Source organism: Mauremys reevesii, linkage group 8 (assembly GCF_016161935.1).
Source record: "Mauremys reevesii isolate NIE-2019 linkage group 8, ASM1616193v1, whole genome shotgun sequence".
NCBI lineage: Eukaryota > Metazoa > Chordata > Testudines > Geoemydidae > Mauremys > Mauremys reevesii.
In genome coordinates, this window is record NC_052630.1 from 59,034,524 (window position 1) to 59,178,702 (window position 144,179).

Here is a 144,179-nt window from a genome sequence, read left to right on the forward strand (position 1 = left end):
CAGTAGCAGGCAGTTTAATACATTCATTGTGCAAGTTTAATTTGCTTTATTGTTTTACAGCTGCTATCGAAACTGGATGTGGAAAGGAAATACAAAAAGAAAGAAATCTCTTTCAGAGTTGCAATTTTTGCAGTCAATTATTTTTTAAATAATTAAGAAGCACTAAAAATAACCCCTAGCATCATATTAAAAGATAAGCATGCTCAATTTTCTGATTTAAGCCTGTGCTACTCCCCTCCCACCCCCATTTTTAAAACCTCCCACAAACTCACCTGAGCACTTAAATCCTGGCACATAAGAACATAGGAAAGGCTATACTGGGTCAGACCAAAGATCCATCTACCCTAGTATCCTGTCTTCCAGCAGTGGCCAATGCCAGGTGCCCCAACAGAACAGATAATCATCAAGACACCCATCCCCTTTTATGGTGCATTTCCACTTTTATGCTGCATCATCGATACTTTTATCCACAAGATGATGATCTATATCTGCATGTGCTGTTTCCCATACATATTCTATTGCTTGTGAATTAGGGGAATTTTCAGCACACAAACGGGAAAAGAAGTAAGGGCCAGATTCAAAACCCATTGAAGTCAAAGGAAAGATTCCTTATTGATTTCACTGAGACATGGATCAGGACCTGGGAATCTATTCCTTGTACACCAGAACTCCCATCAGAGTGAATGGTAACATTTAAAAATAACTTATTTGAATTCAGGGACCTTTGTGGACATAGAAAGGAGAGGAGTAGGAGGCACTTTCTGCTGCATCATCCCCTGCTCCTGTAACCTGGTGCAAGCTCCTTCATGGGAGTTTGGGGTGAAGCAGGGAGCAAGATGAGGTTTGGAAGGAGGCCAGCTACTCATGCCATTTGTAGAATCCACAGATTTCCAAGCAGCTGGAGTTAATGTTGTTTCAAACAGTGTTGACTCTCACTGGTCCTCTCAGTGGCTACTGCTCCACAGCTCCTGTTGGGGAGGTCACTAATATTGCCTGACAAGGAGAATAGGCCAGCCGAGAAGTCCAGAATGACTTGACTTCCAAGCAGATGCTGCTATTCCACAAGAACTACTTTGCTCAGTGGATCCTCATACCTAGGGATGGGAGGCTTCGTGGTTACCCAAAGTCTTCTCACCTGAGTGGATATCTTTTTTGAAACAATACAAGGAACATGATATGGAATGTGTTGGAGCTCTTGTCTCCTTTCTAATAATGTTTTCTGCCAAAGGGGATGATCTCATTCTTGGCATTTTAAAGTAGTTCTTTTGAAGGTGCATCAATGTCCTCCATTTAGAACAGCAACTCTTTTTATGTACCAATTATTAAATTATTTCCCCTTAATATGTGTAAAGTGAGATTACTGCTATCTGTAGAGTTTTCAGATGGATGAGATATGTCAAGAATGTGGTTAGATGTTAGAAGAATTGTCTGATCAAGAGTCAGTGTCAAGTATTGTGTACCTGGTACTCTATGAACTTTAAATAAATCTGTTTAGTCTTCTGGGGAACAGACTCTGCATGTGTACATGTGGTGGGTGTGGGCATATGGGCATGCACAGGATTAAACCTATATCTTCTTCCATTCAATATGTATTTTAGAGCCCTATGACAGCAATGCAATTACTTCATCCATCACTACATCTCATCAATCAGACAATGCCAACATCTCAGTTCCATGAGAGAGAAGCTCCAGGTGAAGAGCAGCTGGCTATAATACTACTGGCAATACAGAAGTAATATTGGAGGGCAGAGCTTAGAAGAACTAGCTAAAGTAATGCCCTCTCCCTTCATTGAAGGAAATTGCCTTCACATCGTCAGTTCAGTGTACAGGCCAGGGTCCTATTGAACTCTTTCTTCCTCCTGGATATCTTATTAGTAACTGTAGCTAGAAATGCTTTTTTTCCCCACCTTTGGTCAGCCTGTTGGAGGCAGACCAAGCTGTAATGATACATGTGTTTGTCACTTCCAGTCTTGTACTGCTATTAATTATCTGTGGTGGATAGCAGCGAAGGTCACTGTGGACTTCAAAGAGCTTAGCTCACAGCAGCACAATTCTTGCGTAAGGCAGACAGATGAGAACATATCACTCCAAAGCTGGGTATATTGCACAGGATCTGCATCCAGAACCTGATCCAACTTTCAAAGTCTCTAATGAGCTAAACCTGGCTAATTTTTCTCTCTTTAAGACCCAGCATATTGTTATAATCATCACATATCTGATAAAGCACAGAACCTACTCGGTGGCAGACACTTGGCTATGAGATTTCCTCCTATCATAAATCAAGATGAACTCGCATCATATTGTCTTTGGAAAGAAATATAAGAACTTTCTCTTGGGAAAATCTTCTCTACTATAGCAATGTTTAAATAATGGAACAGCAACACTTCCATGACACAAGTAACAGAAATTTCCAGGGCTGCGGAGGGGTGTAGGGAAGGACATGAGAATGTAAGAATGGCCACCCTGGGTCAGTTCAGTGATCCACCTAGCCCAGTATCCTGTCTTCTGACAGTGGCCAATGCTGGATGCTTCAAAGGGAATGAACAGAACAGGGCAATCAAGTGATACATCCCCTGTTGTCCAATCCCATCATCTGGCAGTCAGAGGCTTAGGGACACCCAAAACATGGGGTTGCATCCCTGACCATCTTGACTAATAGCCATCGATGGACCTATCCTCTATGAATTGATATTATTATTTTTTTGAACCCTGTTATACTTTTGGCCTTCACAACATAACCTGTGGAACCCATTGCCAGGGGGGAGTATATGTTGTGTAAAAAAGTATTTCCCTTTGTTTGTTTTATACCTGCTGCCTATTTCATTAGGCAACCCATCGTTCTTTTGCTATATGAATGAGTAGATAATACTTCCTTATTCACTTTCTCCACATCATTTATTATTTTATAAATCTCTATCATAACGTCCCTTACCTGTTTCTTTTCCAAGATGAACAGTCCAAGTCTTTCAAATCTATTCTCATATGAAAGCTTTTACATACCCTAAGTCATTTTTGTTGCCCTTCTCTGTACCTTTTCCATTTCTAATACATCTTTTTTGAGATGAGGTGATCATAACTACACATAGTATTTGAGGTGTGGCCATACTATGGATGTATATAGTGGCATTATGATATTTACAACAACCACACACACGTTAAGAGGATTAATGCAGAATTTAGAATGTAGTAAATTGTGCTTTGAGTAATTTTGCTGGCACCCATGTACAACCGTGATGGATGCATTATGAATAGTGAGATGAAAACAGAGTAGGCTATGTAATTACAAAAGCCATTTCACTCAGAAAGTAGGTCCTTATACAGACTCTACTGAAATCATTTTGAAAAATTCCCATGACTTTAATGGGCTTTGGACGAGACCCACCAACTTGACACTTTACTCTCACTCTTGACAGTACAACCTGATGAAGAGTATCTCTGTGAGACATGAGACAGATATCGTTTTATTTTTCTTGGTTTCCCTTTAAATCACTCAGAATCCAGTCTTGCTTTGTTCTTTCACATCAGTAGGAGCTTTTTTTCCACGAAAAGAATGCAGCCCTGGTAATTTAGAACTGTTCTTTGATAACTGTTTCTTTTTAATCTATAGTATGTTAGATTTTAATGATCTGGAATATTTTGAGGGATTGGGAACCTATGGATGCTGTTCTGAATACTTTGCTGAAAATTTAACACAGTTTTGATATGAAAAGGAGAGTAACAGGTATGTCTTGATTCTTCATTGTGACACATATGCAGGGAACTGCACAATGCTGTTTTTTTTTTTAATCCTGTAATATCTAAATTGTTGGAGAATGTCATTTATTCATTAAGACCCCAATTCAACTCCTAATGATGTAAGCAGAAAAATCTCAATGGATTTTAATTGAGCTGGACTGGCCCTGAAATTCTTTTATTTATTTATTTAATCTGCCCATTATTGCTGTTACATTTTTGTCTTTTTATGTCACTGGCAAGCTTTCACATACCATGTTATAGTTTTCTTCTTGCCTGAAAGATTTTTCCAGTTGTGGATGTAATCTTTTCATTGTCACTTTCTATAAGACCTCTCTCCTGATGCTTTTTGGAAAAGGGAACTTTTTTACTTTTAGGTAGCACGAGGTGATGACGTTAAATGCCTATGCTGTAAAAGGTCAAAGAATAATCCAACAAGGTTTGTTTTAATTGCCATTAACTAGCTAAAGCGTGGAACAACCAAAGTGGAAAGCTTGAAACTATTGAACCTGTAGATGAGGCAACCCCTATGCCTTGCCATCAGATGGAAGGATCTGAGTTAGGACAATTAATTGCTGAAAGATGGAAAAATAAACTTTTTTCCTCTGGAGAATGTGAAAGGAATATTCACATTAATCCCACTGTGAGAGTGAAAAAATAAAGCCTAAGAAAGTTGTACATGAGTCCAGTTTATTACAGTAACTAGGAACAGAGGATGAAATCCTGATCCCACTGAAGTTAATGAGAGTTTTGCTATCAACTTCAATGATGCCAGGCTTCCACCCAGTAACTCCAATGGGAATACTTTGCAGAAATCTCTGTCTTCATCAGGCCATAGAAAATTGAATTAGGTTGTGACAGAATGGGAGTAGCTGAGGACTGGCTCACCATTACGGGCAAATTGGGAGATAATTGATTAGAAGTGGGTGATTATCCAGCCGATGAACTGATTCCGCTCATAAACTCGGGACCATTCAGAAAGGTGAGACCTCCCTCCTCACCATGCCAAGGGGGTATGTTGAAGCTCGGGTAAAGCCTTATGGTGTTGGGACATGAAAGTACATAACACACAGGTTCACTGCAGTGTACTTTATTTATAAGGTAAGTGTGTGAGGACTTCTCGTAAAGAGAAATTCAGGGTCAGGAAGCTCACCCATAAACATGTGGGGGCTCGTCCAAGATCTTATCATTCTGATGTGGGAGAACGCTGTGTTTCTCATCAGTTCCCCTCTCCAGGCTAACTGTACAGTATGGAGGAACTCCTGTGCTGGGAAGCGGAACAGCAAAAGGAGCTACACAAAACCCTCCCAGAGTTTCATCAGACTCAGTGACAGAAGGGACAGTTCCTGTTATCAAGCAGAACAACAACAAAGCCTATAGCAGTTTATTGCAATTCAATCACTGGTGTAGCAAGAGCTCTTGGAAAAGATGGCAAGTCCCCTGGCAGAGAGTGATAACTGGGCGGTGGGCACAGGGATGTGCAAAATGGGCCTGACAGATGGACCCCAATCCTTTTTGTGAACATTCAAGAGAGTGGCTGCAGGAGCAGGCTGCAAGAAGAGGTTATGGGCCCTCTGACTAGCTCCCTACCACTTGAGAGAAGCTCAAGCTGTTTATATGGTACTGAGTGATGAACAAGCAGTTTACTAGGATACCGTGAAGGCAGCCATTTTAGATCAGATGGGTCTGTCTGCAGAATGGTATATGCAGAAGTTTTCAGTGTCAAGGTGGTCAGAGGGGACATGACCTAGGGCATTTGCCCAAAACATAGATTTGAGAAATATGTGGCTTAGACCAGATGACAAAGGAGTTGGACTATACTTTTGGAACAATTGTTGTAGAGTCTCTCTGAGGTCACTAGTGTTTGGGTGTGGAGGCACCAACCATCCACTTTAGAAGTCATCATTAAACAAGGAGTTTGTGGAAGCTAGTCACGCTAGTAAAATAACTCATACATGTAGAGGACACAACTTGTGGAGAAAAGGTCAGGAACTACTGACAATAAAGCCACAGGAAAGGAAGAGATAGGAGAGGAAAGTGACCCCACCCATCAACCATCAAATCATTTGTTACCAGTGTTGGGTCCCAGGGCATCTGAAAAGGGACTGCTGCATATAAACTCTAATGTTGCTAAGTTCTGTAGCTGGATAGAAACCCTTGACAGCTAGTCAAAACAAACACCCACGGTCTCCATGAGTGTTGGGAAGCAACAAGTGTTGGGTATGGTAGATTCTGCCATGGGGTGCTTGTTGGCTAGGAAAGATGGGGTGAAACCCTACTCATGAAGCCAGGGGACAATATTGAAGCCAACAGTGGCCACAGTGCCTCTAGAGATTCAGGGAACAATTTGGTGAAAGAAGGTTGGGGTAGTCAGGATTTTGCCCCAACCTGTGTTAATTGCAACAGATCAGAACCCCCTTCCTTTAAAGAAGAGGAGGAATGGGCAGAGAACCAAAAGGCTAAAAAGTGAAGGACCACAGCAGGCAAGGTGTCCAGAAGCCAAAGGGGGACTAGAGAAGAAAGAAAGAAGACAGACTCTACAAGAGACAAGCCGAGAACCCAATAGCTGCGGGGGAAGACACCAAGGTAGAAGAGAATGAAAAAGGAGCAAAAGTAGAATAAGACTTGGTAGGGAAGGAAGGCATATGGGAAGAGAAGTCTCACCTCTCTGAGACCCTTCCTTTCAGTCTCCCATTTAACAGCACCCAAGACAGTGAGCTGAATCCCCTCATTAACTGGTTAATCACCCAGTCCTAATCAATTATCTCCCAATTTGGCCCATGAGGTGGAATTTACAAAGTGCACAGAGTGATAAGCCATCTCTAAGATACTCCCACTCTCTCACACAGGTACAGTATTATATAAAATAGCAAGACTTTAATTTAGTCTTCAGAATTAAACACAGAGAATAATAAATCAGAGAAGAATGGTGGGATTTCAAATTTGCACAGCACTGACGTAACTACTTCCATTGAAGTCAATCATTAAACTCCCTGTTGACTTCAGGGGGCACAGAGTTAGACCAGTGCTGAGCAACTTAGAAAATCACATCCAAAAAGTTCAGCACATATATAGGAATAGACTGGATCTCAGCTTAATGGTTCCATCTAGATTATAATAATGAAATGTCCTCTGTCATCTATATCCTCACGTGCTCTTCCTGTATTACATCACACAAGCTAAGCAGAGCACTCCAAGGACACCTAGGTGCTGCAGGATGTGGTAGCAATGCTTCAGCAGTCAGCACTTTCCCCTCTGAATCAGATGTGAGAAAAATCATATGGTTAGAGTGTGCTGTGGTGTTGAAAGTGCTGAACTTTTGGTTAGAGATCTAAAATCAAGGTCTTGACCAATGCCATGACATTTTAAACAAGAGTAAGACTTTACCTACACTGTCCTGGCCAGATTTCAGTGTGGGTAGCTACCTTTCTGCCTACTTAAAATTCCTCTTTTAGTTTCAATGGGGTAAGTTATTCTTCACTGCCTGTCCAAACCTGCCGTGCAGTGCTACTGTGCACTATTAAACAGTTGCTGTATTTCAGCAATGGATGAAATATTCTTGCATACAGGCCCCAATACTGCAAAGTGCTCTGCACAGGAAGGCATCTGTGCATGTAATCCCCACACACAATCCCAATTAAGCAAATGGGGCTATTATTAGGAATATGTTAGGAATCCAATTTGCTTCAGTGTGATTATGTGTAGCTGTAATGATTGGCTGACACAGATCAGTTTGCAGGAATGAGGCTATTATTGGTAAAATAAGTCTTTAGGAAGCTGTCTGGTTGAAGGGTGCCTTACTAAGTGAAGGTTCAGGTAATGAGCAGTGCTCTAGTTCCCATGCCAGAATGAAACAGTCCCCCACTTGTCTCTCCCCTACATCCTAAGGAAGAACCTATAACAAAACATAGTTTCAGGCTTTTTTTTTATGAAAATCAAAGGTTGTTGTAACATCTGTCAGTCCAGACTCATAGATCCAGCTTCTGCCACTCTTCTCATCCGAAAGGAAGTACTAGTATGAGCAAGGACTACACACTGTGAATAAGAGTAGCAGAATTAGCATAAAACTAGCACTAATTTGCAGCCTCTGTTATATCATATACTGGGAGGTGTGGGGGGTGGTAATTTCTGTGGCTGATCCCCTATAGTTATGTATAAATATGAGATCATTATATTTTTAATTTTTAGTTTCTTCACAGTTCCACTCTCAGCAAAAAATAGGTTGACATATGCTACCCCAGTGTATCTAGCTTCATAGATAGCTAGTGTATTGATAGCTTGAGCAAGAATATGTAATACAAGAGCAGGACTCTTGATCATTTGACTCAGCCCCTGGTGAGTCACCAGAATGAAGCAAGAAAAGGATAGAGGAGTAGAACATGGCTGTAATCCAATGTTCTGGGTGCCAGATCTCCAGTGTAAACTCATGACAAATCTTTGGGAGATATTTGTTTTCTTTTTCTTGATGTTAACAGGAAGGGCAGACTCCAGAAAGTTGGTAAATTTGGTCCACAAGCACTATGTATATTGTCTGTTTGGAACTCAACCTGCATGCAGACACCACATTCGCATCGTGATTTAGAAATGGCATTTCAAAACCCTGAGGGAAATTCCTAGGAATCTCAGATGTTTGCCATGGAACAGACTCAATCAGAATTAGTTTATAATGTTGTAATGCCACATTGTACAGAAAACTTTTTTCTATACAATATCAGTTTTCAGGGTTCTGTTGACACCAAGATACTTGGATTCACTGATAAACTACTTATATCAAATGCTTGAGCATGTACAGTTCTATGACTCTTGGCTGTAGAATCTCTGTGTTCACATCTGACAGTCTTTTGGGGAATGCATAAATGGAAAAACAAAATTTTTGCATTTAATTTTGCTCACTTTTCTGTTCTTCTATATGAATGAGTTTTAAAAACACAACTGGCTATATTTAATTTCTATATATTTTGGTGCCAGATCCTCATCTGATGTAATTTGGCATAGCTCCAATGCAGGTATGTCTAAATTAGGACCTGGGCCTTTGGGGCTATAAAATGTGTAAAACTGGTAGCTCACTAGTAATAGGAGCCTCAGAGCTGAGAAAATTGGGGCAGTGATAGTGAAAGCTTCCACAGGACAGGAAGGATGATCAAGTGTTTAGAGGCTTGGCCTGAGATTAGGTGAGGCAGGTTCTCTTTTTCCCTGTACTACAGACTGCCTACATAAATCTTGGATAAGTCACTTAGGCCAAGATTCTAAAAAGAACTATTCTGATCACCTCAATGTGTGAGTGTTCAATTTGAGAGGTTTTAAGGTGGTCTGATTTTTCAGAGAGTCAGGGCTCAGCACTTTGTAAAATTCTTGCCTCCTTAATGTGCCCCACAAACTGAGGCATCCAAAGTCACTAGGAAAAGACTTGACTTTAATCTGACTGTGCCACTGTATCCATTCTATAAAAGTGTGTGCACGTAGGTGGGTGGGTGGTCATATTTACTTTCTCCCTCTCTGTGTCTGTCTTGTCTATTTAGACCACAAGCTCTTTGGAACAGAGCTGTGTCTTTCTATGTGTTTGTGCAACGCCTAGCACAAGGAGTCCCTGATCTCAGTGGGCTTAGGTGCCCCCATAATATATTTAATATTAATCTTTTATTTGAGCATATTTGACCTGAAAAGTCATTGAGAAACAGTGAGCATACAGCTTCATTATGCCATTTTACAGAATCACTTTTCAGCAGAACTTTACATTAAAACAAGAAAGGGCAAAACATTTGAAAAAAAAATGATTGAACTGTTGTAAACCCCTTACTAAGCAGGGAGATAGACTATTCTGCAGTCTTTCTCTTGTTGATATCACTGCTCTACAGCCAAAATGCTTCTGAAATAAATGTAGTCCAACTTTACTAATTCTGGGTCACTGAGAACGAAAATGATGCTTAATATTGTTGATTGGCTCTAGTTTTCAACATATGCTATTGGGTCAGTATATATGACCCTTGACTTGGGAATAGTGGAGGATAAGTGAGTTATAAAGGGAAGGGATCTCAATTTAAACCAGAAATGACTAAAATACACAAAGTACTGCTGTTTTCTCTGCGAATGGGATAGTCGTGCAAGAGATTCCCACTACATCAAGAAAGATTGGCCACTCCGACAGTCATTGGAGCCTGGGAGGAAAAGTGTTCAGCATCCACCACTTGTTGAATCAAGGAAGATTTTTTTGTTCTTCAAGTGATTGCTCCTATGCATTCCAGTTAGGTGTGCGCGCCGTGCATGCACGGCTCTCAGGAACATTTTTACCCTAGCAACTCCGGCGGGCCGGCTGGGCGCCCCCTGGAGTGGCGCCGCTATGGCGCCGAATATATACCCCAGCCGGCCCGTCCGCTCCTCAGTTCCTTCTTACCGCCCGTGACGGCCAGTTGGAACAGTGGAGTGCTCTCTTACCTCCACAGCCCTAGCGTTTCTCCGTTTCTTCAAGTGCAGTATACTCTACAGGACCTCCCCTTTGAGACTCACGGTCTGTTCTCGGAGAAAACGGACTCCAGGATCCAGACCCTCAAGGACGGTTGTATAGCTATTCGCACTCTGGGTATGCACACACCAGCTACCCAGAGGCGCTCTTTCCGGCAGCAACAGCCCTACCGGCCTTTTACCCAGGGCAGGTCAAGGCCGTATAATAGTCGGCGGAACGGTCTAAACCGCCGTAGGCCATCCGGCAGCAGGCGCAACCAGGCCCAGGCCTCGTCCAAGGCCCCGCAAGGGCCCAAGCAACAGTTTTGATGGGACGCCCGAGGACAGCCCATCAGACTCTTTCCAGGATCCAACCCCTTTGTTTTGCAACCGCCTTTCCCGCTTCCTCCCGGCGTGGTCCCAAATAACATCGGACAACTGGGTACTTCGTACTATCCAGTATGGTTACCGCCTTCAGTTTATTTCGCCCCCTCCTTCCCGCCCATCTTCCCCGTCCCTCTTCAGGGACTCCTCTCACGAGCAATGCCTCTTACAAGAGGTCGAGACGCTGTTGAGTTTGGGTGCCATAGAGGAGGTGCCACACGACAGGCGGGGCAGGGGATTCTATTCCCGTTATTTCCTCATCCCAAAGGTGAAAGGAGGTCTCAGACCCATATTGGACCTCCGGGAGCTCAACAAGTACATGGTCAAGCTCAAATTTCGCATGGTAACCCTGGGGACCATCATTCCCTCCCTGGATCCGGGAGACTGGTTTGCCGCCCTCGATATGAAGGACGCGTACTTCCATATCGCGATCTACCCTCCCCATCGATGCTATCTACGTTTCATGGTCAACAGTGTGCACTACCAGTTTGCGGTACTACCCTTCGGCCTATCCACCGCGCTGAGGGTCTTCATCAAGTGCATGGCGGTAGTTGCTGCAGATCTCCGCCGTCGTCGCGTTCACGTCTACCCGTATCTCGACGACTGGCTGGTTCGCGGGCCATCCCAACAACTGGTCGCAGAGCAAATTTCCGAAATACTATCCCTGTTTCGGGTACTGGGCCTTCTCGTCAATGCCGAAAAGTCCTCATTGACTCCATCACAGAGGGTGGAGTTTATCGGAGCGGTCCTCAACTCCACGGTGGCCAGGGCCTGCCTCCCTCGACCTCAGCACCAGACGATGGTCTCCATCATCCGAGACCTGCACGCCTTTCCCACTACGACAGTTCCATCCTGCCTACGCCTCCTGGGCCACATGGCATCGTGCACGTTTGTCACCGCCTACGCGAGGCTGCGCCTTCGCCCATTCCAATCCTGGCTGGCGTGAGTGTACCGCCCGCACCGCGACTCCATAGACAGGGTAGTCACGGTCACGAAGCCTACCCTCGCTTCGCTCAGCTGGTGGCTGGACCCAGAGGTCGTGTGTGCAGGAGTCCCGTTCCACCCTCCTCGTCCATCCGTTACACTGACCACGGATGCCTCGGCGCTGGGATGGGGGGCCCACCTGGGCGACCTCCACACCCAGTGTCTCTGGTCACCCCAGGAGCTCTCCCTCCACATCAACGTCCGGGAGCTGAGAGCAATCTGCTTGGCGTGCCACACCTTCCATGCCCGTCTGCAAGGCCAATGCGTAGCGGTGTTCACGGACAACACGACGGCGATGTTCTATGTGAACAAGCAGGGCGGAGCCCGCTCCTCCCCGCTCTGCAAGGAAGCGATGCTCCTGTGGGACTTCTGCGTGACCCACTCAATTCACCTGGAAGCGTCCTTTCTTCCGGACCACATCACGCAGGACTTCGGCAGACTCCGCCATCCGAACCTGCAGTCCCTCCATCTTACAGCTTGGTACCTGCGTGGTTGACCCACGCAGAGAGGGACTGTTCGGCGGCAGTGCAGCAAGTCCTGCTAGAGAGCAGAAAGCCTTCCACTCGCTCCACCTACCTTGCGAAATGGAAGCGGTTCGCGCTCTGGTGTGATCAACGAGGCCTCAATCCCTTTGTAGTCCCTATCCCTACCATCCTGGACTACCTCTGGTACCTTAAGGAGCAAGGTCTTGTGGTCTCCTCCTTGAAGGTGCACCTGGCAGCCGTGTCCGCCTTTCATCCATCTATGGGAGGTCGGTCCATCTTCTCCAACCAGATGGTTTCCTGCTTCCTTAAAGGCCTGGACCACTTGTACCCGCCGGTGAGGCGTCCTACTCCGACCTGGGATTTAAACCTCGTTCTGGCCAAGCTTATAGGACCGCCCTTCGAGCCTCTGGCCACGTGCTCTCTGCTCTACCTCTCCTGGAAGACAGCCTTCCTCATCGCAATTACATCAGCGAGACGAGTCTCTGAGCTCCGTGCTCTAACGGTTGGTCCACCATACACCGTCTTCCACGGAGACAAGGTGCAGCTTCGACCACACCCGGCCTTCCTCCCTAAGGTGGTGTCGGCCTTCCACCTCAACAAGGAGATCTTCCTCCCGGTCTTCTTCCCGAAGCCGCACGCCTCCCCTCGGGAACAACACCTTCACACCCTGGACGTCCGCAGGGCCCTCGCTTTTTACATCGAGCGGACGAAACCCTTCCTGCGTTCAACCCAGCTGTTTGTAGCAGTTGCCGACCGCATGAAAGGTGAGCCGGTCTCCTCGCAGCGGATTTCCTCCTGGGTGACGGCATGTATCCGGACATGCTACGAGCTTGCTCGCGTGCCACCATGCCGCCTCACCACTCACTCGACGAGAGCGCACGCCTTGTCGGCTGCCTTCCTGGCCCATGTCCCCATCCAGGACATCTGTAGAGCGGCCACCTGGTCTTCTGTCCACACCTTCGCTTCCCACTACGCGTTGGTGCAGCAATCCAGAGACGATGCAGCCTTCGGCTCCGCAGTCTTACACTCTGCCACATCTCACTCCGACCCCACCGCCTAGGTAAGGCTTGGGAATCACCTAACTGGAATGCATAGGAGCAATCACTCGAAGAAGAAAAGACGGTTACTCACCGTAGTAACTGTTGTTCTTCAAGATGTGTTGCTCCTATCCATTCCAGACCCGCCCTCCTTCCCCACTGTTGGAGTAGCCATCAAGAAGGAACTGAGGAGCGGACGGGCCAGCTGGGGTATATATTCGGCGCCATAGCGGCGCCACTCCAGGGGGCGCCCAGCTGGCCCGCCGGAGTTGCTAGGGTAAAAATGTTCCGGAGAGCCGTGCACGCGCGGCGCGCACACCTAACTGGAATGCATAGGAGCAACACATCTCGAAGAACAACAGTTACTACGGTGAGTAACCGTCTTTTACCACCCTTACACATCAAGCTGGGTCTGATGAAGAACTTTGTCAAGGCCATTGACAAAACACAAGCAGCTTTCAAGTACCTCGGTGGAAAATTTTCAAGGTTAAGTGAAGCTAAGATAAAGGAAGGTGTCTTTGTTGGTCCTCAGATTCGTGAACTTCTTCGAGATGATGCATTTGACCATGCACTGCGTGGCAAGGAAAAGACGGCATGGAAAGCCTTCCAGTTAGTGGCAATAAATTTTCTCGGAAACAACAAGGCAGACAACTACAGGTTGTTGGTGGAAAACCTCCTCAAGGCATACAAAAGCCTTGGTTGCAACATGTCACTAAAGAGACATTTTTTGCACTCTCATCTAGATTTTTTTCCACCGAACTGCAGAGCAGTGAGCGGCGAGCATGGCGAGCGATTTCACCAGGACATTGCAACAATGGAGAAACGCTATCAGAGCAAATGGAGCCCATCAATGCTTGCAGACTATTGCTGGACAGTGACAAGAGATGCTCCATTTAATTAATACAAGAGACAAGCCAAGAAGCGCCAAGTAGACACTGAATAGGACTAAACTATGTACATAATAGTTTTTTGCCTTTTGTTTCATAATAAATTTTAGTTATATAACCCTTTTACTGATTTTTAAAGTGTTACATAAACAGGACAGGTGAAATATTATCATGTAAAGCAACCATAAACACATGAAAAGACCTAGGTTTACAATTTATGATTAAAACTCTACTATCTACACAATATACATAGACATAAAATGTAAAAAGTACATAACTTAGAAACAGTAGCCAATCAGTTGTTTTAATTGTCATATTTGAATTCAGCACATCAAAATACATAATAAATAGCACATTTTATCTCTGAAGCAGACGACTTCTCAAAAATTGTAGACCAGTGTATCTTGCTGGCATCGTAATATCAGTTGAAGGCTGTGTTGCTGCTTAGAGTGTCCTTAATGGCGTTTTGTAAGGGGTCTACAAATTCCATGCAGAGCATAGGCAGAAAGGAAAGGAGAGTCTTTCCAGCTTACCAGCAACTAGCTGATCATAACCCAGCACAGCTGCCTGATCTGCCAGCTATGGAGGCATGCACCCACTGCTGCGACCCATAAGGAAAACAAGCCCAGCAATAAAGGAAGGCGAACAGAGATAGATGGGGAGTCAGAAATGGTTGGGATAGTGGAGGGGCAAGAGCCCCATGCCAAACTGCCTCTCAGAAACTGACAGGGAAATAACTCAAGGGCTTCCTGTCTTCCTTTAAGGGCTGATTGACTCTTTTTAGGTTAAGTTGATACAGTGTGCTAATTTGAGATGAATTGAGGGAGACCAGATAGGAGAAAGCTGTGACCTCTAGAGAGGCTGCCCCAGGAGCAGTTCACATATTTACTTGTGTATCTGTCATATATATTTCATAAGTCCTTGCACAATGCTTCTGTGTAATGGCCTTTAAAAGTTGTTTGACACATTGCTGCACTTAATGGTACCAAATCCTACTGACCTTATTCAGGCAAAATCCCCAGTTCTTTAAATAAGATTGTTGCTTGACTCAGAGGGACAGATGGCCTCAACTCTAATATTGTGCTGTCCTATCCCATCACTTACATTAAATGTGTATTAAAAAATCTGCCTTGCTATTACATGTGTTATGATGGCCACAAAATGTGCATTCCAATTTGTAATACCTGCATTTCAACAAATGAGTTTAAGTACCATTGGTTCGATTTGTTCTATTATAAGGATGGGAGCCAGTGGTAAGATCCAGATCTAGCTTCAGATTCTAAACTCCCTAGAAGGTTGGAGGTATTCGGATCTTGGTTCAAGCCAATTTCTATCCTCTAGGCTGCAGAATGTATATTACAAAATGAACTAGAACTTATATTCTATGCTGTTTCCAAATATGTATCGTATGGTGCCACTCAGATCCTGTAATATGATGTAAATCTAGAAGAAATTGCAACAGTGGGCCAGATCCTCAAATTGGGTGAGCTGAAGTAACTCTGAAGGCTTTGGTGCTGTGCCCATTTACGCCACAGGATTTGGTCCAATGTCTATAAAGAAAAACAAAATACAAATAGTAATGAATTTAGGAAATAACAGATCTTCATCTGTGGAAAACAGTTGCTCAGATGATATTGTTGTTAGAAGTCGGGGCAGAAAGGCTGAAGATAGAATAGTCATGTACAATGAACACAGACTTCTTGAAACCCCAGGCTATGCTACCATGGTACAGTTGGACGTATATTAAATAACATGACAGTTTGGGGAAATTTACATTGCTGCAGCTTGCATTGTCTCAGTATGGTTTCCTTTGGATTTTCTTCTTTCCAGTGCTTACTAGCCACAGAAATTACATAGTAAAATATTAATGAACAGTGGGTGTAATGCATTAATAATGATGACTGTGTGGTGATATAATAACCATGACCAAATTATTGAAATGTGTAAATGCAAGCTGAATTATTCAGGGTGGTGCAGCAGGAATATTGGGATGAAATTAGGCTAAGGAAAATAGGCTGAAAATCATATTATTAGCCATCAACCCATAATCTTCCACTTTCCACTTTGGTCCTTGATTTTTTTCCCTCTTAGTCACATCTCTGGTTCTGTATCTTTCACACCTTTGCCACCTCCTGGGGGAGGGAATGTGCTTCTCTTCAGGGCTAGGAAGCAACACTCCTGGCCCCTGTGCTGCACATAGGGACACAGTGAGCAGGAGGGAGCCAGCAGGAAAAGCAGTGAGATGGGGAGCAGGAGGAGGAAGTAGTAGCCTCCAACAGCCAGGATGAGGAGCTTCAGGGGGATCTAGTTCACGAGCTACAGCACTGTTCAAAAGTTGACATTCCAGCTCTCAGGCGTGTGACAGCAGGAATAAATGTGTGACTGTCACTCCAGATGAGTGACACTTGATAGGGATGTATGTGTATGAACATATTCCCCTTAGTATTTTTCAGAAACTGACTGATTCATTTAGTTTTCAAAATGCTTCATTTTTTGTGAGCAAAGGAAACAGACATTTCAATTATCACTTACTAGCAGACCAAGATGACAGAAGGTTAGCAGTTGGTTTTGGTTTAACTCTAGCATTCAATATTGAAACTTTTTTCTTAAAGAAAATTAACAAATGAGGCTTGGAGAAAACTGCAGGCCAGTGGCAAAGCTCCATTTAGCACATCTGAGTATTTTTTCCTTTATATCACAATAACACAGGGTCCATTAAACATCGCATGAATTTTGTTTCAGACATCTTGCCATTGCTATAGGCTATTTTTATTATTAATGTGGTATTCTTTTCTTCAAAATATGGTTTCATTCTCATTAGGTTTGTTTATGGGAGATTCTGTCTCACGAATGCCTTTTAACAGCTCTAATATTTGTTCCTGTCAATTCTAATTTTAATATATACTCAATTTAAGTCTTCTGAGCCATCAGAGATGCCAAATTGTTGCACAGGAGAGCTTACTAAGTAAAAATGCTGAAAAATGAGTGTACTCACAGCTGAAATTGTGTGGGTCTGATACTTCCACTGACTTCTAGCTCTTGAAACTAGGTAAACAGAAGTCCATGGCTCTTCAATGAGGACAGAAATTAACTTTATATGATTCTCTAGTGCAGTGGTTCTCAACCTATTTACCATTGTGGGCCGCATATGCAGTTCTCTGTGCGTTATGTGGGCTGCATCTACACAATATATATATGTAGAAGAGTGGACTCACCCCTGTGGCGCCTCCTGCTGGTGACTTCTGGTAATTAGCTCATTCCAGCTTTGGAGCGCCCTCTGCAGTCTGGTGATTCACCTGTCCTCTGGCCCTGTGTCCCTCCCAGGACCCCGGTGCCCTTGTACCTGGGGTGCTGCCCCGTGGCAGGAACATCTCAGTCTTAGGGTCTCCCCTCACTGGGGAACGCCCACCCACTATCCCCACCTCGCCTCAGTATCAGGCTACTGCCAGTCATCGTCTAGCCCCTGCGCCCTGGAGCAGACTGCAGTATCAGCCTACTCATCACTTGCAAGGTTGGGTTTGGACCTGCTGCCTTGGCCTACCCCTGGGCTGCCCTCTGCAACCCCAAGTACTTGTTGGCCTTATGCTAGGCCTCAGCCTGGGGCTTTCCAGGCTGGAGCTCCCCAGCTCCTCAGCCTTTCCCCAGCCCTGCTCCACTCAGGTACTCTGTCTCTAGCTCCCTGCAGCCAGGCCCTTCTCCCTCTACAGCCAGAGAGAGACTGTTTGGGCTGCTGGCTCACAGCCTCTTATAGGGGCCAGCTGGGCCTGATTGGGGCATGGCGACAGCTGAGCCTACTTTCCCCAATCAGCCCAGGCTTCTTGCCCCAGCCCCAGCCCTCTCTTGGGCTGTTTCAAGCCCTTCAGGGCAGGAGCAGGGGACCACCCTGCTACAATATACTACCTCTATGGCACTGAGAATGTCACATGGGCAACAGCTGTGTGCTGATTGGGCAGCAAGCAGTCCATGAGCGGTTGGTTGAGAATCACTGCTCTAGGAGAATGTATTACATGTAGCAAGAATTCCATTGCTCAAGTCTCTGACATAACAGAAGGCTGCCTAAAAAAGGAGATTGACCACCACAAAGATAAGGTGAAAAGGAAACAATGCATTTTTTATTTGTTAGGAATTGTAGATAAATTGTTGGGAAGCAGGCAGGTGGGAACTTAAAATTGAAATCCTTCCGTGTGTCTGTCATTTTTCTTACATCATGCACATACCCTGGTGTTTTACTCTAGGTTCACTCATAATTAGCACAAGGCTGCTATCACTGGAGCATCATTCTGTATTCTATACAAAGTTACAGGTACTCTGCCAACACTGCATAAAATGTTATTTTTACAAAAACCTTAGGTACAATTTTCAAGTGCCCAAGTGACTGAGGTGCTTAAGTGCCATTGACTTTCAGGTCACATTACTGTCTAAATCTATTTTTGAAGTGGAACTTAGGCTTCTAAGTCAGTAGGGTGATTTTGACAATTTTATCCCTTATCCAATTTTAAACATGGCCCCTGTTCCTTTTGAGGCCTCGTCACTCAGGGTTGTGAAAAAATTCACCCCTGTGGCTGCCATAGTTAGGCTGACTTAATCCCCAGTGTATATGTGGCTAGGTCAATGGAACTCTTTCATACTCTAGAACTCTTCCATCAACCTCGCTACTGTCTCTGTGAGATGTAGATAACTTACATCAATATTAAAAACCCTTTTGTCAATGAAGGGAATATCTACACTAAAGCAGCACAGCTGCAGCACTGGAGCTGTGCCACTGTAGCAGCTGTAGTGTAGGCACACCCTAACTGCACATGCCAGTGTGTATGTGTACACTTGACTATGTATGGTGGGATAGTGAGACTTGTGTCAAGGACTGGTGAATATATTGATCCCCAGTGACAGGCCAATGAGATGGAATTAAACCTTAATATGTTGACAGCTAACGGAGATTGTCCTTTAGTTCATAGTGCTCCATAGGCCATGAGGGTCCAATCCAGAGCCCATTGAATTCATTTCAGTGATAGCACTTACAGCGCAAGATACTCTTTTATGTGAGTATAAGTGTTGCTTATAACAAGAGGGCATGAGCATAGCTGAGGTGAATTTTTTTTTTTAAGGAAAATGTGCACACATATATACATCCACAAACATGCAGCCTCCTTTCTGTGGCTTTAAGTAAGAATCTTATCTTTATGTTCACTTTTTTTTTATAGAATTGATGTGTGGTTGGTTAGGGTAAAGTTGAAAAATTGTGTGTATTAGAAAAATACAAAGGAGAGAGAGAAAACATTTTTTTATCATTACTGCTGAGTTGCATTTTGGGGGCAATTGTGGTGTTAGCTCTTCAATAAATCACATTACACTGTAGCCATCTTGAGTCTACTTATTTAGTACAACCCAATTAGCTAGTTTATTTAAGTGAAACATCAATTACGTTGAACAAGTGTTCAGTGCAATGCTATCAAAGTGCAATCCCATCCATCAAAGCATGCCATAGCTTTTCAAGCGTTAAACAAACTCCGCAGCAGGACCAGCTAATCAAAACCAAACTTCTTATTTAAAATCTACTAAAATGGCTCTGATCCTGCAAATACTTAATCATATGCTTACATTTTCAGTGATGAGTAGTTCATTGAAGTCAGAGCGGCTATTCACATGCTTTAACTTAAATATTTACATAAGTAGTCTGCTGGAGTGAAGCCAGAGTGAGGTATAACTAATATAAGAAACATAGGGAAGATTGACTCCTAAATCCTATTCCCAGCTCAGTTGCTGACCTGACTTTTAGATAAATTATTTAACTTCTTTGACTTCAGTTGCCCACACCTACTAAACTTGATGCCACAAGGACTTTGAGAGACTTAATTAATGTTTGTTCAGGTCATTGAGTGCTTGATTAAGGGGTGGGAGGAAATCCTATTGAGGAAGGCACTTAAGCACATGCTTAATTCCCATTGAAGAGACTTAAATAAATGCTTTCCAAAATTGAGGTCAATTTATCCTCAGATGAAAAGCAAAGGAGGAAACAGGACTTGTTCATGTAGATTTCATTTAAATCAGACTTGAAGCCTTTGGTGAGAGCCTAAATCTACAAAGTCACACTGATGAGTCTCCAACATTTTATTTTAAATTAAAAAAAAAAATAAAAAAGGTTGTAGAAGATCACCAAGATGCACTTGTTTGTTTAAATATGCTTCAGAAGAACATCTTAGGCCCAGCAGCACTATGGTACTAATCAAAATAGTGTTAATGCATTTTTTATCAATGAACTTTTCCTTTCCTTTAAATCAAATTCCATTGATTGTCCCCAAGCTTTCCACAACAAAACAGCCAGCCAATCCTCAGCGAAGCATAGTTGTTGGTTTGTTTTCGTTTGTTTTGGTTTGTTTTTCGTTTTGTTTTTTGGGCCAAGTCATGACATTGGTAATTCATACTTAACATGAATAACTTTTCCCCCCACTGCATTAATTCAGCCTCTGCCAGTGTAATAGGTAACCTAGCATCTACAGCAGTAATAGAAAAGATAAATGTCAGTCTAATGCAACACTGGATGGTATTGTTCATTTCCCCACAGATACTGTATCTGAATGAGTCCATGTGGTAGCACAGCATATATCTCTTTCACAGCACAAAGAATTTGATGCCGGAAGCAGAGATCTCTATACTACATGTATTACTGGACACAATTCAAGAGCAGCTTTATTGTTGGGCACCACTCCTCTATAGATTCACAAAGAGACCATGTATCTGCCCGCTATCTTCAGAATGTTCACATCCCACTTAATGTCCAAGTAGTATAGAACAAAAGCATCGTAAAAACAGCATCTGTCACTGGCTATTGTTTATCATGAAAATCACAAACAGCTTGAGCTTACTCTAGGCTTTTTTTGTGGCTTTTTTGTGTACTTACCTTTCAAGTGCTTTATTCCCCGGAGGGGCACCAAAGTACTAATCTGCTTCTTTCACCTTCAGTACAGATCACACAATTTATTTTTCATTCTTCAAACAGTCAAAGCCCTAGAGCACTTACAAGCTGAAAACCATGTTTTCTAATACAAAACTATAAAACTTCCTCTTTGGATATAGCATATGAGATACACGGTACGCCTCATAGGAAGCATAATATGTCACTTGTTGGGACCAAAAAATAAACAAACAAATTAAAATAACCTGACATTTTGCATGGTTATTGTGGAATAAACCGATAACTTGCATCACACACAGAGATGCAAGAAGGCAGTTGGGAAGATGGTATTTAAGGCCAATTTGCTTGTGTGATGGGTTGCACAATGGCCACAGAAGGGTTAATGAAATGCTGTGGGTTCAGTCAGTCCCATCCTGCCTCACCAGCTAAAGCTGTCAGGCTTGAAGGGTGTGGTTAAAAGGAGAAAGCCAACTCAACTGAGGGAAGGCTGGGAGGGAGAACAGACCTCTTGTGTTAGCTCTCTGAAGTAATGCATGGACGGGGGCTAAAACACAATTAGAGACTACTAGATGCTGGACCATTTCCCCCCCATCCCCCGAAGGAAGATAGGCTTGGCAAAATAATATTATTTACTTTGTTGTTCTGGGGCTATGATGTTCCTTTTTCAACCTAGGGTATTGTGTTGTTTATTCTGCTCTGGACCTACTTATGGTATGAATGAGGCTACTGCAATTGACATCCTCCTAATCTGCCAGAGGGGATGACCTTCCTCAATAAACCTCTGTTTGTGTGCCCTCTACTGGGGTCCATGCAGTGCTTTGTCTCATGCCCCAAAGCGACACAGTCACAGCTTGTCAATCAGTAAATTCAGCATAGAGAAAGTCTCTAGAAGGTGAGTCATTCTGACAATGTGTGTCTGGTTGCTGATAACTTTCAGCAAGCGAAAAGAAAAAGAAGCAGTTCTCATCTCTTGTGGCAATGCTATTTAGTCAATTGTCAGACATTTTGACCTTGAGTTTTGCTTTGCTCCCCTCCCCCCCACCCCCAGCACACCACTAGAGAGAACACGGTTTGCTACATTTAAAATGTGCATCCCTTCCAAACAGGAAATAATTGAACAGTAATGTTTGGAATTATATGTTATGTGGGGATAACGTGTGAATGCTGAACAATAGTTACTGAGGCATGTATCAGTCATAAGCAGTAAGGGGCAGCTGTCAGGCATTTATCTTCAAGTGGTCGCTGTGTAATTCAGTCACTCACAATGAGTATGTCCATTAACATTATTACTACTGTAATTTGAGCAAGTGAGTCTCTTCAACTGGTCCTAACTGCAAACGAGACAATTCTCTTGAGCCAAGCTTCCTGGGATAAATAAATAACAACAAATTATTGCATAGGTTTACAATTAATAAAAGAAATAGGAGTGCATGAGTAATAAATGACTTTAAAATACAGCATCGAGACACCAACATATAGAGCATTGGGTTGAACCAGAGATGAATCAAAATTGCCCTGATCCAGGTATCAGTGATCTTCCTGGTGTAAATCAGAGCATCCTCAAGACTTCTCTATTTTAAATAGTCTCCTGGAGGCCATTCTAGTAGCCTAAGATGAGTGGAGCAAAATAGACTCTGGCCACGCCTCCTATGCTGGGGGAGCATGGACACAGGGTGATCAGATGTCCCAATTTTATAAGGATAGTCTCGATATTCATGGCTTTGTCTTATATAGGTGCCTATTATCTCCCTACCCTCTGTCCCAATTTTTCAAACTTGCTATTTGGTCACCCTACATCAGGGGTTCTCAAACTGGGGGTTGGGACCCCTCAGGAGGTTTTGAGGTCATTACATGGTGGGTCGCGAGCTGTCAACCTCCAACACAAACCCTGCTTGCATCCGGCATTTATAATGGTATTAAATGTGTGTTTAATTTATTAGAGGGGTTGTACTCAGAGGCTTGAAATATGAAAAGGGGTCGCCAGTAAAAAAAAGTTTGAGACCCACTGCCCTACATGGACAGGAGTAAGAAAAAGAAGACTGAGCTAGGCTGTCTCTCTCTAACCCTTAGACTTTATTATTGTTTATATTTTTAGCGCCTAAAAGCTTGATACTTAAGCCTCTAATTTCTATTGTCTTCAATGCAAGATTTGCCTGTGTAGCGACTGAAGGGTGGGGTTAATAATGGGCCAGATCTTTGATTGGTATATATTGACCTAACTCTGTTGAAGTCAATAGTGCTATGGTGGTTCACCCCGCTGAGGATCTGGCCTTTTTAGGATGACCTGGTGGTGTGGCTTCTTTGATGACATTCATCTAATTACTGAATGTTCCTTATTTCTTCTACAGGGTGCAGAGTGAAAGATGTTGATTTAATCTGAATAAATAATAAATAATAGGAGGCATAACAAAGAAATAGTAATGAAAGAAAACAATATGTAAACATTTAATGTTGGGTTATCAGGTACTATGATCAGGTATTAAGATTATATATTTTATTTCCATAATTCATATTTAATGCATTTACTTTAAATATTGTTGATGGCATAAAGTATTTATATTACTCTGTCTTTCTTAAAATGAAACTGACACATTTTACATCAGGATATTAATTTTTAACAATCATTCTTTGTACACATTGATACTGGATAATTCTAATGGTTTGTCTACATGAGGATACTCAGGAAAGTTAATCTGTATTACCTAAAGATATTATTTTAAAGTGGATTAAAATAAAATGAATTAAGGCCACTTCAGTGCTGAATAAGTGTCCACATGGGGATTTAATGTAGGTTAACTAATCCATTTTGACGTCACACCTTTCTTTAATTCATAATAACTTTCCTGGGTGTCTCCATGTAGACAAGCCTCATTAAATTAAAATGATTTCTACACACAAAACAAGTTATTTACTCTATTACCATACCTCTTCATATTTCATTTGGCCTCTCCTGTACATTAAAATCAGTGAAACGCTTGCTAAAAGTGAAAAATGTGTTTCCTGCCACAGCTCTGTAGCACAGCAAAATAGATGAGCCTGGTTTGGATTTAGGTCCTTTTAATCTGAAAATCTGATCTGTTCATACCAGTAGTCTCATTCTGTAGATTTAACAAGCAAACCAAAAAGCTGTCCAGTTGAGAATAGTGTTTAGATGTAGTGCTCGTATTATTTTGTCGACATTTTGACATTTTTTTTCAGAATAAAACATTAGACTTGCTACTATATTCTTTCTAAAAACGGGTCACAAGAGATTAAATGACAATTTGGGACTAAGGCTAATAGAGAACCAGAACTGGATCTACAGATGGATTATTTGACTGTTTGGGGAATGAGTAGTGGTGGTGGTATGGAAAATACAAATAGTTTTGATGGTGCTCCTTCATCAGATATTTTCTCTCCATTTAAGGAAGAGTGGGCCAGTTTTGTAGCTGGAATAAATCAACATTAACTCTATGAAGCCAATTCACAGCATTGGAGGATGTGACATAATGTGCCTACCTGAACTTAAATATCCACAGCTGATTCTCTACCTCATTAACAGAAGAACCAAATAACATGGCAAGGACTGACAAACTTGGCAATGAAATATTTGACATGCAGTCCCAATGTTATGCCAGGAAAAAGAAAATTCAATTCTCTAAGTGATATTGATTTCCAATGTAGGTCATTTTTAAATGCTAAAATGATAGGAAAAGTTTGTTTCTATTAGATGAGCCTGGCAAGTTACACTGAGAGTATAACAGTCTCTCTGAAGGCTGCTCTTGGGTGCCACAGTATTTGAATATAAAAAAAGTGGTGTGCAATAAATCCATAGCGTACAGACACATATCACTGTCATCAGCTGAACTCATCACTCAAAACCTATGATATTAACTTTCAACAATCTGAAGTCAGAGTTTAAGCTCGGTGTCTGAGATATCTCAACTCAAAGAGATCTCAGATAATAAATGAGCAGATTGAAACCCAGCAGGGTATCTTTTCCAGTGTTACTTTTGAATTTTGTGGTAGAATGAAGCTAAAGGAAAAAGAGAGCAAAATAGAGATAGCTTTAAAGACAAAAATACTAACACCTATAGGAAGTTGTAACAGGAATATTCAAATGTAGACAAAGTAAATACAAATCAATTGGCATCAATGGAGCTACACAAATATACATCTGCTGAAGATCTGGCCCATTGTTTCTTTTTACTTTTTAATGAGATGTTCTTCAAAGTGTTTTTAGCCATTTATTTCCAACTTAAATGGCTGTTTCAGTGAGTTCTCTGTATCTCGGGTCAGATAACCTGCCTGGTTTAATGAAGAGTTAAATAGTTTCCTACTACTTCTCCATGCATCTCCAGGAGTCCTTTAGCCTTTCTGGCTGGTCTACTGCCCTTTTGCTATTTCAGACCTTCAGTATTAACTCCCAGTTGTTCCTTTTCTCTAGGGTATGTCTACACTACGAAATTAGGTCGATTTAATAGAAGTTGATTTTTTTAGAAATCGATTTGATACAGTTGATTGTGTGTCCCCACTAAGTGCATTTAGACAGCGGTGTGCATCCACAGTACCGAGGCTAGCATCGATTTTTGGAGAGTTACTCTGTGGTAGCTATCCCACAGTTCCTGCAGTCTCCGCCACCCATTGGAATTCTGGGTTGAGCTCCCAATGCCTGATGGAGCAAAAACATTGTTGCAGGTGGTTCTGGGTACATGTCGTCTTCCCTCCCTCCGTGAAAGCAACGGCAAAAAAATCATTTCTCGCCTTTTTTCCTGGGTTACCCGTTCAGACGACGTACCACAGCAAGCATGGAGCCTGCTCAGCTCACTGTCACCTTATGTGTCCTGGGTGCTGCTGGCAGATGTGGTACTGCAGTGCTACACAGCAGCATCCCCTCGCCTTGCCTTGTGGAAGGCAGATGGTACGATACGACTGCTAACCATCATCGTCGTCCCGTGGGTGCTCCTGACCGACCTTGGTTAGGTTGGTCGGGGGCACCTGGGAAGACATGGGTGCTCCTGTCCGGCCTCGGTGACGTCAGTCAGGGGTGCCTGGATAAAAATGGAAATGACTCCGAAGCATTCTCTTTTTTAAGTTTTGTCTAATGGAGATTCAGTCCTGCCTCAAATATCATGCCTGCTGGAGGCTTCTGCCTCAGGCTGCTCTCTCAGTCAGCAGCATCACACGGTCGCACCTACCCCAGCCTACCACCTGCTCCTGTGGCTCATGAAGCCTGGACAGTAGTGAGGAGCAGTTCAACTATAGGCTGAGCAAGTGCAGAATGGTGGTAGAATGTGCCTTTGCAGGTTTAAAAGCTCGTTGGTGCAGTTTACTGACTCAGTTAGACCTCAGCAAAACCAACATTCCCATCATTATTACTGCTTGCTGTGTGCTCCATAATATCTGTGAGAGTAAGGGGGAGACGTTTATGGTGAGGTGGAGGTCAAGGCAAATTGCCTGGCCTCTGATTACGCGCAGCCAGACACCAGGGCAGTTAGAAGAACACAGCAGGGTGCGCTGTGCATCAGAGAAGCTTTGAAAACCAGACTACAGTGTGAACATTCTGTTTGTTTCTCCTTGATGAAAACCCGCCCCCCTGGTTCACTCTACTTCCCTATGAGCCAACCGCCCTTCCCCTCCCCCCTTTGATCTCCACTTGCAGAGGCAATAAAGTCATTGTTGTTTCAAATTCATGCATTCTTTATTAATTCATCACACAAATGGGGGGATAACTGCCAAGGTAGCCTGGGAGGGGTGGGGGAGGAGGGAAGCACAGGAGTGAGGTAGTTGTAGGGGTATCCCCTAGAATGGCATGCAGCTCTTCATAGAAGCAGCATGTCTGGGCCTCTGACCCGGAGTGACCGTTTGCCTCCCTGGTTCAGACACATAGAAAAACATAAACTCTTGAGCAATAGTCAACATGGTTTCTGTAAAGGGAAATCGTGTCTTACTAAGATTTCCAGAAAGCCTTTGACAAGGTCCCTCACCAAAGGCTCTTACGTAAATTAAGCAGTCATGGGATAAAAGGGAAGGTCCTATCTTGGATTGAGAACTGGTTAAAGGACAGGGAACAAAGGGTAGGAATTAATGGTAAATTCTCAGAATAGAGAGGGGTAACTAGTGGTGTTCCCCAAGGGTCAGTCCTTGGACCAATCCTATTCAATTTATTCATAAATGATCTGGAGAAAGGGGTAAACAGTGAGGTGGCAAAGTTTGCAGATGATACTAAACTACTCAAGATAGTTAAGACCAAAGCAGATTGTGAAGAACTTCAAAAAGATCTCACAAAACTAAGTGATTGGGCAACAAAATGGCAAATGAAATTTAATGTGGATAAATGTAAAGTAATGCACATTGGAAAAAATAACCCCAGCTATACATACAACATGATGGGGGCTAATTTAGCTACAACGAGAAAGGAAAAAGATCTTGGCGTCATCGTGGATAGTTCTCTGAAGATGTCCACACAGTGTGCAAAGGCGGTCAAAAAAGCAAACAGGATGTTAGGAATCATTAAAAAGGGGATAGAGAATAAGACTGAGAATATATTATTGCCCTTATATAAATCCATGGTACGCCCACATCTCGAATACTGTGTACAGATGTGGTCTCCTCACCTCAAAAAAGATATTCTAGCACTAGAAAAGGTTCAGAAAAGGGCAACTAAAATGATTAGGGGTTTAGAGAGGGTCCCATACGAGGAAAGATTAAAGAGGCTAGGACTCTTCAGCTTGGAAAAGAGAAGACTAAGGGGGGACATGATAGAGGTATATAAAATCATGAGTGATGTTGATAAAGTGGATAAGGAAAAGTTATTTACTTATTCCCATAATACAAGAACTAGGGGTCACCAAATGAAATTAATAGGCAGCAGGTTTAAAACAAATAAAAGGAAGTTCTTCATGCAGCACACAGTCAACTTGTGGAACTCCTTACCTGAGGAGGTTGTGAAGGCTAGGACTATACCAATGTTTAAAAGGGGACTGGATAAATTCATGGTGGCTAAGTCCATAAATGGCTATTAGCCAGGATGGGTAAAGAATGGTGTCTCTAGCCTCTGTTCGTCAGAGGATAGAGATGGATGGCAGGAGAGAGATCACTTGATCAATGCCTGTTAGGGTCACTCCCTCTCGGGCACCTGGCATTGGCCACTGTCGGTAGACAGATACTGGGCTAGATGGACCTTTGGTCTGACCCGGTACGGCCTTTCTTATGTTCTTATGTAGGCTTCACGTGGCACTGCTGCAGGTCCCTGTTATAACCTCTGTCCTTCATGCCTTGGAGATTTTTTCAAATATTCTGGCATTTCATCTTTTGGAATGGAGTTCAGATACCCTGGATTCGTCTCCCTATACAGCAATCAAATGTAGTACCTCCCATTTGGTCCATGCTGGAGCTCTTTTGCGATTCAGGGTCACCTGTGCTGATCAGCTCGCTACACTGGCCAAACAGGAAATGAAATTCAAAAGTTCGCAAGGCTTTTCCTGTCTACCTGGCCAGTGCATCTGAGTTGAGAGTGCTGTCCAGAGTGGTCACAACTGAGCATTCTGGGATAGCTCCCGGAGGCCAATACCATCGAATTGCGTCCACACTACCCCAAATTCAATCCAGCAGGGTCAATTTCATGGCTAATCCCCTTGTCAGGGAGGAGTGCAGAAATTGATTTTAAGAGCCCTTTAAGTCAACAAAAATGGCTTTCTTGTGTGGACAGGTGCAGGGTTAAATCGATCTAATGCTGCTAAATTTGACCTAGCTTGTAGTGTAGACCGGGGCTAAGTAATAGCCAGTGTGACTACCGTTGCCAAGTAGAGAACATATTATCAGTTTGACCAGTCTATTCATCCAACACATGAAAGAAGAACTGTAGTAATGTGTATATCTTACAAGAATCCAAATAATGTAGATATCTGAACACAAGAAAAAAACTGGTTTCTGTAGCTGTAATTTGATCAAGATTTTGAATGTTTTATAGTTTAGATATTTTCACACACAAGTAAAAATTAAGGCTACATTGCACAGCAATTTGTACCTCAAATGCATATCTGTGTGTATTTGTCATATGCACGCAAACATTGCATTGTATGTATGGTGTCCTGTTCAGACACTAAACCTTCTTAATAAACCAGCTATACATTTGCCCCATGCTAGTTCCATTGAGCCAAATCTTGTTCTGGCTTAGCCTGTAGACTTCCATGTGTGTAAGTGAGGACAGAATTTGGCTTATTGAAGTCAATGGGCATTCCAACATCTACTTCAGAGGGCTCATGAGTGGGCCTGCAGAAGAAATGGTCTAGTGAATATGGTTACCCCACAGACTTCCTGTGTAACCTTAGGCAATTCATTGAATAAATCCTGTTCCTCATTGTAAATAGAAATATATTTAACGATTTTAGAATAGAGTGATCCATATTACTTGTAAAAAGCAGGAAATACCAAGCCAATAGAATTGGACCAAAATGATAACCCTAGTGAAATCTCTCTCCACTACACACACACACTGCAGTTCACACAATAATTGTGTGTTTTATTAGCGCATAAAAATGTTACTAATCCAAAGCTATTTAATGGGGAAATAAATATTAACATAGATTTATTTTAGATAACAAACATTGATCTCCATAGCAGACACTTATGATGAATATATCTTCAGAGGAAAAAGCTGTGAAAGAAAAATGAATGGGCTTGATATAATTTTTGTTCCAACTCCTTTTGAATTTTTTTCACAAGATTCTCAGATTTGGAGTTGATAGAGAGAGATCTAAACAGAGAGAGAATTACAGTATACAAATTTAACAAGAAGGACAATTTTCATCTGAGCAAGATCATACTTTATCAAATACACATACAGACATGCTTTAGGAATGAGAGGTGATTCAGTTTTTATATTACCTCAGTCCTTGTCTTCACACTTGATATTTGGCCTAATATATTGTCTTTGCTTGATAATGATCAAGGGGCAAGACAGGGGAACAGTAAAACAGAGTTACATTCAACATGATGTTCAACAGGCCCAGTGGTACCACAGTATGAAAGAGCAGACACCAAGCAATTCATCTATAATCGGAGTTCAGGAATCCTGGGCAGACTTCGAGTCCAGTGAGTTTTCGCTGCTCCTGGTCATTTTCTGCACCAGTGAACTTTCCCCAACAAACCTCTGTGGTGCCCTCTTCTGCCATTCTCTGCACCCCCACACAGAGAGACAACCTCCCCACTTAGCTAGCTACAGCCTCCCTCCTTATTCCCAATACAAGGTCACAAGACCCCAGTACTCTCAGTCCCATACAGCTCTGGGCAACAGTGATACTGGGTGCAGCTCTGGTTTGTCCTTTTTGGGTGATTCCTCCCTGTCACAGTGCTCCTCCTGGCTCCTGTCCTGGGGCTTCCCCGGTAGGCGGTTCCGTTCCTCCCAGTTTTCAGGCAGGTTCTCTGCTGCTTCACTACGTGAGGGCCTGCTTTCTGTAGGCCTCTAGTCTGGCACTCCAGACACACACACATCCTGTTGCTCTCCCTCTCTCCACTCCCCTGGAACAACCAGTGCTTCCTCCTCCTGGAACAATCAGCACTTCCTCTGCCCAAGGTCAAGGTTTTAAAAGGGCCATGCTCTCTAAACGCCCAGTGGGTTACAGTACTTTTAAATAGTCTTAACTCTAAAAGATGAGTGTATTTCAGCTGATGCTTCATTAGGTTGCTTGTTAAATATAGGGATGAGCCATTCTGGATAGTATATGTGAAATATAAATGGTCAACTCAGACTTATCAGATATTTTACCTATTGTGAGGAATTCACCAGACATGTCTGTAAATTAATAAATGCATTTGGAAAGTTCAACATCTTTCTCAGAAGGGGAGCTTACTAGTGGAATATAAATGTGCTGTTACTATGAATAGACCACATAACTAGGAAAAATCTTGTTAGAGCAAGTATCCCAACATTTGACAGTTCCGACTACTGTTCATTCAAATGAATGACAAGAGCTTGGGAAGTCCATTTGTTTTCTTTTCCTATATAAAGGACTACTCCATATCAGAATTTAGTCAAAGAGGTATTTGGGGTATGGCGGTTAGAGGGGGTTGCTTCATTAAATATGTCCACATAGCTAAAGTGGCAAAATGTTTGTGTGTATACAAGGTCTATATTTCTAGCATTTTGAGGTTTATACATCATTATTACATATGGTATTGTATAATCAAAACACCTTCTAATACCGCATCAACAATATAACCAAATAAGAAAGCACACAGTTTTCCAAGTACAACTAATCTTGTGCTGCAGGATAGTGGAAGAAGAATGACACAGTTTGGTGAGAAACTAACAGCTCACATTGCTAGAAGCCCGAAAACCTTAAACATGTTCTGATACACTCTATTGAGTTCCATGCCCAGAGCTGTACTAAAGGAAGACATTTTGTAGTCATGATGCACTGTGCACTTGTAGTAAACAGCTGATGGATAGACAAGTTAAGAAAACATTTTGCTAAAACTGATTAGAACAGTCCTCCCATTTCCTTTAAGTAAAAGACTTCCAATACATCTACTGCTATCTTACCTACAGCATTTTTTTTCACAATTGTGTAGACACGTAACGTACTGTGCTCTTTCTGAAGATAATGTTGAATGCTATCTGAAGATATTATGATGCTCAGATTTTTTTTACTAGTCCTATCTTGTTGGATTCTATTTCTTTTTTATCCTCTAATGTATCATAGTAGGCAGAGTAATAGCGTCATTTTTCCCCCTTCCATCTGATGTACAGTTTCATGAGTTTGTTCAGGTTTTCTGAAAATTAAAATATTGGAATACAATCTTAAAATAACACCATACTGTCTAGTATTTAATTGTTGTGAAAGCAGAATATGGGGCAGTTTTACTGTATCTTGGTGGAGTCCATCATCTTTGTCATGATATACTCTTTTCCTCAGTTTCCCAGTAAAAGAAAGTGGTATCGGCTTAGACAATGGGTCCGGAGGGCTGCAGGAGAAACTAGAGCCCAGGGATCCTTTCCAAAGTCCACAGAAGTGACTGAGCATCTTTCCACTTTAATCAGGTTTGGATCAAGCGCTAGGAGAAGATGTGTTGGATCTCCATGGAGACAGATTAACTAAAAATTTAATTAATTCATAATGAAAGATCATTAGGTAGGCCTGCTTATGAAAGAAAGAAGTTGCAAGGGGAACTGCTGTCTTTTTTCTCCAGAAGTCGGTTTGTAGAATTTGATCAGACAGTTTCGGGTAGGCAAGCCCAGACGCTTTGTGTGCTTTTCTGTGTACTCTAGTTTATTTGAGTAGTCAGCCCAGAGACAAATGGGAGGGCCCCTGAATCAGAATTATTTTTTATCCAAACCAATAAAAGAGGTCTCACTAGGAAGGAGATTTGGTGACTTATTCTTTGGGACTGGAACTGGGTTCTAGTCATATTTGGAGTGTACTTTTAGCCATATAGCCTTCTACCAGTGCCCCAAAAGGAAATATTACCCTACTCTCACATACACAGCAATTACTCCAATTAAATGGACTGTTTCTGTGCCATAATGTAGAAGCTTTATTTGGAATTAACATGTCATTATCCAAATTTCCAGTATGGATGGGTTATTTGTAGTAACTAAACCTAAATTTCATAACTTCTATGACTCTTTTTATTAGTGTATGCAGAATGTGTTTTATGAAATCTCTAGAAAACAAAAATGAAAGAAGCCAGAAATTAGGGAGTATTGCTAAAAGGTGATCTTGATTAGAGCTGGGAATAACACATTTTTCAGTTTGCTGGAAATTTAAAATAAAATAAAATAAAATAAATGTTTCAGGTCACTCAAATGAAACATTTTGATTTTGAGTATTATTAATGTTTTTTAAAATGTAAATGATATAAAAGACATTTTTGCAAACTGGTCATTTTGAATCAGTAAAGGGAACCGTTTCATTTCAAACTGTCTAGACAAAATATATGTTTTTGTTTTTCTCTAGAGTTTCTGTTTTTTCCCCAAAACAAACAATGTGGTAAAACAGACACACATTATTTTAGCATTACTCTTTTGTTCAATATTTCACTTTTTCTGTCATTCCTAAGTAACTGAAATATCATGGCTCAAGATCTGCACTGACATATCCTCCTTGCAACCCATACACTTAGGTAGGGTTGCATAGAATGTTAATTAATATAAAGTTTGGCCCCATTTCTCTTCCCATTGTTAAAACAACCAATTTTGTTTATGGTATAAAATTAATAAAGTATGTATTAAGAAGCAATGGGCCCAACCTGCAATATTTCAGTCCAAATTTCTCTAACGTCCAGGGCTGTTTTGCTTCTGGGGTTTTGGCTCAAGTCATTGTAGAGATTAGAGGCTAGCCAAAAAGTTCATAGCTAGATTCAGATTTTCCCAAAATTCAGTGATATTGCTTACTGAGTTTTCAATTCAGGCCCATCTCACAAATATTAAGTTAATAAAAAGGAAACATTACAATGAATATTAGATCAAAAACATAGCAGGATATGCATTACATACTTTGCATATGTAATATAGGGCAACATTTTAGAGTTTTCTAAATGTATCCATTTTACACAATCATTAAACTGCCCCTAATGTTGGACTAAACCACTGTAACATGCAGGAAGATTGTAATCCACTCTCTAGGAAAATTCAAGTAATTTTTTTTCAAAGCTTTTAATGCTGATGGTATTTTTGTTTGAGAAAGGACAAAATGCATTATTCTACTCCTATTTACATGAATGGCAAAATTCCTATTGACTTTCCAATGCTATAGGATTTGTATTCTCACTACAGTAAAATATTCCTGTGTTTTGACTCTTGTCTTTCATAGCTAACAAAACCAGACAATATTATTGTGTAGTTATCCTTCATCCTTTGATTTGATGTGAAGATCCAACACAAGTTTATCCTCTAATTCTTCTTGGTTAGATCTGTGGAGGGGAAACTTCTTTGTTGTGGTGTTTTTTTGTTCTCTCTTTCGCAGAACTACTCCAAGAAAATTAATTTTCTAAATCTTTCCTAGCAATCTCTTCCTTAAAAATCTACTAGTGAATTATTCTCCTTCCTAAAAATATTTCTGAAAATATTGGTTTGAACAAAGCATCTTTTATCTAAAAGGAATAGAACAAAATACAGGACTGAATCAGACTTGCTTGAGTGAACTGTAACATTCTTGCAAAGCATACCAGAATTATCAGATCACTAGGAGAACTCTACTCGAGTGTGGTAGTATGAAAAAGAACTGCATGATAGAATTTGATAAACCAAATTTTCAAGGCCATTCCAAGACACTTAGAAAGTGATCTCTCTCAGCTATGCTCACTCTATGCTTAAACAGTTTTAATACATTTTTTCATAACTAAGGGGTTTTTTAATCACAAAGTATCGTATAGGATCCTCATGAAAGTGAGATTTTTTCTCATAAGATTAGTCCTACTAGCAAAATTTTAAAAAGTTGATAACAGGGGGTGGGGAGAGGAAGACGTTAAAATATATATTATTCAGGCTGAACAAAGGAAGGGTCTTTTTGTTTCCTTGCAGAAGATGGTGGGGGATAGAGAGTTGTTTGTTTGTGAATTGGTCAGAAAGGACATTTCACAGAATTCACCATAAAAAGGTGCAAAGTGAAAACTAATGTGGAAAAGCACAGAATAGAAAGATGCTTCACTACTGAAGCTCCTGATACCACCATATGTTGCATGACCTCACACACAGAGTGTGAATTTCATGTGCAATATAGGTGAATCTCATCTTACGTGGGGGTTCCGTTCTGTGGTTAGTGCGTAAAGCGAAAACCGCATATAGTCAAAATTACATTGAGTTGAATGGCACGCGGAATCGCCCGCACTACAGGTACAGTATTAAAATTGTTATTTTTCTCTTTTTTTGTTTTTGTTTTTGCCGACTGCGTAAAGCTAAAATCGCGCATGTTAAATGCGTGTAAAATGTGACAGACCTGTACAACATTATATAAAGAAACAGGCAATTTGAGGCCAGGACTTCCCTATATCCTTCCTGTGAATAAATAGCTCTCTCACAGTGAACACAGTTCTCGAAGACCAGGATCAACTTCCCACTGGAGTAAACAGTGAAACTCTTGTTGACTGAAATGATGCAAGATCAAATCTTAATTGAATTAGTATATGTGGTTATTCCAGAGCCACACTTTTTTTGCAGGCACTAATTAAGATCAAGAGGTGCAGGGGGTAAGGTGATGCTGTAGGACAGGGAGCATATAATCTCATCACTCTTTTTGCTGTTCAAGAAATAGAGGCCTGATTCTGTGCCCACTGCTGCCAATGGCAAAAGCCTCTTTAAGACCAACGGCAACAGAATCTGTTGTGTATATCTGCACATACTGTTTCATGTTAATCAGACTTTACTTGTTAGCAAAATGACAAATCTTGCAGCTCTTAGTCCCTTACACAGGTAAGGCTCCCATTAAAGACAATGAGGGTTTTGTCCTGCGTAGAATTTGGCTAAGAAACTTATGTGAAGTGTGATGAAGTCTGGAGCTTGATCCTCATTTTCATATTCCCTGTGCCATGCTAGCAAAGGATAAGGAGGGCCTCCATAATGGACTGACTAATGCTACCTTATACTGGATAAAATGTCAGACCTGCTCAAATGCTAATCCTCAGTTGGCATCATCATGCCTTAGTATTACTGAGACTAATAGATATCTTCCTTTAACTCAAACTGCAGAAGCAGAAGGCTCTTTGGACTACTGTTCCCTATGTGGTGTGTGCAGTTTAACTGCTAGCTATTATTTCTGTAATGATGAAGAAATGTATAATGTATAATAATCTGCAATTATGTTATAGTGTATAACCATGCATTTATCTAATTAAGAGGTTCCCAAACTTGGTTCGTGGTTTGTTCAGGGTAAGCCCCTGGCAGGCCGTGAGACACTTTGTTTACCTGAGCGTCCTCTGGTACGTCCGCTCGCAGCTCCCAGTGGCCGTGGTTCACCGTTCCGCAACTCCCATTGGCCAGGAATGGCAAACCGCGGTCAGTGGGAGTTGCGAGCGGCCATACCTGTGGACGCTCAGGTAAACAAAGCGTCATACGGCCCGCCAGGAGCTTACCCTGAGCAAGCCACAAACCAAGTTTGGGAACCCCTGATGTAATTGAATGTTAGACATGAAGCATCATATATTTGTGTTAATAGATCACTTCTGATTCTGATACAACTTTTTTGTTCCTAATCTTTAATAACAAAGAATTAAATTCTAAAAACACTTGGAGAGAAGTCAGTTTTTGATAAGTGTTTGTCTTGTCTTCTTTAAAGTAATAGATTATGATTTACAAAAAGCCCTGCAGAAACTGTACATATTTGCAATTTCCCCATTTTTCGTGTAGCTATATTGACGCTATAAATGTTGTCCTAAAATGGAATGTAATTTCAAACCCCATGTCATACCAATGATCTAAAACTTTGAGATCTTAATACGAACATTAGTTAAGCCTCATATGTCTGTGGGAAGTAGTTATAATACATAGTATTATGCCCATTTTATAAAAGAGGGAATTAAAGTACAGAGGAGTTAAATGACTTGACCAAGGCTACACAGTGAACTGGTGGCAATATCCAGCATAGAACTCATCAGTCATATTCCCTGTCCCCTTTTCTAACTACTAGCTAGACTTGTGTTGCATGAACAATTATATCAATGCCTGGCTGATCGTCAGAGAAGTCCCATGAGCAAAAAAAAAAAAGAAAAAAAGAAAAAGAAAATAACACAGTAAGGTAGTTTGACACTTTTTTCAAAATTTGCTTCTCAGGGACTTTTTTTTTTTTTAAATCCTAACATGAAAGGATGTAGAATTTGGTGCCATGAGGATTCTTTTGTTTTTGTTTTGCATTTGTGAACATACATGTCTGATTTACATGGTATACATGTTTGCAATTTCTATGTACTCCTGATTGTCCTTTTAGATAAAATTTCTAAGTAGCTCATCCTCTGCTTTCCTTCTAGTTGGAGATATAAAATTGCATCAGAGTCTCAAGGGGATTCTGGAGATAGAGTATGAGTGTTCTCTTCAATAAAGGACTGTCTGTAACAGTGAAGAGAATCCATAGCTGCCATCTTTGTTGATCACAAATATTTGTTTAAAATTGTTTTAAGGGCTTGATTTTTAAAGCCTCTTTACACTATGCTTGCAACATAAAGGGTGTCTGACTTTACACACACTTTAAATTCCCTTTCTCATCCAGAGTGGTGTAAAGAGGGCTGAAACTCAATGAGAATCAGGCCATACATTTTTAGCAAATGTCAGAACCCTCCTTAATTTCAGGAGGCTGTTATGTGAAGCAACATATATTTAAAAAACAAAACAACCCAGTACTATTATATGTTCAATCTAAAGAGTATTCATACTTGACTACTTTTTAGCTTGAGCCTTTTGTGGATGACTGAATGAACACTACTGTAATACAGAATGATGTGCTTTGAAACAGCATGAAAAAGGAAAGACGTGTGACAGCGTTGATCCATAGCACACAGTGATCCAGAGTTAGAAAAGGAATGCTATAGAATTTTCCAAGATTAATGGAGATATCTCCTGATAAATTTGAGCCTTAATTACCTGTCCCTGGTCACAGGTGTTCTCTCTTACTGCAGGGATTATCTGTTGACCTTTTCTTTTCTTTTCTTTTCTTTTCTTTTCTCCAGCTCAAGCTACAATTCCCATTTTAGGGTTAATACAGATTCTGACCTGTACCAACAGGAAAATGAAATTAATCATTCAGGCTAGATTTCAGACTATGGAATATGCATAGTTGCTCATAATGCCAGTCACCTTAGAAGTGAGCAAGGTGGTAGAAATGGAGTTTGAAGGAAAATAAAAACAAAAGAAAATCACATAATGAAAATGAAGAAACCCACCCACAGTTTGCCTGTTTTTTCTCTTGTCTGAACTTCACCTGCTCCAATTTCGGAGAATCTTTGAGCTGTACGTCTTTAATAGACACAAGTCCAAAATATACACCTGTTGGAGAAACTTATGAGTTTTATTTTATTTTTTTCAAATTCAAAGATGCTTATCCAAATCCCAAATTATCAACATTCATCCAAATCTGAATATTCCATCCTATCCTTGTCTCAGCTTTACCTCATGGGAGCCATTCATACAGTTCCCTGTACATTTCTTAAAGTGTTTGTGGGAAGCAAACTCACAGTCAACAGTTATGCCTCTCCCTGATGGAGAAACAAATGGTTTGTTTTTTGTTTGAGTCTCTGAGCAATTAAACAGATGATAAGTAATATAACTGCATTGTGCTAGTTTAAGTAGAGGTACCATTGACTTTTAATAATTTTAAGCAGGGCATTTGGATTTCAAACCAGTGATAGAATTTCATTACTTGGAATATTAGGTTTATATTTAATTAACAAATAAACTGGTATAATGGTACATAAATATAAATATTGTACTACTATATGTAATAAGGCATTTGGAACAGAGTGGCTTGCCCCTGAACCAGGGGTAAAATAACCCTGATTACAGGATGAGTCCCACCTGAGAGGAATCAGGTGACTCCATTACAAAAGAAACAAAATGGCACAGTGAAGGGGGAAGCCCAGGAAACTGCAGCTATGTCTGTAGATGCTGAAAGGAGCAAGGAGGCTCCTGCAGGACTGTAAGTCATCAGGGGGAAGACTCAAGAAGCAGGAGAGAGAGAGACTGCAAAGGCCCTGCTGGAAAGGCCTGTGGAGAAGAACAAACTCTAGGCAGAAGATGATGGGAAGGAAAAGTCCCTCAGGGAGGTGAGGCTGTGCACAGGGAAACTGGGATGATGACTGTGAGTTTGTGTTCTATTTTTGGAAGACCTTGTGTTATTTTGGACTATTGGGAGAAAGATACTGACCTGGGGTTGGGGGCCTAGAATGAGTTATTAAAGGGTCCTGATGAGGGGGAAAACAGAGGCAGGATGCTGCACAGTGACTGCCGGCCAAAAGAGGGCATTTGGGAGGTATCTGCTTGTGCTAATATTTTATGCTACACTAGATAATGGTGCAGGGACTTTATGAAATACAGAGAAGAACATTTGAGGTAGAATGAACAACACTGCAGTAAAATGATTGTTTTCTGGGTAGCAGATATTCTATAACCAAAGAAAGGAGTGGAAATGGGTAGTATATAGAATTAATTTGGTTGTATCATCTCTGGATCAATATACTTTTTTCCAGTGAAAATTAATGAGATTTAGATCAGTAGTTACAACATGTAGCAATTCGTTGTTAATGTTTAGCTCATGGGGGGAAACAAAAACAAGCTCTTTCATAATGACAAAAGCTAATGAAGATTTTACTTTCAACTTATATATTTAGGTTTGGATTTTAAAAGAGCCTAGGTGAGTTAAGTGCTTGAATGCCAGTGGGAATTGGATACATCACTTACTTGGCTTTCCTTGACAATCCCAGCCTAAAAAGCTGTCTGTTTTGTTTTAGCTTCATTGACAGACAACTGTAGACCAGTCTGAGAACATGATAGCAGTCCACAAATATCTGAAAGAGATGAACACTATGAAGTGAGAGGGTGGTTTTCTGGGACTCTTAGAAGTAATAGGGTAACATAACAAAAGGGAAAACTTAGGTTAAATATAAGGGAAATGTTCTTTGACAGTGAGAGGTTTTGAGCTGTAGGAAAGTCTCCAAAGGGAACTGGTAAAATCTCACTGCTTAATACTCTTGAAACTAGGCTGCAGAACTGGAGAAAACAACAGGAAGCTGTACTATAGAGAACAATTTCCCATATGTAAGGGAATTGACTGAATAATAAGGTTCTTTCTCCCCATTTCCAACCTTTACAATTGTTTTTAGTTTTAAATTGTGTTTGTCAGTATTTGTGTATAAGATTTCTGCAGACCTGCTATAGTTCCCATTACTGGTTTTATTAGCTAAGCTTTGGAAATCGGTGTCTAGCCCAGCAAAAATCTACATGTTGTTAAGTATAGCAGTAGAATAAGTATCTCAAATATTTTCTAGTATGCAGTGTCTGTATAGTAAATGGTAGCTCTGTCCTTGGGGAGAAAAATGCTCTAATAAAAGTATAGTCAAATCTATACTCCCATAGATTTTACTATTAAGCTAAGGTATCATAATGCTTTTGATAATAAAATTCTGGCATAGTAATTGAAGAAATATATTTATTTTAAAAAAGTATAGTTAAAAGGGACTAGATTTTGCAAAATGGAAAAATGTGTGCCTTAGAATAAGGTTCAATATTACTTAATTTATATTACACTAGCTTGTGGCAAGGGTGAGGGGTGTTTCTGGTGACTGGAATTCCATAAGTAGCACAAATAGCGTGACTATTATCCGTCTTTTACCAGTTTTATATTGGTGTGACTCCACTAACATTTGATTTACATAGTAATCAGAATCAATTATGTTTAGGTGCAGATTTATTTACAAGTACAGACAGTAAGATTTGTTTTTATAATTAAATATAAACTATATACAAAACAGCTACTTACAAACAGCCTGAGGTCAAACTATAATTACAAAATAGTCAAATTATAGACCAACCAAAAGTGACTTTCCAGTAGCAAATCTCTATCAACTACAGCAACTTTATGCTGCAGAGTTAGAGTCCTTACCTCCACCTGCAAGGAAAAGATTAAATAGCTAAGGAGGCGGGAATAGACTTTTGTTTAACAAGATGTACCTAAACTATACTTTCACTCACTATTGAGACCCTTTCAAAAACAGCAGGTGGGGGAAAAAAGATGAGAGCTTTTTGAATCTACTATGTTATACTTCTAGTAGTTATTCATTTACTCTCCTCCCCAATAGTGATGGAAGCTTACAAACTTAGCTGAGCAATGTTTTCATGAAGGTGGCTTATGCGAGTGCTCAGTTACACTGCTGATGCTCATTGCAGTAGAATTCCCAGGCTACAGAAGACAACACATTACTTTTGTTTGTGGAATCCTGACCAAATCCCTTTTGCCATCTTCTGACTGGTGGAACACACGTGTAAACAGAAGTATGTTGAGCTTACACAGTGTAGACTATACTGAATTGATGGTTCTACTAGGCACCCAGTATCCTAGTAGTGTCCTAGCACTGGAGTCTGGTTAATGTCAAATGGCATGTGTCCAGATTTCCAGCCTATTGCAATGCACAGGAACCAATTAATGAAGTAATTTTTTTTAGGGAGAAATTTCTCTCCCACACAACCACCATTACTGCTATCATGTGTCCAAAGGCCTGATAGGCCATGGATCTAGAGTAGTTTCCCTGCGTGGAGGAGGTGCCTGTATGTGAGGAACCTGTCCAGCAGAATGGGCACATCCACTGTGCACCACAGAGATGAGCATGGAGGAGTAATTTGAGGGAGGGTCATGATAAGAAGATCAACAGCTATGTCAGTCCACCAGCTAAACCCTGCCAGATAGGTTAGTATATCCAATGAAATGCAGAGTGATTCTGCCTATGCTTCATGATCTGGAAAGGCTCATTTCATCCCTCAGGAAGCTTCAAGTCTACACCAAACCTGTTTAATCAGAGAAGCATTTAGTGTTGATGCTAATAAATCACATAGGGTATAATAAAGTTGTGGCATTTACAAATCTGTTTTCCAAGTAATGATTCCTTAAATGTAAGAAATCTACCTCCCTGTTTGTTATGGAACAAGATGCTGAGACAATTCAAGATGGAAGCTCTTACAGAATGTGAGAGTTGCTTGACTTTCTTGTAGAGACTTTGCGTCATTTTCTCCACTGATGAAAATCAGCATAACTTCATTGAAATCAATGGATCAATCCCTTTGTATTTGTTTCTTTGTGTATCCTTAATGTATAATAGATCTAGGCTGAAAGTCCAGGTTTTGCTGTTTGTTTGTTTTGTACACAAACTCACTCCCCATCAAATACCACAAAAAAGATAAGTCTGAGTCAAGTAACTTAGTATTCAAGCTGATGTGCAATATTCTTGCCTCAGAAATTACTCAGATTTTTTTTAATGTTTGGGTGCAGGGTACATTTAAAGTCTTTTGTCTGAGGAGACAAACTTTTGGATATGTGGCAGAAAGGTTTAAGTTCATGGAATATGCCAGATTCTTCCAGTTAATGAGACACACTCAATTTTTCCTCCCCACCACCTTTGAAAATGATATTTGACATTTCTTCAGCAACTTGAAAAGGGTCAAGAGTGCATTCTTTTCAGATGGCAACTCCAGCTTGACAATTTTCAGTTAGTTTTAGGTTATTTTCAGTTCTGGTGTTAAGGCTGTCACATTTTAGACATGGCCAATATTTTCCACATAATGAGATGTGGCCAGCATTTTTCAGTTAGTAAAAAAAACCAAAACAGTTTGACTGTCTTAACAAGCTGTGGCTGGAGGTTGATTTTTTTTTTAATATAAGATGTGATTGACTTTCCCAGTCACGTAAGTGAGGTCAATTTTTTGCACATTGAGATGAGGGAGACCTTGTTTAGAAGGATGTCATGGCATTTGGTGTTCAGAGAAACCCCAAGTCAGCTGTGTAATTGTTTCCAAGCACTAAGAACATAGGAACGGCTATACTGGATCAGACCAAAGGTCCACCTAGCCCAGTATCCTGTCTTCCGACAGTGGCCAATGCCAGGTGCCCTAGAGGGAATGAACAGACCAGGTAATCATCAAGTGATCCATTCCTAGCACAGAGGTTCCCAAACAGCCTCCTGCGAGTGCTTATTGGTCTCAACCAACTGCAGGGTCCCATTGTGCTAGGCACTGCGCACGTGCATAGTAATGAACAGTCCCTGTTTAAGGAGTGTATAATCTAAATAATAAGACAAGACAGACAACAAAGGGTGGGGATATATAATTCCTATTTTACAGATGCAGATGGAGAGCACAGAGTTTGTCACTGGTCTAAGGTCACACAGGAAATCTGTGGGAAATATGGGAAGTCATCCAGATGTCCTTAGTCCACTCATATGAGTTAATTAAAACAATATCCTTCTTCCCAAATACTAACATTATTATATATTTGTATTACACCAGTACCAAGAGACCCCAATTGAATCATCAGTACTTTCCATAAAATTAGCCTGGACACCGTCTTCTCTTTGTAATACTTTAGGATATGATCTTTTGTTGACAGTGAGGAGCTGGATGTGGGTGGGACTATAGAAGAAAAACATATAGTTGTCAAGATGAGAAGAAATGAAGGGTGTGTATGAAGTGGAATAAGGGCAGTCAAAATTTTAAGGTTGGAACATGAGAATACATAGATCTAATTGAGACAAGAAATAAAGTTGCTTAATCTATATAGCAAGAGCAGATGGTCTTAGTACCCACTGACACCTACAAATAGTCATATTCTATGAATTTCACTGAAGTTTCAGAAATGTTCAAATATGCTAGCATTGTGGTCATTATGTAATAAAAGAGTGCAGAACTTCTGTATTAAAACCTAGCAAAATTTGTGTTTTTTTTCTAGAAACCTGACGTTTACCCTTTGATCACTTCAAAGATGCACCAAATTATATGAAATTTTCATTGTATATGAACTGAGTTTCAAACACTACCCTCCTTTATGGTTGCTGAGGATGAATATCTGATTTGGACTGGAAATTGTAAACATGGTGAATTTCACATGCTTTCAACTCTTACATCAAAATTTGGCACTTTGAACTGAGCTTTACTCTGTCAGTTTTCAGATTTGAGACTGAAACTCAAGAAATGCATTTCTGTTTAAACCAAAGGCAAAAAGGAAAGCACACTGGACCCCCTTTGAGCCTAAAGAGATAACCTTTACACTGCACAGCTCTGTAGAAATTCTTGACGGGGTGTGGAATGGAGCATTTTATTCTCATCCCATCTCAACATTTAAGAGCAGAATTCTGTTAAGGCATTCTGTTATTTAGAAGGAATACAGATTCTCCTGGGGGCTGGCTTTATGGGGAAGGTAAGGATACAGATTTTAAGATTGCAGCTGTACTGTAATACAGTAAACAGGGGGGAAAATCCTTATCATATTTCCTCCTGCTGAAAATAAATTATGAAACATACTTCATTCGGATGAGCAGAGAGAGTCATCGTAAAAAAAGCATTCTGATTGAGCTCCTAACCAATATATTGACACTGAATACTGCTGGAGAAGCTATTATGTTTAACGTCTGAAAGCTCAGAATTCTGCATAAGCCTTCGGTGCTGAGCAGAATGTGCTGAGCAAGTAACTTTCCTACTGATGATTTCAGCAATATGAGTGATTGCAGAAGTAGCTTGAACTAATAAAAGCTTTCCTTTAAAAAGTAGGTTGTACATTTTTTATCATGGAAGTTGCTGTTGTGGAGTATGAAGCTATTATAAAAGGATACGTACAATAAAATTATATACACAGAGAGAACCAAAAAATTGGCCTGCTGATTCATATAGCAAATTGTCAAAGAAGCCGACTACCTCTAATTGCAAAGTAATTTAGATTCCCTGTGTATTCTGGAGTGGTTTCCATTAGTCTGAGTGTTAACAAGCATCCAAAATGTAGAACAATTTCCCACAGATCTGCAAGCTTGTTTTTTTAAACACCTCATGAAATACTAGTACATATTTTAATAGGTGTGATCAGTGGTAAAGTGTGGGTAAACTGAGCCATGTGCTTCCTTCCTAAGGGAAAAAGTTCTAAGAAAAACTGCACCATACTTTTGTCTCACTCCTTAGGAGAGAATGTCAGGTGCATTCTTTAAGGAAAGTAGGAGGTTGGGGCCATTCCCATTGAGTGACTTCTCATCTTGCATGAATGGAGAATAGGTCACCTGCAGTTTCTGGAAGCAGGAAAGAGTAGGCAATAGAGAAACTTCTTCTCATTACACCTTATGGGACCTTTTGCTCCCATACTTTGCTTCTCTCAGCAAGACGGAACAGAGTTTCCAGTTAACAAACTGTTATGGTACTGTGACTCTTACTTAGCAGCTCAACTCTATTTTAAAAGAATCAAATGTTTGGCCTCCATTCAAGCATGGTTTTACCAGCTCAAACAATTTAATGTTGGTGGAAACAGGTGCACATAAGTGTTAACTGCTTGTTCAAGTGCATGGATTTATGCTGAAGAAATTATTTTCCTAAATTGGGTTTTCATGGTAAGAGTTTGAAAGATGTCTGATTCTGAAGCTTTTGTTGAGTACATCTGGCTATTTAGCCATCTATTTGGACTTCTAACAGCAGTACATAACACCTGAAATGATAAATTAACAGAAGCCTTCTAAGCTGCTTCTTTGCTTCAAGCCTCATTTAGCTCAACCTAGTCACTGTAAAACAAACAATGCATAATTAAAAGGCATCCTCATCCTTACAAAACATATCAAGGTTTCCTTTTAGGAATACATGAAGCAGCCACAATGTGTTTTAGTGGTGGAAGGTGATGATGCAAACTAAAAAACATGAACATGGCTTGAGCAGATAAGACTGGTTGCCTTTTCACTTGTCATCAAAAGAACTGCAGTCCCATTCATTATATAAAATGGTCAAAAGTTTTGTACAGCAGGTAAAGTGTAGTAAAATGGCAGATGACTAAAGCAGTTGGTGCATCTATAAAAACATATTAAAGGAAGATTTTCCTTGGATGTTGTCTATTCAATTTCAAAAACTTTTAGTGATCTCAAGGTTCATCCCCCGACTGCAAATGTACTATGTACTCACCATCACTAAATGGTCATCAAGCACTGTAGTAAATGTTCCTGTTTGCAAATCTGCTTTTCCAAACTAACATGGGCAAAGCTTAGCTGAGTTTCAGGTGAACCTGGGCAAAGTTTTACATTAAATTCTCTTCCTCGCCTTATGGTTTTCTGTCATGGTTATGTGAAATTTGACAGTTTAAGATACTTTCTGTGCAAAATGAGGTGGATTTCAATAATTGTGGATGAGTTTTGATGAGGGTTGTTGGTTTGTTTTTTATTTGAAACCAGTGGGAGTTTTTGATTTTCAAGAACTTTGAAAATCTGATTATTTTGGTGCCTAATTCGGGATTTAGATTTTTGAGATTAGCCAACTTCATTTGAAAACATTGTTCTTTATCTCTTTCCATCTCAGTTACACACCTTTAAAACTTTAGTGAGATCAAACTAAGTAATACCAGTAATCACTGGGGCACTGTGAAGCTTAGTGTTAAGTGGCTGGAGATCCTTTGGTAAATGCGTGGTGATCCATAATAATCTATAATAATATTGCTATTTTTCTTATTGTCTTAATCACCAGTAATTGAACATTTTTCAAACTTCACTGAAAGTATTTCAAAGTAACATACATAGAAAGTGCACTGCAAGATTTAAAAGTACAAGACATACCTAAGGATAATCAACCTTGTTGTTTGTTTTCTGTATGTTCTGCCAATTTTAGAGTGAACAGCTTCAATTTATTTTCTGTAACCTCTTTTTGAGTTGCAGTGACCTGATTAAAGTCTATTGCCTTTGCTTGCTGATAAGAGGTTTGACCTAAGAGAGCATGGCCTCTACCAAAAGGGTGCAGAGGAATATATTGGTCTAAAGTACACAGTACTGATGTTTTTGAGTGATAAATATACAGTGTGGTTATCTAAAATTAAGTCATGGACACAGCTTTCTGGGCAGATAAGTATTTTAAGTATCTCAGAAGTGATAGATAGGAGGACTGGTTGACCACATGCAGTTTCAAACCTTTCATTTTAAACAAGCTGCTCTTTATTCTGCTTTATATAACCCTATCCAACAGCCGAAGTTTGCAAATCTGAATGGTGCATGTTCACTGAGGTTTCACCAAAAATTTTGGGTCAGATCCTCAGCTACTGCAATTAGCATAGCTCCACTGCCTTCACTTGGTTTCACCTTTTTTCTCAGTACCTCTCCTCACACTCCCTTCACCCCATGCTTTGAGTCTTGAATTCAGACAACTGCAAACACTGAAAGCAAAGTACATTCAAAAACATTGAAATGATGTGACACTGCCAAATGTAAGTCAATGGGAGCAGCGGGTACTTGGCATCTCTAAAAATCAGGCCACTTCAAGCCATATTTAAGCACTTCATTGTTCCTGGTCCTTAAGCTAATATATATCTGAGAGAGAAAGAAGGAAAATACAATCACTCTCCAGCCATGCCCTGGTGTGGTGCAACTCTGTACACCTTCAATGCAGAACTGAGCTTCATAGGCATAATCTAACTTTGGGCAGGGGCGGCTCTAGACATTTCGCCACCCCAAGCACCAAAGCCGCGGGACCAGCGGACCGTCTGCAGGCATGCTGCCAAACGCAGCCTGCCTACCGCCCTCCCGGAGAGCGGCAGAGCGCCCCCCATGGCATGCCGCCCCAAGCATGTGCTTGGCATGCTGGGGCCTGGAGCCGCCCCTGACTTTGGGGAATTAAGTACCTAATTTTAGGCATCTATGTTTGAAAGCGTTGAGCCAGTATCGTATACACAGCAAAACAAAGGTCTTCTCATTCCTAGTCCTGTGTTTCTCCAAAATAAAAAGTGCCATAGACACAGCAGAACTGGTCTAGCTTTGTGTGTGAGGAATCTGCACTCTGTATGATGTGAGACACAGTTCTGCACGGGCATCTTAGACCCAGGCATGTAGAGAAAGAGGAGGCAGTGAATCCAGAACCATCACAAATCCACCAGTCATTCTTAATGCAGAGGATAAAACGCAGTAGGAGCAGAAATAACTGCAACCTAAAGCCTGCAATGAAGATCCCTGGGTTGTTCCACAACTGCATTATGGCCTGAGAGGGGAGGCTTTTTTGCATTATACTCTTTATGCTATTTTAAAACAGGCTAAAGATAGTCACCATCTGCCTCTCTGTGTGGATGGGCACAGCAAATATATCTGTAGCTTGGCACATACTGTAATTGACATGGCTACCTTATGTTTGGTTCATAGCACTTTTATTTGCCTCCTGTTGAAAACATCAAAATTAACAACAATGGACTCAAACATTCTCCTTTAAACAGGAGCACTGTTTGTTTGTTTGTTTTTTTATTTTTTTCTCCCAGAATTTTTCATCCCTAAATAGGACTGTTCAGCATGAGAGCTATCTGCATTTGTTTCAAGAATTTTAATCATAAACCCGAGCTCCACCAATCTAACCTCAGTAGTCCTTAAGGGAGAGGGAGATTTAAAAAAAAAAAACTATCTGAACCTGGAAATTCCTATTTTTTAGCAGAGCTTTGAGATTGACAATCAACACCAAGAACATATTTCTAAAAGCAAACTCTGCCCATTTTTGCCCTGTTTTACTGCTTAGAAAGTTTTCATGCAAGAAGCATTTCTCAGCAGGAATAAACTCTGAAGTGTTTCAGGAAAATAAAAGGTTGTAATTAAAATGGGTATTTCTAAGCCTGCTGGGAGAGGATAGTCAGCTTGCTGAAAGGAAGAAGTAAAAAGAAACATGTCCTATTATTAGAGATACTGGCAGCTGTTAGTGATTTTCAACAGTATCAAAAGGGACTGAAAAACACTCTTCATCAGCTTAAATAACTATTGAAAAGTGTTGTGATTAAGAAAGGCATTGGATTAGGACTCAACAGATTTGTGTTCCATTTTCAACTTTGCCACAAACTTCCTTTGTGAGCTTGAATAGGTTTTATAATCTTTCTGTGCCTCAGTTCCACATCTGTAAAATAGGGATAATAATAACACTGGCCTACAATTTTTGACAAGTCATCTGCTTCAGAGATAAAATGTGCTATTTATTATGTATTTTGATGTGCTGAATTCAAATATGACAATTAAAACTACTGATTGGCTACTGTTACTAAGTCATGTAAGTTTTTACTTTTTATGTCTATGTATATTGTGTAGATAGTAGAGTTTTAATCATAAATTGTAAACCTAGGTCTTTTCATGTGTTTATGGTTGCTTTACATGATGATATTTCACCTGTCCTGTTTATGTAACACTTTAAAAATCAGCAAAAGGGTTATATAACTAAAATTTATTATGAAACAAAAGGCAAAAAACTATTATGTACATAGTTTAGTCCTATTCAGTGTCTACTTGGCGCTTCTTGGCTTGTCTCTTGTATTAATTAAATGGAGCTTCTCTTGTCACTGTCCAGCAATAGTCTGCAAGCGTTGATGGGATCCATTTGCCCTGATAGAGTTTCTCCATTGTTGCAATGTCATGGTGAAATCGCGCGCCGTGATCGTCGCTCACTGCTCCGCAGTTCGGTGGAAAAAAATCTAGATGAGAGTGCAAAAAATGTATCTTTAGTGACATGTTGCAACCAAGGCTTTTGTATGCCTTGAGGAGGTTTTCCACCAACAACCTTTAGTTGTCTGCCTCGTTTCCAAGAAAATTTATTGCCACTAACTGGAAGGCTTTCCATGCCATCTTTTCCTTGCCACGCAGTGCATGGTCAAATGCATCATCTCGAAGAAGTTCACGAATCTGAGGACCAACAAAGACACCTTCCTTTATCTTAGCTTCACTTAACCTTGGAAATTTTCCATGGAGGTACTTGAAAGCTGCTTGTGTTTTGTCAATGGCCTTGACAAAGTTCTTCATCAGACCCAGCTTGATGTGATTCAACAAGTGGTGGATGCTGAACACTTTTCCTCCCAGGCTCCAATGACTGTCGGAGTGGCCAGTCTTTCTTGATGTAGTGGCAATCTCTTGCACGACTATCCCATTCGCAGAGAAAACAGTAGTACTTTGTGTATCCAGTCTGCAGACCAAGCATGAGAGCAACAACCTTCAAATCGCCACAAAGCTGCCACTGATGTTGGTCATAGTTTATGCACCTCAAAAGTTGTTTCATGTTGTCATAGGTTTCCTTCAGATGGACTGCATGACCAACTGGAATTGATGGCAAAACATTGCCATTATGCAGTAAAACAGCTTTAAGAGTCGTCTTCGATGAATCAATGAACAGTCTCCACTCATCTGGATCGTGAACGATGTTGAGGGCTGCCATCACACCATCGATGTTGTTGCAGGTTACAAGATCACCTTCCATGAAGAAGAATGGGACAAGATCCTTTTGACGGTCACGGAACATGGAAACCCTAACATCACCTGCCAGGAGATTCCACTGCTGTAGTCTGGAGCCCAACAGCTCTGCCTTACTCTTGGGTAGTTCCAAATCCCTGACAAGGTCATTCAGTTCACCTTGTGTTATGAGGTGTGGTTCAGAGGAGGAGGATGGGAGAAAATGTGGGTCCTGTGACATTAATGATTCAGGACCAGAAGTTTCATCCTCTTCCTCTTCCTCGTCTGACTCAAGTGAGACTGATTCTGGTGCATAAAGAACCGGCAGTCCTTCTCCGTGGGGTACTGGGCGTACAGCTGATGGAATGTTTAGATAATGCACAGTCCAATTTTTCTTCTTTGACACACCTTTCCCAACTGGAGGCACCATGCAGAAGTAACAATTGCTGGTATGATCTGTTGGCTCTCTCCAAATCATTGGCACTGCAAAAGGCATAGATTTCCTTTTCCTGTTCAACCACTGGTGAAGATTTGTTGCACAAGTGTTGCAGCATATGTGTGGGGCCCACCTCTTGTCCTGATCTCCAATTCCGCAGCCAAAATAAAGGTGATAGGCTTTCTTAACCATAGTGGTTTGTAGCGGGCCGGTGTGGCTCCCCTCCTCCCCGGAGAGGGTTGAGCCCCGGACACAGGAAGGGGCGGTGCTACAGAGTGGTGAGCCCGCCCCTCAGAGGGTCAGACGGCGACCCGGAAGGATAAAAGCCGTCCCTTCCAGCCCAGACAGTGCCCAGCCACCGGGGAGAGCAGACCGGCCTGAGGGAGCTCCTACCGGAGGAACTGCTGGAGCCCCGGGCAGCTGCCTGGACTGGCCGGAGAGCACCCCACCTCGCTACTGGGAAGACCTGCCAGAGCTTCCCCGTGCCACCTACGACGAGGAGCCCGTAGGAACTTCCCTGCTACCGTGTTATTACCCCGAGGAACCCCCGGAGCAGGATTGGCCGGACTTCCCCGGGGAACTACCCGATCTACCCCCCAGCCCAGGTTGTGAGGAGCCCATGCAGTGGGACTTCCCGGGACCAGACTCCGTGGACCAGGTAGGACAAGAGGGGGATATTGGAAGTGGCCCGGGGGCAGCTGACCTCAGTCAGGCTACTGATCAGACAATACCCATGTCAGTGTGTTGCGGTCAGGATCCCCACTGACCGTCAGCGGTAACGACTGCTGCCTAGGGCCCCGGGCTGAGACACAGTGGAGTGGGTGGGCCTGTGTCCCCCCTGCCACCCCACTCACGGGTGGCATTTATCCCCCTCACCAGACTGCTCAGCCTGCTACAAGAGGCCTGAGCCCCTATACTGTTTGCTGCTCAGCCTGCTACAAGAGGCCTGAGCCTTTTCTAGACTGTTTGCAGCCCAGCCCCTGCACCAGAGGGCCTGGGCCTTTCCTAGACTGTTTGCAGCCCAGCCCCTGCACCAGAGGGCCTGGGCCTTTCCTAGACTGTTTGCAGCCCAGCCCCTGCACCAGAGGGCCTGGGCCTTTCCTAGACTGCTGGTACTATTTGCAGCTCAGCCTTGCAGCAAAAGGCCTGAGCCCCAACTGACTCTGTCTTTGTTGCCTAGCCGTAAAGGGACAGGACAGAGCCCCCGTGAGACCAGCGGGCCGGTGTGGCTCCCCTCCTCCCCTCAGAGGGTTGAGCCCCGGACCCACCTGTTACATGGTTATACTGCGCTTTTGTGATGCAAAAGTCACTTCACCACAAACATAGCAGAAGTTATCCACACTGTTCACACAAGTACGAGGCATCTCTGCTCACTTTGGCTAAACAGAAATGTGTCCCTTTGCAAAATCAAACACTGACAAATAAGAGAGCACGACACTATGATTTCTAGAGCTGATATAGGGCAATTTGTTCAGCAGAGTGATGTAAGCTTTATGATTGCATCATCCATGAGCTCTAGGAATAACATGAGGCAATTCATATCATGTATGACGCAATACCAGCTTCAGATTGCATCATTCATTGTTTTGCCTAAAAAGCAAGTACTGTCCAAACCCAGTCATAGATTTATTCATAGATCCAGTCAAAGATGTATTTTAGTCATTTCTGGTTTAAATTGAGATCCCTTCCCTTTATAACTCACTTATCCTCCGCTATTCCCAAGTCAAGGGTCATATATACTGACCCAATAGCATATGTTGAAAACTAGAGCCAATCAACAATTTTAAGCATCATTTTCGTTCTCAGTGACCCAGAATTAGTAAAGTTAGACCACATTTATTTCAGAAGCATTTTGGCTGTAGAGCAGTGATTCCTTTATTTCACCCTTTGTCCTGTCTATTCAGTATGTAAGCCCTCTGCAGGAGGGACTGTCTCTTACTATGTATGTGCTGTGCCTAGCACAATAGTGCCTCATCTTGGTTGTGGGCCTCTTAGCACTCTCGTAATTCTAATAACATAATTTTATACAGTAACAATTGTTTTGACATATTACACACTAAAAATGTCTTCTGGTTCCTGCTTTAATCCATTCAGTGTCATTTTACTGGTATAGGGAGCGGACATGCCAAACCTGCGGGGAAAAAATGCAGAAATTGGGCTTGTTTTTGGCTTGATTGGCTTGTGAGTTGATTGTTGGTTATTTTTTTGGCTTGTAGCTCGTTGCTTGTTTGGCTTGTAGCATTTTTTTTAATCAGCTCCCAGAAAGCAGGGGGAAAGGGGGAGGGGAGGCAAGGGGCAAGCAGGGACAAGGGGGGAGAGTCGGGGTGCACAGCAGGCCCACCACAGTCCCAGACTGCACGCTGGGGGGATCTAGTCACATAGAGTGTTGGGGTTCTTAGGGATTGGCTTTTTTGGCCTTGTTTTGAAATGGAATTAGCTTGATTTTTGGCTTATTGTGAATGTCAGGGTGCTTATTTACCATGTGAAAATTGGCAATTGCGACAGGGAGTTGTTTCTATTTGCAGTCAAAATGAATGCACACTGAATTAACTGGAAAGATTCCCACTGACTTTATTGGGTTTTGGATTCAACCTTTAACCTGTGAGTCTGACTCTCCACTGTCTATTCGTAGTGTCATGTTGGGGACTGAGTGAGTCCCAAGGATCTTGATGTGATCTCTGGGCAGCCACATACCTTATTCAAGCTGCTGTGTATGATGGCTTTTATTCCAGCTAAATGAGGGGACAATTAAATGTCCCTTCATTAGTGATATCAGAAACACTGGAAGCCATTGCCCCAAAATTAGACTGAATACATATGCAGAGGCTGGGATTGATTTGACTGAATACAAATGTAGAGGCTGGGATTGATTTGGTTGCTTTGATATGTGTGTGTCAGTTGGAACAAGAAGAGCTAGGAAACAGGGGAGAGAAACAAAAAAGTCAAAGACATAAAGAAGAACGTGTAGTTTGGCCCGAAGTGAATTCTGAGAGAGAAATTTTAGGGCAGGGTGCTGGCTGGAAAGAGATTTTGAATTATGAACAAGGCAACAGCTGCCTGTTTGAGCTCTACTGTGTCCAGGGAAACAGAACTTCCTGTATATTCCTTATTAACAAATACAGTTGCATCAAAGGAATATCTGGCTCTATCATCAGTTTATCCTACTAATGCAAACAACCCACAAGGCCCCAAATACCAGCTTGCTTCTTGGGCTAAAGGGGTAACCATAGTTAAACGTGAACAAAATGAATGTAAAATACTATTAGTAGTGTAAATGAGTGAAGAGTTCTGATTGGTAGCATTTTACACCATTCCTCTCAAATGATCCTCATGTGAAGGGACATCACTCTTTTTTGTCTTAAAGTTATTTAGTTTCCTCACACATTTAGTGTCCTGTCACTTTTATTGCTGAAATGAAGAAACCTGAGATAGCGATTATAGAAGGGCTATTCACACCAAATAAAGTGAATCAGACCACACTTGGTGTCCTGAATGAATAATTTTTTGTGTCCTTCATTTTGGTTCTTTGTCACACGTGTCCTTGGCAGACTCAGAGAGATGTTTTATCTCTATATTGCACAGAGGTAAAAATGTCAATACAAGCTGCAAGCCAGTGCAAAATCAGGGTGTACTAGGTTCCACTTTGTCCAGAAAAGTTCAGGATCTTCCTTAGCTGCAGTGCTATAATAAAATGTTAACTAAACCTCCGCTCACTAGAGAGTTATTCATCTTTTCATTATTAATTGTGCTTTTCATTTCTACAGCTTCTGCCACCTGGGTTCTAAAGAGTATATGAGACATCACTTTTCCACAACAAGGTGCCCACCAAGATTAATGACATTAATCACTAGCTGTAACAGCTAATTCGTGGAAAGTAAGTACTTCTTGCCGTTTGAATTTTCATGCTACTGGGCTGTATACAACGAATGGAGTTCTGCCGGAAATGTCTTGACTTCATTGGAATTAAATTAGTAGTAATCTGAAATTTGCTTATCTACTAGACTGGAAGTTATTAAGCCAAATGAATAGGACCTTCTGAAGGTCAGGGGCTTATCATTGTTAGAAAGCTTTATTTAAAAAAAAAATTAAAATAGCAAATAAGAACTGGCCTTTTGATCTTTAAAATCATTTATCAGTTGGGGGAAAAGGGGTTTAGAAATGAGTGGAAAAATCCCTCACTATTTCTTTATCGAGAAAATATATATATCCTTAAAGGGACATTGTTCACATCAAGTAGACAGCCACAACTTAGATTTTTAACTAAGGAGGTGTTGATAAATTATATAGTCAATTGGTTGACCACACTTTAGTTCATTATTTTGTTTTGAAACATACTCAAGAGACCAAATAACCTGTGTCAGTCAGGTTTATTAATATGATACAGGAGAAAAGGTTCTTTACAACAGCAGTCTCTGAAGAACAGTCCCTTGTAGTGATGTCACATTCACCTTACATAGAAGGTGTGCTCTCCAAGTTGCATACTTCAGTTGGTGGTATTTATATGATTTTACAAGTTATACATTTCTTTACACATGACTAAAATTCAACCCATTAGTTTGTTCCAGTTCCCTAACCTGTTGTTCTGTTCCTTCCTTATATTTGTTTGGGACACCTGGAGCATTCCAGGTACTGATCCCTGCCTTGTACTATGACAGAGTGTGAATGACCTTGATTTTAACAAGTTTCCTATACGTTTGTGCCAAATGCTTATTTCATCAAATGTGAGAAGTTATGGTAGAGGTCGGCAACCTTTCAGAAGTGCTGTGCCGAGTCTTCATTTATTCACTTTAATTTAAGGTTTCGTGTGTCGGTAATACATTTTAATGTTTTTTAGAAGGTCTCGCTCTATAGTTCTATACATCATATAACTAAACTATTGCTGTATTCTAAAATAAACAAGGTTTTCAAAATGTTTAAGAAGCTTCATTTAAAATTAAATTAAAATGTTGATCTTACACTGACAGCCTGCTCAGCCCACTCCTGGTCTAGGGTTCTGTTCACCTAGGCCGGCAGCGGGCTGGGTGGGCCTGCGGCCAGGACCCCAGCTGGCAAGGGTCCAGCAGCCAGAACCCCAGACCAGCAGTGGGCTAAGCTGCTCAGCCCACTGCCGTTCAGGGGTTCCATCCGCCGGCTCCTGCCAGCCAGGATCTTGGCTGCCGGACCCGCTCAGCCCGCTGCCGGTCTGGGGTCCTGGCCTTGCCCTCATACAGTGGGTACCTACCTTATCCCTGTTTCTGGCCCATTCTCTTCGTCTCTCTGCACTGAGCTGAGGGTGGGAGGGCACTGAGCACAGGGCTGGGGGTGAAGGGTCTGGCCAGGAGCTAGAATGAGGGAGGGGGCTCAGGGTTGGGGCAGGTGCTTTGGGTGTGGGGCACTTACTTGGGCAGCTCCCATTTGGTGTGAGGGGTGCAGGTGGGAATGTATGGGGGCGTGCATGAGCTCCCGTTTTGTGCTCAGGGTGGGGGTGGGGATGTGAGGGGTGCAAGAGTCAGGATGTGGGGGGCAGGGGGCGGGAGGAGCAGGGGGCAGAGAAGAGCAGGCCGGGCCGGGCAGGTTTTTTAATGGCACGCTGCTGCCTGTCAGGACTCCAGCAGCTAGCAGCGTGCCATTACAAATTGACTTGCATGCCATCTTTGGCACGCATACCATACGTTGCCGACCCCTGAGTTATGGGATACTATCCATAATCCTGTTCACTTATGCTATAGGCCAGTTCAGGCTATATCCCTATACAGTATATGTTTATATGCTAGTCAGCATATATTAGTCACAGGTATTTTAAATATTGTCCATTAGCTAAATCATTCTATGTAAATATTTAAGTTCAACCAGTAAATAGTTTTCCCTTTTTGTTAAGTATTTGTCAATGGTAGTGGCATCTCTAACTCAGTTTTCAGTGGAGTCACTGAAACCCACCTTGGCTGAACATGCATTCATGTCCTGCACCTCTGCTGTTGGGCTGTTTAGCTGTGTACTGCTTTGGCGTTCAGTACTTAAATGCACTCTACGGTACAGACTGCAGCACCACAGCATCTGCCCCTGCATAGATCTCTATGTCTAGAAGATCTGTTCTGTGAAATGAACTGCTGTTGATGGCAGATAAAACTAGGATGAAGATCAGTGAATAGAACAGTAATTATAATTCCTCACTTTCAGTGAAATAGTGTGGCCTGTGGCATAGAGCACAGGACTGAGACTGAGGGGATTTGAGTTCTGTTATGAGCCTGCCTAGTGGCTGATCTTGGGCAAGTCACTTCACTTCTCCATGTCTGATTCCCCATCAGTAAAAAGAGAATAATAATACTGACCTCCTTTGTAAAGTGTCTGGAGATGAAAAGCACTACATAAGAGCTTATTACTGTGAGCACGACAGTGCTCTAATGATAGAACTGCTACTTCTTTAAGGTGTTTGTGACCCAAACATGCTTTCAAGTGCTCAGTAAGACAGCAGGCAGATGGGACAGAAGGAGGTAGCAGTCCCCTGACATAACTATGATGTTACTTTAGTCATATCAGATGTCACTTTGCCAGAGGCACAGATGAAGCTGTTGCTGTTTCACATTTCAAGTTTAGTGATTCTAGCTGCTTCCTTATATACCTTTTCTTGCTGTTTTCTTTATTTTATTCTTATTTCAGTCTCCAATAAATCTATTCCTAAGGGGTTAAACTTTGGCTCTACTACCTCATTCACAATTGCACACAATTTTTGGATAACCTATTGTTTCTACTTCGAGTGCCGGTCCCTATAAGTATTCACTGTGAATGTATTCATGCTCCGTGAATCTGGGACCAGAAATTCTTCAACAGCAGTGTCTGCTGGTCTACATCTGCATGCTGTGTACCTCCTCATACTTCTACCCAAAGGCATAAACAGTAGTGTAGACCGACTGCCCCCAGTTGCTTTTCTGACACTTGCAGTCTGGAACAAAAGCTCCTGTATCCCTTTCTTCTCTCTGGTTTTCATCTAGGAGCTGTAAATTGTAAAAAGTATTCTTAGTTAGTTTAGAGCATGTTAGTTGGAGATTGGGGGGGCTTCCCCTGCTAGTTGCCCCCTTTTCTTTAGGGTGTTGTATCTAGGGTGCCAGGTTTTAAACATCACCTGTCATGCCCCAGGGTTTTCCCAGTGAGTGAACCTCAAGAAATTTGTCTGTACTGCCTTGGAGAAATGCACATCCCCTCAAAGTATGGTATCTGCTGCACCTTCCCTTCATGCACCACAAAAGCTCATGATTTCAGGCTCCACAGGCACCTTATGGAGCTTTCTGCCTTGGACCCTCCCTCTCATCCAAAACCATCAGGCAGTTTGCTGTAAGTTTCTGGTACCAGTCATTCAAATCTCCTTCAAACACAAGGATTCTGTGAAGTGGAGATATGAAAGAGACACAAACTTCCCCACATAAGTCCTCCACTTCATCCCTTCCTCAGCACCACCAGAGACTTCATACCCTAGAATGGATGCAGTCAGAGCCTGTTCAGCAAAGACAACATTGAAGATACTGAGCGCTCTCAGTGCCCTGAAACCATATATATACAGACCATGAACAATGTCTGTGCCTCAAATGGGCAGGAAGGACCATTCTACCCCTGCTTGCCTGTACTATACACACACTGACCTTCTGTCTCTAAGGGCTAGTCTACACTTACCTGCTGGGTCGACGCGGTGAGTTCGACTTCTCGGAGTTCGAACTATTGTGTCTAATCTGGACGCGATAGTTCGAACTCCAGAAGCGCCGCGGTCAACTCCGGTACTCCACCACTGCAAACAGCGGTGGCGGAGTCGACCTTGGAGCCGCGGACTTCGATTCCGCGGCGTCTGGACGGGTGAGTAGTTCGAACTAGGGTACTTCGAATTCAGCTACGCTATTCACATAGCTGAATTTGCGTATCCTAGTTCGACCCCGCTTCTTAGTGTGGACCAGTCCTAAGATTGCATCAGTGGTCCTGACAAAGTCAAGAACTGGGCAACTATCTCAGGCGGGTCCTCAATATGTTTTCCTGGAGGACTTCGTTATCTATGCAGACCTGTAACTTCTGCAGATACAATACTGTTACAGGAAGTCCTCACTCAGTCAACCTAACATTTGCCAATACGGGGGCCTACTGGGAACTGGAGGCTTGGCATCAGTCTCTTTTCCACCCACTTCTGATCGGACGGGTCTGGATACTATGGTATCTCCAGCCTTAATGATGTAATGAGGAGGGCTATTCATCGGATAAATATGAGCCATTACCAATGGTCCCTCCAGCTAGACAATAGGACTATCAGTCCAGTCAAGGCTTCCAGATCCACTCTACCTCCCCACCCACATAAACAGCAATCTGGCCCAGGCATCTATGGTAGCCACCATCGGGACTACTTCCATTCCCCTACTATCAATCATGTCAATCTTATTGGAGTCCATGGAATCCATACTTCTAGGCACCCAAGAATGAGGAACTTGCATTGTGCACCCAGCAATGGACACTACCAGGTGAAGAAACACAATCTCCATGAAAGCAGTTGATGGAGGAAGATCAACCGTACCAACGGATTCACCAGCAGTACTGTACTTGTCCTCTCCAGAAAAGGCATTATCACCAGCCTCTACCTCTCCTCTAGACAATTTAAGCAGTACCAGGACTTCTCAGGATAATTGCAGACACTATCCAGATTCCTTCTGGAGGACGTCTGGGATTCAATCAACAAGCTCCCAGACATACTTTAGGCTACAGGTCCATCTAAAGTAGCACTTCTAATTTAATGAAGCATTCTGGGAACCTGCCAAAGTACTATGGCATACATCTGTGTCCTGTGCCCCAGCCCCAAAGTGGTCTCAGAAATATTACTTAGATTCCACTATCTTGGAATGGGGGAAACATTCTTTCCACCCAAGCCCAAATTCCCTGGTGTTGTATACAGGTGGTTACAGAACAAAGTCAGCTACAGCCCAATTTCACCCCACCAGATATACACCAAATGACTAGACCTTTTTGGAAGGAAGCTGTTTGCTTTGGCTACCTTAGCATTCTGGATAGCTAACCACCATGCTTTAATATTCAAATTTCATCATCTTCTTTGTTTTCCCTTTTCCCTTTATGCTGCTTTTCCTGGTGAGGGTTGCAGCAGCATCATGGAGAGTAGGGAGGACCAGACCTCCCTTTTCTCAGCAACAGGTTCTAGCTCCTCCTAGGGAATTCACATGCATTCCCAGACCACCCAGGAGATATAATCCCTCCAACGTGGCCTGAGTTGGCCTCAGGACCTCCTATCAGTAGGATATGCCCAGTAGAGTTCCAAAGGAAGCCTCCTAGGACACATCCTTATCAGGTGTCCTGAGCCACCTCAGCTGGCTCTACTCAATCTGAAGGAGTAACAGCTCTACCCCAAGGTTCTCCTGAATTGCTGAGCCTCTCACCCTGTCTCAGAGTAGCCCATCCACCCTGCAGAGAAGCCTCATTTACACTGCTTGTGCCTGTGATCTAGTCATTTTGGTCATTAACCATAGTTCATGACCATAGGTGAGGATGGGGACATACATCGACCTGTAAACTGAGAGCTTCATCCAAGAATTCAGCTCCTGATTCAGTAGGGTGACTAGACAGCAAGTGTGAAAAATTGGGATTGGGGTGAGGGGTAATAGGTGCCTATATAAAACAAAGCCCCAGATATTGGGACTGTCCCTATAAAATCAGGACATCTGGTCACCCTATGCTTCAGCACCACAGATCAGTACAGCATCCATATCTCTGCCGCTGCCACACCAATCTACCAGTCAATCTTACACTCCCGCTTACCATCACTAGTGAACGAGACTAGATTCTTGAGCTCATCCACGAAGAGCAATGGCTCCTAGCTCACTTGGAGAGAACAATCTAATTTCTTGCAGGATAGGATCATGACTTCCAATTTGGAGGTTCTCATTCTCATCCCAGCCACTTCACATTCTGTACAAAACGGTCATGTGCACACTGGAGATCACAGCCTGAAGAAGCCAGGAGGACATCAAATATGTATTTTTAAATTACAATAAGCTATTGTAATTTGTGAACCAGCTCCCACAAAAATGCAGACCTCAGTTCCTGGTCATCCTGGATGAGGGAAAGCAAGTTGCACAAACGTCCCTCCAGGAGTCCCTTGTTATAGCCAACACAGCAGCGCATGCTCCATGGCTACCACAATAGTCATGAGAAGAGTGTCATTGATGCAGGAGTCTGGTTTTCCCAAAGAGATCCAGACCACCATTGATGATCTCCCCTTGAGGGTACCAACTTATTAGGCTTAACACTGATGGGTCTCTTCAAAAACTCCTGAGCTACTTCCCACTCTTTGGGTATTTATACTTTGGCACCCAGGAGAAAGTATTCTAGACTGCCTCTACCTCATCATCACCCACTGCCTCAGTCTTTTTTCCAGCAGAGGACATATGAACCTCCCAAGAAGCAGTGAAGTACCAGTGGAGTAAGCACTTATCATCTCCACCACCTCCAGAAAAGACATTTTGAAGTGGCACTCGAGGGTCCACAGCCAGGCTCTGTAATGGCTGCTAGCATCCCATTTGGTGACCAACTGATCATTTTCTTCCTAAAGTAGTGGACCATCATAATGGACAAATTGGTGCTGGGTATTATATCAAAAAGCTACAGCCTAGAATGACTTCCTCCCTCCCCACCTTTTTTTTCCCATGACATGAAAGGATTCTTAAAGAGGTGTACTCCTTTCTTCAAGTGGGGGCAATAGAATACATTCCATCCTCTCTAAAAGGGAATGACTTGTACTCCAATTACTTCCTCATTCACAAAAAGAACTGGGGTTGGAGACCCATTCTGGACTTGAGACAGTCAAATGTCTTTATATGATACTCAAAGTTCAGAATGACCACTTTGGCCTCTTTAATACCTCAGATGACTGGTTTACAACCCTTGATTTGAAGGAAGTGTATTTTCATTTGGACAGTCACTCTGCTCACAAAAGGTTCCAGCACTTCACAATGAGCCAGGAGCACTTTTAATACAGGGTGCTTCCTTTCTACTTCTCCACAGCCATAAGAGTATTTACAAAAGCCCATGCAGTGGTGGTCACATACCCCCACAGACAAGGGAAAGCAATATTTCCTTACCCAGAAAAATGGCTGCTCATGGGTTGGTCATGCTAGGAAGTACAAACAACCACCAACACTGCTCTTCAACTCTTCCATTGCCTAGGACTTCAAGTGAATTTAGACAAGTCCATATTAACATCCACACAAACCATACAGTTAATTGAGGCAGCCTTGAACTAAGTCATAGCAAGGGCCTACTTACCTAAGGACTGATTCCTAGCCAGGAGGGATCTCATTGGCCAACTTCATCACCACATATGGTGGGGTTGCTATACTAACTGCTTAAACATTGTATGTTCACTCATTTTTATCCTATTAGGAGTCATTTGCTGCTTGCTTCGTTTAAAAAAACAACAACAAAACCCGGCTTCTAATGTTTCCAATGGGCTTCAGCATTTCCTTTTAGCTCTGAGTCTCAGAGCTAGGGAACAGTGAGGATGTAGTCTTGTAGGGGGGAAAACTTTGTTAGCAAGCAAAAGTTTGCATTTGGGTTTCAGTACCTCTAAAGCTTCATTTTATTTCAGTACAAAACTCCTATTCAAAACGAAAATGAACAACATCATGAAGGTATTTCCCTCCCCCACACCAGTCCTCCACACCCACACACTATCTTAAACATGGGAAAGAATTGCCAGATTTGAAGGGTTTGCTGTGCCTAGCTTTTCACACAGCAACATTTTCTTTTCCCTAGGTGAATGAGCAAATTATGGCATCATATCATCTTTAATGCCAGGTGTCTAATTAGAGTTGTTTGTAGAGTATATAAAATAGGATGTGATGGTTAGGAAAAAATGGTGTTGGGGGAAAAATGTGAAAAAGAATATGCTAGAAATATGAGCACAAGTACTTCCCATGGTGGCAGAGACAGTACTGATAAATCTGTATTATTCCAAAAAAACAAAACATAATTAACTTACATTATACTGGCTTGAAAAAAACCCACACCTTTAATATACATTTTTGTGAAAAAAATCTCATTACAAACTCAGAAATAATGGGGATGGTTTTGTTCACAATGACACAGCCCATGGTAAACCTTAATTCCCTTCCTTTTCACTCCTTTCCATGGGCAAGTAATATTTCTGGCCTATACCAGCAGTAAACCTCTACCCATTCTATGCCAGCTCAACTGTGCTGCCCAGTGAGTTGGAGGGTGGAGCCAAGGTTCTAATTGTTCCCCACACTCACCTATTCTGTGGCGTAATTAGGCAAGGGAATATGTAACCCTCTGTGGTTCTGAAGGCCCAGACCCAAGTTCACATATGGATGGACAGGCATAGTCCAAGTCATATTACATATCAAGATATATAAAATACTAGTCACAACTTGTATCACAAAATAACCTACAAAATCTTGCCTTTGCTCACAGATGTTTAAATACCTATCAGGTAGAAAATAATTCTTCAGTGGACGTTAGGTTGATGATGAACACTATAGAAAATCCTGTGTAAAGTTTTCAGCACAGAAGAGTTTAACTGATTCATCTATGAGCCAGTTTCCTTCTACTTCCCCAAATCTTTCAGAAGCAGATTAGGTTCCCAGTAGGTGTCAGTGCAGTATGGCGCTTTCACAATGTGAGGGAAGTTTGATAACCACTGAAGGGTGTGTGCGTTCTGGGGTGGGGCTGAGGATGAGGGGCTTGGGGTGCAGGAGGTGACTGGGGCATGATGTTGGGGGGGGTGCAGGCTTGGGGAGGGGGTTTGGGTGTGGGAGGGGACTCTGGGCAGGGGATTGGGGTGCAGGAGAAGGTGTGGGGTCATGGTGGCACTTACCCGCAGCTCCCAGAAAGTGGCCCTGCAGCCCCTAGACGCATGGGCAGCCAGGGAGGCTCCGCACCTGCATCTTCAATTGGTCATGGTTCCTTGCCTATGGGAGCTGCAAAGACGGCCCTCAGGGCAGGGGGCAGCGCATGGAGCCTCCTTGGCTGCCCATTCGTCCAGGGATCACGGGGCCCTGGTGGCCGCTTCTGGAAGCTGTGCGGAGCTAAGGTAGGCAGGGAGCCTCCCTTAGCCCCAGATCGCCGCTGCGCTGCCGACCAGAGCCACTAGGGTCCCTTTTTGACTGGGCATTCCACTTGAAAACTGGATGCCTGGCAACCAGACACTTGGCAGCCACTCGAACATAAAGTTAGATAGGGCAAAGGGCTCACAAAAAGACGCTTTAATTATGGAACCATGGCCAGTGCTTCCATTGTAATATTAACAGTGGCCTTTAAAGTGTGAGTTTCATGCTGGTTAAAACTTTAAAATGTCACACTTATCTACTCAATAGATATAACCTTCATACAGTTTCTTAATTTCCTTTCTACCCAGTTATGAAACTGTGATGGGATGTGTATCCCACACATACCCTGAGAAGCCAACTCTATTACCTGGCTGCACCTGGAGGGAGAGACAGATTTAACTGAGCAGTAGTCCTAGCTGGGGAATGAGCTGGATAGTTCATATAAAAGCAGGAAGTTCAGTGCAGAAGCAGGTTTCAGGGAGGAACTCTGCAGTCACTCTCTAGGTTAGAGTGGAGAGAGCAGGAAGACAGATGGCCCTGGGATCCTCTCCTGAGTAAGGAAGTCTGCAGACAGGCAAAGAAGTCACTGAAGTGGAAGAGGCTCCAGTGGTGAGCCATGATAAAAGGGCAGGATTTGGTATTCCAGGGAGGCCTCAGTTGAGGAACAGAGTGGGGGGAAGAGGAGGGAAACTCAAGCCCAAGAAGGGCAGAAATTGTTTTAAGTTTATACTTTTGGCTTGGGGTTTTTGTTAGGGGATTCCAGGGAAATCCGTGAGAGTCCTGGCCCTGAGAGGCTGGTGCGGGGGGGAAGGGCTACAACAGGAAGAAGCCCAGGGAAGTAGCAGTCAGTAGTCTGAAGGAGCAGACCGTGGCTCCTGATTTTAGGGTCCCTGGGCTGGAACCCAGTGTTGTATAGAGGGTAGTGTGATGCCACCGAGAAGGAGATAAGAATGACTGAAAACCCAAGGACAAGGGTTTGCAAGGGCTCCTGGGCCCAGATTTGGGGCTGGAGACCTGATATAAGGACATTAGACCCTTCTTTGTGGGGCTGTTCCGCTGGAACGGGTGGATATTAATCATGACTTCTTTGAAGGGCTGAGTCAAGGGAAGAGGCAGCCCACTGGGAGACCAGAATAGCTGTTAGCAGAGAGTGCCAAATGGGTGGAGAGCCCCTACACTATGCCTGGCCATAAGGAGGTTCTCCAGTGTGACTGACACACAAAACTACACAGATCACTGTTTAAACACAATTTTTATTTCTGTAGCCTACTTACTCCTACATAGTCTTAAAGTGAAGTAATGATCTCAAATTTGTGACATTAGCACTCTCTCCTATGGCAACAGACTGATATCAACAATAGAAAATTAGACTTTCCCTGCAGGATAGAGCAGCAGGAGAAGCAGGATTGCAGAGTGAGGGAAGGCTTTTATTCTAACACAAATAGCTTCAGTAATGACCAGGGTAGAAGCGGAAAATTTCTGGGAGAATAAATTGCCTTTTTTGGTTTTGTTTTAATGTTCTTTTTCAGCTGGCCCTGGCATGATAGTCCCTTCCGTACAGAAAGGAAGCAGTCGCTACTGAAATAACATGACTTGCTGATGATTTTTGTTGCATTTCTCCTATAAGCAGGGGCCATAGCATTGGCTTTCACAGAACAACAACAACAACAAAAAATACTTGTTGCTGACTGCAATTCTGTAGTGCAAAGAATAAGAAAAGCCAGACACTTGATTGTGACTGACTCCAATACAGCTTGCATTACTCCTCTGCAGCTGCATTAAGGTTCCCACGTATCTTAGGGCCAGCACAGTACTATCTGTGGTACTTCTATTGCTCTGGTCACTGTAGTATCTGAGTGTCTCATGATCTTTTAATGTATTCATTCTCACAACAATCTTGGGAGGTAAGGAAGTATTATCTCCATTTTACAGATGAGGAACTGAAACAAAGTGGCAAGCCCAAGGTTATACAGATAGTCTGTGACAGAGCAAAGAAGTGAACCCAGGTCTCCCGCAGCCTAGGCTGCTGCTCTAGTCACTGGAACATCCTTCCCTTCAGTAGAGTGATGCATCCAATACTCTTCCACCTTCAGGAGTGACTGGAGGGGGTGAGGAATAGGTGGTATCTTGGTTCTGCTGCCAGTGTGCTGGCCAGCACATCTGATCCAGTGCAAGGAGGAGTTTACACTATGGTGACAAAAAGGCTGTAATGAATTACTTCTCTCCCTCCCTCCCTCAGGAACAAAGGGATATCGTTACCAACTCTTCCTTGCATGGTACAGCTATGCATTATCCCATACTCAGAGCAGCAAGCAAAGGTTCAACAGTGCTGTTCAAAATAAGTATACAGCACTTCATATTAGACTTAATATTTTTTTTAAAAAAGGAAATTTTCAGTCTTGCCATTTTGAGACTGACACATTTCTCTTTAGCTATTTTCTCTACAAGACAGTTGCAGAGCTCCTAGTACTTTTCAGAGCAATGTTAAGGCACACAGGGTTATTGAGAACTGCTTATAGTAATTTTTCTTCTGCCTGAATTTTTGATAACCTGTTTCTTCACTGCATGAAAGGCTCTGATCAGATTTTATATACAATGCTAACCTACTTTTTCAATGGCAAGCACTTCATAGTTGATGTGTTGTAGTCTCTTAAAAGAAATGGATCTTCCCATTTGACTCCCTTTCCCAATCAAATTGTGACTTCAGATTATTCATACTGAAAGAGATACGTTTATAAATTTTTTTCTGGTTTACAGTGGTTGTTTTTATAATTTTGAAAGCCCTAAATATTCTTAGAGAAACCTAAGGAGAAGTGTAGGTTTGATGCCAGATGTTTCTTCAAGCACCTGGAAGCTGTTGAGAGTTGAGTTCAACTGGGATCAGCTGGTCCGGATTTTGTCCGGAGAGGCTGAAGGTAACCACATTAGACATTTAAGCCTTGTCTAGACTAAGATGTGTTGTTGGAGTGCTCTAGTGTTAACCTAACACATTCTAGCAAGGTACTGTTTTTTGTAGCCTAGACGCAGCCTATTTTCTGACAGGGCTGTCTTGATAGCTTAGCATGTGCCTAGCATGAGCAATAGGAGAGTCAAGCTCTCAGTGCTCAGGCTGCAGGGCTATAAAATTTCAGCCTAGCCCTTGGAGCTCAGACTCTAGTCTTGTGTCTGATTTGGCATTTTCCTCAGCTAGAGGAAGTGTTGCTGGGCACTGAGACTGTTGGGTGGGATCCTGGAGGACACAAAAGAACATTTGTAGGGGGAAATTACATTTAGAGAATAAGGCTGAAAGACCTGAAAGCAACAGGGTCAGTCAGAGCGAGTATTGATACAGAAATTTAAAGAGCATTTTTTTATAACAAAGAACTGGAGAGTGGGGTGAATATTTTCATATAAAAATGTGGGGTGAGAAGGATGAAAGTGGTTTTTATTTCTAACCCCCCCCCCCTTTAACCAATTAAAACAATTTTGCATAAAAGGTTGATGCAACAATGAATGGGACAATGAAAAATTAGTGGATGCCAGACAACAGTCCATCAGTGGATGATAGATACATTGGTACAATGACCTGATTGAGGTCTGTAGGTGCTACCACACTAACAACAACAACACTGAGTTACTTTGGATGACTATGTGAAATCAGACAAACAAAGGTGAACTAGCAGCCTTTCTGAGTTTGGAAGTAACTGAAATAAGACTCAGTGTCCTGGATGAATACAGCGGGGTAGAAATGTTACGTCTTGGAATTATAGGATAATATCTTGATAGAACATTCCTTCTAAAATACTTTTGTACTATCAATAACCTGATCAAAAGAAGCAGCATTAGATATTGGAAACTTAATATGTTTGTGGAAAGGGAAAAGTTACATTTATGGAGTTTTCAGCTGGCCAATTAAAGTGGGACACATTAAAAGGAAGGAGTAAATAGAGCAAAATATTAATATACATGGGATTGCTCTTGTTAATGCCTATTCAGTACTTAATGTAGGAACTAGAAATGGATGAATTTATTATTTTAGTCTTGAGGTATAATAAAAGATGATGGTGATGATGGGAAGAAATAGTGAGACAGTAGAAACTTAATATGTTAAATGTAGGATTAAACTGAGATCATAAAACAATTAATATGGCTGTTTTATCTTCAAGGCCTTCTATATCACACTGTTCATATCTCCCTGATTCATGCTTATGCACATGCTTAACTTTAAGCAGAAGAGGGTTTCTACTGAAGGAATGGAATTACTTGTGTGTTTAGGTTCCTTATTGAATTGAGCTCTGTTTTTTCCAAGTCAAAGTGATTCTTGTGTGTGTATATATACTCTGTATCAACTTAAGGAACTGTCATGATGAAAGGTGCTGCAGAAACTTAAATTAGTGTTAAATCTCTTGTCAAGTACTTAGTGCGGGGGCAGCAGTTTAGTATAGATGGAAGTCACTAATGGAGTATCATAGGTACTGATATTATGTGCAGACCAATTTTCTCCTCTTTATTAGTAGCCAGGAAAAGGGAACAGAAGAGTGATTAAATTAGCCGGTGCAAAACTAGGATGGGGTAGAGGGTGACTGTCATCATATGGACCACAGACATCAGAAATTATGCTGAACACACTTGAAACATAGCTAGATAAGTAGGCTTTGTAATGTACCGTGGGAAAAGTGTTATGTAATGAAACTGGGGGTGGGGGAATCCAAGATATGTATTATGTGCAATATTATCTATGTAGTTAAAATACTAAGGAACTATTCCGGTGAAAACTTTACTTCAGAACTTGTAGCTACTTTCAACAATGTGATCTGCCTTAGGCCCGGGTTAAATTGCACAGTTAGGTTCATGTAAGGTGCTTCTCTAATTAAGATTAACTTAAATTTGGCTCCCGTCAATATAAGTGCCTCTCTACGCCGATTTAGTAACAAAGTGCCAGAGAATCACTGTGTTGTGTCTGTTGACCATTACTGGCTTTCAGGAGCTACCCCAAAGTGCCCCACACTGACAATACAGTCAATAGAAGTGCTCCTGGTGAGGAGACACACATAAGAGATTTAATAATCATGGTGGCTGTATGCTGACATAAATTAGGTTGACATAATTTTGTACTGTAGACATGGCCTTAGTCTCGCAGTGCCAAGATATTTATGTTCTTTCACTTTTGGATACAAACAAGTGTTGCAAATGGAAAATATTAATGTAATTAGAAGGAAGGCTATTGTATGTGATTAATTAAAAAAAGTTTTCTAGCATCATTATTAAGCATTTGTACAGTATTATAAACATATGAAAGTTTACAAAACATAGACTGATATTCTACTATAGTTTACCATCTCAAATAGAAAATACATGGGAGACTGTTTCAATTAATGGAGATGGGGGAGATCATTGATTATGAGAAGAGTTAAATAAATAAGTTTTAAAGAGAGACTAGAAGAAGGAGAGATGGCAGCCTGGTGGACAAGAAATGTGAGAGTCATAAAACAGCCCCACCTGGATTGCATTCCTTACACCTTCTGGGAAGGGGAAACCCGTGCATTAAATCATCCCATCAGCTTACATTCTGGTGGGGGAAGGGGATAAAAATCCTTGACAAGGAGAAATTGGGATCTTTGTGCTGTCAGGACTCTGAGCGGGCAAAGATTCCTAAACATAAGAAAGAGATCACCATGCTGCTTGGCATGGGTCAGCCCAAAGGAGGTCGGGGGGCGGGGGGGACAGCTGCTTATTATAGAAGCTTATATTGCCTTTTTAAATCTAAGACTGTAACTCACTTGTGTGTATGTTTCCTGTTTTAACCTTGTAAGTAACTCATTCATTTTCTTAGTTATTACATCTTTAGTTAGTTTATTACAAGATTTGTACTCAAACCTTAAACTAAAGACAATGCCTGTAGCCAATGACCTGGGGTAAGCGACTGGGCCTTTGGTAATGGGAGTACCCTCAATATTGTTGTGATTTTTGGTGTAAAGTGACCATCTGTCACACCGTCCAGCTTGCCTGGGTGTTAAGATAGACTGGAATGCCCAAGGGGACTGTCTGTGACTACATGGGGAGACTGTTATAGTGCTTTAGGAGTTCAACTTGGTCCTGGGTTGGTGACTTCTATTTATACAACATACAACCAGTTTTGGGTTTTCTGCCCTGATTTTTGACCATCTGCCCTGATGTTGACACTCAGTTGTGAGCCACTCCAGACAATGTAAAAAGCAAGAGTCCTGTGGCACCTTATAGACTACAAATATATTGGAGCATAAGCTTTCATGGGTGAATACCCACTTCGTCAGATGCAGTGGGTATTCCCCCACGAAAGCTTATGCTCCAATACATTTGTTAGTCTATAAGGTGCCACAGGACTCTTTGTTGCTTTTTACAGATCCAGACTAACATGGCTACCCCTCTGATTCCAGACAGTGTGGCACTTATTACGAATGAAAGCCCTGTGCACATAAACCATAACCCATGTCCCATAAATATAGTCCAGACAATACATCAATTACAGTAGAGCCCCAGCTCTCTGGTACCCCTCCAGCATCCCTCACCATGTCTCACTCCCAGCCTCTGGTCCTCTCTCTGGCCCTCAGGCATCTCCCTCTGCTGCTCTGAGTCTTCAGCTCTCTGTCTTTTCTCTGGAAATGGGTTTTTTCCTTAGGAATGGCAGCAGACATAGCCCATCTATTGGCTCCCTAGCCCTTTTCAGCTTCCCAGCAGTGGCACTGGCTCAGGACGGATAGGCAGCTAGACCTTCCACTGGCTTTCTGGTCCTCAGCTCTTTTCAGACTCCTGAAACTCGGTTTTGCTCTTGAAAGTCAACAGGCCAACTCCTCCACTGGCTTCCTCATAATTCTGCCCTCTTTCCAGAGACGACCTGAAAAGAATTCCTCAGAGATGCCCTCTCTTGATTGCAGCCCTGACACACGTGTGCACACTCTCTCTCTCTCTCACCCACCCTTGTCCCCACTTCCTACCACAGGTCTCCCTGATCTTTTACAGCCACAGATGCTGCCCCTCCATCTTCACTGGCCAGGCTGGGAGCATCTGTTTTGGCACAAGGGGCTGGATCTGATTAATTCATTGGGGCCTGCCACCCTATGATAGGGAGTTGGTGGTCCACGTGTACAGATCAGCGTGAAAGAAGAAAGGCTACTTCAGATCTTCTCTCAGGGATATTCTTGTATGTACAATCATGCTGCAAAGGCACCTTTCTATACTCATAGTATTTCAGGGATTTAAAGGTCAAAAAGAGGGGCCAATATAATAATTTCATCTACCCTTCCACATCACAGACAATGTGATATTGTTTCCAAACTGTATGTTTATTGATCACCTTCCAATATTATGACTGTTTTCAAAAAGCATTGTCCTGAGAAATCCTGAAGTCATAGATCAGTCTATTGCTATCATTCACAAAAATCTCAGTATCTGTCTTTGCAAGATGCAGAAAGTGGAAACACCAATTAAATTGGTCACTTATCTCCAAAATAAGTGTAAACATCACCAGATTTGGAATTTGTGTACATCTGCAGTGGCCTTTTCACCAAGGGCCTCTGAAGAGACCTGCCAGTAAATACATGAAAGACCTCACCCAGTGTCCATTGGAGTCAGTGAAAAGACTTCCATTGACTTTAATAAATGTTGGACTGGGTCGATCCAAAGAAGTTAGGTAGCATGTTAATGAAGTCATGTAGTGGTACTTTTGTGGTGTTAAGCCTATGATATGGTGATTAATAGCTCCTTAAACTTGAGCAGGTTCTCTCTCCTGGATCTCTGGCTGCAGGGTTGTTATTCATTAATTCCAGATGAATAGATTATGGAACATGGTGAGGCCAGTGAGCCATGCCCAGCCACATAGCTTAGTGAGCATGATAGTAAATAACCATGCCCAGCACCTAATAATAAAAGAATAAGAAGGAAAATGTGAGTTCTTGGAACAGTAGCCTGATGTTTCAGAAGTTCCTGCAGCTTCCTTTCTGTTAGTTGGAATTGAAATGCCTTAGTATCTCTGAAAATCAGGCCCAAACACTTTGTTTCTTCCTACTAGCTTTTATTAAAAATAATCTGCTTATTTTAACCTAATAACAGGAACAGGTTCAGAGACGGGCTACTAGGATGATCCGAGGAATGGAAAACCTGTCTTATGAAAGGAGACTCAAAGAGCTTGGCTTGTTTAGCCTAACCAAAAGAAGGCTGAGGGGAGATATGCTTGCTCTTTATAAATATATCAGAGGGATTAATATTAGGGAGGGAGAGGAATTATTTAAGCTTAGTACCAATGTGGACACAAGAACAAATGGATATAAACTGGACACTAGGAAGTTTAGACTTGAAATTAGATGAAGGTTTCTAACCATTAGAGGAGTGAAGTTCTGGAACAGCCTTCCAAGGGGAGTAGTGGGGGCAAAAGACATATCTGGCTTTAAGACTAAGCTTGATAAGTTTATAGAAGGGATGGTATGATGGGATAGCCTAATTTTGGCAATTAATTTTGGTCTGTGATGGGATGTTAGATGGGATGGGGATCTGAGTTACTGCAGAGAATTCTTTCCTGGGTGCTGGCGGGTGAGTCTTGCACACATGCTCAGGGTTTAACTGATCGCCATATTTGGGGTCAGGAAGGAATTTTCCTCTGGGACAGATTGGCGGAGGTTTTTCGCCTTCCTCTGCAGCATGGGGCATGAGTCACTTGCTGGAGGATTATCTGCAGCTTGAGGTCTTCAAACCACAATTTGAAGACTTCAATAACTCAGACATAGGTTAGGGGTTTGTTATAGAAGTGGATGGGTAAGATTCTGTGGCCTGCTTTGTGCAGGAGGTCAGACTAGATGATCATAATGGTCCCTTCTGACCTTAAAGTCTATGAATCTATAACAGAAAGGGATTGTGGGGAATCTACAGTTATATATAACTTACATATATTAAGATCAATAGTAAGTGAGGCAGGAAAAAAGTTGACATTCAAAGACCAAGAAGATATGTTGCAAAACAACTTAGCTCCAAAGCATATAGTAACATCAGAAAGATTCAGATTTCACAAGCGTGAAAGTGGGAAAGGGAAAGCATCAGCACATACATAGATAAGGTAAAGAAATTATTGGAACACTGTGATTCCAGATACTTTAAATAATTCTTTGTGACACATTCAGTGTTGGCGTAAGGAACAACATCCAAAAACGTTTACTTTTAATAGATGAGCTAATGTTTAACCTCCCCCCCACACAATGGGCTCTGTCATTAGATATAAATTGAAACTGCAGGTCAGGTATATGTACAACCGATTCTGTTAGCTGTTGTTTCAGCAGAAATTCAAAGATGTCTATATTAATCTTTGTTATCAATCATCTATGGAGTGTACAAACAATGAGATTTCCTACAGGTACACATGAAATCTGGGATAGATGTGGTACAGAAAAGGAATTAAAGTAAGGAAAGGTATAGAAAGATTAACAATGGGAGAACAAGGTAGGAAGGATTCCTGGAAGATGTGTGATTTGAAGGAGCAGAGGGAGAGGGCACTTGGCAGTAAGATGCAGAGTGAAATTTTATTTGTGCATTTAGTGTTAGTGGAATGGTAATGTAGAAAGATCTTACAGATGTAATAAGGAAGGACATAAACCTGAAGCATGATGGTTTAGGGCTGAAATGTGCTTAAAATGTTAAAAAAAAAAAGGAAAGAAATCAAGCGTTGAATGTCTGCTAGGCAGCAACAGAAGAAAGCAATAAAATAATAGTTAACCAGTTAACCAGTTCCTACTTCTGTTTTGTTTGTGATCACATGTATAGGGCATGACAGCAGGATTGTCCATGTTACATTGCTTTTATACACTTCATGACCGTATCACCACTTGGTGTATATCAGTGCTGCTCCACGGATTCCAATGTAAATTTATACTAGTTGAGTGTCTGGCACCAGTCTTTTGGGGGGGTGGGGGTGGGCGGGAGAGTCGGGAGGAGGAATTGGGTCTCTACTGCTAAAACAGGACATTGAGTGAATCTCATTTATGAATGTTTCAATGTGCAGGGAAAAGCCACTTGGCCAAAATGTCACAGAAAGCAAAATTTCAGGAGGTGCAAAAATCACCCCAAATGAAATGTCAAATGGCACATAATTCTGCACTCAAAATATTAGGGTGTTCCTGGAATTAGCCAGACTATATTTGCCCATCCTTAATGAAAAATAGTTTGGTAATTTTTGCTGTTGACTTTGTCCAGGACACGAAGCTCTCAAGAAACAATCAATCCCAAGATCAATTGCTGCATGGATAATTCATAAATTTTATGTTTGCAAGAATATTCCCAGGTAGCTTCCATATAGTATGAAGGGAAGAGGGACTAGTTAAGAAGAGTAGAATGTGTTGCCTTCTGAGGCATGATTTAAAAAGGCCTAGTAAAGTTTCAAAAAATCCATTTAAGACTCCTGATCCTACAAACTTTTCCGTGCATGTTTACATTGAAGCATGCAAATAATCCCACAGAAATCAGTTGGACTACTTGTGTTCAAAGTCAAACTACACGTGTTTGAAGGTTTGTGGTCTAAGTGATGAATTGTTCACATCCTTCTAACTTCCATCTGTTCACATTGGGAAGGGCAGGGATTTCAAAAACAATAAACATTTGTCCCTGAATACTGCATTCAATGTAGATGATGGACACATGATGAGGAAACCAAGAAGTTCTCAGGAAAGAAATGAGGTTTAGGTTTGTAACCCACTAAGCTTTTTAACAACATAGTTTGTCAGTCTGGTATCTTTTTTTGTGCACTATTTTGCCATTTATTTTAATCAACCTTTTTCTGTATTCCTTTCTTAGTCTTTGAATATCAAGTTACTTGGAGTTTGTGCACAAAGAGAAGTTATCCCATTTAAGATTTTGTTTAATTCATGTGATTCTACAAGTCAGTTTTTGTAATCTCACAATGGCTTCCAGGGCAATGAATTATCTTTGGTACCAAAAATTGATACAATTGTATCATCACTGAATGGATCATGCAGTTGAAGATTCACTGTAAATAGAAGAGCAGCTGTGTACCCTTAACATATAAATCCTAATGATAATGAAATTATTTTAACAAAACTGATCACCTTAGGTTCACTGGCATCATGCAAGCCATATTGCAGTGTTGATGATACTATTGTATATCACGTTATAATTTTTCTAAGCTTAAATCTAAAGTAGAGGTTCAGGAATATGCATGAGGAGAAAAATATAAATCAAATGTCTTTTTAAAATCAGTTTAATCTAACCTGGGACAACAACACTGAAACGCATTAACTGAAATTGTATGGTTATTGCCTGGTGGCTCAATAACGCAGAGTAAACTTTAAGTCTGTGTGCCTTATCTGAGAATTTTCATACATTAACATGTTTGAATATCTTTTACATAACCTTAACTCTGAATTTCTTGTGTTCATAATGCTTGTTTTTAAGATAATTACAACATCCCTGTGAAGGTTTTAATCTAATTTACAGCTCTTTACTCTGTCCCATATTAATGTAAATTTTATTGGGGAATTCAGTACAACATTGTGCTGTAAACTGTCTTCTGAAATACCACTGTCACACTGCTACCAAAACTCTGTTCAATAGAAAATGTTTTATTTTATTGTATTTGTGAAGAAATGAGAAATCAAATGAACTTGAATATTTTGATATTTGGGATGTAAAATCTTCCATATAATCAGTGAGCATTTATACTCTGTGAATTCTGGAATATTTCCACTAGCAAAATTCAGGCTGTTTAAAAATGTGACATTTCTGGAGATATTCTGAACTGGATCAAGAAGGCATGAGTATCTCTAAATATAAGGTGTTTGTGGTTTGCTGTGTATGAGCATGGGATTTTTTTGGGGGGGGTTGTGGGTTTTTTTTTTGTTTTCATAAACATTGGTAGAATTTTCTGTTTAATGAAATTAAAAGAATCATAGAATCATAGAATTCAAGATCAGAAGGGACCATTATGATCATCTAGTCTGACCTCCTGCAAGATGCAGGCCACATAAGCCGATCCACCCACTCCTGAACTAATTCTCTTCCTTGACTCTGCTGTTGAATGCTCCAAATCATGATTTAAAGACTTCAAGTAGCAGATAATCCACCAGCAAGCGACCCCTGCCCCATGCTTCGGAGGAAGGCAAAAAACCTCCAGGGCCTGAGTTCTAACAATAAAACATGGGAGTAGCAGTTTTTGCCAGCTAATGAGGTAGTAAGACTCTGCTAGATGCCTGGCTGTGGTCAAAGAGCATACAGCAGACCTCAGGAGATGGTGTCAAATGTGGTTCAAAGCTCACCTGATCCTGGTCTGGCTATGTGGTGGAGTGGTCTCTTCTCCTACCTTAGAGCAGCCAGGAAGGCTGCTGGCCATTAGTCCATTGCCATATTGGCCTCTTACACCAGCGGGTAGCTGGTGTATCAGTGGGCATGATGGAGGCTATAGTCATGTTCCCTGTACTCAAGCTAAGCCTTCTTTACGAGCAGCAAGAGAACATATAATAATTGCTCATGCTGCCTCAATGTCATCAGAGGATCCCTACTGATGGCTTTAGGTCTGCTTTTTACCAACAGCACAGCACAAAATGGCCTGAATACTGAAGAGAATTTGGGACAATGTGACTGAACCATGGATGTGCATTAATACCAAAATGATATATGAATATCATCACACTGAAAACTGAATATGAGATGAAGAGACAACTCATAATGTTACTCACTATTTTATATACCTCATCAAAATTCTGAAGCTTTATGTTGCTGCAAGCTTGCTTGCTTTGGGAAGCTTGCATTGGGAAAGCTTCCTCTCTCTCTCTCTCTCTCTCTCTCTCTCTCCCCTCTGACCTGCTGCCTGACCCTTCCTTGAAGCATTCCCTTTTGATGATTTTTAGGTCAAGCTGGATGTTTAAATAGTTCTAAAGACATCACTTTAAACACAAGAATGGAAATGACACATAATGCACCTCAGTCTGAATAAATTAGAAACACCAAAACGTCATCTCAAGCATGTCATAGTTGACATTGGGCTGCTTTTTGGCTTGCAAGAATTTAGACCTTCCATTTTGGAGAGACACAGCTGTAGCTAGTGAACCTAATTCCATAGGCACAAAACTGGAAGCCTCAGATTTAGCAGCACAATTCCCCATCGGCATTAGTTCAACAGTAGCCATAATATCCATTACAGACCAGTACTATTTTGTTGTAAACTTGACTCCCTTTGTTGCCACTGGGGAACTTTCTTCCTCAAAAGATCATCTACCTATTTCCTCTATTGTTGGAGCAGTACTAGTGTCCCAGCTTCATAAAGTTATGCAGTTACACTGTAACACAGAAGTCATTCACTTCTGTAGAAATTGGAATACAGCCATCACAGAGGGAATAAAAGCATGAGTTAAGGCTTAAAGCAGTAACAAAAGTATATCATGTACATCTTGAGCATAAAGGGTAAGATACCGTTTGCCCTCTGTGGCATAGTACAGATCATAGTAGAATGCTAATTGCAGTATGACTTCTTTTTAAAGATAAAAGAACATTTTTAAAAACACTTTTGTAGAGAACTAATTTCAGGACAAAATAAAAATTCTCATTTTACTATTTAAGCTGTCATATATGAGGCTTTTGTGACACAACATAGCAATTTTCTAGTAATATACTGGTTGTAATTAGATACCTTGGTATTGTTGCTGACAACTATATCAGTTCACTGATATTATGAAAATCAAAATGTGACACTTTATGACAAGATATGACAACTAATGAGGATAATGGAATTTTATGATATATTTCTGCTCATTCTGTCTTAATAATTATCTTTGACACCAGAAGAGTGTGTGTCTACAGAGACTTTTTTCTTACTGCTTAAAGTTTAAAATTAGCATAAAAATTGCCATTAGATTTAAGCAATTACACCTTTGAGTTTTGCTATCGGAAAAGAGGATTTGTTATATTTACCATGGTCAGATTCTGTTTCACTCAGATATAGTAGTATCTTGCTAGGTAAGTAATCCCATGGAAACCAGTGGAAATATTTTTGCATTAGAGTTACTATTCAACATAAATACAGGTGGCAGAATCTGACCCAGTCGTATAAATTGTTCAGAGACTAAAATGATTTAGTCTATGAATGAATTATCCTCTGATACTGGAATGAAGAATCTGAACTCATACCCATTGATGGGTTTTAAATTAATGGCAGCCAGGAAAAAAGCAAACAACTGGGTGTCATGGACAACTCAGTGAAAATATCTGACCAATCCACAACAGCAGCTAAAAAAGCAAAATAATAGTAGTGTGCTATAGTAGAAAGAGAGTGTCTAAAGCATGGGGCCCGGTATGAGGCCTAAGGCCTGAACTAAAATGAGCAAAAGTCAGGCCCTATTATAAAGGAAATACCTGCTTGCAGTTTCACTGTCTGATACATGAACTTGGCAAGAACAGGGCTGGCATTATAACACAAGTGCTCCTAGGCACTAAGTATTCATGTAAACACATTCCAGAAGGGTAGTACCAGAACATCCCAGAAGACAATACAGGGAGACACTGATCCCTCCTGAGGATAACAGGGTGATAGATAGAGATGTTCTGATCTGGCCAATAGGTATAAAGTAAAGGGTGGTTACTAACTATATCAGAGGAGCAAGCAATATATAACTTTTGTGGTATCAGTGTATAAAAGAGAGGTCAAAGAAGAGGTGTCTGTCTGGCCGAAGTGGGAGCTAGTCCATTGTAATGGGCATGTGTGTGTTACTGTAACCATTCACCAGGGCACCAGAATCGTGTTTTGTTAACAATAAACTTGGCTGAGCACCTTTGCCACTGAACTGAGTCTATGGTCTTCTTCAGCAGCTCAATCAAAGTCTGCTATACAGGCTATCTGGCCAGAGCCAGTGCGGCACGCAGAGAGAACAAACACGTAGCCATCAACTTACAACAGGTGCAATATTTAAGGGATAGGGAACAGCACTGAAGCTATTAGAATATATCTGTAAAGTCACCTTATTCTGCATATTGTTTCATGAATAAGAGAGATGCGGGGGGGGGCAGGGATAGAGCAGAGGCGTGGCAAGACTTCAATATCTCTCAGAAGTAGGGAGCTGGATGACAAACAATGTTTTTAAACATAAGCTAAGATAAAACTGAAATACTGGCATTTGATACCAAATACTTGTTAAATTATTTTCCTTTATGATTCTGCTGTCTATTGGGTGCAGCCTTGCTTCAATTTAATCTGTTAAGAATGGTGTTGTCCTTGATTCTGGGTACTCTGTGAAGGAACACATTTAATCTGTCTTGAAATGTGTTCTCCATCGCTGTCCTTAGGAACATTGTTGGAGTATATTCTTTTTTTTTTTTCTCTCAGGCATCTGTGGAAATGCTAGCCCACAACAGTGGATTTGAAGCTGGACTATTGCAATTCTATTTGCTGAGCTCAAGGTACAGTCAGAATATGGTGCACATCTTGTATACTATTCAATTCCTATAAGAGGCTCCTTTCTGATTCTAATTAACTCAATATATTCTTGAGGTGCTTGAACAGGATGCCTGTAGAGAGTCCCCAGTATTTTAGGGAACAAAACCAGCATGTTTTACTTGCTGTGTATGGCAAGTTCATGTCTGTTGTTCATGAGTATTCCTGTTGCTGTTGGCCACTTGTAAAAATAGGACACTTCTGGGATTCTGGAACAAAATTTACCTTGAATAATTTCTCATCTAAAAATTTATTCCAGAAATGATTTATTCAGTATTTGCTGTTGGTTTTCCATTAGTCTTCTGTTTTTAAATGTTTCCTAGCCACGTATGGAGCAGATAACCTAACTCAAATTATGATGTCAGCCACACAACATAAATAATGAACAGAAAATAGCTCCAGTGAGTACTCTGTGAGAAACCTACAACTGTAATATTGTTGGTCCATGCTATTCAGTTGAAAACTTGGTTTGTCTTCTCTCATTTCTTCTCTGTTCTTTCCTATCTTTTTGTTATGTCAAGCCAAAAAATAGCTCTCCATTGCCAGATTGCTCTCTTAAATGTTTTACAGTACAGCTAATCACATGTATGGATGCTGTAAACCTAACAAATAACAATGATAATTACTGTTTGTGAAAAGGTAACGATTGGCAGGCTTAGGAACATAACTTCCTCTATTTATCCACAGAAAGTGTGTGATTTTGACCTTGATGACTCACTAGTAGGACAGACTAATTTGAGGGCTAAAGGGCTAATTGCAATTGCAATTGCAATTGCCATTAAAGTCAGAATGCAGTGTTGTTGTAGCTGTGTCAGTCCCAGGATATTAGAGACAAGGTGGATGAAGTAATATCTTTTATTGGACCAACTTCTGTTGGTGAGAGAGACAAGCTTACGCAGAGCTCTTCTTCAAGTCTGGGAAACTTAATCAGAGTGTCACAGCTAAATACAACATGGAACAGATTGGTTAGCATAAGTAGATAAAACATTTCAGTGGTGAAACCAGACAATTACTACAGTCTTGAATGAGCTCACCAGAAAATGATAAAAGACAAAAACACATCACCTATAAGTGAACCCTTTTTTTTCCCCCACAAAGTGATCACTCTGTGTCTGACCTATAAGTCCTCATCCTCAAAGGAAACCTGCACAAGGTTTTTAAACGACAAGCCTGGGAGCTTAAATTCATAAATCTCCTAGACACTAAAAATCATGGACTGAATAGAGACCTTATGGCTCTGGATTTATGGCTTATTATAACAATATATAACCCACTAACACTTCCTCCTCCCCCAGTGCTTCCCCACCTACTTTTCCTCCCTATGACTCTAGGAGTATTCACCTTGAATGATTCCTTGAAGTATGTGTTAACTGTTTAGCAAAAGTAAACTGTTTAGCATAGTAATCTGCTCCATGTTGTATTTAACTGTGACACTCTTTCCCAAATTTGAAGAAGAGCTCTGCGTAAGCTTGAAAGTTTGTCTGTCTCTCTCACCAACAGAAGTCAGTCCAACAAAAGATGTTACCTCATCCCCCTTATCCATTTCTGCATGGGAGGGGAAATCTCAATTTTTCATTTTTATTTCCCTCTCCCACAACGTAATATGAGGATCATGATATGGAAAAAAAGTTGAGCACCATTGTTTAAATTATCACTGAGGAATAATATAGGTGTTTTTATTTTTTTAAAGAGAGGCCACTCCATGCTTCTACTTACTCAACTCTCCCTAATAACGATAGATACTAAAGCTTGTTCTGGAATGGTTGTATCCACTACTGTAGAATGCCACAGCAACAGGAATGTTACTGCACCATATCTGAGCTGTTGGCTAGGAGTCTTTTGCACTTTGGAAGGATTTAATTACTGGTATAGTAGAAAATGGAAAGAGGAAGCAAGGTGAAATCTGCAAAGGGAGCTGTGAATAATGTGGAATTGGCTTAGGAAGTAGGATACTTAGTCTGAGTTATTAATGCTGTTTGGCCAGATGTCTAAAGATTTGTGCATGTGCAAATGGGTGGGGGTGAGTGTATGTGCGCATCTGCTGGTGTAAAACCAAACACAGAAATGCATATAATTTTCAGATGGTGCAATTTGAAGTGTGTATTCATTTGAAGTTGTCTGCATGCAATTGAGACATTATGGGCATGATCTGGAAATTATGGGACTTGAAACTTAAGTCCAGAATTACACATCCCTGTTCAGGTATATGCATCTTAAGCCTGTTTTTTATGTATGTGCAGTTGAGGACTTAGCTGGTAGTGGTTTACATTTCTCCTTCAGAGCAGAAAACCATGAATGGAGCATTAGGGTTGCCAATTTTGCTTGGATCAATTCCTGGAGGTTTCATCACATGACATTACCTTTCATTAAAGATTAAACTTTAATTCCTGGAGCCTCCAGGACAATACTGGAGGCTTGGCTACCCTATGAAGCATAGGTGGCAGGAGTTAATACTCTGATTAGAGGGTTAACAATGGAAGTGGGAGGAGTTTTAAAGAGAGTAGTGTTGTAGTTTGGGTTTGTCCTTTTAGCCTCAGTGATCAGCACTGGCATTAGTTCCCATTGAATCAACTTAATAAGGGGACTGAAGACAATAAAATGCCCCCTGTTAAATAAATGGCACCAGCAAGTGATATTCACCTGCAGAGTGTATTTATATAGACTGTAATGAATTGTGAAGTATTATGTGATACTTGAAAGGCAACCTACAAAAATTACTTTTATTTGCTTAAATAGTGGTTTAGAAAGGAAGTATTTACCAAATTTTGTCACCTGAGAGCCTGGTTCATCAGAAGGGTTTTTTGTTTTATTTTTTCATTTAAAAAATAATAATTTAAAAAAACATAGTTTTTTCAAGTATTGTTTTAGATAAAAACAAATAGTGCTAGTGGTAATAACAGAATATCTAAGTTATTAGAAAACCACCATATCTATGCAGACAAAAGCACAATTTAATATTTCTGAAAAGTGCCATTTTACCATAAATATAGGCATTTTATAGTTGTCATTAGAACTATCCATTACTTATCTGAATGTCAAATTCAGTCAATAAGAATAGCATCTGTTCATTAATGTTTCAAAAATGAAATGTTACTGTTTGTTATAGCTTTGAGTCAAGATTCTTCTCATCGCTATACATCCTGTTAATTTAATGCCTGTGAACGATGTCAAATTGACAGTCCTAGAGAAGGAAGCCTGCTATTAACAAAACAGATATGGCATGAGTAATGGCAGAGCAAGCTTCTCCACATTGTTCTATCAAGGTGCCTTAATTCTAACTTGGAGGGACCATCTTTAGGAATGAGTAAGTAGTCCACTCACTATGCACATTCAGCTCAGATACCACACTGGGGGGGGAGAGGGGGCCACATGGGGTCATGTGCCCTCCTCCCTCCGAATTGCTGCTTGGCTTGTACTGAGTATGCTCAGTTAACATCTGCTGAAGCCACTCTCATCACTATAGGCAGGTGTGGGTCATCTCTGCCTTAGAGTATTTGCTGAGACTGCCAGTTGTGAGTGTGTGTGCAGCTGCTTGCATGGAACTGGAAGGAAGCATGGAGTGGCTCAGACAACCCAGAATGCTGGGTTTCTACCCACAAAACCTTGCACAAGCCTGGGAGTAGTGGAAAGGAGTCTCCCATCAAGAGAAATAACACAAACAAGAAGTGAGAGGTTGGTTCAAAGTTCAGAATACCTGAAGAAATATGAGGTCTAACAGGCCACAATAGGCTGGTGGTAAAGGCCATGTCTTACAGTAGCCTATCTACTAGTAACCATTGGCCTCAGCAAGCACGTAAACACTTGCACAAAAGACACAAAAACAACAAAATTAAAAACAAAAAAGATGTAGCAAGCAATAGACATGCAACATGGAGGAAGGATAAGAGGTTGCAGTGAGGAACACTTTGGAAGGGGCACCAGGAAATCAGTCTGTGTATACATGGCTTGAATGCTAGCTGTAGTTGCAGCATCTCTGTAAATAGTTCTCTTAATAAAGATCTGGTTTAGTTTTAGAAACATAGAGTCCTCTCATTATTCCCACTGCACAGTACATGAACCTATGTGTTTTTCTTTTTATAAGTAAGGGAGTCTCCTATGAACTATACTGAGGTTACCTATAATTTACTTCAGAAGACCAGTGCAAAATCTTTTTACTATGTCTAAACCAGTTTATCATAGACTTGAGCTTCATGTGGTGAGTTTTCAGAAACGGAGACATTTCTCAACACACACCTTTATTCAGTACTACTGCCTTGATTTAGGAGCAAGAACTGGTCATGGTAGCAGAACAATTTTTCAGTCATTATTTAGCTAGGTACTCTTCAGTTCCCTTGTACAGATTTTTACTGGTAATTGGTCTCCCAGGAGTGAGAATCTCTTGAGGCAATTATCAAGGAAGATGAACGTACCTGTTACTGAAGTTCTTTGAGTATATTGCCTCAACCAAATCCTGCTAACCTACACCTGTTCCTTGCTGCTTTGGAATCTTCCTGTGGCATTCTGTATTACCAAATATGGTAACAGTCCCTTTCCTCACCTCAAACCAAACAGTTTTGCTGGCTACCATGCTTTCTAGGTCAGCGGTTCTGAGCGCATGGCCCATGGGCCGTATTTGTGTAAAAGGCCAGCCTGCGTGCCTTGGGTCCACCAGCTTCCCAGTTTCCTGGCGCGGAGGGGTCCGAGCTGCTCTGCTCCCTGGCATGGAGGGGTCCGGTCGGGCTGTTGGCCTGACCCATGTGGGCAGAGTCCGGAGTCGTGGCTGCCACCCTGCCCCACGAGCTATGGGGTCCAGGTCCAAGGCAGCTGGCCACCTCGCATGGCAGGGTCTGGGGCAGACAACTCTGTGTGGTCCAGGGTGGGCAGCTGGCTGCCCCACGCAGCGAGGGTGGGGTTGGAGCTGCCTCTACCCTGCGGCCCAGGTTATACAGTGTGGGCCAAATATGCAGCCCACAACGTGTAATCCATCAAGAACCACCGGTCTAGATGGTTCTCAGATTGCCATACTGAGGGTGTGAGCCCAAGAGGGGAACCTATAGGGGTACCATTCTGGACCTGTTTCAAAGCCCATAGAAGTAAGTGGGAGTCTTTCCACTAAATTCAGTGGACTTTGGATTCGGCCTTGGAGAAGCTTTGATATTGGAGACTAGCCTGCCTGCCTGCCTTCTTTCCCTCCTTTATAGTCTGATTTTATTTTTATTTATTTATTTATTTATTTATTTATTGTAAACTAAATTGTGCCTTGTATTTACTATCCTCTTGATTTATTGGTAGTCCTCATTAAGTGATTTAACTGAGTAGTAGGTGTCATCCTACCACTCACCTTTTCCTAATTTTATCAGGGAAGAAAACTGTATCCAATTTATGAACAAAACACCATGGAATTTTAATCTTCTCACTCCTAATTTGGATTGGAAGTATTTGTTTTTCAGGGTCTTTTTAAAATTCTGCAGTGCCTGATTGGAGAAAAAGGATAAAAAAACCCAATAATACTGCTTTGGGGATGTATACTTCAATGATAAACAGATGTCATCAATCTGTTGCACTTTAATGAGTTGTAGAGTATGCCTTCCTGAATTAATTATCTCCTGACAAATATTTGCCTGCCATCAGTTTTATTTTTCCATGCTATGTGCTTTATTTTTTTTAAAAAAACTTGTATAACCGTGAATAATTATAAAATATAGAAAAGGAGATCAGCACCCTTATGCTTTTTGAATAGCACATTAGCAACAGCGTCCTTGAACTGCCTTGTTTGTAGAGCAGCAGCAGTTCCACTTGAAGGACCCTGTTCTCAGAAATTCCATACAGAGTACTAGGCTAAACAAAACATAACAAAAAGATGGATTTTATCTTGTGTGAGGAGCAACAGTCTCTATTTCCCTACCCCTTCCAATTCACTCTATTATTTGAGAGAAAAGCATCATTTACAGGGGAACAGAAGTATATGGGCCGACTCTTAGGGTACGTCTACACTACCCACCAGATCGGCGGGTAGTGATCGATCTATCAGGGATCGGTTGATCATGTGTAGTGTAGATGTGATAAATCAATCCCTGATCACTCTCCCGTTGACTGCTAAACTCCAGCTTGGCAAGAGGCAGAAGCAAAGTCGACAGGGGAGCCACGGCCGTCAATCCCGCGCTGCAAGTAGGGTGACCAGATGTCCCGATGTTATCGGGACTGTCCTGATATTTACTTGTTTGTCCCGCATCACGACCGATGTTCAGTCGGGAAGCAGATTGTCCCGATATTTTGCCCTCCAGCACACAGGTGGAGGGCGCTCGTAGAGTTCATTGCAGACCTGGGAAAAGTACTCTGGTCTTCTGAATCCCAGCTCAGTGCCCAGTCCACAGGGACATACTGCACTGAACTAGCAGGATATCTTGCTTTAGCAAAATCCCTGCTCCATGAGAGATTATAGGCAAATAGAATCTATTTATACATGGAAACCCTGAGATTTTCCTCTTTTGTGCTATCGCATATTGCACTACCTCCAAAACTCAAACTTTGGAAGTGTACTCTTGCACATTACTTGTTTCCTGCATTCACATGTAAGGTGTCCTAAAAAAGAAATATTGGGACCAACTGGATGGGAAAGGGAAATGCTATTTAGTAACAAGATATGGAACCTTTTACCTTTAGATCATTAGTTCAAAAATAAAACCAGGTCAGTAATGAATGACCAAGAGCCACTATCATCTTATCACTGTTCTCTGGCCTGTAAAAAAGGAGGCTTTTTGTCTGTTGCTTTTTTGGTTTCTAATATTTTACTTTTCACGTAAACTTCAAAAGGGGCCTAGTAACAAGTGATTTATAAAGGATGAAATCATTCACTATGAGTTTACAAGAAAGTTAAAGCCTGGGAGAGAAAAAGGTACAGCTTTAAGATTGAAATAAAAACATCTGTTTATTCAAGAGAGATGTTTTGAAAGGATAATAATGGAATGTGTGACATTAATTGGAAAGATGGGAGGAGTGGAGAGGGGATGTGGGGAGAAGGAGTACCAACTGGGGATTCAGAGGACCAAGATCTCAATGTTTCATGATCATTAAGGCCCCATTCTAAAACTGGATCCATACGCAGAGACACTAGCACCGACCACACAGCCTTATTAATTTTGTGAATTCAGTGGAATCAGCACTTCTCACAGGGACTCGTCATATGTGTAAAGTTATTCACAAATGTTGCTGGATTAGTCACTAAATTGTCATGAGTTGGGATTTTGAAAACCATTCAGCATTTGTCTAATGTTGCTTCCATTGAAGTCAGTGGGGGTTTCACCATTCATGTTGGGGGGCGGGTTGGGCCAACACTAGGCTTTTCAAAATGCCATCTACTCTCTAGTTTCTTCTCATATGAAAGCTTCTTATTTCTCATGCCACCTAAGTTGCACTTTTTCTATGGGGCTTTCATTTTAGTATGTTTTTGTGATGAAGTAAATAATAATAATTGGTGTTGTATCCAAGGTGCGGGAGAAGTATCATTTTATATAATGGCATTATGACAGTATTATCTCTAATGCCTTCTTAAATTTAGTTTCTCAGTCACTAGTTCATTTACACATTGAACAGATCTGTTCCACAATGACATCTAGCTGTCTTTCTTTTCAGTAGTATCACTCAAAGTATATCTTTCCCCAGCCAGGAGTTCTGGTTGTATAATCTAGTCCAAGGCCACTATTCATTCCTTTTAGCAGTTCATCCCTCTAAGTGGTGCAATTTGTACCATCTTTCCAAAGCCAAAGTCCTTTCCATGAGGCATACTATTCACATGGCATTCCCTGGACAAATGGCCTAAAAGTTACTCTGAGCCCTGATCCTACCATTACGGATCTGACTACTTTCTCTCCATATGTCCTTAAGCTGTGCCACAGGAAATGAGGACAGATTAATCAGTAGTTTTGAGAAAATTGTTTTAAATTCTCTTTTACTTCCAGTATTCGTGCCCTATCTGCTATTCCTATAAATAAAGTGATATAACTATACATTTATACTGCCTTGCAAACATTGGTACCAATACATGCAAACACTTAAGAGCTTGCATAACTCTGATTACATAAATAGTCCTATAGATCACAAATGGAATTACTCACATGACTCAAATTAAGCATATTCAAAAACTATTTGTCAGATCAGGGCGATACAGAAGATTTATTCCAAGCCCCAAAGAGATTATAATTTAAGAAAAATAAGTAAATATTACACAGGTCAGTGCCTAAATTTCAGTAAGGGCAAATGTGGGGATTGTTGATGATCAAGTGTGAAGGATTCCTTTAAGAGGTGGGGTTTTAAGGAACCTTGTAGCTAACTTAAATTTATGAGTAAATATCCAGTACCTGATTCTCCATGGCCCATGACGTGGTGTAGTCATTTATACCACTGCAGAGGAGATGTAAATTATTAGTAAAGTTGAATGGTAGTATTTTTCACTCACTTTGTACTGGCATAAATGATCACACACGGTGCAAGTATAACCCACTAGTGAGTGTGTTACAGTGCTCACTCTGCACCTGATCTACGGAGGATAGGAGACTGTTACTGGAGCAGCAAGGAAGCCATGGCTATTTAAATCAAGCTGTATGGCTTATGCTTTTTGATGTGAAGGTCCTCAGTGTGTTGGCCAACATGGCATCCATTACTCAAGCCAATGAAGAACTGGGACATCGAAGATTAAGGAAAGTACCAAAATGGGCCTGAAATTTCTCTTTTTTTTTTTGGTTAGCTCTTTTTGAGACAATCACATTTGCTTAGCATTTTATATTGGAGGCTAAATTGTATCTATAGCCAGATGACTTCAATCAAAGTCCATGCTCTTTTATTTCAGGAGAAAAGTGTGTGTAAGTATTTCAAGTATTTTTCCATGCACAAAAAAATTAATAAGGCAACAAGACTTCAGAAGTCAGAACTTAGAATTACTCTACAGGAAGTGATCCTGTCACCCAGGCACTTATAATGAGAAACAGAGGATTTGAAAATTTGGTTTCAAAAGACAGTTCTGCTTTTGTTTCCCTTTATCACTTCTGTAGTCAAAATAAAGTAAATTATACAGACACAAAAATGTCCATCATGAACTGATGAGCTGTAAATGTATTATCAATATCACTAGCACAGTATTATCTTGTTTTGCTATTTTAAAAATAGTGTTATCTTTAATTTTTTTAAAGGATAAAGATTTTAACAGAGAGGAAGTTTGTTTCCTTTCAGAACTAATCCTGGAAGCTTTGCTCATCCTTGGGAAGAAGAAGGGGACCAGGGGAGGGTCTTTCTATACAAAAAAATATAAAGCTCCTGAAATCACAAAATAGATATGAATGTGACATTTTCCTTCTCCCCCCCACCCCACCTGTTTTTTCTCCTCCTAGAAAGCTCTAGTGTGAGCCTGTTCAGCTTCCCATGTGTAAGTGACTGGTTATTCATTAAACCAAATGTCAAAAGGCAGAGAGCAACAGAATCTCTTGAAGCAACAATTTTAGTCATTTGTGTGTACCTCATGCTAGCAAATGGAGCAGAATGTTCAAAATCACTTACTTGAGGACATATTTATCATTATATGGGCCAGCTCTGGTGAGCCTTTCAAATTCTAGCCAAAATTGTATGTACTCATGGCCTGGGCATGTGGATGCTGACTGCAATTTTCCACTGAGCAGCTAGAGGAAAGATTTTTCTAAACTGCATCTGTGTGATGCTTATCTATGGTTTCTTGGCATTTCATATCACTAATACTCAAATTGCCAACCCTCACTATATTTGTTGTTTTTCTAAAGCTGCAGCTCCTGGAGTCAAGGGATTATGTGGGAATCTCCATTTTTTTTAAAGTAGGTTTCCAAGCCTAAGGGTTGTGGAGAAAAGCTTAAAAAAGTGATTTCAGTGCACCATGAAGGGAAGGAGTGTTATCTACGGAATGGTGTCTGACTTCTGATTTAACTCCTTTTAGTTGTACAGGTAAAATGTTGAAAATCTGATGTGTGCTTAGAGATAACTCACTGACTCTCATTCACTGTGGCAAAATGTTACTTTTCTCCCCTCTTTTCTTAGTGTGTGTTGTTTTTACATTTTCACACTCCTCTGCCCCTCAGATTCGTGTGCACCCCAGAACTGAGATTACCTTAGTGTAACAATTTATTGTTTCTTCATGTATTTTTTTAACTAATATGTTTGGGTTGGGGGTGGACGGGGGAGAAGAAGAGGAAGGGTCAAATCCTAGCCCTCAAATTGACAAAGTTTAGATAGGTTCCCTTGGCGCAGCCAGATTTCCTGCCCCCATCAACTGCAATTCAAATCCTGAAAGGGAAGTTTATTGCAGGGTAGAGTTCTAGTACCATTTCAAATGGGTAGAGAGTGTGTTTTAGTTTCCAGTATTCCTGAGTTGTGGGAGGGCTTAAATACTTTATAAAGGCCCTTTATTTAAATAGTAACTTAATAAGTAGCTTTAACAAATCCCAGTGTGGGGCATGGATTAGGTGAATAATGTTGAAGGAAGGACTTAGTGTGGATGATAATTCAGAAAAGTGGCCTATGTAAAAATAGTCAATAAAATGTCAGATTTCAGTTCTCCTATGAGAAATTAACACTTTCTCTCTTTCTAGATGACATTCTTCTCTTTTCATCTTCTGCAATACAAACTGACTTCTCTTCCAATGGCCCCAATAACACACCCCTTAACCTTATACCCTCCTATCCCAGGACAAATCCCATTGGTGCATGGACCAACATATTATTTGCTGATCTTCTGGAGAGACCAGCAGAAGGTCCCCCTCCCTGCTGGTTCATGGTCTATGCATCAAATTAATTTTTTGTAGCTGTATCTGGCTTCAGATTTTTATTATGTTTAAAATAAATTTCTTTTGTCTCATTCTATGCTACAAGGTGAGACACATATGCTAACCTGTAAAATTCTGGAGCCAAATGCTGCCCTCAACATGCCCATGAGAAGACTCATTGATTTCATGGAATTACTTGAGGTAATAAAATTAAGCATGCATGTAAGATTTTGCAGAATCAAGGATCACTTTTAAATCTTGACATACTTTGAAACCATAACATTTCTAGACTCTTAATTACTCTTACACTTCTGTACAATGGGCCAATCCCAAAGTCCTTCCTAGAGTGACCAGATGGGAGGAATAAAATATCGGGACACATGGGTCGGGGGTGGAGCAAAAAAAAAAAAGCAGAGTCCCGCTGGCAGAGCAAAAAACAAAGAAGCCCTGAGTGCGAAATATCAGGACAAATTGCATCCAGACCAAACATAGGTCGGGACGTGAGACAAACACCTAAATATCAGGACAGTCCCAATTTTATCGGGATGTCTGGTCACCCTAGTCCTTCCTCAGTTTTTGTTCAGTAGACCTGGCTCAAAACCCAGAAAAAAATGAAATTTTCACTGATATAATCAAAATTTCAAGAAGAATTTTCATCTCATATTTGTAATTTGCAGGGTGTCAACTAGCTCTACTTCTCTACATCCTTGTGCAAGCAAAATAGGAGCCAATCAGAGTGAGGAAAGAGTAAAAAAAAATAGCAACTTATTAATTGACTTCAGTGGGTGCAGAAGCTAGCCCAAAGGAAGGATTTCAGGATTTGGCCAATTTATTCTATTATATACTGATCTATTGAGTGGTATACTATATTCATGTGAAGAATATAACACCCTTATGATGGATTTTAATTTTGTAATATGTATTTGTAACAAATTCTGAGTGGTTCTGATCATACAGTGAAGGCTCTGAGGAGTGAAGTCAGTGGGAGCTGTGTTTTTAAGAATGTGCCTCCATGTCTGTTTACCTTCTAAATATGGAGTAAAAAATAGATATAATATATGCAGAAGTATATGGCCATGGCCAAGTTACCTCTGTCTTCAACAGATCTCTGAGAACATTGAGCAGGACTATATGGGATCTATATAAACTGGGCTCTATGTGGAGAGAATGACTGACTGAGTATTAGAAGGGTTGGAAGAAGGAGTGGATTGGCAGAATGGGGATACACCTTTTTTTTTCCTGCGAGCCTAGTGGAACTCAAAGGAAAGACAATAAAGCCCTGAAGCTCTCTTACAATATTTCTTCAGAGTCCACTACCCAGTGGGGATCTCCCTTTAAAGGGCTTTATGGGGGAAGCTTCAGCCAGGTGATGTTCCTAGTAGTGACTCTTGCTAGCAGGGATGCAGGAGATGGGTGATTTGGGGTAAAGTTTCCAGGGAGTCACAAGTCATCGTGCACATGGTTATGGACTCCTACTGCACCCTGGGGTTTCTGGTCAGATTATATAGTTTATTTTATTTCCTCCTTGATGGAATGATATGGGGAAATTTTTGTGAAGGTTTCCTCATGGACATTTCTTCTCACAGAGATCTCCATCGAGGGGTTTGCCTCAAGAGAAGGATGATCCAATCATAATAATTAAGGGCTGCTGTCTCTTTCACCTTAAGATCTGCTTCAGTCTAGAGGTTGGCAAGCCAGTTATGAGCAGCTGATTCTCAAACTGCTCCAGTCCCAGAATTAGTGAGAGCAATCCAGGGGTTGCTCTAACTTAAGCCAATTGTCTATGGTCCCAAAGAGGCTTTATGCCAGTTTAGAACTGTTGCAAAAAATAAGTATCCATCCTGCTTTGACACATGCCCTTTCTTTCCATGTGCTGAGGTGTATGGGGGAGGGTCAGGGACATTTTGCATAATTGTAGCTTAACCCTCTTTTTGTCAGTTGAGAGCTTCCTATACTGAGAGAATTTTCATCTGTCTTGTTAGGGCCAGATTCTTCCACTTTGATCCAACTGAGTGCCCCTTTTTGCCTATATTAGACTCCATTTGTAAATATCAAGTCACCATAAATTACTTGCAATATAATCAACTGGTCATCACCTATTAGGTGTAGTCAGCAAATGGAATAAAATGTCATCTGTGTTCAATCAAATACAATAATCCATCATTTCCCACTTCTTTTAATTTGGATTATTTTTGTCTATTTACTTGTTACTAGAAATCCCGTGAACATTCACATTAAATGGAAAGGAATAACTTTATGATGTATGGTTGTTAATTAAGAATAGCAGGTAACTAGACTGATGGGGTTTTAGTCCATTTTTAAAGAGCCATTGGCAAAGATTGACTATCAGTATGTTGGTATAATGTGACACTTCTCCTCTTCACCTCTCCACCTTCCCATACTCAGTTCCCTTAAAAATAGCAATAAACATTGGGTAGATGGAACTCCATGGAAGAGGAGATAGATTTACTACAGGCTAAGACTTTGGAGAGAGAACCTGCAGGTTTATCTCCACTCTTGTCTACTGCACCATACCTGCTAAAGAGTTCTGTGCTGGAATCAAACGATCTGGTTTGTAAATATATACTTGTTCTTGCACAGATAACAGTTGGGCAAAGTGACATCTTTTATTATGCCAACTTTAAAAAAAGTGCTATGAAAGCTGTCAAGATCTCTAAAGAGTCCTTTGTCACATATACCAAACTACACTTTCTTTAACTTTCATTCAGCCAGTTGGTTTTACACCTTAATCTGTCCAACAGAGATCTGTTCAGATCCCAAGTCTCAAAGTGCAGGTTTAAAACTCACTGCTTGTTACTATGAAATCTTAATATTTGATATACATAGTTACTGTGTTTTCATTAATACTTAAATCGAATATAACGACATTATACACTGAAATCTGCAGATAATCTTTCCAAGCAGCAAGATTTGGTTACGTTCACTATCAGGTTTCTTCTGTCATCCCTGTGCCCTGTAAGCTTCTCAATCAAATATCTTTCATGGTGACTTCTATAAATGTCAAACAGTATCTTATACTGGTATGTGATAAGCAGTTCTATAGCTCTTGCACAATTATTATGCTAATGGTAGGTAGTTAATGCTTTGAAAATAAAAAAAACAATATCTATAGTGGTTGCTTGCCAATTGCCTGAGATAATTCCTTAGCTATATAGATTAGTTCATGATGGACAATAGTCAAGGAGTTTCATACAGCAAGGGAAAGGAAGATAACATTAGTAATACAAAAGTAATCTTTATCTTAGGGAAATTGGCAAGCATGTTAGAGTAACTCTTTTGTTTTCAAGAATCTAGGGAACTTATTTAGGCCAAATGTTTTTAGATATTGAGAAACAAAGGGTTTAATTGTTTTAAGAAACAAAATATTAACTTTTTCAGCACAACTAAGAGTAGGGCACTGGGAGCAGCTTGGCTCTAGTTCTTGGCTTTTTTATAAATTTCATGGCTCCAATATGGTTACAGTAACTCCTCACTTACTGTCCTCCCACTTAACGTTGTTTCAAAGTTACGTCACTGCTCCATTAGGGAACATGCTCATTTAAAGTTGTGCAGTGCTCCCTTATAATGTCATTTGGCTGCCTCCTCCATCCACTGGTTGTAAGATTCTGTGGAAGAGCAGCAACTTTACAAGGGAGCATTTCACAAGTTCATCTTCTCTGCCTCCCCCACCCCCCACAGTGCTTCCCCCGCCACCAAACAACTGTTTGGCGGTGCTTAGGACTTTCTGGGAGGGAGGGGGAGGAGTGGAGACACAGCGTGCTCTGGAGAGGAGGTGGGGAAGAGGTGGGCCTGGAGTGGAGTGGGGATGGGAAGAGGTGGGTCTGGACCATCCCCCGGAAAAATCGTTGCCTATTCTTCTGGAGGGAAGCTGCCACTGCTGCTGTGCAAGGTGCTTCCTAGCATCCTTGCCTGCAGAGGGCTGTGCCTGTGTGGGGTCACCCAGGGGCACCTCCCAACCACAGGACAGTACAATACTGTACTGTATATAATGCCTTTTGTCTGCCCCCCAAAAATGTCCTTGGAACCTAGCCCCCCGCATTTACATTAAATCTTATGGGAAAATTGGATTCGTTTAACATTATTTCACTTAAAGGAACATAATTACAACATTAAGTGAGGAGTTACTGTATTTACCATTAGACATTGATTATGTGAGAAATATGGTAAAAGGACAGGGAAGAGGGTAATATTTAAAACTGATGAGCAGATGCACTTTCAGCAGTCAGCGCTATGCCCACTAATACATAAATGCATACATATATAAAGACTGATTCTCCACTGTTACACTGTTTTTATGCTGGCCTAATTCTATTACCTTCTGCTCTTTAAGACTTGACGGGCAATTGATTTCACAAAACTGCTCTCAATGCACATTCTTAAAATTCTCTCCATGATTGCAGGAATCTCATGGTAAGAAAGTAGATTAAATTATTTGATATTTGAAACTAGGGTTTTGTTTTATGCTGAGATGGCCCAAATTAGAGCTGGGCAGAGAACTGAAGCTCCATTGTGAAGGATTTTGAGGTTTCAAAATCAATTTTTTTTTTCCAATTTAGAATGAAACTAGAACATTTCAAATTTCTCCATGAAAGAATTTTAAAAAAAAATCTTTATCAAAAAAGTTTATTTTGTCAAAATTGAAATGTTTTTTTTAGTATTTTATAGTGTATATATAAAATAGAATAAAATTTAAAAAATAAAAATCTAAACTTAAAGTCATTTCAAAATGTTTCATTCCAACAGTATTAAACCGGGATGGTGTGACATTATTGGAACTCTTTCTGTCTTTTATCTCTGAAATGAAATTTCAAACAGAAAGCTTTTCTGTTAATGTGTGTCCAACTAGCTTGGCCCCATGCTCAAAGCACTTAAAAATAGAAGTTCATTAGGGTCATTGGCCAGTTTTGAGCTTTTCTTGTAGATGGCTGCTGCTGTATTTCATTGCCTTTTAAAATGTTTTCTCCCTCAGTAGCAGGTGTTATCATCTGCCTTGCTTGGCTGTTATATGCATTCATTTGTCACTACTTGTACTATTAGACAAAAGGGACAATAAAGAGCAAACTAGTCAACCAGGCATTCTCCTAGCTTCCTTGCATCTTCCTCCTTCTGTCTTTTCCCCATTCCACTGTTCATAATTGACAGGCAAGCTGTGAAGATGTTTCTCCATGCTTATTTTTCAAGTGGTTTCCTAAAGCAGGTGTTCCCGTTTATTCCCTCTAACTTTTTTCTATACAAACGCTAGCTCCGAGTGCTGCTTCCTCTGGATATACACAGGAGGAAATGCTACAAGAATAAATATTTATTTTCTAGGTTGGATGATGGTGGTATACAGCATGAGGGGATGCACCTGAGCTTCTCCCCCCTTAAATTGTAGCATTGTTCATGGGAAAGGACTTCCTTTATCTTCCTTTCCTTGTGGAGAGATCTATTACATCCCTCCCTATGTTCTCTTTAAACTTTTTCTTCCTTTAGTCATTTAGCATCCATCTTGCTCCTATCGTGGTTTTTTTTCCTCCTGTTTAAAAACTTTGAAGTTACTGGAAACTCACTCTGTAGCCCTATGAATTGAGCTACATGACATATTACTGCTTTTCATCCAAACAGAGACATTTGCCTTTCTACCAATACCATATGGAAGACTGAACACACAGTCGTTTGCAGCAGCACACCCCTCACTCATCACCCACCCAACTCTCCCATCACAACACACTCCACACGCAAATCAACACAACCATCACACAACCAGCATTCACAATAAGCCCAAACACAGCCCCTCATCACAGACCATACCCCTCATTCACCACCTGCAGAAATCCAGACAGCTCTCCCCACACTTCACAACCCAGCCACACAAATCAGCACAACCTGCACTCAGAATCATCACAATCACTCTGAAACCTAGAATGTCTGTGGAATCAGGGTAAAGGTATGGAAATAGCTACACGCATGGTTGAAAGTCCCTTTTTGTTTTGAATACCCCAAGGTTCAATCATCAGGGGGATTCATGGTTTGTTGCCATCCAATTTTTTATGTTCCAAGTCACATTCTGCTTTTTTACACACATGACTTCACGAATGTACTCCCATGTTACAGCCCAGGCTTTTGGCAACAAGTAAACCATATGTTTTATAACCAAACTCAAATACACTTCTTTTGAAGGTCTGGAATTTCCAAAGTAAGATTTGTTATTGTTCCATTTCCTATTTCTGGCTAGTTCTCTGGGACCAGAATAACAAAGAGAATGTGTTCTTCCAAGAGCTCCAGCACAAAGTTTTATCCTGAAAAGGTTCCGATAAAGTATGAGGGTCTGATCCTCAGCTTGTGTAAGCCAAGGCAGCTTCATGGATGTCAATGGAGTTCTGCTGATTTACACAAGCTGAAGCTCTGGCCTTGGATATGGATCCATTTTTGGGTGCTTATTTAAGATTAGAGATGGTCAGAAAATGTGGTATGCTGTTATGCTTAAAAAGCACACGAGATCTCTTCAGGGGAAAAGGCAATATGCTGCATTTATTGAAAATATTACAGTTAGCATATACACACACACAGGTCCTGCAGATGGTCTTAATAGTTACCAGTCTGTCATAGCTTGAGTCAATCTAATGGCCACTTCGATTGGGCACGAGTGAGGAGCTGGGTTCTGTTGGTTGTGATCCAATGCTCCGAGGTTTTGCAGGACTGAACTCAGAGTTTCATGGCAAAACACCCCATCTTTATAGTTGAAAATTCCCATTTAAGTCCATGCATTTTGCAATGTCTTCCTATAATCATTAGTCCTTAAGTGGTGTTAACCTTGAGGTTTTCTGCTGTTATCATTTGATGGTTATTGTCGGGCTTCCCATCGTTATCTCCTATTTGTTGTCTCGCCTTCGGGGGTGCCTGCCTCACCTCTGAGGTTGTCAATGCTGCTAACATGTTTAGCATCGGATACAAGGGATGTTTTTTTTTATTGTCTCCTGGTGTTTCCAAGTCTCTGACTTTTTCTTGACCATCTGGACATTTGTGGTGGGCTTTTCACTTATTTTTAACTATGCACCCATTCCTCACTTACACCAAACAATTTTACAGAAACTTTCAGGCAGGATAACATTTTGGAATGGATTATATGGTTACTAAAGGGATTACAAAAGAACCTTACACAATTTAGTTTGCAATACATACAAGAAGCAAAACCTTATAGCAAATACTGTCATGAAATCTTATCCTAAAACAAAAGGTGACCATAATTAGCCATAAGGACTATTGTGATCTATTCCTGCCTTGAAATCAAAAAGGGTGGCTGGCTGGCAGGGCATATTAAATCATAATTATAAAATACTTCAATACATACAACATTCTAAATCAAAACATTTATTAAAATAGGATTTTCCTACTACAGTGCAGTGTGTGTGTGTGTGTTTGGTTGGTTTGTTTGTTTGTTTGTTTTTCCCTGCCTTACCCCTACTGCACCCCCCTGCACTCCTACCCTGGACTTTTTGGTAAAAAGTTGAAAAACAATACATTTCCATTGTAAACAAACAAATTAATCAGAAATGCTTCTACAGAGCCTCCTAGGATTTGCATTTGTGATAACTTATGCTTCCATTCTCCTCTATGATCCATGTTCCCTACTCAGACTGTATCCCACATGATTCATCATGGTATCCACCTCTTGGAGGGAGGATGTGATGCATTATGGGAGTCCTGTGGCTGTAGTGTGTCATGGGAAATGTAACTCAGCTGGGGAGCTTAGCCTATAGAGAAGAACAGAGACATGAGGCAAATTACAACTCCCATGAAGCACACATCCAGCTGAAAATATTTCAGTTTTGGAGCAGCCTTTTTTTGTGAAAAATCAGAATCTTCCATGGAAAGAAGACACCTCTAGTATGTCTATAATATACAAATATGCAAACCACCATTGTCTGGAGAGAAATAGTTACGATGGAAACATTTTGACCAGTCCTAATTTTCTCTCCCATCCTTTCTTTGAACTGGCTCATCCATAATCTTCTCAGCAACAATGTAATCACCTACCACCCAATAACTGTCAGTGCTGGTACTTTTATGAAAGTCCACTTTACAAAGGATATGTGCAGGAGCATAGTTTTAGCAAAAAATACAGTATTAAGGAATTTCTTAGCTTGTCTAAATTGCTATAAAAGCTGTCACTAATAATGAAGCTTCAATTTGTAGTTCCTCTAACATTCATCCCTGGCTGGCTGAGCTATCCTTCATGTTAGCCAGAGCCAACTATTTGTCCAATATGTGGCTTAAGCTCCTTATCACTACTGGAAAAGAAGGAGAATATCTGGCACATACTGTACAGCTTTCCCTGCCTAATGTCAGCACAGGACCTGCTATTGGGGTTATTTTTCTGAGTATAATTACTGGTTCCTTTATTGTTCAATCACTCATTTGGGGATTTCCATATATAGCTATAAGAGATTATTCTCTGGAGAGGAGGGGAAACATGGAATGCATAATATGGCATTCTATGGCTGACAAAGTGGTGAGAGCAGTATAAATACAATGGTCACCCTTGGAATCTGATTAATTGTCTTAGGTACTGCCCAGGTATCTCCATCATTTGACCAGGGATTCTCAACCTGGGGGAGAGGTCCTCAAACAAATGTCAGGGGCTTGTGACCAACCCTGTCAATCCCTTATAGATAAGTAGCAGAGGAGTGTGTGACACATGGCCAGAAAGGATTAAGCTGCTTGTAGGATAATTGACCCAGATTCAATTTTTAGGGACATATTAGTAGATGATGTTTGTGTTTTTGTGTGTTTACATATATATTGTTAGAGGTTAACTGTGTAATGGAGCAGTCCCTGACTATGCTGTATTCTGTTAATTCAGAGAGCAAAAGGAAATATTAACATTTAAATGAACTGTAAACTTAGTGATATCACTGTATTCATCTCTATTTGAAATGTATAGCAAATCACCTGTGAATGGTGGAAAACAGGCAATTGCCTTATGTTAATCCCTGTAGCTAATTACCAGTGATGCTTAGGAAATAGGTCGGTTTCAAAGTCTTCATGATTGCCTGTTGCAGAATGACTCCAAGCTGTCAAGAGAAGGCCTGGAACTGTATAAAAAGCCCTTGGGTCCTTGTCCTTTTTATCTCAGATCTGCTTCATGCAGGGGAAAGTTAAGTCCTAAGACTGAGATCTCCAGTCCTATCTGAATCACCATGAATATGAACATTAGACTGTAACATATTGACTAAATCTGAAAGAACTCTTCACAACTACAAAGCTCACCATCTCTACTATGAATCTGATCTCAGAACTGTATTCATGTCGGTGTGTATACTGATGTTTTAACCAATTCTCTCTTTTCGTTTTTAATAAATTTTGGTTTAGTTAATAAGGATTGGCTGTAAGCATGTATTTGGGTAAGATCTGAAATATTCATTAACCTGGGATGTAATGTGTCCGATTCTTTGGGATTGGTAGATCTTTCTTAAACGATGAATAAGATTTTCAGTAATCCTCGTCATATTTGACGTGGGTGTCTGGGTGGAGGCCTAAGGCTGGGTTGCTTTAAGGGAACTGTGTTGTTGGCTTCTGGGTAACCAGTGAGGTATTATAAGCTGTTTTGTGCTGGCTTGGTAAATCTAACTATTGGAATATCCACCAGCTTTGGAGATTGTCTACACCAGTATTTCCCAAAGTGTGGTACGCAAAAGGGTTTCAAGGGGTACGCGGCCCGTTCACCCTGGCTGGCAAGGGGCCGGCAGCGGGCTGAGCCGGGCCGGCGGCCAGGCCCCAGGTGCCCAGGGGCCGGCAGTGGGCTGAGCAGGGCCGGCGGACAGAACCCTAGAACCACGGCGGGCTGAGCAGCTCAGCCTGCTGCCGGTCTGGGGTTCCGTCCACTCGCTCCTGCCAGCCGGATCCCGGACGCCGGTCCCGCTCAGCCTGCTGCCGGCTGGGGATCCCGTTCACCCAGGCCGGCAGTGGGCTGAGCTGGGCTGGGGGCCAAGACCCCGGGTGGCAAGGTACTGGCAGCGGGCTGAGCGAGGCTGGCGACCAGGACCCCAGACTTGTGGCGGGCTGAGCAGCTCAGCCCGCTGCTGGCCCGGGGTTCTGTCTGCTGGCTCCTGCCAGCCGGGATCCCGGATGCCGGTCCCGCTCAGCCCACTGCCAGATCGTGGTCCTGTTCACCCAGGCCAGCAGCAGGCTGAGCCGGGCCAGTGTCCGGGACCCCGGCTGGCAGCAGCGTGCCAGTAAAAGTCAGCTGGCGTGCCAGCACAAACCACGCGTGTGACGTTACTGCGGCTCAGGCAATTCATCTGCCCTTGTGGCAGCGCTGCTGCCAGCCGGGGTCCCGGACACTGGCCCGGCTCAGCCTGCTGCTGGCCTGGGTGAACAGGACCACCAGCTGACTGATGGATAAAAGGACCACCAGCTGACTGATGGATAAAAGATAAAAGTGAATAACTACTCCTGACAAGTACATGGTGTGTATTAATATACAATATTTCTCTTTTTGGTTTTGTTAAATCCATTTACAATGGATTGCTGGCTAAAAACGGGAAGTTTGAAATGTAGAAAAGAAAATTATGAAGGAAATACAAATGTTAGTGATAATTATGCTGAAAAATGCAGTGATATGGCTACATCAGACAATTGTGATGACAAAATTAGTGAACCGTGTGAACCATCTGTAAGTTTATTGAACGTATCTGCTGCAAAGAAAATGAAAGAAGCCAGCAAATATTTTGAAGAATATCTTAAACTGGGATTTTCACGGAGTGGCGATGAGGTGGAGCCTGTTCCACTATGTTTGATTTGTTACGAGACTCTCACAAATGAAAGTATGAAACCATCCAACCTAAAACACCATTTCGATTTCGATAGCCAACATAAAGAATATGAGGGAAAACCTGTAGAATTCTTCGAAAATAGGTGCAAAGATCTCCAAAAGTCCCAGAACGCAATTCATAATGTGACAGGATGTGAAAATATGAAAGCTTTGGAAGCTTCATATAGTGTGGCGTACTTAATTGCAAAGTCCGTAGCTGCTGAAGTGATTGGCGAGACATTAGTAAAACCTGCAGCCAAAGTAATGGTGCAAGTGATGATTGGAGACAAGGCTAGCAAAGCTATAGATCGTGTTCCCCTCTCAAATAAATAACACTGTTCATCGTAGAATCACAGATATGGCTGAAAATGTAAAGCAGAAATTATTGTCAAGAGTACAAAAGAGTCACTACTATGCACTGCAAGCAGATGAATCCACTGATGTTGTGAATTTTGCTAATCTTATGTTGTTTGTCAGATACGAGCTGAATAATGAAGTCCACAATGATATTTTGTTCTGCCAACCTGTGCCAACATATGCAACTGGAGAAGCTATTTTTAAAGTTATTGATGACTTTATAAAAAACAGTGACTTGGATTGGAGTCGTTGTGTTGGAATAAGCACGGATGGCGCCAGAGCCATCACTGGTTCGAAGACATGTATTCACACTGTTGCGCCAGAAGCAAAATCGACTCATTGTTGCATTCACAGGGAAGCACTCGCCACCCAGAACATGCAGGCAGATCAAAAGCAAGTACTGGATGAAGCTGTGAAAATAATCAATTTTGTGAAAGGCTGCCCTCTGAACACCCGGCTGTTTTCTCAGCTTTATGATGAGATTGGCAGTGTTTACACACAACTCCTATTTCACATTGAAATGTGTTGGCTTTCATGTGGAAAAGTTTTGAATCGCTTGTTTGAGCAGCGAGAAAAACTGCAAATTTTTTTAGATGAAACCTTTAACCTGCAAGACCGCATACACGACTGGAAATGGCTATGCAAACTCGCAAAAATTTGCAGATATCTTTGCTCATTTAAACAACCTCAATCTATCCTTGCAAGGGAAACTAATATCCATATTCCATATTCAAGACAAAGTGAGCGCCATGGTCACAAAATTGAAACTGTGGCATAAATATCTTAGTCATCGTGAACTGGATTCCTTTCCATCTCTTCATGACTTAGTAATAAACTCGAATAATAAACTTGATAGTGATGTGTTGCAAACCATGAAGCAACATTTGGAAAGCTTGCAGAAAGATCGTAAGTATTTCCCTGAACCGGATGGCACCTTTGAATGGATAAGGAACCCTTTTATCATCAATGTTCAAACATTGCCAAATAACCTCTCTGCTTCAGAAGAAGAACAGCTCTTGGAGCTGGTTTCAGATAGGTTTCTGAAAACAAAATTTGAGCAAAATAAACTGATGTCATTTTGGTTGGGGATTAGCTCTGACTATCCAGCTCTATCGGACAAAGCTGTCAAGTATCTTCTGCCTTTTCCCACCTCGTATTTGTGCGAGATCAGATTCTCTGTGCTGGTTGGCATCAAAACAAAAAAATAAAATTGTCTTATTGACGTGGAGCCGCATCTTCATCTTAAAATCACAAACATTGAGCCAGATATCGCCGCGATAGTGTATGGTCAAAAGCAGTTCCATCCCTCGCACTGAATAGTTTGGTTTGTACTGAAAATTTTTCAATACCGAAATAGTAAATATTAAAACTAGTGCTTTCTTCACTAACCTAACCAAACCAGCATATTTTAAGTTCAGAATGATACGAATTCACCATATATATGCCAGACTGTTGATTTGCTTCTATTATTTTACTTATTTCTAGTACTATTTCTATATGTAACTATTATTTCTATTAAAAGTTTTGTTTCCACTGTATGTAATATAATTTTGTATTTATTTCTAATAAACATTTAATCCAGAATGAAACTTATAAAAACGTGGCTACCACCCTCTCCCATCAAATTATCTTCATTGGAGAAGGAGTACGCCGGTAAGACAAATGTCTCAAAAGGGGTACGCAAGTGTTGTAAGTTTGGGAAACACTGGTCTACACCATTATTTGCAGTTTACTCTAATTGAGTAACTTCAGTGAGGCTCCCTGGGACCCCGGTCACAGGGTGTCTCACCATATTCCAGTTTATTGGTAAGGGGATGCCATCAGGTTCCCAGTATAGAGAAGGCTGATAACCACTGATTACATTCCATAAGTAAGTTCAGAAAAGTTTAAATGCTGCTGCAAATACAGAGGTAGCCACATCCACATATCTATTGCAGAGTGGGCATATTTTTAAGGGTGAAGAGATTTAGAAATGTAGTTACCCTTAGGATTAACTAAGATTCACAAAGTAATGGCAAAATCCTACTATAGGAACAATGGGATTATTTGCGCCAATGCAGACCCACCCCACTTGGTTAGGGCTCTCAGAGAAGCAGGATTCTTCTCACAGCTTCCCAGCACAGAAAGGGAATAATTGCTGATACATAACTTCAAGGGATGCATCATATTCCTCTACCCCAATGTTCCCAGACCATTCTGCAGGCCATTGCCAACGGACATGATCCTTGGCCCTGCCGTTTCATTGTCCTTCTCCCTGATCTTTTGGGGTGCACAGAGGGATCTGTTCCTGCTTTCCAGGGGGAACTTGGACTGCAGACTTGCCTACTGTTGCACAGGAGTGATCTGTTCGCAACCAACTGGCCATGGTATGTAATGTGTCTCCCTAAATGTCCATTCAACAGAGGCTAAATGAGTCTTTTACATATCTTAGCTACCAAGCTTGGCTCCTTAGCTTAAGTGGTAAAGGGTCCAACTTTTAGTTCTGGAGTTCCCAACTGGAGCTGTATGGAGGATGGAAATCCTGCATTTTTGAAGGATTTTGACATTTGTCTTCATTATGATTAGGTATAAAACACCCAATAACTGTGACATTATCCATGAAAGAAAATTCTGAAAAAAATGTGGGTTGATCGAGACATTTAATTTCAGTAAAGTCAAAATGCTTTATTATAAATTATTTTCTATATTACAATAAATACTAGAATGAAAAATAAAGTCAAAATGAAAAATTGAAAGATCACATTCCAAAAAAAGTTAAAATAGGACATTTTGACATTGTTGGAACTTTTTGTTTTTTCCTCAGACAAAATGTTGGCAATATGAATTTTCAAAGTATTTAATCATCAATGATGGTGCATTCTCTGATATAAAATGGTTCCATCAAAGTTTTTCCAACCAGTCCTTGATTCAGTCCCCACTGTCAGTCAAGATGGCAGCAGTCACACTTGGTCCAGCCCTTCCCCTTTGCCTAGCAAATGAACACATGACACTTTGTTTGTAAATGTGAAGTTATGTAAATGTTTAATGTTTACCATACACTATTATGGTATATTTCAGTAATTAAGATTAAAGCAATACATGTTTTGTAGGCAATACCTGAGCTGGAGAATTCAGTTGATGACTATTGCAGACTAAACAATCCCAGTTCCCTCAGCCTCTCCTCATAAGTCATGTGCTCCAGCCCCCTAATCATTTTTGTTGCCCTCCACTGGACTCTTTCCAATTTTTCCACATCCTTCTTGTATTGTGGAGCCCAAAATTGGAAACAATACTTCAGATGAGGATTCACCAATGTCGAATAGAGGGGAATGATCACGTCCCTCAATCTGCTGGCAATGCCCCTACTTATACAGCCCCAAATGCCGTTAGCTTTCTTGGCAACAACGGCACACTGTCAACTCATATCCAGCCTCTTGTCCGCTGTAATCCCTAGGTCCTTTTCTGCAGAACTGCTGCCTAGCTATTCGGTCCCTTGTCAGTAGCAGTGCATGGGATTCTTCCTTCCTAAGTGGAGGACTCTGCACTTGTCCTTGTTGAACCTCATCAGATTTCTTTTGGCCCAATCCTCTAATTTGTTTAGGTCGCTCTGTATGCTATCCCTACCCTCCAGCATATCTACCGCTCCTCCCAGTTTAGTGTCATCTGCAAACTTGATGAGGGTGCAATCCATGCCATCCTCCAGATCATTAATGAAGATATTGAACAAAACCTGCCCCAGGACCAACCCTTGTGGTACTCTACTTGATACCGGCTGCCAACTAGACATGGAGCCATTGATCACTACCCTTTGAGCCCAACGATCTAGCCAGCTTTCTCTCCACCTTATAGTCCATTCATCCAGCCCATACTTTAACTTGCCAGTAAGAATACTGTGGGAGACTGTATCAAAAGCTTTGCTAAAGTCAAGGAATAACACATCCACTGCTTTACCCTTGTCCACAGAGCCAGTTATCTCATCATAGAAGGCAATTAGGTTAGTCAGGCAAGACTTGCCCTGGGTGAATCCATGCTGACTCTTCCTGATCACTTTCCTCTCCTCTAAGTGCTTCAGAATTGATTCCTTGAGGACCTGCGGCAGTGCCTCATGATTTTTTCAGGGACTGAGATGAGACTGACTGGCCTGTAGTTTCCCAGATCCTCTTCCTTCTCTTTTTTAAAGATGGGCACTACAGTAACCTTTTTCCAGTCATCCAGGACCTCCCCTGATCGCCATGAGTTTTCAAAGATAATGGCAAATGGCTCTGCAGTCACATCTGCCAACTCCTTTAGCACCCTTGGATGCAGAGCATCTGATTCCATGGACTTGTGCTCATCCAGCTTTTCTAAATAGTCCTGAACCACTTCTTTCTTCACAGAGGGCTGGTCACCTCCTCCTCATGCTGTACTGCCTAGTGCAGTAGTCTGGGAGCTGACCTTGTTCGTGAAGACAGAGGCAAAAAAAGCACTGAGTACATTAGCTTTTTCCACATCCTCTGTCACTAGGTTGACTCCCCCATGCACTAAGGGGCCCACACTTTCCTTGACTTTCTTCTTGTTGCTAACATACCTGAAGACATCCCTCTTGTTACTCTTAAAATCTCTTGCTAGCTGCATTTCCCAGTGTGATTTGGCCTTCCTGATTTCACTCCTGCATGCCTGAGCAATATTTTTATACTCCTCCCTGGTCATTTGTCCAATATTCCACTTCTTGTAATCTTCTTTTTTGTGTTTAAGATCAGCAAGGATTTCACTGTTAAGCCAAGCTAGTTGCCTGCCATATTTACTATTCTTTCTACACATCGGTATGGTTTGTTCCTGCAACCTCAATAAGGAGTCTTTAAAGTACAGGCAGCTCTCCTGGACTTCTTTCCCCCTCATGCTTTTCTCCCAGGGGATCCTGCCCATCAGTTCCTTGAGGGAGTCAAAGTCTGCTTTTCTGAAGTCCAGGGTCTGTATTCTGCTGCTCTCCTTTCTTTCCTGTGTTAGGATCCTGAACACGACCATCTCACGGTCACTGCCTCCCAGGTTCCATCCACTTTTCATTCCCCTACTAATTCTTCCCTGTTTGGGAGCAGCAGGTCAAGAAGAGCTCTGCCCCTAGTTGATTCCTCCAGCAGTTGCCGCAGGAGGGAAAAACCTCTTCATTTTTTAAAAAACATTGTTAAAAGTTTCTAAATTGTCTAAACAGGATGTTTAGATTTTTCTAGATTATTGGTTTGGTAACATTTTTGGGATTTTACTTTTTTCCCCATCCTGAACTGGGACAAAACCTGAAATCTCAAAAATTCCCATATAGGTCTATCAAGAAAGCTCAGGAATCTAACTGGAGCCATATAAATACAGTTTGCATGAAGTAATAATAAATTCTATATAACTAGTTACAAAGAAACACAGCTAGTAATTAATGAATGATGGCAAATGCAAAGCTGTACATTATATGCTGATTCCTGCCTTTTGCATAGTAGTTGAAGGACCTTTGCAAGACAAATTGTTAAGCTGTAGAATATGTTGCTTTTTTTGGTTTTTAATGCCAAGGTTTATTATCTTTCATTGGTCTTTCACAGTGAGGAGCCTGTCAGCCTGATATTACTTGACAAATTAGGGCTGCCTTTGTATTAAGAGAAATTATTAAGATTGGCCATTTTGCTTTCAATATCAGTATCAAACTAATCTACATATGAGAAATTTCTCAGTGCTGAATCTTGTAGCATACAACTAACAAGTTCTGTGCAGAAATTGTCTTTTATTGCATTGATGGTGCAATTTTTGAATGCTTCCTACAGAATCTTGGCTAATAAACACTGTCTGGCCAGATTTTGACTGGCCATTTTGCAGGATGCCCAAGTCAAACTCTTTACACAAATGCACTCCCTGAAACCTGATGTCACAATCCCTACATTTGGGGGAATTCAGAGGCTGCTCCCTGGGGCCCACACTTCACTCCAAATGAGCTGTGTAGTAGATGATGCCAGGGCCCTACCCCATCCTATGATCCAGTCAGTGAAAAACTTTCCATTGATTTCAGTGGGCATTGGAGCAGGACAGAGATGAGCCTGAGACATAGGTGTCACTCCAAGCAGAAAGATTTGGCAGGCTGCCTAAATATCTTTTTATATCCGCCTTAGGGAAAGAATGAAATGCTGGTCCTATTTGAGTCCCCTAGATTGTGTATCCTGTGAGTTTGAAATCTGCAGCGTAATGTCCTTTTTCACACTTAGCTAAAAAAGAGCTTCCATGTTCATAACATCTTCCTCTTTTGGTTCATTTACAATAGGTAAAGATACCTGGAAGACATTCTAATTGGGTGAAAACAAAGGAGAGAGACTCATAGATGCAGGACTTTAAGCTATTTAAATTCCACACATACCCTCATAGTTTCTAATTTGTGACACAGGTACATCTCCATTCTTATGTTTAGATATGGCCAATGATAGGTGCATATGCCTCTGCTCTCCCAACACTCTAATGCAGTTATTGATGACTACATATCTCTATCTATCCTATCTATTTCACTTGTATTGCCCCATTACCTTAGTATCTGCCCTCCCACAATCTTTAATGTATTTATCCTCAAACACCCCAGTGAGGTAGGGAAGTAATATTAGCCTAATTTGACTTAATGGATGGTATTTGTGCTTTTGTTTTCAGATTTTTGAGTGTGAGTTCTATTTTGTAATCTAATTCTTCTTGAAAGAAAGTACAAAGATTTAGTATCTGAAAGCATGCCTTTATATGTTGTCTTATGATGCTAGTTTGCAAAATGTGCTGAATAATCTGAACAAGTAAAGGGATGATACTTAAGGAAGGATTTTCTCCATTTAATCCAAGTTTGTAAGCCTTAGGAGCATTTGAATTTTTATGACCTCGTTTATTGTAGTAGTGCCATTTGGGCTGTTATAGTTAGTTATTTCAGCATTTCCATTATAAACCTCTATTTTCAGAGGGTGGTAACTCAGCCACACAAAAAAGCCCACTTTGGGCTGAAATAGTGTGCCAAATTTTACCCAGAAGGACTGTTTCTTTCATTGTTAAAATTAACTAAAACTCTAATCATATTTAAATGATGGAAGAACAAACTAAAATGAGTTTTAATTCCAATTTCTATGCACCTGTAACTCAAATGGCTTTTGGCTTCTTATCCCACAATTCAGGGAAGACATGAAGAGAGAAGTTAAATAGAGGAATATATGAAAATATTATTTGTATTATAATAGAACCTAGAAGCTCCATTTGTGATCAGGGCCTTATTGTACTAACCACTGTACATACCCATGGCAAGGGATAACTCCTGTCCCAAAGAGATTACAACAGAAGTAGACAGTACAGATAAAGGATAGGGCAAAAGTAGTAGTATTATCCCTATTTTACAGATGGAGGGATCCAAGGCATGAGAGTTTAAGGGACCGGCCAAATGTCACGTTAGCAAAGCTAGAAACTGAACCGAGATTTTCTGAGGTGCAGTCCACTAAATCAAACTTCCTCTAAAATAGATTTAGAGCTACCAACAAATATGTTCCTAGAAGTACAGTCAAAAGAGTATGTCTGTATGCACTGGAGCAGGAGGTCTGGCCAAGAATACACATGTAGATCCAAATAAAATGCAATAAATTCTGGTAGGAAAGATACCAGACTGGTGGTGATACACAATAGGCACAGACTGGTGGTGATACACAATAGGCAATAAAGGTCACTTACATAAGTTTACAGATATTGTTCCTCATATGAACATGTGCAATAACCTTTAAAAAGGCAAACATCAAGCAGGTGTAAAGACATTGGTATCCTTCCATACAATGGGTGCACAGCTGCACCACAAAAATTCTGGCAGTACCATATCTGCATAATGCTTTGATGCAGGTTTATGGGGTGTCTGCTAGGTTTCTGATTTGTTCTTGGCTTTTCGTTTTTGTTTTTATCAGGAGGAGTAGTTAATATTGATGTTGGTGAGAGGAGGAGCAATACCAGTGTTCGTGGTGAGCTGTGGACCCGTCTGAAAAGACCATAAACATCCCAGCTGATGGAAAAATGGGTATGGTTACAGTCTGGACATGATATTTTTGTGTGTTATTTCAGGAAAGAAAAGAACTCCACATTTACATCATTGGAGTTCTGTACAGGTACAAGAGATCCTGGTTACATAGAACTTCTTGCAAAATTGGGGCTTAAAACAATCAATGAGAGCCAAATTGTCTTCTCAGATATACTGGTGATTGTGTTTTATATTGTTAGTGTCTCTCTTTTTGAAATAAGGGATTCCCTGCATGACTTGAGCTATAGTAATTCTAATTTAAAGAGGATTGCAAGAAAAGTAGTAGTCCATTGTTAACAATTAATAATAATGTCAAGTTGTATCTCTCTTTATTAAATGTGCTCTTAATGATGTACAGAATGAGGGGGGAAATCCATATTTATTACAAATAGTTATAGCATATGCCTGGAATCCTGCCAATATCTCACTATGCAAACTGTCAAATACATCTTCCACAGCCTTTCCAATCTTCTTCTCAAGCATGAAAAAAACCCAACATTTAACCAGAATTCAAGGTGTGCTGTTAACATCTTTGGATGAGTCAATAATAATTAGGCTTGGAAGGATTAGATTTCTATTGGTAAATGTTGATTTCACTCTACACACACAAACCAACAAAAGAAAAAAGTTCCATCAATGAGGATAAAAATTTACAGATAGAAACAGTAAGAAAAATGCTGCTTGAGAATGTTAGTAAGTTTTATTTACCGATATTTACTTTGTATGGTTAAACGTGGTGTTAACAATTTGTGTTTTAACTCTTACAAAACTTTGACTTCTTGAATCTCAGCATCTACTCTCATTACATAATTATTGTTTGGTCTCTCCTATTTTCTGACATTCTCCCATAATTTTCTGCAAATCTGAAAAGTTAAATATTTCAAAATAGGGAAAAAAAACCTAAAACCCACAAGTTTGTGCAACTGTGAAAATTTAAAAATAGTTAAAAATAAAAAAGTCTGTTGAAATTATAAACAATAAAAATTCAATTCTGCCAAGCCTAATAACTGTCTACAATTTTCTTAGGCTTCTTGTAGAAATTGTGAAATATCTTTAGGATTATGCTTCCCATTATGCCATTTATGAAGACCAAGTGGTTATGGATCTAGATATTAGAATTACATATGCCTCTTATGTGGTGATGCTACACCATATCTACATTGCTTACTCAACCCCACCCCTGATCCTGGCATTGCAGCTCTAATGCACCCAAGGTTTTACAGTTTCTGCATTTAGTAGCTGACTCCAGGACTCCCTTGAAAGATGGATCCTCAACCAGTAGCTGGTAAATAAAGAAAGAGTGATTATTGCTGCATATTGTCAGCTCTAGGGGAGACAAGTGCTGTTGTACAGGGGCTTGGGCTGCATTAAAGTTTTTACAATATGGTCTTGCTTCATTCCTTTGGATATCCTACAATATAATTGTAAACAAGAGGTTTAAATACCTATATAGTTAGAGATTGTTCTAGTATTCATTTGCAAATGTTCAAACTGTAACATAGTTTTTTAAAACCGAGTTGGGTGGGTAATCAGATTCAGAAATATTTTACTTTGTTGTATGACAGATCAGTTTTATTCCACAGATATACTTGTTATAATCATTCACCCAACTCTAGTCTATGGATTGGCATTCATTTTATTTGATTTAAGTTCATTACTGTGTAATAAAACTGTTGTGATGGTTTTGTTACACAGTAATGAACAATCTGGAGTTCATTAAATAACAGACCAGAAAATGAGAAAGGAATAAAACTTTAATAAAAACAAACTGGAGAGCATCTCTGGTGAAATGTGGCAAATAGCCATTCAGTGTTCCCAACCCCTGCCTTCAGGCACATCTCCAAATTCCTATGTTCATAATATTCTTGCTTATGAGGGAGCATCTCTAAATTATAATAATCTATAAACATATTTCTACATCTTCCCTCTTAAAGAAAAGCAAATTAACTCATATACATAAAAAAATCTAAAATCTGCGCTGGAAAATTGCAGTCCATTATCACTAATGACTTCATCTGGAATTCCATGTCTGGAGAAGATTCCCTCCATGCTGGCTATCACTGATTTATTATTAGTACTGTGCAGTGTGCAAATTTCTGGATACAGAGAATAATAATCTTTGACTATTAATTGCCTTTGATTGCAAGGTAAATAAATCAGTGCCTACCTTTATTTATTTATGGGATAGCTCAGTGGTTTGCGCACTGGCCTGCTAAACCCAGAGTTGTGAGTTCAATTCTTAAGGGGGCCATTTGGGGATTGGTCCTGCTTTGAGCAGTGGATTGTATGAGATGATCTCCTGAGGTCCCTTCCAACCCTGATATTCTATGATTCTCATAAGGCCTTTGAGGAACTGGATGAGGTCTCAATGGCTCTGCCTGTTGGGTTGTCTTGTCTTTCAAGCATGAAAAGCAGTTCCCTTTTATTAGTAATGTGATTTGTCTGTGACCAACACAGCACCTCTCATGCTATTTGTTTGCACTTCTTAGTTCCTAAATGACCCTCCTGGATCTTCTGTAGCATTTATTTTTGGAGGCTCACTGTAATTACAACCTTATTGCCCTTGAAAATCACTCCATCTATCACAGTAAATTCATGTCCGTAGTTCCAATAGTCTGTTATACTTGGACTGCAACTACTTTTTAGTTCAGGCCACCATTTAATTCTCACTTCTTCAAGGATTCCCAGCAATTCATCTTTCTCCATTTCTTTTCTTATCTGTTGCAGTTTCCTGTTAGCTATGAGAATTGACTTTACAATCAAATCTACCTAGGCTTGTATCTCTGTCTCTAAAATCTTCTCTGGTCTCATGGGACCCACTGCTCTGGAAAGTGCACCTGCAGTGAATATGAATTTACTGGACATATAGGTCACAACCAAATCGTACTTTTGTAGCTTTATCATCATTCTTTGAATCTTTAAGATTCAGTCATTTATCAGTTTGCTAAATAACACTGTCAAAGGCTTGTGATCCATTTCAACTTCCACTGTCTGTCCATAAATATACTGTTTGAATTTCTCACAGGCAAACGATATTCCTAAAAGCGCCTTCTCGATCTTTGTGCATCTGGTTTCTGCCTCAGTCAGTGACTGGGATGCATGTGCCAGTGGGTGCAAACAATTTTCATGCTTCTGTAAAATCACTGTGCTTAACCCAGACTGTGAAGCATCTGCTGAAATTTTAATAGGCCGTCCTGATGCATAGAACATTAACACTGTTTTTGTATCAGTGTTTTTTTTAAACCTTCCCATGATTCCTCCTGTTCAGTACCCCAATACTATTCATTTTTATTTTCTAGTCATTTGTTCAAAGCTGTTACTTTGGTAGATAGATTAGGTATGAATTTTCCAAGATAATTAATCATTCCCAAGAACCATTGGACATCTTCCTTTGACTAGGGACATGGCATCACTTCAATAGCTGAAACCTTCATCTTATCAGGTTTAAACCTTTGTTGGAAATAATGTCCCCAACAAAGGTCAGTTCTGTAAACCCTAAAACACATTTCTCCCTATTTAGTTTGAAGTTTGCAGCTCTAGTTGCATCCAGGACTTCCCTAACATAAGTACAAAGCTATACATTTTTTTTCTAAGTCTCAGCACAAAAATATTAAGCAACAGCCCTGCAAATGTGCATTTGGCAATCCTCACTCATCTGTGCACTCCATTTAACTTAGTGCTGTGTTTGCTGGATCAAGCCTTAATGTGTTTTAAACAGAAGGCAAACAGAGATGGAAGAAAGGAAGGAAGTATTAGGTTGCTTTGGTTTTGTTTGTTTAGATGTGGAATCTTCATCCCTGGAGATTTTTTAAGAGCAGGTTAGAAAAACACCTGTCAGGGATGGTCTAGATAATACTTACTCCTACCATGAGTGCAGGGGACTGAAAGAGATGACCTCTTGAGGCTTTTCAGATCTCCCTCAGTCCTAAAATTTTATGATTCTATGCCACCAACCTTAAAAAATTATATACAGATTTTGAACCTACCCTACCAAAATTGTGAGGAGGAATTTGTGTTCAGTCCATTATGAAGATAGGTATAAGTTACAAAGGTTGAATCCAGATCTGAATCATCCCCAGGTTTTGGCTTTGCAGAGATTTCCTGCTGCTTTCAATGATCCCCAATAGTGGCAATTCTATTTATGGTTGAGAAGATGAACACTGTTCCCGTAAGAGCTTATCTGTACTTTTAACAGAACTTGAAAAAATGGGAGCTGTTCTTCTAGCCCCTGCTCAGCACACAGCACACAAATGGGCTGGTTTATCAAAGTTTTAATATAGAAGCACTGTCTTATGCAAACTTTCCTGAGGTAATTGCCTATATCTTGACACTAAGAAGTAAATAACATCAATGAAAGGATATTCTGAAAGAAATGTTTAACCACAAACCTCCTTTAAAAAATACTTTAAAAAGTGGATGCTGTTTTAGCACCTAGATTTAATTTCAGTAGGGTCACCTGTGCTTCTCCTGTGATTAATATGAAATGAGTCTTGAGACAATTTTAATAATTTTAACCTGGATGGCCTATGAATAAATAGAGTGCAGCCGTAATGCAGATATGCATTTTCCTTAGTTTGCAAATGCTAAAAATTTCAGTTCATTAGCTACTTTTGTACTCTAGGAAAAATTACTTTTTCACAAATTTTGTCAATTATATATGTGCATTTTTAGTTGGAAATTATTTTCAGCAATTCAAAATATTAGAGAGATTAATGTGTTTTGGGTTTGCAAGGGAGATCCAGTTTTCAGAGTAAACATGTCATAGTCACAAGTCGGTTATCATTTTGTAGACAAAGATAAAATTTCAAGTACACAACAACCAAGGCAGAATACATCCTGTTTCCTTGATACTGCATCAAGGAATATCAGTGGAATAGACTCTTAGAGAGCTATGTTCTTTGCTCCTCCATAAGATTGTGTAAATTGAGTATTGCTAAAGATCAAGCAAACAGGATAATCTGACTGGAAAGCAGAACCATTGGGCCTGATGCTGGTGAAACTCCACAGTGAGTAGGCTAAGACAGTACTTTTTACGGTTTGTTTGTTTTTAGTAATCTACACAGTCATTAGAGATAAATGACCATTGTCAGATTAAGCAGATACTGTAATGTACCTCCCTGGGCTGAAGATGTGCCTTGGAAAGATAGAGTATTATTCCCTGTGAGACTCTAAAGATTATATCTTGACTCAGTATAACTGTAAGCAGAGTCAGGATGAGCTCTACCCTGACATCTGATGGTGAATTGTGGTGTGTTGTGCAAAAGAACTTTAGGGGCTGGTGTTGTTTGCATAGGCACACCCACCCCGCCTAGCATTAGCCCACAGCTGCCCCAATGGTCACTTTGGCTGCTGTGGGATCCCCAGTTTCTCTGTTATTGGGGCAGAAAGAATAAAGTGTTGTTACCCTGATTATGTGAATCAAGGCCAGTGGAACTGTTTTATGACAGAGGGACTCACCATCAACTAAGTAGCACTTGCTAGACAAGGGCTATGGGTTCCAAAACTCAGTAAACTGAGAGAGGCTGGGGACAGGTATTTGTACTTGGTGGTGTGGGCCCCTTTTGGAGGGCCTGAAACACCAATTGCATCTCCTTTTCTCTCCACTGTTGAATAGCAGAGCTAATTTTGATTCCATTAAGAGTCTAGTTACAGGCTGCCATGCTGAATTCACTTTGGGCCAAGGATGCACCAGCACTGGGGCTCCCCTACTACAAGCTGAAATCACTAAAGGGCTAAAATTACAAAGAGCTGTGATCACTGAGTGCTGTGTTATCTTCAGGCTCCCCCACTAGTTATATTACTAAGCAGCTGGCAGAGCTGAGCAGTTTGCGGGATGGTTGGCGCAGCCCACGGGATGGCTGGTGGAGTGGAGCGGAGTGGAGCTGAGCAGTTTGTGGGACAATTGGAGTGGCTCACAGGACAGCTGGTGGAGTGGAGCGGCTCGTGATGAAGGCTGCAACAGAACCCCATGGAGAGGCGGGGCAGTTAGCCTCGCACCACGTACGGTGCTCCTTAACACCCCATGTGCCCCTTCTGCCTCCCATTTCCACCCAGGCTGGGGCGGTAAAACTCTGCAGATAAACATTTGAACTCTGGGGCTGTACTGACCAGGGACAGAGACTTTTGGGTTGTTGGACTTTTGGGACTTTGGGTGATATTTGAGTTGCTGGACTCAAGAACCAAAGGGAAAGGACACAGCCCAATTTGCTGGGGTGGGTCTTTGCTCATGGTTTGGCCTATGAACCCTAGTTGTGGTGTTTTCCCAATTTAATGCTGATGTCGTTTACCTCATGTTATTAAAAATTTTCTGCTACACCGAGACTCTGTGCTTGCAAGAGGAGAAGTATTGCCTCTTTGAGGTGCCCAGGGGTGTGTGTAGGATTTTCCCAGGTCACTGGGTGGGGGCTCAAGCTGGTTTTGTGTTACATTGTTGAGAGGGGACCCCTATGTACTGAACCCGGCCCTTGCTGCTATCAACTCGGCATGGCAGAAGGGTTACATAACTAACATCTGTTGAAATAATGCACTCCTCTTGCTACTGATAATGATACTGCGCACATATACTGTATAGTAAATCAATGCTGCTAGAGATGGCATTGGAAAGTGCAGCACTCTGCTTAAGTGGAAAGAGGGTCTCAAGGCAGAGAGAGTTCCTAATGCTTACCCAGACTTTACTTCTCTTTATCTGTTTGAGGAAATTAAATATTTTTTACATTTCATACCTTTTTATGTTTGGAACCTGTTCAGTTACACTCCCCCTACACATCACATAACCCATAGCTAAGGCTATGTTTTAGTAAAAGTCATGGATAGGTCATAGGCAGTAAACAAAAATTCACGGCCCGTGACCTGTCCATGACTTTTACTATACCCCCTGACTAAAACTTGGGGAGGGGGCAGCTCAGGAGGGTGGCCCTGGGGGCACTGCAGCCTGGGAGGTGTCGTAGGTGCTCGGGGAGAGGGGGTATCGGCCTTGGGGAGGTACCTCGGGTGCTTTAGGGTGGGGAGTCATGGCCCGGGAGGGCAGGTGCCATGGGTGCTCAAGGTAGGGAGGGCTGGGGCAAGTTCCATACCTGACTCCTGGGAAGCAGCAACCATAGCTCCATGTGCTGTCTCCACTCCACCCTGTGCCCCAGATCTGCAGCTCCCATTGGCTGAAAACTGCGGCCAATGGGAGCTGCAGGCACAGTGCCTGCAGGAGGAGGCAGCACGTGGAGCTAGGAGCTGAGAGAGGGGAGTTGCTGTCACCCTTCCAGGGCATGTGTCAGAGGACTGTTGATGGTAAGAAACCGGTATAGTTCTCAAATTAGCTTGTGTATGATTGAGAGTGAGTATCAAAAGTAGAGCTGAATTGGAAATGGTTGGGTTTTTTTTAATGTGGGGAGAAAATATTTAAGATTTTTTTTTCAGTTGTTGGCAACCAAAAACATATTTTTGTTTTGTTTTCAGCAAAAACCAAACCCCAACAAATTTTAGATTTAAATTTGGGATGGGTGAGTGAAAATTTGTTTTCCCTAAGCAATTTTTTATGATTATTTTTTGATCATCACCAGTCAAAAGTATTTGGGGAGATGGGCCTTGGCCAACAAGCTGTATGGAGCCTTTCAGCTACATGATAGATGAAAAGAGATTCCCCTAAAAAAGCTAAAGTGAGTGAAGACTTGATCCCCATAACCAGAATATACTGGTGTGGGTAACAAGCGACTGCGTCTCCACAAAGGACACACCACCAGGTGTCTCAGGAGAATCTCAAAGGTAAGAGTTTGTGACAGATCCTGTAGTGGATACAGAGTTTATGATGTCAAGTATCAGAGGGGTAGCCGTGTTAGTCTGGATCATTAAAAGCAACAAAGAATCCTGTGGGACCTTATAGACTAACAGACGTTTTGCAGCATGAGCTTTCGTGGGTGAATACCCACTTTTTCCTCCTGCAGGCACTGATGCATCCGAAGAAGTGGGTATTCACCCACGAAAGCTCATGCTGCAAAACGTCTGTTAGTCTATAAGGTGCCACAGGATTCTTTAGAGTTTATGATGGTTAACCAGAGTTTGTGAGAGCCTTATATTTAGACAAGTACCTAAAACTCTCTGGGTGCTTATCCAAAGCAAACTCTTCCCTCATCAGAAGTATTTATATGTATATTTACTATGATGGAACTAGCTAATTACATTTTCCTAGACTATGCAGTAAACTGGTCCCAGTGTACCAAAAATGTTTGCATAGGGGGCTTTTTATTTCTGTGCAATCTTGTGTTCATTCTGGCAGGACTGGTACTGGCTTTCTGTATTCACATATGTGATTTTTAGGCTATATTGGGTGTAGTGCTTCTGGGAGTATTTTGCCACTACTGAGGGTAGGATTTGAATGTTTTCCATGATTCCTTTTTTTCCCCATCCTCATAGTCCCAGAAGCAAATCAATAATTATTTGAAGAGGAAAATTTGATGAGTGAGTAGTGGATGTGTGCATGGTCTTTATTTCTCTAGACCAAGAATCCAAAACCATCACAAAGTGATCACAAGGTTTTAGCTGGATATTTGCAAAGCTAAATAAACCACAAACTGGCTGCCTCTCTCTCTCCATGCAATAGGATTGTCTGAGCCCAGAGAATACTTTTTCATTTTCTTCTCAGAAGTCAGTTTTATTATAGGTGAACAAACTTTGTGAACAGTTCAAGCAAGAAGTGGCTAAAACTTCCCCAGGGTATTTTGTTTGAGGATGGTCTGAATGACTGTTCCTATATTATACATCAAATCTCAAGAAGAAGTCAGGTCACAGTGGTGCAGAAAACTTATGTTGTTTCCCTGTACTTCATTATGTATAGGTTTGAGAATTAATATCAAGAAGTGTCTGTCAAGACTGAGCATTGAGCCAAAGAAGAAGTAGAAGATTTAAAAATTGAGGTTAGATATAAAATAAATAAATAATGATTCCCCTCCCATGGCCAAGTTCATAAAGCAAATGGTTCCTGCTGTGTGCCTTGAAGTAATGTGTGGCATACTGCATACTGCAAGCACACTAAATCTTAAAATCCTATCATACATATACAGTGGGACCAAGGCAGAGGGAGGGGTGTGTGTGTGTGTGTGTGTGTGTGTGTGTGTGTGTGTGTGTGTGTGTGTGTTATAGAACTAAGCTTCAAGCAATCATAAAACTGCATTTTTTTAAATTAAAGTTAATAGATGAGTATTTAATTGTGGAAAAAAAAAAACCAAAGTGGCTGGTATGACTGAAAAGTTTCTGCTAGTTGCATCAAGCCCTGTCCCATTATGTCTGCCATAAAGCAATGTTTACTATTTAGTGCCCCTCAAGGGACAGCTTAAACAGCCTGAAAGATCATGACAGATGTTAGTAGAATTCTATGTAATCACAACTTCTATCCACTTAATTGTCAGGGTCATTATCTGTGAAATGAGATGGCTGTGAAGTTTGGGAAAGAAGCAAGGAAGTCATATTTAGGGTTGATTGTGGAATTTATTATTGTGATGGTACTGAATGGTGAATTTCAAAACAAAGAATGATTGAGGAACAAAACCAAGCTAATATTTTAAATTCAGTAGGGTGTTACAGTTTACAATATTAGAGGCAGGAATCGAAGCAAGATTAAAACATTGCTGAACAAATACTTTTACTTATATATTATTGTGTGACTACACGAGCTTCAGTACAGGAAAATATTTAAGCACATGCTTAAATCAGTCCCTCATCAGGAACAACACTTAAGCAAGTCCTTAACTCTAAACATGCACTTAAGCAAAGTTTTGAATGTGGATGATTTCCAAAATGGGAGATACAATAGAATATTGCATGGTTAGCTGTAGCAATTCATGGCTGAAATTTGAATAAATTATTGGACTATGGTTCTCATGTAAAGCCATAGAATCATAGAATATCAGGGTTGGAAGGGACCTCAGGAGGTCATCTTGTCCAACCTCCTGCTTAAAGACGGACCAATCCCCAGACAGATTTTTGCCCTAGCTCCCTAAATGGCCCCCTCCAGGACTGAACTCACAACCCTGGGTTTAGCAGGCCAATGCTTATGGAAAAATCATCTGGATCTCTGAGGAGCTGGACTCAGAAGGGTATTTGCTTACTGTTACAAAACAGAACCACTATTTTAATATTTAATCTTTGAATTCATTGAAATACTGAAATAACATTTTAACTTTTAAGTAGTTTAAATGTTAGGCAGAGCACAAATTGTATGCTGAAGGTGTTGATTTTTTTTTTAATTTTCTTTATTGGAAATATATTAACATATCACCTTTCTGTGTTCAGACTGTTTGCTTTATTGCCTGCAGAGGTACCAGTTCTGGTATTTTTAGCATTTCAGCTATTCATCTGAATATAGAAATTAATTCTTTATAAGAACCCCTCATGATATTAAGTTGGGCTTCCTAGAGTAAGACAAGAAACATTTTTTCTCTCCTCTTTGGAGTGGAAACAGTGGAAAAAAGGATATAGTAAAATTAGATTCTCAATATAAGCATAAGGAACCTTTTCAACACTACTGCAGACCATTTGATTTCTGAAGGATAACCTTTCTAAAATCTATATTTATTTTCCTGTGAAATTCTCTTCTCTTAACTGTCTGTCCATGCAAATTAAGTAGCAAAGGAACAATTGAGCAACAGTAAATTTGGCATAGAAACAAAACAACTGGAATAGTTTAGAATTACATCAACCTCCTAAAGTCTAAACAAGAAATATAAAGACCTGCTGTATTTTTAGGAGGAGAGTCAGTGATGTCAGTTATATGAAGGCTTCAGAAACAAACTAGTATTATTCCTATATGTTGTTTTTCAATAATGTAGATTATGAATGATGGCTTGTGCTATATCATGTTGATGACATCGTAGAAGATTAGGGTTGGAAGGGACCTCAGAAGGTCATCTAGTCCAACCTGCTGCTCAAAGCAGGACTAATCCCCAGACAGATTTTTACAATAGTTCCCTAAATGGCCCCCTCAAGGATTGAATTCACAACCTTGGGTTTAGCAGGTTAATGCTCAAACCACTGAGCTAGCCCTCACCCCTGAATCAGCAGTGTTATGCTATCAGATTATTATAGTTCTATTATGAATACAGCACTAGATTATATCTAACATAAGAGTGAATCAGGTATGTTTTGAAATTATTTTGGACCAATAGAATATAATTGCTAATGGCTAAAGTTTATATGTCTCAATAATGGACTTATTCACGTAATAAAAAGCCACATCTCAGATTTAAATGGGGTTATTCATACATAATTATATCCCTTACATTTTTATTTTAAACACAATTCTTTTTCCAGGGGGGAAGGAAAAATTGTAATTTCCACTTTAATTTGCCTTTCATTCTAAAATGTGTGATATTGACAATTTCTCCACACCCTGAACAACGTTATTATAGTGTATACAGGTCACACTGTGGATGAATATAGTTCAGGATTAATCTAAACTGTAGACTTAAAGTATCTTCCAGTAACACAAGTGTAACCCAGGGACTTGATGGTGCTAAATGACAGTGGGTGCCTAGAGTTTTACAGGGGTCCCCTGAGTTGGATATGTGCATAATAGTTCACCAAAGAGCGGCACATGAAGTCTCGACTGAGAGCCAGTAGCTCATTTACCATCATATTTATTGTGAAATGTACGTCAGGATAATATTTAAGGAGTTATGTATCTATATTGAAAATCATGCTTTTGAGGTCATGGAGGTAAAGCAAGTCACGAAGAGATGACATACTTCTGAAATATTCCTTTCAGACAGGAGATAACTAACACTTATCTTCCTGTATGACCCAGTTGTGTATTGCATGTCTATTTGCATACTGAGCCAGGTTTGAATTGAGAGATTGAGAAATCTACCAAAAAGGGAAATCTACATGATTAAACAAACAACAGGGGAGGGGGAAGTGTCCCGTTTATGAATAAAGACAAAGTATTGGTCTAATCTATCTTGGAGTGCAGAGACATACTGAATCCTTCACCTAAGAGGAAAACTGAAAGGACGTATAAAGAAGAGTCACAGCCTGTCTCACTGTGAAGCACTGTAAAGATTTTGGGTGAACAATGCTTTACTAGACTTCAAGGGTATCTTGCTAATTAAGTCTAGGCTCCAGAGTTCTGATTTTTTATGTAACCATTTGTTTCTAATATTTCTACTTGATACTACTTGACTATGCTTTGTTAAATGCATTTATTCTTGATTTTGCTATAAACTAATCTAAGCGCTTTGTGAAAAGCGTTGTGATGATCTAAGGTGAAACTAGTAAACTGGGATGTACTGTTTCTTTGGAATTGATAAATACTGAGTGTGAGTCCAGTGGACCTCTAGGGGGTGTGGAAGTGCTCCAAGGAGATGCTTAGAAGGCTTAAGGGTTGGAATTTGCCTAGTGCTAACACATAGAGTGACAGTGAACCTATGAGGCCTAGAGGGGAGTGCTTGTGTTGGCAGAGGCCGGTGGAGTCAGGGAGCATGTCCCCCAGCAGACATAGGTAAGGCTTCCTCATACTAAGGGCAGGTGCTAGTGAGGTGCCTCACAACCCTGGGTTCCTCAGGGAAGCCTCAAGTTCTCATTTATTTAATAAAAAAAGTTTGATTTTATGTTTCCCAGATTAAATAGGCAATTAGTATTATTAAAATACACCTTTACCTTTAATTATTTAACCATTTTATTCAATTAAAACATATTGAATATAACCCATCCCCAGAGACAATTCTTGTGTAGTGTCCTACCTTTTGATAGCCTCATTCCTTTTAATAATCCCATTGCAGGGTACAGAAAGTCAAGCAACCTCTTTGAAGGGTCTGTTGTTCTTAATTATAGTCTCCCGTGTCTTGGGCAGGCTGTACTCCCTAAAGCTTTTTTTGCCTACACTACGAGTATATAATACTTTTAAATACACATAGTGAGGGCCAGATGAGATTGCCGACCTGCCAGAGCTGAAAAATCACGCTGGGTGATCCATGCTAGACCAGCTACTGCCTAACATTCCTACTCCTGGCTGTCTCATGAGGATGAGAAGCCATCTGGCTTTTCTCCAAAGAGGAGTTCCCAACTAAATGGAGCCATGAGAGAGTCATAGGCCAGTGTCACAGGATGACTGGACTTTTAAGAAGGAAGAGGCCAGTGCACCTGTGACTCAGTTGCCTCCCAGAGAGCCAATGTCATGATGCTGAAAAGGGCTGAGTGGTTGGACTATGTTTAAGAGAAGAGCCATCAGACAGGTCACACTCAGATGGATTGGTCTGGAGAGTGGTGACCTGAAGCAAGGGCAGAAAGGAGTGGTGGTGGTGGACTCATGTGGGTGACCTGGAAGTCCCTGGAAAGATAAATGGAAAATCACTGTACTTTTCTGTGTTTTACTGTGGGGACTGGGAAAGTGGTTTTACCATGAGGGTTCCATGGACCATTATACATTTACTGTGTTTTTTTGTGGCTGGACCAAAGGGAAACAGAGAGAAACATATGCTGCAGCCTGATGCAAGGCATTAGGGTGGAGGATGTGGGCACTTCTGTCAGCCCCTGATTAAAAGTATGCAGCAAAGCAGAGGTTTCAAGGAGTGAAGGCTGATAGCACTGCAAAAATGCAAGAATGGAAAGGACAGAGTGAGTTAGAGACTTGCCTATATGTAAATTGGGAGGAAAAGGCTGATTTGCTAAGGTGAATTGCAGGAGTGGGGGCACCAAAATGCTACTGGGGGCTGAGATGTGGACAAGAAGGATGCAGGTGATTGTGCCTACTGGTTTGTGCAAATTAACCAGGAATCGAAGCCCAGGATCTGAACTGGCAAGCCTGGGAGCAATCAGGTAAATGATCTATCTCAGCCATGGCAAATACTTTGAACAGCCGGTGAACTCCTGCTGCAACTGGGCTTAAGAGTCTGGTCTGCTGATTCTTTGAACCAATCAGGCAGTGTAGCCAATTAGGCCAGCTGCACTCGTTAGCTTACCTGGCGAGTGACTCTGCTGCAGATGATGATTCCTGACACACCCCCTCAAATTAGGTAATCTTTATTCAGTAGTACTAATAACAGCATTCTAGTTATGCCTATGTTGTGCTACACACTGTCCACACACAGGAAGATCCAACACTTCTTCAAAAATCTTACAATATAAAGCCTGATTGTCCAAATTGCTCCATGTTTGTAGATCTAGACTAGCATGAGGTTCTGTTAAAGACCTGGAGTTCTCATAGTCACAGGAGTCCACCTGATTAGACGAATTAGGACCAATGAAGGCAAACAACATATGAAGGGTGAGGAAGAAGGATGTAATCAAAAATATGTAAGATCTTTATGTGGGTTATACACTTTTCCAAAAAAGATAATCAAAACAGAGATAAAAAACTGCCCCTCAAGCCAATGGGGAGCCAATTGTTTATATAGAATTATGTAGGCTAAGGTGGTATTGACTGTAGTCTTTTTTAATCTATAGCAAAGATGCTGAATTTATACTGTATTGGAAGCTTGTTCTTATGGAGATAAGCTTGATAATATGTCAGGATATAGCAATGAAATGAAATCAATGTTAAGTATTTATGGGAATGCTACTGCAATTCTTTGGAAGAAAAACTGCACTAAGGGTGTGTGAGAGCTTTGTGGCATTAGTACAGAAAGCTGCAGGTGAACTATCCCTGCCTTCCGAGTGCACAGACACAAAACCAGATGGTGTTTTGCATTCACTTCAGAGTTGGACTATTTGCTGAGGCTCAGCCAGAAATTCACACCATGTCTAGTACACCCTAAAGAAATTGGTGTGTTGATGTATTTGAAACTCTTTTTCTTTTTCTTTTTTCAACACTGTGGTCACAACTGCAGCATTAAAGGGTTGGGAGGCAGATGGAGACCTTCCCACACCTATACTAAAAATAATAATAATTTTAAAAGTAAGCATTTTTTCTAAGCACTCTTCATTTAAAACAAATATTTATACTCCTTTGATTGTGAAATGAAATTCAGGACCAAATTCTCTGCTGCCTAGCTCCATCAACATTAGTGAAGATTTACTGATTTAAGCCAGCTGAGGGCCATGTAGTTTGAAATAGAGTTGTTGTTTTGCCTTGCTCTGCTATCTAGTTATTTATCAGCAGTTTATTTAAGTATTGACCAGGCTGTAGTTGGATGATAGAGGTCATGTGATGTTTTTGTGAATAGCTTGTAAACCAATGTCTAATTATGCAACTACCCAAATGCAAATTTTCATCCCATCCAAATCCATTAATGCTGTAAAAACACAATATCTTCCTAACATAGGGAAAGTATTAAAATTTCAGGGCTGAACTTTCTGCTTTGCTGAGTGGAGGAGCTCCAGTCCTGAGCCAAGTGGGCATTTGTTCTTCCTCCAGCACTGGGGTCAGTTAGGGGTTATACCTGCCCAAGGCATAAGTCAGAGAAGCCACCAGAATGCTATAACTTATGCCAGCTGTGATGGACTGTTAGGTGCAGTGCAAAAGGATTTAAGCAATGCTGGGGATTGGGACCTCAGTTTGAATTTAGCTTAGTAACTTGTAGAACTAGGAAATCACAAAAATCATTCCTGTGACAAGAAGCAGTGTTTGGTCTTAGGCCTGGTCTACACTAGGACTTTAATTCAAATTTAGCAGCGTTAATTTGAATTAACCATGCACCTGTCCACACCAGGAAGCCATTTAATTCGACATAGAGGGCTCTTTAGTTTGAATTCTGTACTCCTCCCCGACGAGGGGAGTAGCGCTAAAGTCGACATGGCTATGTCGAATTAGGCTAGGTGTGGATGCAAATCGAACTTAGTAGCTCCGGGAGCTATCCCACAGTGCACCACTCAGTTGACGCTCTGGACAGCAGTCCGAGCTTGGATGCTCTGACCAGCCATACAGGAAAAGTCCCGGGAAAATTTGAATTCCTTTTCCTGTCTGGACAGTTAGAATCTCATTTCGTGGTTGGACATTGGGGTGAGCTCAGCAGCACCGGCAGCAATGCAGAGCTCTCCAGCAGAGGAGTTCATGTAATCTCTGAATAGAAAGAGGGACCCAGCATAGAGTGACCGGGAAGTCTTGGATCTGATCGGTGTGTGGGGCGAGGAGTCTGTGCTTTCGGAGCTGCGCTCCAAAAAACGGAATGCAAAGACCTACGGGAAGATCTTCAAAGCCATGAGAGACAGAGGATACAGGCGGGATGCAACGCAGCACTGCATGAAAATCAAGGACCCCAGACAAGGCTACCAAAAAATCAAAGCGGCAAACGGACGCTACGGAGCCTGCCACCAATGCCCCACCAGTGACCATGGACTCTGACGATGGGACAGTGTCGACGGCCAGTTCCTCGGCGATGTTCGTGGACGGGGAAGATGAGGAAGGTTTTGTTCAGGACGAGGCAGGTGACAGCGCTTACAACGCTGGTTTCCCCGACAGCCAGGATCTCTTCATCACCCTCACGGAGATCCCATACCAACCCTCCCCGGCCGTGAACCCGGACCCTGAATCAGGGGAAGGAGCAGTCGGTAAGTGCTTTAAACATGTAAACTTTTATTCTTAATATAACAGGAATCTGAAGTATGTGTAAAGGAGGTCTCTCTATATATGTGGATAGAACAGAAATCATCCAGGGAGATCTCCACGAAGCTCTCCAGGAGGAAATCGAAAAGCCTCCGCAGGAGGTTCCTGGGGAGAGCTGCCTTACTGGGTGCTCCGTGGTAGCACAATTTTCCGCGCCAGGCTTTATTGAGGTTTTCTGGGAGCAATGCCTCCATAATACTGGCAGCATAGGCCCCTGCTTTGTGCTGGCTTTCACGCAGCATGCACTCTCTATCTCCTTCAGTGACCCTCCTCAGGGCGATCTCGCTCGGCAACTCCTGCATCTAATTAGGAAAATTACCATAATGTTACGCCTGGTCCAAAGTATTTTTAAAAAATCTCTGGACAGACGGCGTAGCAGAGAGTCAGCACGCTGCTGCGTGACAAGCGTAACGGAAAGCCAAAGAATCAAATGGACGCTCATGGAGGGAGGGGGGATTGAGGACGCAAGGTATCCCACAGTTCCTGCAGTCTCCGAAAAGAATTTGCATTCTTGGCTGATCTCCCAATACCTGTACGGTCAAACACATTGTCCGCGGCGGTTCAGGGCATAGCTCATCAGTGTACCCCCTTCCCCCACCCCCAGAAGGAAAAGGAAAAGAAATCGTCTCTTGACTCTTTTAAATGTCAGCCTATGTGTACTGAATGCTGCTGGTAGACGCGATGCTGCGGCACTGTACTGTAGCATCCTTCCCCCCCAACCCCCATGGGTGGCTGACGGTGCAATATGACTGATATCCGTCGTCATCATCATCAGCCTTGCTGTAGATGGTGTCGTGCAATATGACTGGTACCCGTCCTCGTCATCAGCCCATAAGTAGACGGCCTGCTAACCGTCTTCATCATAGCAACAGGTGAGCTCCATCAGCCCCCGCCCTTCATGTGTAAAGAAAAGATTCTGTACTGCCTGGACTGTCATAGCAGCAGGATGCTGTTTTCCTCTCCCACCACACTGCTTAATGTCCTGTCTGGACAATCATAGCAGCTGGAGGCTGCCTTCCCCTCATTTCATTTCAGTAACAAGTCACTGTTTCTTATTCCTGCATTCTTTATTACTTCAGCACACAAATCAGGAGACACTGCAACGGTAGCCCGGGAAGGCTGGGGGAGGAAGGAAGCAACAGGTGGGGTTGTTACAGGAGCACCCCCTGTGAATGCCATGCAGCTCATCATTCCTGCATAATCTGACACGGATCGGCTGTGCTCTCTGGTTCTCTGAAACACTGGATCTCTACTACACTAGCCCCATCCTCTATGCAGGAATTATTCTATTTTTAGATACCATAAAGGAGGGATTGACTCGGGGAATCATTCCCAGTTTTGTCTTTTGCGCCCCCGGCTGATCTCGGCCAGGGGCACCTATGACAGAAGCAGAAGGTATAATGCAATACGGCTGGTAACCATCATCACCTTGCCAATTTACAATGGCATGGTAAATGGTACAATATGGCTGATAACCATCTGTGCTGTCATGCAGAAGCAAATGAATGCTGCTGTGTAGCGCTGCAGAATCGCCTCTGTCTGCGGCATCTAGTACACATACGGTGACAGTGACAAAAGGCAAAACAGGCTCCATGGTTGCCACGCTATGGCGTCTGCCAGGGTAATCCAGGGAAAACGGGCTCAAAATGATTGTCTGCCGTTGCTTTCCCGGAGGAAGGAATGAGTGACTACATGTACCCAGAACCACCCGCGACAATGAAATTTGCACCATCAGGCACTGGGATCTCAACCCGGAATTCCAAGGGTCGGGGGACACTGCGATGGGGTGGAGCAGGGGCAGAGCTTATGCTTTCCGGATTGCCTGCAGCAGGAGTGCGCACGAGATAGGTGCTGTGCATGCTCTTGTTCACAGACACAGACGAGACTGTGTTCATTGTTTGCAAAAATGTATCTTTGCAAGGAATTCACTCCCTTTTTCCCATCACACAGCTTCGACTGTCTCCAGACCTGCCACAGCATCCCCCTCACAGAGGCTGGCAAAGATTAGGCGGCGAAAGAAAAAGACACGGGACGAGATGTTCGCTGAACTTCTCGGCTGCTCCCGAGATGAGGCGGACCAGCATAGTCAGTGGAGGGAGTCCCTCTCTCTGTACCAGAGCTCACACAGCGAACGGGAGGAGAGGTGGCATGAGGAAGACAAGCAGGTGACTCAAACGTTGCTTGGACTAATGAGGGAGCAAACGGACACGCTCTGGCGCCTTGTGCATGTTCTGCAGGACCGCAGGCAGGAGGACAGAGCCCCCCTGCAGTGTATCTGCAACAGCCCTCCCCCGCCACAAAGTCCCATACCCCCCTCACCCAAAATAACCAGAAGGAGGGGTGCCAGGGGCCGTGAAAACTGTCACTGCACCCCAGCAGAGTGCTCAAGTACCCAAAAGCTCTCGTACCCTAAATTTTGAGAAGTCCTTTCCTTCCCGCCTCACCCAAGCCCCCGTCCCAGTTTCATCCCCTAACTGTCTAGTTGATAATAAAAATACTTTTCTGTTAATTACTGTTTCCGTCATGTTCTTTTAGAGGAGACTGTGTTTGAAGGGGGGGAAGGGGGTTGGTGATTGGACAGGACAATCACCTTTACCAGGGTATAGACACGGGGGCAGGATCAGCAGCAGGTCACACACACAGTGCAGTCAGTAGGCACCCTGGTCGGTATGGGAGGTGGTTTGCAGGTTCTGTGTGGGTGGGGGGGTACGTGACTTTGTAGCGGGGGAGGGGAGTTACAGATCTCATGCAACGGTCCCTGTCCTGGACCACAGAGCCACGCAGCAGAGGAATCTGTATCCGTCCTCCCCTGCCACAAGGCCACATAGCCCCCGCACACAGAGTCCCAAAAAGGAGGGATGGCAGGCTCCGTTGAAACAACCAGTCCGGCACTGCAGACCACTCTGGGAGCAGGAGCCTGTCATTCCTCGAGTTTAGAGGCGGTCTTTACATCACCACACACCCTACGCAGCACAGTCCGCGTCCCAGTTTCAACCCTTTAACGCAAAGTCATCAATAAAGAAACCTTTGTAAAGTTACAGTGGAACATGTATTTTATTTTTAAACGTGTGTTGGAAGTGGGGGAAGCGGGGTGGACGGGGTATGTAACTGCAGATGCTAGTCAACAGTAACTTGGTAAAGAAACAGGGGCAGGTTCAGCTTCTCTTTAAAGAAACTGAACAGTCACAGGTCACGCTGCTCGCTGCTTGCTGGTACTTGAAGAGTTCCTTGTCGCTGTGCAAGGCGCCTGCATAGGGCTTCACGAGCCAGGGCATTAGCGGGTAGGCTGGGTCCGAGGATCACTATAGGCATCTGCACATCCCCAAGAGTTATTTTGTGGTCCGGGAAGAAACTACCTTCCTGCAGGCGTCTAAACAGACCAGAGTTCCTGAAAACACGCGCATCATGAACTTTACCTGGCCACCCAACATTGATGTTGGTAAAACGTCCCCCATGGTCCACCAGTGCTCGCAGCACCATTGAAAAGTAGCCCTATTTCTCAGCAGCTGACTGTGGAAGAGGTGAACGATAAGGTGCGAGGAGTTGACAACGGCCATAACTGCAGTGGGCTCCGTGCTCGCAGTGCTGTGGCGTCCGCGCTGTCACTGAGCAGAAAAGTGCACGAAGAGATTGCCCGCAGGTGCTTTCAGGGAGGGAGGGAGGGCGTGATTGACGGTTCAATGATGACAGTTACCCAAAACCACCCTCGACACATTTTTCCCCCAGCATGCATTGGGGGAAAATCCCAGAATTCCAATGGGCAGCGGGGAGTGCGGGAACTGTGGGATAGCTTCCCACAGTGCACCACTTCCAAAGTCGACGCTGGCCCCGTTACTGTGGACTCACACAGTCGAATTAGTGTATTTAGTGTGGATACACAAATTCGACTTCATAACGTCGATTCCACAAATTCGACTTAAGTTGATTCGAAATAGTCTTGTAGTGCAGACATACCTTTAGAATCTATGAATCTCAACGTATTACAGTTTAACTTCTCAGTTCCCAAGCAGAAGGTAAATGATGGTTGATAAAATACCTACCCTATCCGTACTGCATGTTCAGAATTCCCCAAACTTTTCCAAAACAGAGACAGGCTAAACTGAGATGCACTGCAGGAGGATTACTATACCACAGAGAGTAGTATAGTAACACTCATCTTCAGTACAGATACATTGTCAAAGCAAACTTAGCCCTAACATAAGTGGCATGTGCAGATACATAACCGTATTTGGCCCCAAGCCAGTAATAGTATACAGTGCAGGCTGTATTTTTAAAGACTTTGATGAATTACTGTTTTCTATTTGTATTAAGGGGCTAGTACATCCAGACTATGCTGATTTTCTTCACTGCATCTGAATTACTTTCTTTAAAACTAAGGGCTTCTTACAAACATTTCTGAATGGGTTCACATGATCCAGTGACCATTGAAGTAAACTAGAAATACTTATTCTTGTAACTTTTATTTTTCTCTCCCTGTAGCTAGCCTATAAACCCAACTGGAATTAATTTCCTAATAACAGGGATTAAAAAGAAATGGCTTTTAAAGATTTTAAATTTCAGTTTCCTGCTGTGTGGATTTTGCTTGTGCAACTGAGCGTGTGTGGACTAAAGCCCGTTAAAATTTAGCAGTCCTGCCTTGGCTTATATTCAGAGCTCCTGCAGAGAAGACCCCAAGGAATAAGCAGTATTAGATAGGTTCAGAAACTGTGACAAAGTCTTAATAATATGTATTTTCTCTTCCTCACTTTGAAAATATAGGGCACCTTCAGTTTTAGAACATTGTTCATGAATTATATCAGTAATGATGTATTTGTTTTGATGTCACATATTAAAAACAAACAAACAAACAAAAACCCAAAACCTAGCTCTCATTTTGTTGCTTGCTTGTTTATCCATCTGTGATTTTAACCTTCAAATATTAGTGGGGCCACTGGATGATTGAGGTGCTAAAGGAGCACTCAAGTAAGATGAGGCCATTCAGAGAAGCTAAATGCATTCTTTGCATCAATCTTCAGTGCAGAGGATGTGAGGGAGATTACCAAATCTGAGGTTTTTGGTTTTGGGGATTTTTCAGGTGGCTGATCTGAGGAACTTTCACAGATTGAGGTGTCAATAGAGGAGGTTTTGGGAGGAAAATGATAAATTAAACAATAATAAATCACCAGGACAAGATGGTATTCTCCCAAGAGATCTGAGGGAACTCAAATATGAAATTGCAGTACTACTAACTGGTATGTAACTTATCACTTAAATTAGCTTCTATACCAAATGACTGGAGGATAGTGTGATGCCAATTCTTTTAAAAGGCTTCAGAGACAATCCTGGCAATTACAGACCCATAAGCCTACTACAGCAAACTGGTTGAAACTATATTAAAGAACATAATTATCAGACACATATATGAACACAATATGTTTTTGAAGAGTGAAATATGGCTTTTGTAAAGGGAATCATGCCTCACCAATCTATTAGGAATCTTTGATGAAGTCAACATGTGGACAAGGGTGATCCTGTGAATCTAGTGGACCTGAACTTTCAAAAAGACTTTCAGAATGTCCTTTATCAAAGGCTCTTAAGCAAAGTAGGCCGTCATGGGATAAGAGGGAAGGTTCTCTCATTGATCAGTAACTGATTAAAAGACAGGAAACAAATGGTAGGAATAAGAAGTCAGTTTTTAGAACTGACAACAGGATCTGTACTGAGACCAGTGCTGTTCAATATATTCAAAAATGATCTGGGGAAAGGGGTAGACAGTGAGGTGGCAAAATTTGCAGATGATACAAAATTACTCAGAATAGTTAAGTTCAAAGAAGACTGCAAGATGTTACAAGGGCCTCTCCCAAAACTGGGTGACGGGGCAACAAAATGGCAGATGAAATTCAGTGTTGATAAATGCAAAGAATGCACACTGGAAAACATAGACCCAACTATGCATACCAAAAGATGGGATCTAAATTAGCTGTTACCGCTGAACAAAGAGATTGTAGAATCATTGTGGATAGTTCTCTGAAAATAGCTGTTCCATGTATGATGGCTGTCACAAAAGCTAACTGAATGTTAGGAACTATTAGGAAAGGGTTAGATAATAAGACAGAAAATATCATAATGCCATGATATAAATCCATGGTTTATGCTTACATCTTGAACGCTGTTTGCACTTCTGGTAGTCCCATCTGAAAAAAAAGAAAGAAAAATAAAAAGGGGGTATGTTGGAATTGGAAAAGGTACAGAGAAGGGCAACAAAAATTACTAAGGTTATGGAACAGATTTCATATGAGGATAGATTTAAAAGACTTGGATTGTTCAGCTTGAAAAAGAAATGAGTAAGGGGGGGTATGATAGAGATTTATAAAATAATGAATTGTGTGGAAAAAGTGAATAAGGAAGTGTTATTTACTCCATCACATAACACAAGATCAAGGGGTCACCTAATGAAATGAATAGGCAGCAAATTTAAACAAAAAAGGATGTGCTACCTCACACAACACAATCACAAACTGTAGAACTTCTTGCCAGGGGATGTTGTGAAGGCCAAAGGTATAACTGGGTTCAGAAAAGAATTACATAAATTCATGGAAAGTAGGTCCATCAATGGGTATCAGCCAAAATGGCTGGGGATGCAACCCCAACTGCAAGAAGCTGGGTGTGGATGATGGGATGGATCACTCGATAATGGCCTTGTTTTGTTCATTCCTTCCAAAGCACCGGGCATTGGCCACTTCAGAAGACAAGACACTAAGTTAGATGGACCATTGGTCTGACCCAGCATGGCCATTTTTATGTTCTAATGGGTTTGATTCTGTATAACTACTGGCATTTATATACCACACTGAGAAGCACCCAAGATTCCTCCATTTCTAATAGGCAGGAAAGAACACACCCAAGTGAATTCCATGCAGAGCTGTGCAAAACATTCACAATGAAACACAAAACCAGAGGATCCACCTAGTTGAGGATGTTATAAACACAGTGTTCACACGAGATTCTTTTAAGACTTGTAAAGTTTTCAAACCTTTTGAGAGAACCTTGATTTATGATTTTTGTGGTGATATAATGTGCAATTTGTAGCTTCTTATTTTTACAGTGATGTTTGCGGGATTTTGAATGTGGTATTTTTTTGTTTGTTTTTTATGTTTCAATACCTTTATTGCAGAGTATTAATTATAACATGGAAACCAGGTTGATACACAAAGGGCAGAAAAACAATTTCACATAATCACATTTTCTCTTAAAGATGAAACATTATACACTTTAAAAAGAGTCAGCGATGAAAGAGAGAGGGTGGAATACTGATTCATGATTTATTTTTGGTTACTGATGTTGGGGAAGTTCAGCTGCTTGAAGTAACTGGCTATTTCTAACCTTCTTGGACTACCCATGCTTCTTATAGTTTTATAGAGTTCTTTATGTCAATACAAACTTCCTTGTTACAGATTTGTGTATACACCTTTGTCCTTGATATTTAACTCTTTGCTTTGCCTTTTTATTTCTTATTAATCTTTTTTTTTTAATTCTTTCAAAAAAGAAAGATGACTTTTAGTACAGTTTTTAAAAAAGCATGAACTTTTACTAGAGGGGAGTGTTATAATGATCAATATGCTAAGTGTTCCTATAATGTGACCGGATTCAGTATGCCCCCCATTTTGACAAAAATCAGAATTATAGTATATTTTAGGTTTAGAATAAATATGATTTTCCATCATCTACTTAGAGAGAAGTGGTACTAGATCACAGAGGGTCAGTAAAAGTATATATGTAGAACAGCAATATAGCTTTTTCCAGCATTGTAACATCCTATAATAGCTTGCCCAAGTCTATTAATCCCACAGTGAATATTCTTCAAAGGATGGGAGTCCAATTCCCTATATAACATTAGTCACAGGATATTTGGAAAGAGACCAACAAAGTTCTTTATTTTTTCTTTTCCCTCTCTTCCAAAGTGGGATGAATTTGCGACAAAAATGCAAGTTTGTCTGAAATTACAAACCCAATTCCTTGAACAGTAATTATAACGTGATACCTTGAACTCGATGGTGTGAAATTCTTTCCCATAATATTTTGCATTGTTCTGTCACAAAACCAATCCAACTCAGCACTTGTTATTGAACCTTTTTTTTTCTTTGGGATTTGTTGAAATTTTAAGCAAAACTCAAACTGTCAGTTTGCACAGATTGAAACCAAAGAAAATGTTCACATGAATCCCTTAACCAAAACTATTGAGTTTGCCCAGCTCTAGCTATAATGAATATTTATCTGTACTCAGTGATGAATAGACAGCTAGAAGGATTTTTCCCCCCATCATATTGAAGCAGAGATCTGACGGAGAGAGAAAACTAGAAAGTAACAGCACAAAAGAACTCTGTGATAATCATGGTTGAAACTGATAACTTGAACATTATACTTTGTGTTGTGGGAACTTTTATAAGTAATACATTTGGGACTGAGATATCTCTATTAAGCCTCCTTCATCCATAAATCCAGCCACATTGCTATCAATTCCAACTGGCTGTGTCTTCACTAGAACACTGGAGTCATGTTAACTAAAGTAATATTGGCCATGACTTTGTAGTCTATATAGTCAGAGATAAATCATGTTTTACAACATTAACAACTGTTCATGGGTAAACCATACTAAAACCAGACTTTACCTGCAAGCTCCTGGTTTGATGTTAAACACAACTTTTCTCTGTTTACACTGATTGCAAAGTAGTGGTCAATATCATATTAGCTAACTCACCTCCTCAAGTCATGCTATATGTCAATGTAATTTTCTAGAAAAGACAAGCCTCCTCTCATATCTACTTGATGGTTCTTAAATTTGAATTATCCTCAGCCTATCTGTGTGGATCTCCTAACTTGAGGGTGGATGATCTGTATATGTCAAGAGACTGCAGAATACCAAAAAGTTTAGTACTACTTACTGATCCAAATGGAGAATGTTTATTTTCTGAACTAGAACTGACTTCCAATTAAGTTAACATTTGTTTTGTATGCATTTTGTGACCATGTAATCATTTTCAGTTATCCTATCCCTACAGATGTATGAAAACAGCACAATATAGTTTCAAACTTATGAGCAACAGTCTACATTTGAAATAATAAGTGGATCACCTCCCTTCTATTACATGTTGCTCTTAGACATATCAGTTCCTTGAGAATGCCTTTTCATGAATTCAAGCCATAGAAAAAAAACATGTGATACAAAGGTATGGAAAAGTACAAAAGTAAAATCCCTGCAAACTGCATGGAAATTTTTTAAAGACACTATAATAAAGGCTCAATTTAAATATATACCCCAATTTAAAAAACATAATAAAAGAACCAAAAAAGATCCACCATGGTTAAACAACAAAATATAAGAAGCAGTGAGAGGCAAAAAGGCATCCTTTAAAAAGTGGAAGATAAACCCTAATGAGGAAAATAGAAAAGAGCATAAACTCTGGCAAATGAAGTGTAAAAATATAATTAGAAAAAACAAAAAAGAATTTGAAGAACAGCTAGCCAAAGACTCCAAAAGTAATAGCAATTTTTTGTAAATACATCAGAAGCAGAAAGACTGCTAAACAACCAGTGGGGCCACTTGACAATTGACGTGCTAAAGGAGCACTCAAAGATGATAAGGCCATTGTGGAAAAACTAAATGAATTCTTTGCATCGGTCTTCATTGTTGAGGATGTGAGGGAGATTCCCAAACCTGAGCCATTCTTTTTGGGTGACAGATCTGAGGAACAGTCCCAAATTGAGGTGTCATTAGAGGAAGTTTTGGAACAAATTGATAAACTAAACAGTGATAAGTCTCCATGACCTAAGGGTATTCACCCAAGGGTTCTGAAGGAACTCAGATGTGAAATTGCAGGACGACTAACTGTCATCTGTAACCTATCATTTAAATCAGCTTCTGTACCAAATGACTGGAGGATAGCTAATGTTAGGCCAATTTTTAAAAATGACTCCAGGAGTGACCCTGGCAACTACATGCCAGTGAGCCTCACTTCAGTACTGGGCAAACTGGTTGAAACTGTCATAAAGAACAAAATTGTCAGACACATAAATGAACATAATTTGTTGGGAAATAGTCAACATGGTTTTTGTAAAGGGAAATCATGCCTCATCAATCTACAAGAATTCTTTCACGGGGTCAACAAGCATGCAGACAAAGGAGATCCAGTGGATATAGGGTATTTAGATTTTCAGAAAGCCTTTGACAAGGTCCCTCACCAAAGGCTCTTAAGCAAAATAAGCAGTCATGGCATAAGAGGTAAGGTTCTCTCAAGGATTGGTAACTGGTTAAAAGATAGGAAACAAAGGTAGGTATAAATGGTCAGTTTTGAGAATGGAGAGAGGAAAATAGTGGTGTGCCCCAAGGATCTGTACTGGACCCAGTCCTATTTAACATAGCCATAAACTATTTGGAAAAAGGGGTAAAGAGTGAGGTGGCAAAGTTGCAGATGATACAAAACTATTCAAGATAGTTAAGTCCCAGGCAGACTGCGAAGAGCAACAAAAGGATCTCACAATATTGGGTGACTGAGCAACAAAATGGGAGATGAAATGTAATGTTAATAAATGCAAAGTAATGCATATTGGAAAACATAATCCCAACTATACATATACAATGGTGGGGTCTAAATTAGCTGTTACCACTCAAGAAAGAGATCTTAGAGGCATTGTGGATAGTCCTCTGAAATCATCTACTCAATGTGCAGCGGCAGTCAAAAAAGGTTCAGAAAAGGGCAACAAAAATGATTAGGGGTATAGAACAGCTTGTGTATGAGGAGAGATTAATAAGACTTTTCAGCTTGGAAAAGAGATGGCTAAGGGGAGATATGATAGAGGTCTATAAAATCATGAATGGTGTAGAGAAAGTAAATAAGGACGTGTTATTTACTCCTTCTCATAGTACAAGAACAAGGGGTTACCAAATGAAATTAATAGGTAGCAGGTTTAAAACAAACACAAGAAAGTATTTTATCATGCAACATACTGTCGACCTCTGGAACTCCTTACCAGACGTTGTTGTGAAGGCCAATATTATAATGGGATTCAAAAAGGAGCTAGATAGATTCATGGAAGATAGGTCCATCAATGGCTATTAGCCTGGATGGGCAAGAATGATGTTCCTAGTCTCTTTTTGCCAGAAGCTGGTATTGGGTGACAGGGCATGGATCACTTGATGATAACCTGTCTGTCCATTCCCTTTAGGGCATCTGCCATTGGCCACTGTCAGAGGACAGGATACTGGGCTTGATGGACCTTTGGTCTGAACCAATATGGCCATTCTTATGTTATTAAGCTGGTCCATTTCTGAGGAAGAATTATTCAGAACAATTCTGCAAGTGCTTACACAGGCTACACTTTCAAAGCTGATAATTATTTAATAACATTTTCTGTAGCTGGTAGATCTCAGCTAATTGGAAAAGAAGTTGCATTATCATTCCCCATCTGTGGTTGTATCAGAGTTGTAGTTTGGGCTAATAATTGGCAATATGGCTGGTGCTAAAAGGCACTATCAGGCCCTGTAGACATGACATTACATGACCTTTTTTAATTAACTCCCAGAACTGGATCTCATCTTAAAAACATACATTTTTGTGTCATTTAATTCAATTAAAAACATTACTGTTTTAATTCAGTTGCATCCACACGTTAACTCAGTGTTTGCTTTCTGGTTTATAAATGATTACTTTAAAACCAACACTAATTTTATATATGCCCTAGAAATAAAGTAATGTATAACTCACATGGTACCAACATTCCCACTGGTAATCTGTTATTCCATCTCCTATCTCTCTAGAAGGAGAACTGCAGGCTTAAACCTTGTAAATGCATCTCCATCGTCACTATTCAACTTCACTGCAATATCATGAAGGGCTGTTCTGGGCAGATGGGTGGCAGGGCTAGTGAAAGTAATAAAGTAAAGCAGTGAAAGAGAGAATTCTCAACCATACTGATTTTTTTTCTCTCTTTCTCTAATGGATCTCCTCACACCAGCAGCACACAAACTACCATGTATATTTGGCACATAATTTCAGCTGTCAGGTATCTACGCTCAGATTTAGTGCACAATAACTAGACCTAGATAAAATTTCAGAATATTAACATTGGTGTTCTGGCCAGACTCCAACATAAACTATATCAACCTAAATTGACCCCTGTTATTCAAATTGGACAAGAATGATCAAAAACCTCACCATTTAGTAGTCCAAGTGCATAACTCCTTTTTTTAGCCTGGCTTTCCCCCTTTGCAACACACGTGTATATATATATATATATATATATATATATATATATACTTGCATTAACTTTGTTTTACAGTATACTCCCTCAGGTCCAGAGGGGTTAAAAATAGCCCTGGGAGGGGGCTATAGCTGGAGAAATCAGTTTTTAGGCTGGGCTGATTGGGGGAAGTGGCTGCAGCTGGGACCATGCCCCAAACAGACTCAGCTGGCCCTATAAAGTCAAAGAAGCCTTTATAGGGGCAGACAGGGAGTTTCCCTCTGTCTGTAGAGGGAAAAGGGTCTGGCTGCAGGGTGCTAGAAACAGGGTACCTGAATGGAGCAGGGCTGGGGAAAGGCAGAGGAGATGGGGAGCTCCAGCCCCTGGAAAGCTGTGGCCTAGCAGAAAGCAACATGTACTGGGGGTTGCAGAGGGCAGCCCAGGGGTAGGCTAAGGCAGCCGGTCCAAACCCAGCCTTGCCAGTGATGAGTAGGCTGATACTGCAGTCTGCTCCAGGTCGTGGGGGCTAGACAATGACTGGTAGTAGCCATATACTGCGGTGAGGTGGGGATAGTGGGTGAGAGTTCCCCTGGGAGGGGGAGACCCTGAGAGAAAGGGGATCTGCCAGGGGCAGCACCCCAAGTAAAAAGAGCACTGGGTCCAGGGAGGGACACGGGGGGCTAACAGCAAGATACAAGTGGATCACCGGCCTCCAGAGGGAGCTCTGGAGACTGGAAATTGAGCTAATTCCCTGAGAGACCAGCAGGAGGCACCGCAGGGGTGAGTCTGCATGCTTACACTCCCGTTTATCAAAAACCCTATTATCCGAATCCTCTCATTCTCTAATATGAGACACATGCCACCTTACAATCCAATTAGCACATTAGCAGCTATTTAAAAAGGCCTCTTTAGTACTTGCTGATCATTAGCAGCTACTCAAGCACTGTGGTACAACATAAAATAATCCAGTAAAATTACTGGATTAAAAGATAGCCTTAATGTGGACGAAACACAGACAGCATGTGCTTGATATTGAGCAGGAGCTAAGAGTATTAAAGTGCCTTGATAATGGGGAGAGGGTTGTAGATGTGGTCCAAAAGTTCTGCATTGGTAATGCCATGCTATGCAATATTTGCAGTACATGAGGAAAGCTAAGGGAGTATGCCTCTATCATGGATTGCTCCCATGGTCCCAGTCACTGCAAAAGCATGAAGAGCCGCAGAGAGGAGGCTCTGGATAAGGGTCTATACATTTTGGGTTGTTCAAAATCAAGTTAGGTCTAGAAATGGAGGTGCCCTTATCTTAAAGCAAAAAGCTACCCGCTTCCACCAGAGTATAGAGGGTGTGGCCAACACTTTTGGTACCAGTGAGGGATGGCTAAGAGCTACTACACTAGAAGCACTATAGCAGCACAGCTGCCCTGATGTAGCAATGATGCTATTGCACATCTGGTCAAGATGCTTTATGCCCATGGTAGAGAGGTCTCCCTCAGCATAATAAAACCACCTCCATGAGAGGCAGTATCTATGTTGTCGGGAAAAGCTCTCCCACCGACATAGCACTGTCCACACCAGCGCCTAAGTCACTGTAACTTACCATTTATACAGTCCCTTCATCATTTGAAGAAGTGGCTTGGCATAAAGTAACTATCTGATTGTTTGCCTGCCTGCACTACAAACATTGTCCCAGTTAGAAAAAAAGTTCTATGAACTGATGCAGTTAAAGAGTCTGAATACTGACCAAAACTACAATGAACACCAAACAGGTGATTATTAAACCTCCCACAGCGTGCTATTCACCTTATGGACAATTCATGCATCCACCCCTATTATAATCAGCTCACTTCCATCAGTAGAGATGTCCAGTGGTTATTTTTGCCTGTCAACACAATCTCAAAACTCAAACCTATGCATGATGGAATTTTTGCAACCCTGCTTGTGCAGAGCTAAACTGTTGGCTAAATTCCTTGCCGAAGGTTGAGCAGCTGACCCTGACACATTTGGTTAAGAAGTTAACAATAAAAAAACACCTGCTGGATTTTGACTGAATCATGGTCTGAAGTTCAGCAGGAAACAATAGCTCGGTGTTGGGAAAAATCAAAGGTCCTACACAAACTCAAATCTGAGCTGGTTACACTGTCACAGGAGAGTGAGGCAAAAAATGCCTTGCATGCGATTGCTGAGCAGATATAATGGGAATCAGAAGCTGTCCAGGAATGGACTGACTGTGATGTACAGGACAAGGGTTATTGTGATCTGTTAGATGAAAACTGTAACATTGCCTAGAACAACACAGAGGTTATGGACCCAGCTGAGGATGTGGAGGATTCAAAGGTAGCAGCACCTTTGGATCAATTACTGACAGCCTCCAAGTAGTTGCTGCATTTAACAAGTGCTTACTCTGGATGGAGGGTCAGGAGAACACTGACTACCTGCACACCTTGCTCCTATGAAAGCTACACATACAGGCGGTATAAAAAATAAATAGCAGTGAAAAATAGGCTGCTGTAACAGAGTTCTTTGCTGTATTGTAGCTGATGACCGTGACTGCCCATGATTCTGTTTACAGGGTGCTTTGTGCGAGCTAGCATTCCCTAGCAACCTGATTTGTTCGTGTTCATCTACTTTTCAGTAAATGTGCATTCTTTTAATAAAATACAGTAAGTGATAGTCTGACATCTTATTTTTGTTTCCTCCACTGCTTATTCCATGACCTCTTGATTAGGTGATCTTCTAATTATCCAAATTAAAATGGTCCTCCATACTATTCAGATAAATGAGTACACTGTATATAACCGGCAAGTGTCAACTGCCTTTGCCTTTTAAAGACTCTAAAGTATATTGTTCCTTCAGTGAAGTCCTGTAAACGCTTCTGATGCTGTAAACATTCACTACCAGGTTTAATAATTAGCATTGTGTGTAGTGCCATGGAGTGACAATGGTAAACACTATTCTAATAGTAAACTTCTCTTTCATATCCCAGTGCTTAGGAGCTGAGGAACCAGGTAGTGTTTTTGTCCCGTAAATGGGTGGTGGATGAGAGTACAATTATTAGAAGTTTTCTCACTTTTTATTTAAATAATTTCAGTCTGCTTCAGTTAATTAAACCATGATGATCTGAAAAATTAAAATCAGTTTAGTTGAGATTTTATTAACTATAACTAAGAAAAACTGTTAGGAGAAAAAAGAATACAGATGATGATATACAATATTACAATATAATAATATTTCTGAAAGGAAGAAAATGCCTCATTAGAAAATCTTAAAACAGATCTGTTTTTGTTATTGCCTTGACAGTTAATGGAAGCTATAAACACATACATTTATGTTAATTTTCTGGAATTGCAGCCAAATGAATAGAAACCTATATAATGCTTTACTTTTTTTCAATACTGAAAACTCACTTTAAGTGGCATCATAAAAATCTAAGCTCAGGCAATTTTTCAGAATTAATGTGATCAAAGCTGTCATACTAGCAAAGCAGCATAAATGTCTGTGCATTTTTGAAGCATGGTCAGATTTTACCATTCTGTAATTGCTTGGTGATTTTGAAAAAGTAGATTAAAAAGGATAAGTTGAAACATTCAGGATCTCACAAATGAAAGCTTCTATTTTTAAATAATTTGTTGTGGCAAATAAAGTATTGCATCAATCCCAAATGCTGGGAATTACATGTATTTTCAAATGTTCCTGATGTTTTCCTTTACTTAATGCCATATAATAACAGTGACCTATGTATTTTAGCCACATTAAATAAGACATGAAATTCCTTTCAGCCTAGAAAATTTCAGAAAGCCTAATTAAGTTTTCAGCATTCACACTTTGTGTCTGCTGAACTAAATATCAATCTAAATGAAGTGGGCATTAGATCCATTAGAACTGTAACTATGCTATTTGTTCTGAAGAATTGTCATGTTTTGTCCACTTTGCCAATCATAAAACTTCTCTTTGTGCGGCATACTGTACGTGTATATCATCCAACATTTATTAAGGAAATAAAATTTGAATTGTTAGAAGAAAGCGAAATAAGGAAACAGTGTAATGGAATACAAATTAAAATAAATAAATCCATAAATCAGAATGCAATTATGACTGAATTCAACATTCGTTGGGCACCTACTAGTGGGAGTTTTGTGTGTGCAAGGAATGCAGGATCAGATCAGTAATGACATGAAGGAGAACAGCTTCTTTTCAACCATTGACCACGTGATATATTTGTTCTTGTTTGGTGGTGTTTTTTTGTCCACTTTGCCAATCATAAAATCTTCTTCTGCGCTACTGTACGTATATATATATATCATTATACATTTAAAAATAAAATAAAATTTGAGAGAAAAAAAAAAAAGGAAAAACAGTGTAAAAAAAAAAAAAAAAAATAAAATATATATAAAATCAAAAAAAAAATATGACTGAATTCAACATTCATTGGGCACCTACTAGTGGGAGTTTTGTGTGTGCAAGGAATGCAGGATCAGATCAGTAATGACATGAAGGAGAACAGCTTCTTTTCAACCATTGACCACGTGATATATTTGTTTGCAGAAAAGTGTTACTTTGTTCCCAAATACAATGCATTTTTCAGACAAAATGAATTGTAGAATTTAGCTTTATTATAATAAACCTCATAATGAGGGTTGTAACCATATTTACGCATGAGTGATTGAACTGAGTGTATCTCGTACTATCAAAATATAAAATTCAAGGTGCTTGTACTACAGATAAATTATAAAGGTTCATATCTAACAAAAGTGAGCTAAGTAGGTTATATCAACAGTCACATATTAATTTCAGTGCTATCTTTTTCATCCAAAATGCTATTTTGAAAATAGAACTTCATTTTTGTTTGTTTTGTTAGAAGGATGGATAAAATGATCCGAGTTCACAAAAATCCCAGCCAATTGTTACACACTCTGGGCATGGTTCAGATACCACTGAGGTCAATGGAAAGACTCCCATTGGCTTCAGTGGATTTGGATCAGGCATTTTAAGCTTTATATAAGTGCCATAGGACATGGTTCTGTCATACTATATTATGGGAATTTACCCAAAGGAATGTGTGTGTGTGTGTAGTTTTGTCTTTTTGGCCACAAGAATATGGAGTGGAATGGGAGGGGAGCATATTCATACAGGACTTTGTCAACCCATTAAATAAATAATACCTTCAAGATAAACATATTGGTCTCACAAATGACTGTATAGTCATTATTAATTATTTATTTGAATTGTGGCAGAACTTAGGAAGCTGTATCATCAGCCAGCAAACTCTATGGTGCTAAATGCTATAAGAACACATAACAGAAAGCTGGCCCCTTCTCCAAAGAGCCTATAATCAAATTGCCTAATCCATTCTCTTTTCCTTTCCCTCCTGCTCCCTCTTGACTATTTCCTTCTCATTTTGGACTGCAAGTGCAACATGATAGGGAATACCTTTATTTAGGCCCTGATCCTACAGACATTCATGTGAATGCTTCAGATAGCTTTCCCATCTTGACTTTGTATGATTCTGGAAGACAACTACTTCTGAGCTAAATTTAGGTTTATTGCTTGTCTGTCCATATGTCTTCAAATAATCATTCAGTCAACAAAAATGACTTAAGTAAAATGCGTATTAAACATTTTTAAGGAGCTGATCATATTAGAGTAAACACTGTTGTCCCAGCCCTCTTAAGCTACATATCACCCATATTGATGCACTTGCAATTTTTAAAATTCTGACTGACATTAATCCCACAAAATGCATAGACTTTTCATAAAGGGATCATGTTTTTGACTGAGAAGATCTGTGCACTTGTAACTGTCCACAGTGAAAAGACCAGGTTGTGATATATCACAAAACATCTTCATTTTTGTTTCTTTCATGGTTGCTTTTATTTAAGGGAAATCAAGGCTCTTCTTCTTTGATTTTTGCAGTGGGTCTCATTCCTGATTTATATATTGCTTTGTTTTATTATGAATGGTATAATTGTCTGATATAACTTGGATATGCGCTAAACCACAATTAAGAGTAAACTTTTTTTCTAGTGTGGTGTCAGATGAATTTGCTCCATAAATTAACAAATAATGAAGGTAATTGAATGGAACTTCTCAATATATTTAGGAGTGATGAGGGGAAAGGAGGTTTTGTCTTAGCGGTCCTGCATCTTGGCAAATGCTGGACCTCCTGCTCCTATATCAGCATGACTATGTTAATGGATGAGTGACCCACCTTTGACAGAATGGTACATCTTCCAGCATGATGATTTATTTGTAGAATTCCTAGACAGAAGAGAAAAGCCGCACAAAGGTTTCAAAGCTGTGGATCAAGGCAATACAAAATTATAGTGTAGATAAATAGGATGGCACAGCAGACTGATAATTAGATCTGGAATCTTTATCTGTTGTTTAGATTGTAATACCCCTCTGGCATAGGGACCATTGTTTTGTTCAATATTTGTACAGAGCATAACATAATGGGGTCTGATCTATTTAGGACTGCAGCTCCTAAGCACTATGGTAATACTAATAAGTAATAAATAATCATCATTATTTGTATTGCCATTGTACCTAGAATTCCCAGCCATGGGCCAGGACCTTGTTGTCCTAGGCATTGTATAAATACAGAATAAAACGATGGTGAGATCAAATCCAGCCACATGTAGTAAAGTCAGATTTTACCATTTGAAGTCAATGGATAGACCTCTGTCAATTTCAGTGGGCTTTGGATCAGGCCCTCTGTAACTTGGAAGTGAACATTTTAAAACAAATGAATGAGGGCAGTAGTATTTCTGTGGATTCCCTGTCTACAGAACAAATCATTGCTCTAGTAGAGTTACCAGTTGGACACTTTTCTGTCCCCA

At 41.0% G+C, this 144,179-nt stretch overlaps 1 long non-coding RNA gene across 1 annotated transcript; it reads left to right on the forward strand.

Moving 5' to 3' along the window:
- The first annotated feature begins 38,427 nt into the window (after positions 1–38,427).
- LOC120371042 lies at positions 38,428–109,270 on the forward strand. Its single transcript, XR_005584115.1, has 4 exons — positions 38,428–38,590; positions 53,915–54,024; positions 78,561–78,634; positions 108,497–109,270. It is a non-coding gene; the product is annotated as an uncharacterized LOC120371042 (long non-coding RNA).
- Positions 109,271–144,179: the final 34,909 nt, after the last annotated feature.